At 36.4% G+C, this 111,364-nt stretch overlaps 2 protein-coding genes across 2 annotated transcripts; both read left to right on the top strand.

Moving 5' to 3' along the window:
* The first annotated feature begins 19,153 nt into the window (after nt 1–19,153).
* Nucleotides 19,154–82,747, top strand: LOC105436525 (neurogenic locus notch homolog protein 1-like). Its single transcript, XM_030999197.1, has 46 exons — nt 19,154–19,166; nt 19,665–19,760; nt 20,865–20,960; nt 22,072–22,167; nt 23,290–23,385; nt 24,493–24,588; nt 25,710–25,805; nt 26,929–27,024; nt 28,147–28,242; nt 29,369–29,464; nt 30,587–30,682; nt 31,804–31,899; nt 33,022–33,117; nt 34,242–34,337; nt 35,458–35,553; nt 36,678–36,773; nt 37,895–37,990; nt 39,112–39,207; nt 40,329–40,424; nt 41,549–41,644; nt 43,136–43,231; nt 49,692–49,787; nt 50,904–50,999; nt 52,120–52,215; nt 54,547–54,642; nt 55,759–55,854; nt 58,186–58,281; nt 59,403–59,498; nt 60,598–60,693; nt 61,815–61,910; nt 63,018–63,113; nt 64,230–64,325; nt 65,429–65,524; nt 67,715–67,810; nt 68,900–68,995; nt 70,112–70,207; nt 71,331–71,426; nt 72,543–72,638; nt 73,757–73,852; nt 74,969–75,064; nt 76,182–76,277; nt 77,361–77,456; nt 78,578–78,673; nt 79,796–79,891; nt 81,015–81,110; nt 82,641–82,747. Exons 1-46 carry the CDS (start codon nt 19,154–19,156, stop codon nt 82,745–82,747), a joined length of 4,344 nt encoding a protein of 1,447 aa, XP_030855057.1.
* A 4,401-nt stretch (nt 82,748–87,148) lies between these two features.
* LOC115929732 lies at nt 87,149–93,105 on the top strand. The gene is made up of 6 exons (XM_030999644.1): nt 87,149–87,258; nt 88,813–89,026; nt 90,267–90,314; nt 91,096–91,124; nt 91,613–91,732; nt 92,283–93,105. Exons 1-6 carry the CDS (start codon nt 87,229–87,231, stop codon nt 92,529–92,531), a joined length of 690 nt encoding a protein of 229 aa, XP_030855504.1. The 5' UTR covers nt 87,149–87,228; the 3' UTR covers nt 92,532–93,105.
* Nucleotides 93,106–111,364: the final 18,259 nt, after the last annotated feature.

The raw sequence follows: 111,364 nt of genomic DNA, 5'->3' as shown, positions 1-111,364 counted from the left end.
CTCAGGTCACCCTCGTGGAACCTGACTCTAGCCTCTGCAGCAACCTCCACCACCAGCTTCCCAGTCGATTCATCTGGGATCTCAGGGACCCCCCCGAACAATGACATTGTCCCGCCTCTGCTCCTGTTCCATATCAACAAGTTTGTCATTATGACGTTGCATTGCCTCCTTCACCTTGGGGGAGATTTGCCCAGGATTGTGCTTAAGTTGAGAGTTAATTCCCTGCAACAGCGGCAGAAAAGCCGCAACCACCGCTTTTACAATATCTCCCACCAGCTCTCTGTCCTTTTTCCCCTGCCGAGGAGGAAGAAGATGAAGTGCTCCATCCACAATATCATCAACTGACAAATTGAATGCCCCGACTTCATCCGATACATCCGTACTCAATGCTGCATACTTATTACTGGTACTTCCACTGGTGGCCATGTTGTGAAATTCACAACGCAAAAACAAGTATATGGGACAATGATGACAAAAAGGTGTGGAGCATGTGATACAAGTTACCCAAATGAATGTTCCTTTTAAGCAGACAAAACTCTCATTGACATGTCCAAAGTAGCATTTCTTGTAGAAAACCTCACTCTCGAGCGTACTGTAGCTACAAATTAACATGTTAATAAATGATGATGATGTAAATGTTCAATGTAATGCTTTTTATACAACTTTAAATGATGCAATTGATAAATATTTCCATATTTGTAAAGTTAAGCTACACTGTGATGATAAGCCATGAATGACTGGCGAAATAAAGTCACTAATTTATAGGAGACAAGTTGCACATGACCAGGGGAATGATACCTTATGGAAGCGATTACGTAATAAAGTTAAATCATCTATTGAAAATGCTAAAGCTTTCTAACATGCCACACGTGTTCAGAGACATAAAAAGAGTAACCCTTCTCGCTGGTATCGCGAAATACGCGTTCTTACAGGACAGCGCAAAGGTTCACCTAACATCCCAGTTGCAGGTGTGAACCCTGAAGAGAGTGGCATAATCGCTAATGCCATTAATAATCATTTTGTATCTGTCTCTTCTGATCTGAACAAACTTGATCTCGCAGCTCTATCATCATACTTGCCGTCATCGCAAAGTCTTCCGGTAGTTCAACCGTGGCAAGTAAACAAAGCTCTTTATCAAATTAAAAGTTCCACTTCAAGTGGCCCAGATGGCATCTCTGCGCGGCTCTTTCGCCAGTTCTCTGTGGAACTTGCAGAGCCATTGACTCTCATAATCAACAGTTCCTTTAACTGCGGAAAGTTTCCTGATGTTTGGAAACATGCAATTGTTGTCCCAATCCCAAAAACAAGTCCACCCAGTATTGATAAATTAAGGCCGATATCTTTGACCGATCATTTTGCTAAAGTTATTGAAGGTTTTATGGCAAAATGGATATCACAGGACATTGGGCAACAAATTGACCCGTTTCAATTTGGAAATAGAAAATGTTTATTAACATCTCATTGTTTAATTAATATTCTTCATCATTTGTATTTAAATACCGAAATCCCTAAAACATCGTCAACAATTCTTTTAACTGACTTTAAAGGTACTATGTCCCTTTTGCAGCCAACCTCAAATTCTGTACTTTGCAGGAATTATGAATATGTCATGTATGTCCTATCTGTAAAATTTAAACGTTAGCAGTGTCCTCATATTCAAATTATGCAAGGAAACCCGCTTACTTGCTAAACTTCACTGTCAGACACTATTGAGTGACTGACTGGCTTTTTCTTCTTTGGTAATAACATACATGAAAAGAGTTGTAAAGGGTACATGAGCATTTGTCTACATCAATAACCCACTTCTTGTGATGGCCAAGATTAAACTAATTGAATCTTTGCGCAGCATAAAACGTATGACCATTCGGTACAATTGTCTGAAAATCAAGACTATTACTTTTGGGCTCTATAGCCCTAAAGTCGATTTGACAACTAATAGTCGTTATTTTCCCACTTGAAGACATTTTCAAGCCCCACATTTTTTAGGGAAGTTCTAAATTAGTATTATCTTTCAAATGCAGTTGGAATTTAACTTTTTAATTTTTTTGGCCTGCAAATGGGACATAGTACCTTTAAGAAAGCTTTTGATCGAATTGACCACACTGTCGCTATAAAGCAAGTTAGATCTAATAGGGGTCCGATCCTCAGCAATAACTTGGATATGTGACTTCCTTTCCTGTAGTACACAATGGTGTTTTGTCTGATTCATGTACTATTAATGCTGGTGTCCCTCAGGGCACGAAACTGGGTCCTTTAATTTTCTTAGTTATGATTAATGACTTTCAAATAGATAATAACATACACATTTTTAAATATAACAATAATAATAATAATAATAATAATAATAATAATAGCCTAATTGTCCACTCCAAATTGTATTAAACCGAAACGGAAATTCTTAATATGTTGATGACCTTACAATGATCGAGTGCCGCAAATATGCCCAAGATTCTCAAATGCAGGAAGCTGCTGACAACCCATCTCTCTGGACTAATGTTAATAACATATTTAAAAATGTGTATGATAAATCCTATAAAATGTTTGAAAATGGATATTTATTTCTCTAGATCACCGGTTAATCAAACTAGTATAATTTTAGAGAGTTGTCTATTGGAAACAGTGAGTGAAGTTAAATTGCCAGGAATTACTATACAAAACAATTTAAAGTGGGATGCTCACATAAAAGACATAGAAAAAAGGGCAAGTGCAAAACTATAAATGCTACGTGCCCTGGTGAAATATGGTCTTTCAAAGGAAGATCTTATTACTGTTTTTGTCGGTTATATTCATGCCTTACTTGAATATGCCAGTCCTGTTTGGAGTGGAGGACTCACGCAAAACCAAAACGAGCGATTGGAGAGAATACACAAGAGAGCTTTGCGCATAATTTTTCGTAGGGATTATGATAACTATACAATTTCACTTGCACAATCTCAATTACAAAGATTAGATGAAAGACGCCAATATTTATGTGTTACTTTCTTCCAAAAAACATTATTACTCACTGATCAATTTAACCAATTTCTCCCACAAAAACATTGTACTAGAACACGTAGAAATTCAAGAAAGTTCCGGATTTTAAATGTAAAACCAGTCGCATGCAAAATAGTCCTATTCCAAATTTGATTCGTCTGTAAAATAACAGTTAATTTGCTCATGTTAAATCTATCGTAATGATTTGTCATCGTCTCGATTCCTGTACATTCCTTAATGATTTTGTATGTCGTACCGGTATGTTTTAATGATATTGAATCTCTATTTACTTTTAAATTTGAATAATTATTTCAAATATTACTAAATGTTCATACCACTGCTCTTGCCGCTATCCTCGATTATTCCACCACTATACCCACAACTGCAATATTGTAACATGACGAACTGTTGTATAATTTGTCTTAGTCCATATGTTGGCATGTAATTATGTTTCTACCTTTCTCTTTTTTCTTCGCCTAAAATCCTGTTCATTAACTGTTTTTTTAATTGTTTATGGTATTTAGGCAGATGTAACGCGAAACGTTTTACAATGTATATATCCAATTCGTGTAATTCATGTACAATTTAGTTGTGAAACTGCCATTCATGAAAGATGCAATAAAATACCATTTTTCTATCTATCAATCCCATCTGGGTATTTTAAAATAAAAAAGAGTTTCACTTTTGCATCAATTTGCATGTTGCATAATATTATAACTGATAAATCCTCTAAAAGGGAATCTCATATCAGCCTATGTAAACAAGGCTGATAACAATTCAAGTGATTTCTGGCTAAAGTGTACAATGCATTCTGTTTGCATTAACATTCAAGATAGCTACCCAATAAACAAAATCACGTGAAAATCACGTCAATATCAAGGTATAGACTTGAGGAGAGTTACGTTCTACAAACACCGGACATTTATGTAAATGTGTTAATACGTTTATTGCACTAGGTAACTTGAAACACACGTACACTAAATCACGCAATTGTCACTGCAATATCACCATTATAATAACGTGATTATCCCTACCTTGGAGACCATGGTTTGTAAACCTAATACTCCCGTGTTTGTTTGGTTATGAAATTACATCTTCATAAACGAAATTATCGCGTCAGAGAAACACGTGAAGCGTTAGTGATAGTTTTAGTCAAAATATCAGCGTGAAATTCACGTGAATATTACGAGGCTGACTTGAGATGAATCATGTTCTTCATTCACGTGAAATTTACGTCGAAGAGGAAATCAGTTTGGGATTAGAGGGGATTGGGGGGGGGGGGGGTGTGCAAACATGCCAGAAGAGAAAGCTAGTTGCAACTGGTCCAGTTGATAAACCAGTTAATGCCAACTGGTAACCCTGGACATTGAAATGGGCTAAATGATCCAGTTGATCCAGGCCAGTTAGAATTCAACTGGTCAAGCTGAGCCATTAGAACCATTTGGTAAACCTTCCAACCAGTTGAACAGCAACAACACTTCGATACTGGTACGTCTGTATTTCCAATGTAAAGGCATTGGTAATAAGTAGACTTACATAATTTAATTAATCGAAAAATTTTCATATACTTGTATTTTATTGAAATTATTTAGTTCATAGTTAATGTTTCCCTTATTCATGTTTAACTAAATGTAATTTATACGAAGTAGCGAACTGTCCTAATAACTGGTAATTTATATATGTAGTATTTTCGAAATGAATTGCACATAACCAAATCATCAGTAATTAAGAAATATGCTGTTAATTCAGATAAATTGTTTAAAAAACATAGATCTGCACGCACCCCATATTCAATATGCAAATTAATTGGTGTCAGCTGGTTCAACTGGAAATATGCCAACAGTCAGTCATCAACTGGTGCAACTGGAAATATGCACACTCCAGTTATCAACTGGTGCAATGAAAATATGCCAACAGTCATTTATCAACTGGTGAACATAGAAATATGCCAACAGTCACGGGATTATCACCACGGAACTTAAATGGTAACTGTGAAACCATCAAGACACCAAATAATAACTCATTTTCACACCTGGAAAACACGTATGCCCAGCTTAGATTAGTAATCCGTTTGAGTCACGAGATCATCACCGCGGAACTGCTGGCAACTTTGACTACCATTTAAATAGGTGTTTTAAGACACCTAATAATTACTAATTTTTCACACCTAAATATCACGGATTCACAGCTTAGATTAGTAATCAGTTTTAACTACGTGATCATCACCAAGAAGTTATGGTAACTTTGAAACCATTTTAAAAGGTGTTTAAAGACACCTAATAATTACTAATTTTTCACACCTAAAAGTCACGTATGCCCAGCTTAGATTAATAATCCGTTTGAGTCACGAGATCATCACCGCGGAACTGCTGGCGACTTTGACTCCCATTTAAATAGGTGTTTTAAGACACCTAATAATTACTAATTTTCACACCTAAATATCACGGATTCACAGCTTAGATTAGTAATCAGTTTTAACTACGTGATCATAACCAAGAAATGTATGGTAACTTTGAAACCATTTAAAGAGGTTTGTAAGACACCTCAGAATTACTAATTTAATATAACCAGAGATTCACGGACAGAACAATAAGACGATTAGCCGGTGTAAGTAACGTGATTATTACCATCAACCCTGGATAACCTGTGAAACCAATCGATAAAGGTACTTACAAGACCAAATAATTACGTATGTATCACCACCATCGGTTAACGGACAAAAAACTCGTTGCTTGGTCAAGTGGTTATTTGGTCATAAACACTTGATTTACAGAGGTAAGTGGAATCACGTTACTCCAGTCGCGTGATAAATTGGTGGTTTTTAGGTTAGATGAAAACGTGAACAGGAGTACCTTTTTGTTTAAATGAAGGCACGTTTCGATAACGTTTAAATCTAGTTCAAAAGGCACCATACTTTAAAATCACTTAAAATACACTCCCAAAAGAGGTTACTTTTAGTGTTTTGTTTATTGGGTACTTGCCATTTACAATATCCAAAATGGCTGACATTCAAAACGGTTGACTTAAAAAATGCCTTTGAACAATGGTGCGAGGAATCAGACATGCGCCTCAATCCCACCAAATGCCAGGTCATGCAAATCTCCTTTTCGCGTCGCCAACTGCCTCCACCCGAGATAAAACTTCTTGATCAACTCATACCAGAAAGTCAGCAGGTAAAACTGCTTGGCGTGATCGTGAGGATCGACGATCTTCGTTGGACAGATCACGTCAATTATATCACATCCAGAGCCACAAGAAAGATCTATCAGGGGCGGATCCAGGAATTTCTTGCCGGGTGGGCACACGGGGGGGGGGGGGGGGGGGGTGAGAGGACATTTTTTTTTTTTTTGGGGGGGGGGGTCCCAAAAAAAATCGCAACGACCCAGCCAGCGGCTGAATAAGCGGGGGGGGGGGGGGGGTGGGAGAGGGGGGGGGGGGGGGTAAGAGGACCCTTTTTTTGGGGGGGGGGGTCACGAAATCTTTAAATTTGACATTTTGCTCCGTTGGAGGGGGGGGGGGGGGGGTAAGGTCACCTCTTTAGGCCAGTCATTGACATTTTTTTTTTTGGGGGGGGGGGCACGACCCTGTTTCTCAGTACATTTTGGGCAAATTTAGGGCTGATTTTAACATTTTTTTTTGGATGGGGGGCACGTGCCCCCTGTGCCCCCTGGATCCGACACTGTCTATATCATGAGGATGCTAAAACATTTTGCTATGCTTACAATGGTCCTACTCACCGTATTCACCTCATACATCAAGCCGATCATTGAGTACTGTTGAGTAGTGTGGCACTTCTCCCTAACCTTGCACCAAGAGAACCAGTTAGAGCGGTTCCAGAAGCGTGTGTTGAGGTCTTAAAGTGTAACATGGTCTTAAAGTGTAACACGACCCCCTAGCTCCTGAAAAAAGAGTCGCTGCGTGCGCGCGGCGCTTACGTACAGCTAGCTGTAGTTATCATGCATGCAAACAGCAGTATACTGCTCACTTTCGTTCCAGCTAACTAGCTAGTTGCTGCAATTGTTCGACTAAAGTGTACCAATTCAACATTTAAAGCTTAATACAGACCGATAGGAAAGATTATGCCTTACATGAGTAGCTTCGTAAGCTTTCTTTTATCCCATAAAGAGAGAGAGAGAGAGAGAGAGAGAGAGAGAGGGAGAGATTCAAGTGGAAAAGGCCGAAGATTGTCATTACCGCGAAGCACTGCGCTCCGACTGCGCTACATGCACAGCAGGCCGTGTTAATCGCCATTCGTTATGGGGGGACAAAGCCATCACCTACCTACTACGTAATTCTGGCGTGTTTCATCAAGTGACTTCAGTCTAATAGCAATACCAGTTGCCATTAGAATTTGGAGATATCATTGTTTCTGATTACATCTATCTAGCACATTTAACTTCTCTTGATGATGAAAATATGCCGGAAATTAAGCCGCAAAGAAAAGAAAACAAATGAAAAAGAAATTGAAGAAGCAGAAGGAAGGAAAGGAAGAAAGAAAATGGGATAAGAAAGAAAAAAGAAAAAAGTAAAAAAAGAAAATAAATATAAATAATAAATGAATAGAATATAGGAAAAAGAAACCAAGAAAGATAGAAATAAATTGAACGAAAATTGAAATGAAAAGAAGACGAAAGAAGAAGGGAAAGGAGCAAGATAATATTGATACCATGTCTTCACTTCTAGTCAACCTCTTGTTTTTTTTATAGGCCTGGCTACCTTTTTTTCCCTTCTTTCCTTTATCTCTTTCTTATTTTTTTCTCTAATTTTAAAAGTAATCTTGGTTTCTTATATTTTTCTTTCCTTACTCGTATACTGTGAAGAAATGATTTCATCCTATCGCGTATTTCATCTGGATTGTATGTTTGTCACAAGTTCATAAGTGCCCCTTATGATATCTGATAATAGCCCTTTTTATTGTTTACCTTGACACGCGTCCCCTCTAATAAGTGCCCTTTTACTTTTTGATATGTGCCACTTTCCCCTTTTTAATAAGAGCCCCTTCCCTTTCTCATAAATTCCTCTTTGACACATGCCTCCTTTTCCTTTCTTGTAAGTACCCTTTCCCTCCTAATGGGTGCCCCTTTTCCCTTTCTTATACGGCCCCTCTCCTTTTCATAAATACCCCTTTTCATCTTTGATAAATGCCCCTATCAAAATCTTATAGGTTCCCATTTTCCTGCGACAAATGCCTATTTTTCATTATCATTAGTGCCCCTTTTAAAAATCTTTGGTGAGTGCCCCTTTTCAGGTGCGAGAAATGCCCCGTTTTCACCACTGATTACTGCCCCTTTTACTTAGACACATGTTCCTTTTCTTTTCAAATAAATGTCCTTTTTCCATCTGAGTGCTCCATTTTCATTTATCCATAACATGTGCCCCTATTTTTTAAGCGACTAAGAGCAACTCTTTTTCTTTAACCCCCCCCCCAAGCTTGTGTCTACGCTAGATCGCATTTATAGTTGATATAAGTGTGTTATATAGTTTTCAGTCTTTCATCATCGTGATTAAAATCCCAAGCTGTAATTTTTCGCACAGCGACCTCACTTATCTTGAAACTTTTGCTTCCATGTCATGTAAGTGAATATTCAGATTGTGCAAAGTAACATGATGCAAAAACAGTAGCTAATTGGACCATGCATGTTCAGTTAAAAGAGTCTGAGAAACAAATATTGAAATCATCCCTCATTATTGTGACCACAATGTAAACAATTTTATATTTTTGCTTTGAGATTTCCCTTTGTATGTGCCCTCCCCCCCAGAAAGTGTCTTTTTTTGTCCCCCCCTGAATATATTGATTAGTTAGTTAATTCGGCGAGACATTGCTGCGGCCAGCTGGTTAGTTCGAGTGAACAGCAAACACTTAGCTAGATGTACTATGCCAAGGCGCTGTGCGCATCGACTAATTTTTCAGGAACTTAGGCACCGTGTTACACTTTAAGACCATGTTACACTTTAAGACCTCAACAAGCGTGCCCTTCGGACCATACTAGCCGAGAGGTACGAATCTTATCATCGTGCTCTCAGCGCGTGTAACCTAATGTCGTTCAAAGAAAGGAGAGAGGATCTTTGTCAAGACTTTGTCATAAAGCTTTTCAATAACTTTCGTAATTGGCTACCGGAAAGCCAATCATCAAATAGACAATTAAGACATACACTGTAGAAAATATTTGTATTTTTACAGGAAAAAAAATACAGATTTGTAACGTTTTAACTAAATACAGGAATTCGGATTTATTTTTTACATATATCCCGTAAAAGTACTTCATTTTTATTGTGAGACTGATTTACATCAGAAATTTGTAATTTTAAGGCAAAATACAGGTACTAATACAGTTTGCCTGTAATTTTACAGATCTATCTCGTAAAAATAAAAGCCAATCATCAAATAGACAATTAAGACATACACTGTAAAAAATATCTGTATTTTTACAGGAAAAAAAATACAGATTTGTAACGTTTTAACTAAATACAGGAATTCGGATTTATTTTTTACATATATCCCGTAAAAGTACTTCATTTTTATTGTGAGACTGATTTACATCAGAAATTTGTAATTTTAAGGCAAAATACAGGTACTAATACAGTTTGCCTGTAATTTTACAGATCTATCTCGTAAAAATAAAAGCCAATCATCAAATAGACAATTAAGACATACACTGTAAAAAATATCTGTATTTTTACAGGAAAAAAAATACAGATTTGTAACGTTTTAACTAAATACAGCAATTCGGATTTATTTTTTACATATATCCCGTAAAAAGTACTTCATTTTTATTGCGAAACTGACTTACATCAGAAATTTGTAATTTTAAGGCAAAATAGAGTACTAATACAGTTTGCCTGTAATTTTACAGATGAAATTGTTTACCACAGATGTCTGTATTCGTACAACGATTTCTTAAATTAAATGGATATGGTGCAGTTTTACTTCGATGTGATTTAATTTGAATGCAGTTACTAGATTCTTTAACAAAATTCTGTTTTTATAATGTCGTTTTGATTGGACAGCATTTTACATTTTATGAAACTTATTTCACATATACTGTAGCATATTTACAGATTCCGTTTTCCAACTTTAAAATCCCAGACATGATTTCGAATGATTAGGCGTTACGAAGTAGAATAATTAAATTAAACGAGATTTAAAAGAAATTTAATATTGAAGTTTAATTTATATTCTACGAAGTATAAGCCTAATATGAGGAATCATGTCCCTCCCTGATTGAATGTTCTGTCAGTGTGACTATTAATACAATTGATTTTGTTGTCTTTCCCCCCCCCCTTCTTTGCATGATTGAATGAGCCTTTTGTCTTTGAATACTGATGCACGTGGCTTTGAGTGGGCTTCTTACACATGATGCGGAGGATGCTCATTTGCATATGAATGAAGTCCCAGAGACTTTGAATGTGTACTATATTTCTACATTCATGCTGTAAAATTACATGGTGGTGTAAAAAAAAAAAAAAAAGGGGTCAAATACAAATACACATACACTCCGTCCCTCGGATAGGACGTTAAATGGAGGCCCCGTGTAGAGAAGAGTCACTACCTTTGCACGTTAAGAACCCACTGCACTATTCGTATAAGAGTAGGGGAAACCCCGATGTAGTGGTCCACCTGCACACCCCCAGTATAGTACGATAATACTCTGTAAAGAGGTCTGTACTCAAAAGGAAGAAGGGAAAGCTGTAAACCAAATTAACAAACATTTGTATTTAGACAACGTTTTTGTACTATATTTTTACATTCATTCTGTAAAATTACATGGTGGTGTAAACAAATAAAACAAAATTGCTTCAAATATAAATACACAAAAAGGTACTTCCACACCAAAGCTGTAAAGCAAATTAACAAACATATGTATTTATACAACATTTTTGTGCTATGTTTTTACATTCATTCTGGTGTAATTTTAATCAACATACAATTTGTAAAAGAAAATACATGAAATGTTTGTAGGAGAAAATAACAACCAATCTGTATTTTTACAACATAATTTATGGCGACTCTGCTGCCAGCAGATTTGCTGTAAAATTACAGAGATTTTTTTTACAGTGTAGTAACAGGATACGAGAACTGAAGTGTAGGACACAACGTTACAAACATAGCGCAATGCCACAAATGATCAAACTGTTGAACTATAATGCTGTTAACCTGAACATAGAGTTTTAGAACACAAAAAATAGTGAATTGAGGATGAATGTAGCCTGTAAATGAGGAATTGTATTTTTTTTTGCCTCAAAATGTGTGTAAATGTAAACTTTTAAGTGCATTCCTCCTAACTTGGATGAAATACATTTTTTAATTACATTTTAAATTGTATTATATTATACCAGCTCTGTGTTCGTGTCCCTCCCTCTCTTTGTTCCGCTTTCACCCATCCCCTCTCTCTCTCTCCCTCTCTCTCGCTTTCTCTCTCCCGCTCTCTCTCCCTCTCTCACTCTCCCTTCTCTTCTCCCCTTCTCTGTCCACTACCTGTCCCTCAACTTTCCTTTCCTATTCTCCTTATTTTCCTGCTCCACATATTTCATTTATTTCCTTCTTTTTTCGTCGAATTATTGTTAAATAACGAATTGTAAATATGATGTGTTATTTTGTACTTTTAAACCAAATATCTGTAAATCATGCATGCAATTCTGCCATGGGCTGCGATATGTTGATGAATAAATACCTTACCTTACTTGACATTCATCGTCTGCCGAAAAAAGTGGTTCACAAAAGTTATATATATGTTTATAATGTATATGACACAAATCCCAATTCAATTACTTTAAATATATATATATATATATATACATTTATATGCAACAACTAGATATAATGCTCATGCTTTGCGATATTAAGAAGTAGACCTCAAGGTGTCCATTAACACACTATAGGGCATGAAAACAGTAAATATTCATACGTAGCCATTTTTTCTACGTGGATAATTCTTCTTAGGATTTGTCATATGGTCGTGTTTATGCTTCACTTTTTCTGGCCAGAATCAGGCATCTGTTACGCGTTTAGTTTAAAACACGGTTGCGTTCATGCTCACTTTTGTAGAATCACCCGGACGCAGGTAATAATCAGTCCCGCAATCAGTATGTGTAACACCAAAGTGGACTCGGGCCGGCTTATAAGCGGAAGTGACGTAACCTGTCATCATTATTAACATAATACATCGGGTGCGCTTGTCACCTTCTCTTATGTTATTCTTTGTTTTGATCATTCTATCCTTTTCTCTTTCTGTCTTTCCTTATGTTATTCTTTGTTTTTATCATTCTATCACTTTCTCTTTCTGTCTTTTCTTATGTTATTCTTTGTTTCTTCCTTCTATCACCTTCTCTTAAGTTATTCTTTGTTTTGATCATTCTATCCTTTTCTCTTTCTGTCTTTCCTTATGTTATTCTTTGTTTTTATCATTTTATCGCTTTCTCTTTCTGTCTTTCCTTATTTTATTCTTTGTTTCTTCCTTCTATAACCTTCTCTTTCTGTCTTTCCTTATGTTATGCTTTGTTTCTTCATTCTGTTATCTTCTCTTATGTTATTCTTTGTTTTTATCACACTTTCTCTTTCTGTCTTTCCTTAAGTATTTTTTTGTTTCTTCCTTCTTTCATCTTCTCTTATGTTATTCTTTGTTTTTATCATTCTATCACTTTCTCTTTATGTCTTTCCTTAAGTAATTCTTCGTTTCTTCCTTCTTTCATCTTCTCTTATGTTATTCTTTGTTTTTATCATTCTATCACTTTCTCTTTCTGTCTTTCCTCATGTTATTCTTTGTTTCTTGCTTCTATAACCTTCTCTTTCTGTCTTTCCTTATGTTATTCTTGATTTCTTCCTTCTGTCATCTTCTCTTATGTTATTCTTTTTTTTAATCATACTTTCTCTTTATGTCTTTCCTTATGTTATTCTTTGTTTTTATCATTCTATCACTTTCTCTTTCTGTCTTTCCTTAAGTAATTCTTTGTTTCTTCCTTCTTTCATCTTCTTTTATGTTATTCTTTGTTTATAATATTCTATCACTTTCTCTTTCTGTCTTTCTGGAGTCCGCCCCAACGTCAGCTCGTGAAAAGGCGACGTGAGGCCGGCCTATGTGTAGACGCAAAATTGCGGGCCCGAGATCATGTGTAACAGGGGTTTGATGATCTCGGGGCGGCTTCAAATTGCAGGCGTGAGGCCGCCTCCGGGGCCCGCGTTAAAAGCCGACGCATGAGTAACAGGGATCCTAGGCATCAGTTTGCCTATCTACAGTCCTAACGCATAATTAAAATGTAGAATGAAAGTAATCACATCCTTAGTTCACCTATGTTAAAGCCCATTTGTCCTAGTTTGGCTAGGTGGGATTAGACCACACAAGAATGTCACTGACAGGTGGCTATCGCATCAACTCAGCTCTCAATTAACATAAGACAAAAAGGATCATGGGGGACCAATGGTCACCGATTAGGCATTGTTTTCTATATAGGGGGAGCAAGTAGCTATCCAATCATTTCCAATCATTGGACAATAAATTTGAATATGAATATGAATATGAATATGAAGTAGTACAGTGGGGCTTTAAAACGCTCCATCTAGTAGCGGCGTAGAATGCGACGCATCCAAACTCCCAGTGTCTGATACACCTGCGAATCTAAAGAAATGTCAGGGAGTTCAAGAGGGCAAACAAAAAGATTTACATTGATATTCAGGCAGTAAAGAAGAGAACATTAATACAGTACATTTATTTCGACATCAGTACCAAATAATTGAACATTAGTAACTTAACATTATAATATTCCCTTGTTCTGACCATGGACCTATTACGGAAGGACATTCGTCGTTCAAGCCCCTTTCACACCGGATCTGCGTAGAGTTGCGTAGTGTTGCGTACCGACTACGCCGAAGTTAGGCTGCGTATTCATGAACAAAATGATGCTTCGGCGTAGTCCCTGCGTAGGTTATGCGTAGGTTATGCGTAGGCTGGCGTACGTTGGCGCGTAGTTACGTACCCTGTGCGTAGGTACCGCGTACATACGGCGTATGCAGTTGGTCACATCACTGCTGTTGGAATTACAGTCGTTTGGACTCTCGGCCCTCATTTCAATCATACAAAATTATATTACAAACATAAAAACAGGACCACAATCAAACAAAATTATATTACAAACATAAAAACAGTACCACAAACGTACACACAAGCAAATAAACCCACACAAATACATACAGATTTTCACAAAATATACCAACATTTCGCATGAGGCATCCGTTTGTGAATCCTACCCTTTTTTCTCTTTTTTTCAACAGCCTGAGATGTAAAAATCACAAATTGAATAAATCATAACAAAACAAAACATGTCAGTCAAAAATTTCTTGTACTATAAAAAATACAAAATAAAGTCAAAGAAACACTTTTTCTTCATTAAAAGAATAAACGTGAAAACACACACATGTAAACAAAAATATAATTTTCTTTCAAAATAATTATAAATACCTGCCAAGTTTACATCCAGGTATATTTAAGCAAATACCGTAATGCCCTTAACATTTATATCAAATTTTTCAGAGTTAAACATTAAAGTATTACAAAACATTGATGCTGATTGATACAGAATTACTCCAACTCCAAGTCCAATCACACAGTCATAGCCTGCGCAGTTCCACAGATAAATTATTGTTTCAGATTTCCCATGGCAAAACTAAAATAACTCTTGGGGACCGTGCTTTTGCTATTGCTGCCCCCCCCCCCAAACTATGGAATAGCTTGCCAATAGAAATACGAAGCACTCCATCTCTCAATGTTTTTAAATCCAATTTAAAAACTTATTTGTTCAACTAAGAGATCTTATTTAATTTGTAGAATTTAGTAAAAAGGAGCTCTTAACCAGCGCAGCTGAATATATTTTGTATAAAAGCTGCGCTATATAAATTTATTATTATTATTATTATTATTTCAAAACCAAAATACTAAAAGGGCGAGATTATTTGTAAACAGAAAAAGAAATGTCGATCAAAGAAAATTTCACCTAGATGTGGAAGAAATTAACATGACTGGTATTCTTGTAATTACTACAACTTCACTGAATGCACTAATGTACAGTTTTATTAACAAGAAGTGTATTAATTAGGCACACTCCTGCTGACACTCTGGATTTACAAAAAACTTTTGCATATTGTTACGCAACTATAACTTTATCATGAGGTAATGAATACTTTAATAAAATTAGTTTGACAATTGTGACATTTAAAATACGTTTACATGTTATTATACATGATCATAACTACCGCATAACTTGATCATGAATTAAGTTATAATTTCAGTAATAATGACTGTCGGAAAAAAAACCTGACTTTTAAACTCCTGCTATAACACTGTGAAATTGAAATCGTGAAGTTTAAATGGAAATAACTAACACAAAATACATTACTTTAAACGAATCACGAAGTAATGATTACCATAATGATAAAAATAGCCTAAAAACTGACAATAAACTCCTGCACTCTGAAAAATAAAGTGTGTAATTTAACAAAACTTTGACATGTTATTATACATAGACATATTCATAAGATACATGTTATCGTGAATTAAAAATCACAGCAACAATAACAATCTTAAATCACCCTGAAACACCGATTAAAAAGTTCTTATGGTTCACAGTTCATATAAACCATATAAACATTCCCCATCAGCATCGTCTTGTGTGCTGTGGTTGGACTGGCGAAGGGTAGCGTACTATTGCGTAGGCATGGCGTACAGTAGCGTAGTATTGCGTAGGGTTGGCGTACAGTAGCGTAGTGTTGCGTAGGGATTGCGTAGGGATGGCGTAGTGTTGCGTAGACTTCCGTACTTTCTGCGTATAGTGTCTACGCCGAAAGGGGCTTTCACACCGGGCCTTGCGTAGAGTTGCGTAGAGTTGCGTAGAGTTGCGTAGCGACTACGCCGATCGTACGCAACCCTACGCCGATCGTACGCAACTCTACGCAACTGTACGCGGAGGGACGCGAATGGGTACGCGAGATGAACGCACAAAATTAAACATGTTTAATTTTTTTCGCGTACCTTCGGCGTAGACTTTACTACGCAACTGTACGCCAAGCCTACGCAAATGTACGCCAAGCCTACGCAACAATACGCTACCCTACGCCAGTCCGACGAAGCATTAAAAATGTATGGTATAAAGATTTTTTTTGGGACCTGGATGTAAACTTGGCAGGTATTGATCATTGATCATTCTTGCTTGTTATTCTGTTTGTACTACTACAAGGTATTTCAGACTGACATGTTTTGTTTTGTTATGGTTTATTCAATTTGTGATAATTGACATCTCAGGCTGTTGATATAATAAACAGAGATAAGATTCATAAACTGATGCCTCATGCGAAAATTTTATAATATTTTGTGGAAATCTGTATGTATTTGTGTCGGTTTGTTTGCTTGTGTGTACATTTGTGGTCCTGTTTGTATGTTTGTAATATAATTTTGAGTGAAAAAAAGAGATATGATCAACAAATATCAGACTTCTGTCCACATTTATTCACAAATCAAAATAAGCGCTCTCTTTTGTTGGCGTTTTGAGGTATCGAATCACATCACGTGACCTTGCAATGTTCATCAAAAGAAAGTTCATATATTACCCTTTTGAATGATACATAGTACAATAATGTAGTACATCAACAAACTAATAAAATCTTGAACAAATTAACATTACTGCAGAATAACCTCAGCAATTGCTAATACCTACTAGCAAAACTGAAAATTTAACGGTCAAAAACGTGTACCAAATGCCGCTTTTTACTATTAAAACTTATGGCAGGTTTATAAATGTTATTTTCTGCACTCACTATTTTACGCAAATTGGCGTTTCAGCCCTATTTCACGCATGCAAAAGAGACCCACTGCCCCTTGGATGTCACAGTTTGTCAGAATGTTATTATTATACTAAGATCAAGTTATGTTCACATGTAATAACATGTACAATTCTTTGTACACTGCACAGTTCATTTTTACAATAAATTGAACAGTATTTTTAACATATTTTTTTATTATATATGTTTATAAAGCGCCAATGGCTATACTCGCGGCTCCTACGAGTGTCTATTGCATTTTTACATGGCATTTTCTCCCACAGTAAGCAACCATACGCAACCGTAAGCAACCCTACGCCAGGCCTACGCAACCGTAAGCAACCCTACGCCAGGCCTACGCAACCGTACGTAACCCTACGCCAATTGCCTACGCCGAAGGTACGCGGTGCCTACGCACAGGGTACGTAACTATACGCCGATCGTACGCAAGCCTACGCATAACCTACGCAGGGACTACGCCGAAGCATCAATTTATTCATGAGTACGCATCTTAACTTCGGCGTAGTCAGTACGCAACACTACGCAACTCTACGCAGATCCGGTGTGAAAGGGGCTTTAGGTACGTGAAAAAATTAAACATGTTTAATTTTTTGCGTCTATCTCGCGTACCCATTTGCGTCCATCCGCGTACAGTTACGTAGGCCGGCGTAGGGTTGCGTACGATCGGCGTAGTCGGTACGCAGCACAACGCAACTATACGCAAGGCCCGGTGTGAAAGCCCTTTAGTTAACGAATTCATTGTGATTGTCTCCGTCATACGCGTACGCATTTGGGGGGGGGGGGGGTTCAACCCCCCCTTCAGTTTTTTTGTTTGTGTGTATTTTAGAGCGAAAACACCCCTTTTTTAATTTTGAATTTGTTATTGTTTTTTTTTTTTTTTTTAATTAAAAAATATATATATTAAAAACAATTATACCGATGGCTGACCTAAAAAAGGTGACCTTACCCAACCCCTCCAACGGAACAAAATGTCAAATTTTCAAATTTCGAGACCAAAAAAAAAAAAAAAAAAAAGTATTCTCTTCCACCCCTCCTTATTTATATTGTATGATAGCAGCTTTAATTTGTGAAACATAGTAAAATGTTACAGTCCTAAAACCTGCAATTTGACACTTTCCGATTACTTCCGGCTCAAGAAAATAAAAAGTGCATTTGTTCATGTACAGTTTTTTATTATGTTATTTTTCAGATTAGTGCCCATACATGCCCAGTCGAATAATTTTGATTAATATTTCAGGAAATTTTGCTATGTTCCCTTTCGCTTGCCTCCTAAAGGCAAGCACTGTGTACTGCTCTTATTATCAGACGAGTGGTAGCAAAAAGCAATTTTCATTACAAAAGCATATATCCCTTTGAAAGTGGCCCGTTAGTTTGCAGCTAGGCATGACATTTTTGTCTACATATCTGCAAGGAAAATCCAGTTAAGCACATGCCTGACATATTTTCTCCTGGCGGCATCGAAGATGGTACAAAGGGAATGAGCTAGATAGGACTCCATCTATTAAAACTTCTTGTTCTAACCTTCAAAATAATTGTTTTTGTTTTTGTTGTGTTTTTTGGGGGAGGAGGGGAATATTTTGTTTAAGGGTTAGCTTGTATATTACATATTAGATATAAATATGTGCAAATATACATTCATATTCATTAGACCACACTAACACTCACGTTTTTCATTCTTCATCTATTTTGGGGATTCTTCCCTTGATTATCAACTTTGGTCGGCAGGATTCAAAGGAAAAAGAGCAGGTAAGAATACTTTGGTATCATCGTCTCTTTATAGTGTATTACAGATTGATTAGAATTAATTGATTAGAACGTAATCATTCAATCCACAGCGTTTTTGGCGGCTTGGGAAGGGAGAGAGCGACGAAAGAAAAGAAAACAAAAGAAAAAATAGAATGGGCTAAAGTTTGGGGAAAGCCAACCTAAATATTCGTCATGAATCGAATGATATTCATATAATATTGGATCGCTTTGAGTGTGATACAAGAATATATTGCTCGAGGTTTGACAATATTGGGTGAGAGGAAGACGAGTCAAATATTGACATAACGAGTGCAATATAATAAATTGCAGATGAGTTGCAATAGGCTCGACGTGTGCCTACGAAGACTTCAGATGAAAATAGAACAGTAAAACAAACAATTAAATGCAGTTCTATGAAAGAGTAAGAGAGGATGTTTAATGAAATAAATGGGGGCTGTTTGAATTTTTGAGGAATAAAATTACAATTTTCTTCTCGTCCGGAGGGCAGTCTAGAAGGTTGTAGATTAATTGTTAGACTTAATTAAGAGCGTCCGGTGGCTCCTTCCCCTGGACGCCCGATAACTTAGGCATCTGCCACTGCAACACGACATGGGCCATGTGGGCCTTTAACAGGGGTTTTGGAGTCCTGGGCCCTAACCGAAAAGATAGAAATCGTTCGCAAGACAAACCTTTATTCTATCAAATTGTCCTTAGGCGAGAGTGTGGGGGTATGTGTGACAGAGAATTGCTTCCTAACAATATAAACCAATAGGGGCAGTGAAAATTTTAAGGCATGGATTAATTTGTTTAATACAAATTTCAAGACAGCTATTATGCAGGTTCTGAATGACTAAAACTCCGAGGCCTGAATTCACAAAGCAAGGTTTGAGCTCAAACCAAGGTTTGAGCTCAAACCTCCTTTTGTTTCGCCAAACCTCCTTTTGTTCTTTACAAACAAGGTTTGTAAAAAAGGTTTGACGTACGAAAACCAAGGTTTGTCGACAAACCTCCTTTGTGAATTCGGGCCCGAGCGTCTGTTTACCTGTCATTCATGCATTTACACGGAAACTGTGAATGTAAAGATTCGTCAAATTAAGGAGATTTTCTCTCCTCTCTGCAGTTGGATGTTCTCTTACCTGTGAGAACGGAGGGAGCTGTAATACCGCAGGCGATGCATGTGAATGTGTAGCGGGATTTACTGGAGACTTGTGTACAGGTATGAAAATCTATTGTAGCATCAGATATTTAATGTCAAGAAATGGTTTGTTTTCAAAGGGAATTAATTGACGAGTAATAAAAACGATGATTTCAGTCATGATTATACGCTAATATCGTGCTCTTAACCTCTGCATATGTGTCAAAATTAACATTTATAACTATCAAACACAGCAATCACCCCCCTCCCCTCTCCCAAAAATAGAGTGGGCTAAAGTTTGGGGAAAGCCAACCTACATGTTAATTTGACAGTGTTTAATATATTCTAAATATTCATTCTAAATATGTTTACTCTATATTATTTTGATATATTATTATCGTCATTCATGCATTTTCAACTGAACGGTGAATTTAAATATTCGTCATGAATTGAATGATATTCATATAATATTGGATCGCTTTGAGTGTGATACAAAAATATATTGCTCGAGCTTCGACAATATTGGACGAGTGGAAGACAAGTCCAATATTAACATAACTAGAGCAATATAATAAATTGCAGATGAGTGGCAATAGGCTCGACGTGTGCCTACAAAGAATTCAGATGGAAGTAGAACAGTAAAACAAACAATTAAATGCAGTTCTATGAAAGAGTAAAAGAGGATGTTAAATGAAATAAATGGGGGCTGTTTGAATTTTCAAGAATAAAATTACAATTTTCTACTCGGCAGAAGGGCAATCTTAAAGGTTGTAGATTAATGTAAGACTTAATTAAGAGCGTCCAGTGGTTCCTTCCCCTGGACGCCCGATAACTTAGGCATCTGCCACTGCTACACGACATGGGCGATGTGGGCCTTTAATAGGAGTTTTGGAGTCCTGGGCCTTAACCGAAAAGACAGAAATCGTTCGCAAGACAAACCTTTATTCTATCAAATTGTCCTTAGGCGATAGTGTGGGAGTATGTGTGACAGAGAATTGCTTCCTAACAATATAAACCAATAGGGGCAGTGAACATTTTAAGGCATGGATTAATTTGTTTAATACAAATTTCAAGACGGCTATTATGAAGGTTCTGAATTACTAAAACTCCAAGCGTCTGTATACCTGTCATTCATGCATTTCAACGTGAATGACGAATTAAGGATATTTTCTCTCCTCACTGCAGTTGGATGTTCTCTTACCTGTGAGAACGGAGGGACCTGTAATACCGCGGGCGATGCATGTGAATGTGTAGCGGGATTTACTGGAGACTTGTGTACAGGTATGAAAAGTTATTGTAGCATCAGAAATTTAACGTCAAGAAATGGTTTGGTTTCAAAGGGCGAGTAATAAAAACGATGATTTCAGTCATGATATACGCTAATATTGTGCTCTTAACCTCTGCATATATGTCAAAAATAACATTTATAACTATCAAACACAGCAATCACCCCCCCTCCCCTCTCCCAAAAAAAGAGTGGGCTAAAGTTTGGGGAAAGCAAACCTACATGTTAATTGGACAGTGTTTAATATATTCTAAATATTCATTCTAAATGTGTTTACTCTATATTATTTTGATATATTATTATCGTCATTCATGCTTTTTCAACTGAACGGTGAATATAAAGATTCGTCATGAATTGAATGATATTCATATAATATTGGATCGCTTTGAATGTGATACAAGAATATATTGCTCGAGCTTCGACAATATTGGACGAGTTGAAGACGAGTCTAATATTAACATAACTTGAGCAATATAATAAACTGCAGATGAGTGGCAATAGGGTCGACGTGTGCCTACGAAGAATTCAGATGAAAGTAGAACAGTAAAACAAACAATTAAATGCAGTTAGGTGAAAGAGTAAGAGAGGATGTTTAATGAAATAAATGGGGGTTGTTTGAATTTTCAAGAATATAATTACAATTTTCTACTCGGAGGGAGGGCAATCTTGAAGGTTGTAGGTTAATCGTTAGACTTAATTAAGAGCGTTCGGTGGCTCCTTCCCCTGTACGCCCGATAACTTAGGCATCTGCCACTGCTACACGACATGGGCCATGTGGGCCTTTAATAGGGGTTTTTGAGTCGTGGCCTTAACCGAAAAGACAGAAATCGTTCGCAAGACAAACCTTTATTCTATCAAATTGTCCTTAGGCGAGAGTGTGGGAGTATGTGTGACAGAGAATTGCTTCCTAACAATATAAACCAATAGGGGCAGTGAACATTTTAAGGCATGGATTAATTTGTTTAATACAAATTTCAAGACGGCTTTTATGAAGGTTCTGGATTACTAAAACTCCAAGCGTCTGTATACCTGTCATTCATGCATTTCCACGTGAATGGTGAATGTAAAAATTCGTCAAATTAAGGATATTTTCTCTCCTCTCTGCAGTTGGATGTTCTCTTACCTGTGAGAACGGAGGGAGCTGTAATACCGCAGGCGATGCATGTGAATGTGTAGCGGGATTTACTGGAGACTTGTGTACAGGTATGAAAATCTATTGTAGCATCAGATATTTAATGTCAAGAAATGGTTTGTTTTCAAAGGGAATTAATTGACGAGTAATAAAAACGATGATTTCAGTCATGATTATACGCTAATATCGTGCTCTTAACCTCTGCATATGTGTCAAAATTAACATTTATAACTATCAAACACAGCAATCACCCCCCCTCCCCTCTCCCAAAAATAGAGTGGGCTAAAGTTTGGGGAAAGCCAACCTACATGTTAATTTGACAGTGTTTAATATATTCTAAATATTCATTCTAAATATGTTTACTCTATATTATTTTGATATATTATTATCGTCATTCATGCATTTTCAACTGAACGGTGAATTTAAATATTCGTCATGAATTGAATGATATTCATATAATATTGGATCGCTTTGAGTGTGATACAAAAATATATTGCTCGAGCTTCGACAATATTGGACGAGTGGAAGACAAGTCCAATATTAACATAACTAGAGCAATATAATAAATTGCAGATGAGTGGCAATAGGCTCGACGTGTGCCTACGAAGAATTCAGATGGAAGTAGAACAGTAAAACAAACAATTAAATGCAGTTCTATGAAAGAGTAAAAGAGGATGTTAAATGAAATAAATGGGGGCTGTTTGAATTTTCAAGAATAAAATTACAATTTTCTACTCGGCAGAAGGGCAATCTTAAAGGTTGTAGATTAATGTAAGACTTAATTAAGAGCGTCCGGTGGTTCCTTCCCCTGGACGCCCGATAACTTAGGCATCTGCCACTGCTACACGACATGGGCGATGTGGGCCTTTAATAGGAGTTTTGGAGTCCTGGGCCTTAACCGAAAAGACAGAAATCGTTCGCAAGATAAACCTTTATTCTATCAAATTGTCCTTAGGCGAGAGTGTGGGGGTATGTGTGACAGAGAATTGCTTCCTAACAATATAAACCAATAGGGGCAGTGAACATTTTAAGGCATGGATTAATTTGTTTAATACAAATTTCAAGACAGCTATTATGCAGGTTCTGAATTACTAAAACTCCAAGCGTCTGTATACCTGTCATTCATGCATTTCCACGTGAATGGTGAATGTAAAAATTCGTCAAATTAAGGATATTTTCTCTCCTCTCTGCAGTTGGATGTTCTCTTACCTGTGAGAACGGAGGGACCTGTAATACCGCAGGCGATGCATGTGAATGTGTAGCGGGATTTACTGGAGACTTGTGTACAGGTATGAAAAGTTATTGTAGCATCAGAAATTTAACGTCAAGAAATGGTTTAGTTTCAAAGGGAATTAATTGACGAGTAATAAAAACGATGATTTCAGTCATGATATACGCTAATATTGTGCTCTTAACCTCTGCATATATGTCAAAAATAACATTTATAACTATCAAACACAGCAATCACCCCCCCCCTCCCCTCTCCCAAAAAAAGAGTGGGCTAAAGTTTCGGGAAAGCCAACCTACATGTTAATTGGACAGTGTTTAATATATTCTAAATATTCATTCTAAATGTGTTTACTCTATATTATTTTGATATATTATTATCGTCATTCATGCTTTTTCAACTGAACGGTGAATATAAAGATTCGTCATGAATTGAATGATATTCATATAATATTGGATCGCTTTGAATGTGATACAAGAATATATTGCTCGAGCTTCGACAATATTGGACGAGTTGAAGACGAGTCTAATATTAACATAACTTGAGCAATATAATAAACTGCAGATGAGTGGCAATAGGGTCGACGTGTGCCTACGAAGAATTCAGATGAAAGTAGAACAGTAAAACAAACAATTAAATGCAGTTAGGTGAAAGAGTAAGAGAGGATGTTTAATGAAATAAATGGGGGTTGTTTGAATTTTCAAGAATATAATTACAATTTTCTACTCGGAGGGAGGGCAATCTTGAAGGTTGTAGGTTAATCGTTAGACTTAATTAAGAGCGTCCGGTGGTTCCTTACCCTGGACGCCCGATAACTTAGGCATCTGCCACTGCTACACGACATGGGCCATGTGGGCCTTTAATAGGGGTTTTGGAGTCGTGGGCCTTAACCGAAAAGACAGAAATCGTTCGCAAGACAAACCTTTATTCTATCAAATTGTCCTTTGGCGAGAGTGTGGGAGTATGTGTGACAGAGAATTGCTTCCTAACAATATAAACCAATAGGGGCAGTGAACATTTTAAGGCATGGATTAATTTGTTTAATACAAATTTCAAGACGGCTTTTATGAAGGTTCTGGATTACTAAAACTCCAAGCGTCTGTATACCTGTCATTCATGCATTTCAACGTGAATGACGAATTAAGGATATTTTCTCTCCTCTCTGCAGTTGGATGTTCTCTTACCTGTGAGAACGGAGGGACCTGTAATACCGCGGGCGATGCATGTGAATGTGTAGCGGGATTTACTGGAGACTTGTGTACAGGTATGAAAAGTTATTGTAGCATCAGAAATTTAACGTCAAGAAATGGTTTGGTTTCAAAGGGAATTAATTGACGAGTAATAAAAACGATGATTTCAGTCATGATATACGCTAATATTGTGCTCTTAACCTCTGCATATATGTCAAAAATAACATTTATAACTACCAAACACAGCAATCACCCCCCCTCCCCTCTCCCAAAAAAAGAGTGGGCTAAAGTTTGGGGAAAGCAAACCTACATGTTAATTGGACAGTGTTTAATATATTCTAAATATTCATTCTAAATGTGTTTACTCTATATTATTTTGATATATTATTATCGTCATTCATGCTTTTTCAACTGAACGGTGAATATAAAGATTCGTCATGAATTGAATGATATTCATATAATATTGGATCGCTTTGAATGTGATACAAGAATATATTGCTCGAGCTTCGACAATATTGGACGAGTTGAAGACGAGTCTAATATTAACATAACTTGAGCAATATAATAAACTGCAGATGAGTGGCAATAGGGTCGACGTGTGCCTACGAAGAATTCAGATGAAAGTAGAACAGTAAAACAAACAATTAAATGCAGTTAGGTGAAAGAGTAAGAGAGGATGTTTAATGAAATAAATGGGGGTTGTTTGAATTTTCAAGAATATAATTACAATTTTCTACTCGGAGGGAGGGCAATCTTGAAGGTTGTAGGTTAATCGTTAGACTTAATTAAGAGCGTTCGGTGGCTCCTTCCCCTGTACGCCCGATAACGTAGGCATCTGCCACTGCTACACGACATGGGCCATGTGGGCCTTTAATAGGGGTTTTGGAGTCGTGGCCTTAACCGAAAAGACAGAAATCGTTCGCAAGACAAACCTTTATTCTATCAAATTGTCCTTAGGCGAGAGTGTGGGAGTATGTGTGACAGAGAATTGCTTCCTAACAATATAAACCAATAGGGGCAGTGAACATTTTAAGGCATGGATTAATTTGTTTAATACAAATTTCAAGACGGCTTTTATGAAGGTTCTGGATTACTAAAACTCCAAGCGTCTGTATACCTGTCATTCATGCATTTCCACGTGAATGGTGAATGTAAAAATTCGTCAAATTAAGGATATTTTCTCTCCTCTCTGCAGTTGGATGTTCTCTTACCTGTGAGAACGGAGGGAGCTGTAATACCGCAGGCGATGCATGTGAATGTGTAGCGGGATTTACTGGAGACTTGTGTACAGGTATGAAAATCTATTGTAGCATCAGATATTTAATGTCAAGAAATGGTTTGTTTTCAAAGGGAATTAATTGACGAGTAATAAAAACGATGATTTCAGTCATGATTATACGCTAATATCGTGCTCTTAACCTCTGCATATGTGTCAAAATTAACATTTATAACTATCAAACACAGCAATCACCCCCCCTCCCCTCTCCCAAAAATAGAGTGGGCTAAAGTTTGGGGAAAGCCAACCTACATGTTAATTTGACAGTGTTTAATATATTCTAAATATTCATTCTAAATATGTTTACTCTATATTATTTTGATATATTATTATCGTCATTCATGCATTTTCAACTGAACGGTGAATTTAAATATTCGTCATGAATTGAATGATATTCATATAATATTGGATCGCTTTGAGTGTGATACAAAAATATATTGCTCGAGCTTCGACAATATTGGACGAGTGGAAGACAAGTCCAATATTAACATAACTAGAGCAATATAATAAACTGCAGATGAGTGGCAATAGGGTCGACGTGTGCCTACGAAGAATTCAGATGAAAGTAGAACAGTAAAACAAACAATTAAATGCAGTTAGGTGAAAGAGTAAGAGAGGATGTTTAATGAAATAAATGGGGGTTGTTTGAATTTTCAAGAATATAATTACAATTTTCTACTCGGAGGGAGGGCAATCTTGAAGGTTGTAGGTTAATCGTTAGACTTAATTAAGAGCGTCCGGTGGTTCCTTACCCTGGACGCCCGATAACTTAGGCATCTGCCACTGCTACACGACATGGGCCATGTGGGCCTTTAATAGGGGTTTTGGAGTCGTGGGCCTTAACCGAAAAGACAGAAATCGTTCGCAAGACAAACCTTTATTCTATCAAATTGTCCTTTGGCGAGAGTGTGGGAGTATGTGTGACAGAGAATTGCTTCCTAACAATATAAACCAATAGGGGCAGTGAACATTTTAAGGCATGGATTAATTTGTTTAATACAAATTTCAAGACGGCTTTTATGAAGGTTCTGGATTACTAAAACTCCAAGCGTCTGTATACCTGTCATTCATGCATTTCCACGTGAATGGTGAATGTAAAAATTCGTCAAATTAAGGATATTTTCTCTCCTCTCTGCAGTTGGATGTTCTCTTACCTGTGAGAACGGAGGGAGCTGTAATACCGCAGGCGATGCCTGTGAATGTGTAGCGGGATTTACTGGAGACTTGTGTACAGGTATGAAAATCTATTGTAGCATCTGAAATTTAACGTCAATAAATGGTTTGTTTTCAAGGGGAATTAATTGACGAGTAAAAATAACGATGATTTCAGTCATGATATACGCTAATATCGTGCTCTTAACCTCTGCATATGTGTCAAAATCAACATTTATAACTATCAAACACAGCAATCACCCCCCCCTCCCATCTCCCAAAAATTGAGTGGGCTAAAGTTTGGGGAAAGCCAACCTACATGTTAATTTGACAGTGTTTAATATATTCTTAATATTCATTCTAAATATGTTTACTCTATATTATTTTGATATATTATTATCGTCATTCATGCATTTTCAACTGAACGGTGAATTTAAAGATTGGTCATGAATTGAATGATATTCATATAATATTGGATGGCTGTGAGTGTGATACAATAATATATTGCTCGAGCTTCGACAATATTGGACGAGTGGAAGACGAGTCCAATATTAACATAACTAGAGCAATATAATAAATTGCAGATGAGTGGCAATAGGCTCGACGTGTGCCTACGAAGAATTCAGATGAAAGTAGAACAGTAAAACAAACAATTAAATGCAGTTCTATGAAAGAGTAAGAGAGGATGATAAATGAAATAAATGGGGGCTGTTTGAATTTTCAAGAATAAAATTACAATTTTCTACTCGGCAGAAGGGCAATCTTAAAGGTTGTAGATTAATGTTAGACTTAATTAAGAGCGTCCGGTGGTTCCTTCCCCTGGACGCCCGATAACTTAGGCATCTGCCACTGCTACACGACATGGGCCATGTGGGCCTTTAATAGGAGTTTTGGAGTCGTGGGCCTTAACCGAAAAGACAGAAATCGTTCGCAAGACAAACCTTTATTCTATCAAATTGTCCTTAGGCGAGAGTGTGGGGGTATGTGTGACAGAGAATTGCTTCCTAACAATATAAACCAATAGGAGCAGTGAACATTTTAAGGCATGGATTAATTTGTTTAATACAAATTTCAAGACGGCTATTATGAAGGTTCTAAATTACTAGAACTCCAAGCGTCTGTATACCTGTCATTCATGCATTTCAACATGAATGATGAATGTAAAAATTCGTCAAATTTAGGATATTTTCTCTCCTCTCTGCAGTTGGATGTTCTCTTACCTGTGAGAACGGAGGGAGCTGTAATACTGCAGGCGATGCATGTGAATGTGTAGCGGGATTTACTGGAGACTTGTGTACAGGTATGAAAAGTTATTGTAGCATCAGAAATTTAACGTCAAGAAATGGTTTGATTTCAAAGGGAATTAAATGACGAGTAAAAAAACGATGATTTCAGTCATGATTATACGCTAATATCGTGCTGTTAACCTCTGCATATGTGTCAAAATCAACATTTATAACTATCAAACACAGCAATCACCCCCCCCCCCCTCCAATCTCCCTAAAATTGAGTGGGCTAAAGTTTGGGGAAAGCCAACCTACATGTTAATTTGACAGTGTTTAATATATTCTTAATATTCATTCTAAATATGTTTACTCTATATTATTTTGATATATTATTCTCGTCATTCATGCATTTTCAACTGAACGGTGAATTTAAAGATTGGTCATGAATTGAATGATATTCATATAATATTGGATCGCTTTGAGTGTGATACAATAATATATTGCTCGAGCTTCGACAATATTGGACGAGTGGAAGACGAGTCCAATATTAACATAACTAGAGCAATATAATAAATTGCAGATGAGTGGCAATAGGCTCGACGTGTGCCTACGAAGAATTCAGATGAAAGTAGAACAGTAAAACAAACAATTAAATGCAGTTCTATGAAAGAGTAAGAGAGGATGATAAATGAAATAAATGGGGGCTGTTTTAATTTTCAAGAATAAAATTACAATTTTCTACTCGGCAGAAGGGCAATCTTAAAGGTTGTAGATTAATGTTAGACTTAATTAAGAGCGTCCGGTGGTTCCTTCCCCTGGACGCCCGATAACTTAGGCATCTGCCACTGCTACACGACATGGGCCATGTGGGCCTTTAATAGGAGTTTTGGAGTCCTGGGCCTTAACCGAAAAGACAGAAATCGTTCGCAAGATAAACCTTTATTCTATCAAATTGTCCTTAGGCGAGAGTGTGGGGGTATGTGTGACAGAGAATTGCTTCCTAACAATATAAACCAATAGAAGCAGTGAACATTTTAAGGCATGGATTAATTTGTTTAATACAAATTTCAAGACGGCTATTATGAAGGTTCTGAATTACTAAAACTCCAAGCGTCTGTATACCTGTCATTCATGCATTTCAACGTGAATGATGAATGTAAAAATTCGTCAAATTAAGGATATTTTCTCTCCTCTCTGCAGTTGGATGTTCTCTTACCTGTGAGAACGGAGGTAGCTGTAATACCGCAGGCGATGCCTGTGAATGTGTAGCGGGATTTACTGGAGACTTGTGTACAGGTATGAAAATCTATTGTAGCATCAGAAATTTAACGTCAAGAAATGGTTTGTTTTCAAAGGGAATTAATTGACGAGTAATAAAAACGATGATTTCAGTCATGATATACGCTGATATTGTGCTCTTAACCCCTGCATATGTGTCAAAATCAACATTTATAACTATCAAACACAGCATTCACCCCCCCCTCCCATCTCCCAAAAACTGAGTGGGCTAAAGTTTGGGGAAAGCCAACCTACATGTTAATTTGACAGTGTTTAATATATTCTAAATATTCATTCTAAATATGTTTACTCTATATTATTTTGATATATTATTATCGTCATTCATGCATTTTCAACTGAACGGTGAATTTAAAGATTGGTCATGAATTGAATGATATTCATATAATATTGAATCGCTTTGAGTGTGATACAATAATATATTGCTCGAGCTTCGACAATATTGGACGAGTGGAAGACAAGTCCAATATTAACATAACTAGAGCAATATAATAAATTGCAGATGAGTGGCAATAGGCTCGACGTGTGCCTACGAAGAATTCAGATGAAAGTAGAACAGTAAAACAAACAATTAAATGCAGTTCTATGAAAGAGTAAAAGAGGATGTTAAATAAAATAAATGGGGGCTGTTTAAATTTTCAAGAATAAAATTACAATTTTCTACTCGGCAGAAGGGCAATCTTAAAGGTTGTAGATTAATGTTAGACTTAATTAAGAGCGTCCGGTGGTTCCTTCCCCTGGACGCCCGATAACTTAGGCATCTGCCACTGCTACACGACATGGGCGATGTGGGCCTTTAATAGGAGTTTTGGAGTCCTGGGCCTTAACCGAAAAGACAGAAATCGTTCGCAAGACAAACCTTTATTCTATCAAATTGTCCTTAGGCGAGAGTGTGGGGGTATGTGTGACAGAGAATTGCTTCCTAACAATATAAACCAATAGGAGCAGTGAACATTTTAAGGCATGGATTAATTTGTTTAATACAAATTTCAAGACGGCTATTATGAAGGTTCTGAATTACTAAAACTCCAAGCGTCTGTATACCTGTCATTCATGCATTTCAACTTGAATGATGAATGTAAAAATTCGTCAAATTAAGGATATTTTCTCTCCTCTCTGCAGTTGGATGTTCTCTTACCTGTGAGAACGGAGGGAGCTGTAATACCGCAGGCGATGCATGTGAATGTGTAGCGGGATTTACTGGAGACTTGTGTACAGGTATGAAAATCTATTGTAGCATCAGAAATTTAACGTCAAGAAATGGTTTGATTTCAAAGGGAATTAATAGACGAGTAATAAAAACGATGATTTCAGTCATGATATACGCTAATATCGTGCTGTTAACCTCTGCATATGTGTCAAAATCAACATTTATAACTATCAAACACAGCAATCACCCCCCCTCCCATCTCCCAAAAATTGAGTGGGCTAAAGTTTGGGGAAAGCCAACCTACATGTTAATTTGACAGTGTTTAATATATTCTAAATATTCATTCTAAATATGTTTACTCTATATTATTTTGATATATTATTATCGTCATTCATGCATTTTCAACTGAACGGTGAATTTAAAGATTGGTCATGAATTGAATGATATTCATATAATATTGGATCGCTTTGAGTGTGACACAATAATATATTGCTCGAGCTTCGACAATATTGGACGAGTGGAAGACGAGTCCAATATTAACATAACTAGAGCAATATAATAAATTGCAGATGAGTGGCAATAGGCTCGACGTGTGCCTACTAAGAATTCAGATGGAAGTAGAACAGTAAAACAAACAATTAAATGCAGTTCTATGAAAGAGTAAGAAAGGATGTTAAATAAAATAAATGGGGGCTGTTTGAATTTTCAAGAATAAAATTACAATTTTCTACTCGGCAGAAGGGCAATCTTAAAGGTTGTAGATTAATGTTAGACTTAATTAAGAGCGTCCGGTGGTTCCTTACCCTGGACGCCCGATAACTTAGGCATCTGCCACTGCTACACGACATGGGCCATGTGGGCCTTTAATAGGAGTTTTGGAGTCGTGGGCCTTAACCGAAAAGACAGACATCGTTAGCAAGACAAACCTTTATTCTATCAAATTGTCCTTAGGCGAGAGTGTGGGGGTATGTGTGACAGAGAATTGCTTCCTAACAATATAAACCAATAGGAGCAGTGAACATTTTAAGGCACGGATTAATTTGTTTAATACAAATTTCAAGACGGCTTTTATGAAGGTTCTGGATTACTAAAACTCCAAGCGTCTGTATACCTGTCATTCATGCATTTACACGTGAATGGTGAATGTAAAAATTCGTCAAATTAAGGATATTTTCTCTCCTCTCTGCAGTTGGATGTTCTCTTACCTGTGAGAACGGAGGGAGCTGTAATACCGCAGGCGATGCCTGTGAATGTGTAGCGGGATTTACTGGAGACTTGTGTACAGGTATGAAAATCTATTGTAGCATCAGAAATTTAACGCAATAAATGGTTTGTTTTCAAGGGGAATTAAATGACGAGTAAAAATAACGATGATTTCAGTCATGATTATACGCTAATATCGTGCTGTTAACCTCTGCATATGTGTCAAAATCAACATTTATAACTATCAAACACAGCAATCACCCCCCCCTCCCATCTCCCTAAAATTGAGTGGGCTAAAGTTTGGGGAAAGCCAACCTACATGTTAATTTGACAGTGTTTAATATATTCTTAATATTCATTCTAAATATGTTTACTCTATATTATTTTGATATATTATTATCGTCATTCATGCATTTTCAACTGAACGGTGAATTTAAAGATTGGTCATGAATTGAATGATATTCATATAATATTGGATCGCTTTGAGTGTGATACAATAATATATTGCTCGAGCTTCGACAATATTGGACGAGTGGAAGACGAGTCCAATATTAACATAACTAGAGCAATATAATAAATTGCAGATGAGTGGCAATAGGCTCGACGTGTGCCTACGAAGAATTCAGATGAAAGTAGAACAGTAAAACAAACAATTAAATGCAGTTCTATGAAAGAGTAAGAGAGGATGATAAATGAAATAAATGGGGGCTGTTTTAATTTTCAAGAATAAAATTACAATTTTCTACTCGGCAGAAGGGCAATCTTAAAGGTTGTAGATTAATGTTAGACTTAATTAAGAGCGTCCGGTGGTTCCTTCCCCTGGACGCCCGATAACTTAGGCATCTGCCACTGCTACACGACATGGGCCATGTGGGCCTTTAATAGGAGTTTTGGAGTCCTGGGCCTTAACCGAAAAGACAGAAATCGTTCGCAAGATAAACCTTTATTCTATCAAATTGTCCTTAGGCGAGAGTGTGGGGGTATGTGTGACAGAGAATTGCTTCCTAACAATATAAACCAATAGAAGCAGTGAACATTTTAAGGCATGGATTAATTTGTTTAATACAAATTTCAAGACGGCTATTATGAAGGTTCTGAATTACTAAAACTCCAAGCGTCTGTATACCTGTCATTCATGCATTTCAACGTGAATGATGAATGTAAAAATTCGTCAAATTAAGGATATTTTCTCTCCTCTCTGCAGTTGGATGTTCTCTTACCTGTGAGAACGGAGGTAGCTGTAATACCGCAGGCGATGCCTGTGAATGTGTAGCGGGATTTACTGGAGACTTGTGTACAGGTATGAAAATCTATTGTAGCATCAGAAATTTAACGTCAAGAAATGGTTTGTTTTCAAAGGGAATTAATTGACGAGTAATAAAAACGATGATTTCAGTCATGATATACGCTGATATTGTGCTCTTAACCCCTGCATATGTGTCAAAATCAACATTTATAACTATCAAACACAGCATTCACCCCCCCCCCTCCCATCTCCCAAAAACTGAGTGGGCTAAAGTTTGGGGAAAGCCAACCTACATGTTAATTTGACAGTGTTTAATATATTCTAAATATTCATTCTAAATATGTTTACTCTATATTATTTTGATATATTATTATCGTCATTCATGCATTTTCAACTGAACGGTGAATTTAAAGATTGGTCATGAATTGAATGATATTCATATAATATTGGATCGCTTTGAGTGTGACACAATAATATATTGCTCGAGCTTCGACAATATTGGACGAGTGGAAGACGAGTCCAATATTAACATAACTAGAGCAATATAATAAATTGCAGATGAGTGGCAATAGGCTCGACGTGTGCCTACTAAGAATTCAGATGGAAGTAGAACAGTAAAACAAACAATTAAATGCAGTTCTATGAAAGAGTAAGAAAGGATGTTAAATAAAATAAATGGGGGCTGTTTGAATTTTCAAGAATAAAATTACAATTTTCTACTCGGCAGAAGGGCAATCTTAAAGGTTGTAGATTAATGTTAGACTTAATTAAGAGCGTCCGGTGGTTCCTTACCCTGGACGCCCGATAACTTAGGCATCTGCCACTGCTACACGACATGGGCCATGTGGGCCTTTAATAGGAGTTTTGGAGTCGTGGGCCTTAACCGAAAAGACAGACATCGTTAGCAAGACAAACCTTTATTCTATCAAATTGTCCTTAGGCGAGAGTGTGGGGGTATGTGTGACAGAGAATTGCTTCCTAACAATATAAACCAATAGGAGCAGTGAACATTTTAAGGCACGGATTAATTTGTTTAATACAAATTTCAAGACGGCTTTTATGAAGGTTCTGGATTACTAAAACTCCAAGCGTCTGTATACCTGTCATTCATGCATTTACACGTGAATGGTGAATGTAAAAATTCGTCAAATTAAGGATATTTTCTCTCCTCTCTGCAGTTGGATGTTCTCTTACCTGTGAGAACGGAGGGAGCTGTAATACCGCAGGCGATGCCTGTGAATGTGTAGCGGGATTTACTGGAGACTTGTGTACAGGTATGAAAATCTATTGTAGCATCAGAAATTTAACGCAATAAATGGTTTGTTTTCAAGGGAATTAAATGACGAGTAAAATAACGATGATTTCAGTCATGATTATACGCTAATATCGTGCTGTTAACCTCTGCATATGTGTCAAAATCAACATTTATAACTATCAAACACAGCAATCACCCCCCCCTCCCATCTCCCTAAAATTGAGTGGGCTAAAGTTTGGGGAAAGCCAACCTACATGTTAATTTGACAGTGTTTAATATATTCTTAATATTCATTCTAAATATGTTTACTCTATATTATTTTGATATATTATTATCGTCATTCATGCATTTTCAACTGAACGGTGAATTTAAAGATTGGTCATGAATTGAATGATATTCATATAATATTGGATCGCTTTGAGTGTGATACAATAATATATTGCTCGAGCTTCGACAATATTGGACGAGTGGAAGACGAGTCCAATATTAACATAACTAGAGCAATATAATAAATTGCAGATGAGTGGCAATAGGCTCGACGTGTGCCTACGAAGAATTCAGATGAAAGTAGAACAGTAAAACAAACAATTAAATGCAGTTCTATGAAAGAGTAAGAGAGGATGATAAATGAAATAAATGGGGGCTGTTTTAATTTTCAAGAATAAAATTACAATTTTCTACTCGGCAGAAGGGCAATCTTAAAGGTTGTAGATTAATGTTAGACTTAATTAAGAGCGTCCGGTGGTTCCTTCCCCTGGACGCCCGATAACTTAGGCATCTGCCACTGCTACACGACATGGGCCATGTGGGCCTTTAATAGGAGTTTTGGAGTCCTGGGCCTTAACCGAAAAGACAGAAATCGTTCGCAAGATAAACCTTTATTCTATCAAATTGTCCTTAGGCGAGAGTGTGGGGGTATGTGTGACAGAGAATTGCTTCCTAACAATATAAACCAATAGAAGCAGTGAACATTTTAAGGCATGGATTAATTTGTTTAATACAAATTTCAAGACGGCTATTATGAAGGTTCTGAATTACTAAAACTCCAAGCGTCTGTATACCTGTCATTCATGCATTTCAACGTGAATGATGAATGTAAAAATTCGTCAAATTAAGGATATTTTCTCTCCTCTCTGCAGTTGGATGTTCTCTTACCTGTGAGAACGGAGGTAGCTGTAATACCGCAGGCGATGCCTGTGAATGTGTAGCGGGATTTACTGGAGACTTGTGTACAGGTATGAAAATCTATTGTAGCATCAGAAATTTAACGTCAAGAAATGGTTTGTTTTCAAAGGGAATTAATTGACGAGTAATAAAAACGATGATTTCAGTCATGATATACGCTGATATTGTGCTCTTAACCCCTGCATATGTGTCAAAATCAACATTTATAACTATCAAACACAGCATTCACCCCCCCCCCTCCCATCTCCCAAAAACTGAGTGGGCTAAAGTTTGGGGAAAGCCAACCTACATGTTAATTTGACAGTGTTTAATATATTCTAAATATTCATTCTAAATATGTTTACTCTATATTATTTTGATATATTATTATCGTCATTCATGCATTTTCAACTGAACGGTGAATTTAAAGATTGGTCATGAATTGAATGATATTCATATAATATTGAATCGCTTTGAGTGTGATACAATAATATATTGCTCGAGCTTCGACAATATTGGACGAGTGGAAGACAAGTCCAATATTAACATAACTAGAGCAATATAATAAATTGCAGATGAGTGGCAATAGGCTCGACGTGTGCCTACGAAGAATTCAGATGAAAGTAGAACAGTAAAACAAACAATTAAATGCAGTTCTATGAAAGAGTAAAAGAGGATGTTAAATAAAATAAATGGGGGCTGTTTAAATTTTCAAGAATAAAATTACAATTTTCTACTCGGCAGAAGGGCAATCTTAAAGGTTGTAGATTAATGTTAGACTTAATTAAGAGCGTCCGGTGGTTCCTTCCCCTGGACGCCCGATAACTTAGGCATCTGCCACTGCTACACGACATGGGCGATGTGGGCCTTTAATAGGAGTTTTGGAGTCCTGGGCCTTAACCGAAAAGACAGAAATCGTTCGCAAGACAAACCTTTATTCTATCAAATTGTCCTTAGGCGAGAGTGTGGGGGTATGTGTGACAGAGAATTGCTTCCTAACAATATAAACCAATAGGAGCAGTGAACATTTTAAGGCATGGATTAATTTGTTTAATACAAATTTCAAGACGGCTATTATGAAGGTTCTGAATTACTAAAACTCCAAGCGTCTGTATACCTGTCATTCATGCATTTCAACTTGAATGATGAATGTAAAAATTCGTCAAATTAAGGATATTTTCTCTCCTCTCTGCAGTTGGATGTTCTCTTACCTGTGAGAACGGAGGGAGCTGTAATACCGCAGGCGATGCATGTGAATGTGTAGCGGGATTTACTGGAGACTTGTGTACAGGTATGAAAATCTATTGTAGCATCAGAAATTTAACGTCAAGAAATGGTTTGATTTCAAAGGGAATTAATAGACGAGTAATAAAAACGATGATTTCAGTCATGATATACGCTAATATCGTGCTGTTAACCTCTGCATATGTGTCAAAATCAACATTTATAACTATCAAACACAGCAATCACCCCCCCTCCCATCTCCCAAAAATTGAGTGGGCTAAAGTTTGGGGAAAGCCAACCTACATGTTAATTTGACAGTGTTTAATATATTCTAAATATTCATTCTAAATATGTTTACTCTATATTATTTTGATATATTATTATCGTCATTCATGCATTTTCAACTGAACGGTGAATTTAAAGATTGGTCATGAATTGAATGATATTCATATAATATTGGATCGCTTTGAGTGTGATACAATAATATATTGCTCGAGCTTCGACAATATTGGACGAGTGGAAGACGAGTCCAATATTAACATAACTAGAGCAATATAATAAATTGCAGATGAGTGGCAATAGGCTCGACGTGTGCCTACTAAGAATTCAGATGGAAGTAGAACAGTAAAACAAACAATTAAATGCAGTTCTATGAAAGAGTAAGAAAGGATGTTAAATAAAATAAATGGGGGCTGTTTGAATTTTCAAGAATAAAATTACAATTTTCTACTCGGCAGAAGGGCAATCTTAAAGGTTGTAGATTAATGTTAGACTTAATTAAGAGCGTCCGGTGGTTCCTTACCCTGGACGCCCGATAACTTAGGCATCTGCCACTGCTACACGACATGGGCCATGTGGGCCTTTAATAGGAGTTTTGGAGTCGTGGGCCTTAACCGAAAAGACAGACATCGTTAGCAAGACAAACCTTTATTCTATCAAATTGTCCTTAGGCGAGAGTGTGGGGGTATGTGTGACAGAGAATTGCTTCCTAATAATATAAACCAATAGGAGCAGTGAACATTTTAAGGCACGGATTAATTTGTTTAATACAAATTTCAAGACGGCTTTTATGAAGGTTCTGGATTACTAAAACTCCAAGCGTCTGTATACCTGTCATTCATGCATTTACACGTGAATGGTGAATGTAAAAATTCGTCAAATTAAGGATATTTTCTCTCCTCTCTGCAGTTGGATGTTCTCTTACCTGTGAGAACGGAGGGAGCTGTAATACCGCAGGCGATGCCTGTGAATGTGTAGCGGGATTTACTGGAGACTTGTGTACAGGTATGAAAATCTATTGTAGCATCAGAAATTTAACGTCAAGAAATGGTTTGATTTCAAAGGGAATTAATAGACGAGTAATAAAAACGATGATTTCAGTCATGATATACGCTAATATCGTGCTCTTAACCTCTGCATATGTGTCAAAATCAACATTTATAACTATCAAACACAGCAATCACCCCCCCTCCCATCTCCCAAAAATTGAGTGGGCTAAAGTTTGGGGAAAGCCAACCTACATGTTAATTTGACAGTGTTTAATATATTCTAAATATTCATTCTAAATATGTTTACTCTATATTATTTTGATATATTATTATCGTCATTCATGCATTTTCAACTGAACGGTGAATTTAAAGATTGGTCATGAATTGAATGATATTCATATAATATTGGATCGCTTTGAGTGTGATACAATAATATATTGCTCGAGCTTCGACAATATTGGACGAGTGGAAGACGAGTCCAATATTAACATAACTAGAGCAATATAATAAATTGCAGATGAGTGGCAATAGGCTCGACGTGTGCCTACTAAGAATTCAGATGGAAGTAGAACAGTAAAACAAACAATTAAATGCAGTTCTATGAAAGAGTAAGAAAGGATGTTTAATAAAATAAATGGGGGCTGTTTGAATTTTCAAGAATAAAATTACAATTTTCTACTCGGCAGAAGGGCAATCTTAAAGGTTGTAGATTAATGTTAGACTTAATTAAGAGCGTCCGGTGGTTCCTTACCCTGGACGCCCGATAACTTAGGCATCTGCCACTGCTACACGACATGGGCCATGTGGGCCTTTAATAGGAGTTTTGGAGTCGTGGGGCTTAACCGAAAAGACAGACATCGTTAGCAAGACAAACCTTTATTCTATCAAATTGTCCTTAGGCGAGAGTGTGGGGGTATGTGTGACAGAGAATTGCTTCCTAACAATATAAACCAATAGGAGCAGTGAACATTTTAAGGCACGGATTAATTTGTTTAATACAAATTTCAAGACGGCTTTTATGAAGGTTCTGGATTACTAAAACTCCAAGCGTCTGTATACCTGTCATTCATGCATTTACACGTGAATGGTGAATGTAAAAATTCGTCAAATTAAGGATATTTTCTCTCCTCTCTGCAGTTGGATGTTCTCTTACCTGTGAGAACGGAGGGAGCTGTAATACCGCAGGCGATGCCTGTGAATGTGTAGCGGGATTTACTGGAGACTTGTGTACAGGTATGAAAATCTATTGTAGCATCAGAAATTTAACGCAATAAATGGTTTGTTTTCAAGGGGAATTAATTGACGAGTAAAAATAACGATGATTTCAGTCATGATTATACGCTAATATCGTGCTGTTAACCTCTGCATATGTGTCAAAATCAACATTTATAACTATCAAACACAGCAATCACCCCCCCTCCCATCTCCCAAAAATTGAGTGGGCTAAAGTTTGGGGAAAGCCAACCTACATGTTAATTTGACAGTGTTTAATATATTCTTAATATTCATTCTAAATATGTTTACTCTATATTATTTTGATATATTATTATCGTCATTCATGCATTTTCAACTGAACGGTGAATTTAAAGATTGGTCATGAATTGAATGATATTCATATAATATTGGATCGCTTTGAGTGTGATACAATAATATATTGCTCGAGCTTCGACAATATTGGACGAGTGGAAGACGAGTCCAATATTAACATAACTAGAGCAATATAATAAATTGCAGATGAGTGGCAATAGGCTCGACGTGTGCCTACGAAGAATTCAGATGAAAGTAGAACAGTAAAACAAACAATTAAATGCAGTTCTATGAAAGAGTAAGAGAGGATGATAAATGAAATAAATGGGGGCTGTTTTAATTTTCAAGAATAAAATTACAATTTTCTACTCGGCAGAAGGGCAATCTTAAAGGTTGTAGATTAATGTTAGACTTAATTAAGAGCGTCCGGTGGTTCCTTCCCCTGGACGCCCGATAACTTAGGCATCTGCCACTGCTACACGACATGGGCCATGTGGGCCTTTAATAGGAGTTTTGGAGTCCTGGGCCTTAACCGAAAAGACAGAAATCGTTCGCAAGATAAACCTTTATTCTATCAAATTGTCCTTAGGCGAGAGTGTGGGGGTATGTGTGACAGAGAATTGCTTCCTAACAATATAAACCAATAGAAGCAGTGAACATTTTAAGGCATGGATTAATTTGTTTAATACAAATTTCAAGACGGCTATTATGAAGGTTCTGAATTACTAAAACTCCAAGCGTCTGTATACCTGTCATTCATGCATTTCAACGTGAATGATGAATGTAAAAATTCGTCAAATTAAGGATATTTTCTCTCCTCTCTGCAGTTGGATGTTCTCTTACCTGTGAGAACGGAGGTAGCTGTAATACCGCAGGCGATGCCTGTGAATGTGTAGCGGGATTTACTGGAGACTTGTGTACAGGTATGAAAATCTATTGTAGCATCAGAAATTTAACGTCAAGAAATGGTTTGTTTTCAAAGGGAATTAATTGACGAGTAATAAAAACGATGATTTCAGTCATGATATACGCTGATATTGTGCTCTTAACCCCTGCATATGTGTCAAAATCAACATTTATAACTATCAAACACAGCAATCACCCCCCCCCCTCCCATCTCCCAAAAACTGAGTGGGCTAAAGTTTGGGGAAAGCCAACCTACATGTTAATTTGACAGTGTTTAATATATTCTAAATATTCATTCTAAATATGTTTACTCTATATTATTTTGATATATTATTATCGTCATTCATGCATTTTCAACTGAACGGTGAATTTAAAGATTGGTCATGAATTGAATGATATTCATATAATATTGAATCGCTTTGAGTGTGATACAATAATATATTGCTCGAGCTTCGACAATATTGGACGAGTGGAAGACAAGTCCAATATTAACATAACTAGAGCAATATAATAAATTGCAGATGAGTGGCAATAGGCTCGACGTGTGCCTACGAAGAATTCAGATGAAAGTAGAACAGTAAAACAAACAATTAAATGCAGTTCTATGAAAGAGTAAAAGAGGATGTTAAATAAAATAAATGGGGGCTGTTTAAATTTTCAAGAATAAAATTACAATTTTCTACTCGGCAGAAGGGCAATCTTAAAGGTTGTAGATTAATGTTAGACTTAATTAAGAGCGTCCGGTGGTTCCTTCCCCTGGACGCCCGATAACTTAGGCATCTGCCACTGCTACACGACATGGGCGATGTGGGCCTTTAATAGGAGTTTTGGAGTCCTGGGCCTTAACCGAAAAGACAGAAATCGTTCGCAAGACAAACCTTTATTCTATCAAATTGTCCTTAGGCGAGAGTGTGGGGGTATGTGTGACAGAGAATTGCTTCCTAACAATATAAACCAATAGGAGCAGTGAACATTTTAAGGCATGGATTAATTTGTTTAATACAAATTTCAAGACGGCTATTATGAAGGTTCTGAATTACTAAAACTCCAAGCGTCTGTATACCTGTCATTCATGCATTTTAACTTGAATGATGAATGTAAAAATTCGTCAAATTAAGGATATTTTCTCTCCTCTCTGCAGTTGGATGTTCTCTTACCTGTGAGAACGGAGGGAGCTGTAATACCGCAGGCGATGCATGTGAATGTGTAGCGGGATTTACTGGAGACTTGTGTACAGGTATGAAAATCTATTGTAGCATCAGAAATTTAACGTAAAAAAAAAGGTTTGTTTTCAAAGGGAATTAATTGACGAGTAATAAAAACGATGATTTCAGTCATGATATACGCTAATATCGTGCTCTTAACCTCTGCATATGTGTCAAAATCAACATTTATAACTATCAAACACAGCAATCACCCCCTTCCCCTCTCCCAAAAATTGAGTGGGCTAAAGTTTGGGGAAAGCCAACCTACATGTTAATTTGACAGTGTTTAATATATTCTAAATATTCATTCTAAATATGTTTACTCTATATTATTTTGATATATTATTATCGTCATTCATGCATTTTCAACTGAACGGTGAATTTAAAGATTGGTCATGAATTGAATGATATTCATATAATATTGGATCGCTTTGAGTGTGATACAATAATATATTGCTCGAGCTTCGACAATATTGGACGAGTGGAAGACGAGTCCAATATTAACATAACTAGAGCAATATAATAAATTGCAGATGAGTGGCAATAGGCTCGACGTGTGCCTATGAAGAATTCAGATGAAAGTAGAACAGTAAAACAAACAATTAAATGCAGTTCTATGAAAGAGTAAGAGAGGATGTTAAATGAAATAAATGGGGCTGTTTGAATTTTCAAGAATAAAATTACAATTTTCTACTCGGCAGAAGGGCAATCTTAAAGGTTGTAGATTAATGTTAGACTTAATTAAGAGCGTCCTTTGGTTCCTTCCCCTGGACGCCCGATAACTTAGGCATCTGCCACTGCAACACGACATGGGCCATGTGGGCCTTTAATAGGGGTTTTGGAGTCCTGGGCCTTAACCGAAAAGACAGAAATCGTTCGCAAGACAAACCTTTATTCTATCAAATTGTCCTTAGGCGAGAGTGTGGGGGTATGTGTGACAGAGAATTGCTTCCTAACAATATAAACCAATAGGGGCAGTGAGCATTTTAAGGCATGGATTAATTTGTTTAAAGGTAAAGACCAGTATTGGCAACGCCCCACTTTCAAAAAATGAAATGGAAGCTCTCATTACCAATCATTTGAAAGAATATGTTTTGACTAATACATGATGATAAAAAATTTGCCGGGAAACCGCCTACTAATTCATATATTTGGTAAATTTATTTCTCTCATGGTCTGGTGAGAGAGATAGGGTAGTCCCATATACATCTTTCTGTGTATAGTGCTTGTAACTTTACGAAGAATGGGCCAAATTTCTTATCATTTTGATGATTCCAGAACCTTGCAGATGCTAGATGCTAGATGATCAACCTTTTCTGATCGATTCCACAACGTTTCTTTCACAATGCAATCGCATGACCATTACTGGTCTTTACCTTTAATACAAATTTCAAGACGGCTATTATGAAGGTTCTGAATTACTAAAACTCCAAGCGTCTGTATACCTGTCATTCATGCATTTCAATGTGAATGATGAATGTAAAAATTCGTCAAATTAAGGATATTTTCTCTCCTCTCTGCAGTTGGATGTTCTCTTACCTGTGAGAACGGAGGGAGCTGTAATACCGCAGGCGATGCATGTGAATGTGTAGCGGGATTTACTGGAGACTTGTGTACAGGTATGAAAATCTATTGTAGCATCAGAAATTTAATGTCAAGAAATGGTTTGTTTTCAAAAGGAATTAATGACGAGTAATAAAAACGATGATTTCAGTCATGATTATACGCTAATATCGTGCTCTTAACCTCTGCATATATGTCAAAATTAACATTTATAACTATCAAACACAGCAATCACCCCCCCCTCCCCTCTCCCAAAAATAGAGTGGGCTAAAGTTTGGGGAAAGCCAAAATACATGTTAATTTGACAGTGTTTAATATATTCTAAATATTCATTCTAAATATGTTTACTCTATATTATTTTGATATATTATTATCGTCATTCATGCATTTTCAACTGAACGGTGAATTTAAAGATTGGTCATGAATTGAATGATATTCATATAATATTGAATCGCTTTGAGTGTGATACAATAATATATTGCTCGAGGTTCGACAATATTGGACTAGTGGAAGAAGAGTCCAATATTAACATAACTAGAGCACAAACTGCTTTTTGTGTTGGTACAATTTTATTGAATTGGATTTTTAAAAAATACCTAGTTTTATTAATACAGTTCTTACATGTTATCTGTGTTGAAGACAAAGTAGTCTCTTGTAAGAATAGTAGAAAAAAAAGGTAACCCAAGACGGGTATGAAATGTTTATATTTCCTTTGTAATAAGAAACGGCTAAACAGGAATCTGACCATCACCAAGTTGGGTTATTGAAAAACCTGTGAATAATTTGGTCACAACATACTTGAAATAAAAGATTACCGTATTGATTTTTGTCGATTGGTGAAATAACTACACGTGTATGCCCATGTTCACAGCATTGTGCGATCTGAAATGGTTTAGAGAAGTAAAATGGTTATCACTATGCAGTGAAAAGAGTATTCATTTGAAGTGGTTACATTACTCGTGTGACATATTGGTTTCCCAACTACCTTACCACCTGTTCTAAATTTTGAGAAGTTCCATGTATTGTGCAGTAAGGGAAGTGGGGGTTCATCAACTCTCTGAAGGGCATCACCGGGCATCGGGTTCGCACCTTCAGAGCACTGAACCCCCAGCCCCTGCGCTGCTCTCCACTTTGCAACAAATACATGGTACATTGGATATTTTAGAAACACACTGTTTCAGGATTCAAGATTGGTAGTGGGTAAATGTCTATCCATTTTATTACTTTGATTTAACCCAATACATGAGCAAAGTCTTGGTTGGATTAGATGAGATAATGACCTGCATGTTCTTCTGAATTTGATAGAAATCTCTTTTATGTTATAATGTATACCTGTCTTGGTTTATGTTAGTAGACAGTGATAGTTATAATGAAAAATGTATTTGACTTGTTATTCAGGTCTTCGTGTCAAGATGCAGAGTTACACTCATGAATAACCACCATTCAGTCTACTTTTGCAACTAATGATATATCTTAAAAAACTTTTAAAGAAAGCTGAATTTGATTAGATCAAGACCCAGATATGCCTTTTATTATAGGATATATAGTTTATATGCAGTAAAGGTTTGCAGAAGGGTTTGGGGCATAAATTTGTTGAATAGATCTCCATACATTGATCCGGAATTTTTTTTGGGGGGGGGGGTTAATTGGCTGTTCACAGCTGGTCGTCAGTCAGCTCTGATGCGGTGCGTTGCGTCCACACGTTTGTGCGTGTTGTTTTGTGTTGTGTGTATTGTAATGTTTTTGTTGTTGTGTAGTTGTTTTTGTAGTGTTACTGTTTGTGAGTATAAAATGAAAACTTCCACAGGTAGTTCCTTTTTTCTTTCATTCTTTTATCTTACGTACGATGCAGGATAATGTTACGTTTATTTCCTTGAATTGTCGCGGCCTAGGAAATAGTCGCAAAAGACAAGATGTTTTGTTTTACTTAAAAGCGAAACAATGATGTTTGTTGTATTCAGGATACACATTTTGTCCCAGCTATGGAGACTGATATACGTAGGGAATGGGAAGGTAAATGTTTTTTCTCTTTCAACACGTCCAACTCAAGAGGAGTAGCAATTCTTTTTAAGAACACTCTCCCTGTAAATATAAATAGAATTAAAGTAGATATCACAGGAAACTTTGTGGTTTTAGATGTAACTTTGCACGAATATAATATTACTATCGCGTCGCTGTATGGCCCGAATACAGATAACCCAATATTTTTTGCAGATCTCCAACAAATTATAATAGATTTTGAAAATCCACATGCTATTGTCTGTGGAGACTGGAATTTAGTACAAGATGCAACCCTAGACACATATAACTATTTGCATGTTAATAACTCGCGAGCTAAACAACAAGTAAATAAAATGAAGACTGAGTTAGATCTATGTGATCCTTGGAGAATTAGATTTCCAGATAAAAGACGTTATACGTGGCGGCAACCAACCCCTTTTAAACAGAGTAGATTAGATTTCTTTTTGATTTCTTCAGAACTTCTTTCATTAGTGCACAATGTCGATATTCTTTCAGGTTACCGAACAGATCACTCTTTAACTCATATAAGTCTCAGTTTGAATCGGATAAAACGAGGTCCTGGTTTTTGGAAATTTAATAATTCCTTGTTAAAAGACGAAGATTTTGTTTCGCAAATAAAGAAAAAGATAAGAGATACTATTCTATTTTATGCTAAAGACGAAGCAAAGTTTGACCAGAATGGTTGTATAGTGGGCGAGTGTGAATTTAGCATAAATGATCAGTTATTTTTTGAAACTTTAATGATGATTATACGAGGGGAAGCAATATCATATGCCTCCTTTGCCAAAAAACAAAATGTGAACAGGGAAAAAGATCTAGGAAAGAAAATTGAAGAGTTACAAAGAAAATTGATAATATCTGATGATAAGACTTTTGTATTAGAGGAAATTGATAAATCAAAATTAGAACTGGAAGCATCCCGTCTTAAAACTAATGAAGGAATTGCGATTAGATCCCGAATTAAATGGATGGAGTTTGGAGAAAAACCGTCTAAATTCTTTTTAAATTTAGAAAAAAAAAATAATACCAATAAAGAAATACGTCAGTTATCCGCTGAAAATGGTGATATTTTAGACAGACAAAGTGACATACTTAAGGAAGTGTTTAACTTTTATTCTTACCTTTATGCAGAAAAAGAAACTGATGGAATTAATCTGGAATTATTGTTAAACTACCCTGACATTCCTAAGTTGTCCTCGCAAATGTCCTCATTACTGGAAGGCCCACTTTGTGTTGACGAAATCTATTCCACTTTAAAAATCATGAAAAACAATAAATCCCCCGGACAGGATGGTTTTACTGTAGAATTTTATCGTTAATTTTGGGAAGATATTAAATACTTGCTGGTAAGATCATTGAATTATGCGTATTTCACAGGGAAATTGTCAAACTCACAAAAAATGGGAATAATAACTTTGATTCCAAAAGGAAACAAACCTAGACATTTGTTAAAAAATTGGCGACCGATCTCCTTATTGAATGTAGTTTATAAATTAGCATCCAGTTGCATCGCAAACAGACTCAAGGGCGTTTTGTCATTTTTGATACATGAAAATCAAACAGGATTTTTGAGTGGTCGTTTTATTGGCGAAAACATACGTTTATTATATGATACGCTACTTTATACTGAATTACATGATATAGCTGGCATGCACCTTGTTGTTGATTTTGAAAAAGCTTTTGATTCCGTATCGCATGATTTTCTGTTCAATGTCCTGGATTTTTTTCTCGCTTCGGTCCATCTGTAAAGAAATGGATCAACTTGTTTTATGCAAATGCATCATCTTGTGTATAAGTTAACGGACACTGTACAGATAAATTTGAAATAGGACGAGGGTGTCGCCAGGGAGATCCTTTGTCTTCCTACCTCTTTTTGTTAGTCAGTGAGATACTTGGGATCCTAATACGACACTCACATTCTTTGGGCGGATTGCATATGAATGGAAAAACGCTTAAACTGTTGCAATATGCAGACGATACCCTTTTGACACTCAACGGTTCAATGCAGGATTTACAATGTGCCCTTACAATACTTAATGACTTTGCAAATATGTCCAATCTCAAAGTCAACACGACTAAAACTCAAGTGATATGGATTGAGAAGAACAGAACTTTCAAAAAAGAGATTTTACACGAGTACAAACTTAATTGGATATCTGAGGGATATTTTAGGTACTTGGGCATAGACTTTTCAGTTAAATTATCAGAAATGGTTAATCACAACTATCAAGAAAAGGTTCAAGAGATAAACCGTCAGATGACGATATGGTTGACAAGAACATTGACTCCCATAGGAAGAGTTACCATAGTAAAATCTTTATTTATACCCAAATTGAACTACCTATTTTTATCTCTTCCTGAACCAAAATTAGAAATTATGAAGGATATCGATCGACGTTTTTTTGAATTTATATGGCATGGCAAACGTGATAAAATAAGTAGGAAACAAATGGGTCAATTGTACAATGAAGGCGGAGTTAAAGTGACTGACCTTTGTATGCATTGTAAATCACTTAAGATATCATGGATAAGGAGATTTATTTGTTCTGAAAGTTTCTCTCTTCATATGTTCCAATCATTCTTACCTCCACCGTATACATCTCTTCAGTTATTCATGGGGGCTGAATATTACAAAGAATTAGCCACTACAATACGAAACCCATTTTGGGAAGAAGTATTATCAGCCTTTTCAGACCTTACTCAACTCACTGTAAATGATATTGCATGTCAACCCCTTTGGAATAACCCTAAAATAAAAGTTAATGATAACGTAATTTATTATAAGTCTTGGTGCGCTAAGGGGGTACGTTTTGTTAACGATGTTTTAAAAACAGATGGATCATTTCTCTCATACTTTGATTTTCAACATAAATACAATGTACATGTAAACTTTCTTCAATATTATGGCTTTTGTAATGCTATTCGATTTGGTTTTAATAAAAATGTCATACCAAAGGTCATTGAACCTACATGTATCATCCCGGAAGCATTGTAATTAATAATAAAAGTGGAAAAAGGTTGTGCACATATATACCGTTCTTTATTGAAACATAATATAAAGGAATGTAAAAGTCTTACTAAGTGGAAACAGGAGTTTGACCTTGACAATATTGTATGGAGTTCGTATTATTTTCTTCCCTTTAATTCAACTGTCGATGTTAACATGAGGTGGTTTCAGTTCAAGTTACTGAATAAAATTCTTTATATGAAAGATGCTTTGTTAAGATTTAAATTAGTTACAGATAACTTATGTACATTCTGTAATAACAGTGTAGAAACGATTATACATATACTTTGTTACTGTATTCATACAACCGAAATATGGTCTAAACTCGAGTATTGGTTGTCTCGTAATAATGAACTTATTAAGTTTAGAAATCAAAATAAGTTGTTTGGGTTTCACGGTAATAATAACAGTGCCCTCAACTGTATTATGATTATAGTCAGGAAAGAAATTTTTGCAGCCAAATGTAAACAGTGTTTGCCAGTTTTTGAAAACATAATATCAGCTATAAAGTGTTATTATAACATGGAAAAGTATATATGTAAAACAAATCTGAAAGAACAGAAATTTGTGAAAAAGTGGTTACTTTTTGCAAAGTGTTTCTGATTGTTTATTTCTTCTAAAATCATTTTGCCAACTAAATCTGTGATATTTATTTTAAAAAGTGAACTTCAATTTGTAACTGATACCGGTATCTATAAATGTATTTTCTTATCATATTTTGAATGGCCAGGAATATTATTTTGAATTTCTGCATGTAAAAACCAATTCTTGTATACATAATAATGTGAACGATATTATTTAATAAAGGATCCCTGTGGAAGGGAAAAAGAAAAGAAAAAAAAAAATAACTAGAGCAATATAATAAATTGCAGATGAGTGGCAATAGGCTCAACGTGTGCCTACGAAGAATTCAGATGAAAGTAGAACAGTAAAACAAACAATTAAATGCAGTTAGGTGAAAGAGTAAGAGAGGATGTTTAATGAAATAAATGGGGGCTGTTTGAATTTTCAAAAATAAAATTACAATTTTCTATTCGGCGGGAGGGCAATCATAAAGGTTGTAGACTAATGTTAGACTTAATTAAGAGTGTCCAGTGGTTCCTTCCCCTGGACGCCCGATAACTTAGGCATCTGCCACTGCAACACAAAATGGGCCATGTTGGCCTTTAATAGGGGTTTTGGAGTCCTGGGCCCGAAAAGACAGAAAACGTTCGAAAGACAAACCTTTATTCTATCAAATTGTCCTTAGGCGAGAGTGTGGGGGTATGTGTGACAGAGAATTGCTTCCTAACAATATAAACCAATAGGGGCAGTGAAAATTTTAAGGCATGGATTAATTCGTTTAATACAAATTTCAAGACGGCTATTATGAAGGTTCTGAATTACTAAAACTCCAAGCGTCTGTATACCTGTCATTCATGCATTTCAACGTGAATGATGAATGTAAAAATTCGTCAAATTAAGGATATTTTCTCTCCTCTCTGCAGTTGGATGTTCTCTTACCTGTGAGAACGGAGGGAGCTGTAATACCGCAGGCGATGCATGTGAATGTGTAGCGGGATTTACTGGAGACTTGTGTACAGGTATGAAAATCTATTGTAGCATCAGAAATTTAACGTCAAGAAATGGTTTGTTTTTAAGGGAATTAATTGACGAGTAATAAAAACGATGATTTCAGTCATGATATACGCTAATATCGTGCTCTTAACCTCTGCATATGTGTCAAAATCAACATTTATAACTATCAAACACAGCAATCACCCCCCCCTCCCCTTTCCCAAAAATTGAGTGGGCTAAAGTTTGGGGAAAGCCAACCTACATGTTAATTTGACAGTGTTTAATATATTCTAAATATTCATTCTAAATATGTTTACTCTATATTATTTTGATATATTATTATCGTCATTCATGCATTTTCAACAAAACGGTGAATTTAAAGATTGGTCATGAATTGAATGATATTCATATAATATTGAATCGCTTTGAGTGTGATACAAGAATATATTGCTCGAGGTTCGACAATATTGGACGAGTGGAAGAAGAGTCCAATATTAACATAACTAGAGCAATATAATAAATTGCAGATAAGTGGCAATAGGCTCAACGTGTGCCTACGAAGAATTCAGATGAAAGTAGAACAGTAAAACAAACAATTAAATGCAGTTAGGTGAAAGAGTAAGAGAGGATGTTTAATGAAATAAATGGGGGCTGTTTGAATTTTCAAGAATAAAATTACAATTTTCTACTCGGCGGGAGGGCAATCATAAAGGTTGTAGACTAATGTTAGACTTAATTAAGAGCGTCCGGAGGTTCCTTCCCATGGACGCCCGATAACTTGGGCATCTGCCACTGCAACACAACATGGGCCATGTGGGCCTTTAATAGGGGTTTTGGAGTCCTGGGCCCGAAAAGACAGAAATCGTTCGCAAGACAAACCTTTATTCTATCAAATTGTCCTTAGGCGAGAGTGTGGGGGTATGTGTGACAGAGAATTGCTTCCTAACAATATAAACTAATAGGGGCAGTGAAAATTTTAAGGCATGGATTAATTCGTTTAATACAAATTTCAAGGCGGCTATCATGAAGGATCTGAATTACCAAAACTCCAAGCGTCTGTTTACCTGTCATTCATGCATTTCCACGTGAATGGTGAATGTAAAAATTCGTCAAATTAAGGATATTTTCTCTCCTCTCTGCAGTTGGATGTTCTCTTACCTGTGAGAACGGAGGGACCTGTAATACCGCGGGCGATGCCTGTGAATGTGTAGCGGGATTTACTGGAGACTTGTGTACAGGTATGAAAATCTATTGTCGCATCAGAAATTTAACGTCAAGAAATGGTTTGTTTTCAAAGGGAATTAATTGATGAGTAATAAAAACGATGATTTCAGTCATGATATACGCTAATATCGTGCTCTTAACCTCTGCATATATGTCAAAATTAACATTTATAACTATCAAACACAGTCATCACCCCCCCCCCCTCTCCCAAAAATAGAGTGGGCTATAGTTTGGGGAAAGCCAACCTACATGTTAATTTAACAGTGTTTATTATATTCTAAATATTCATTCTAAATATGTTTACTCTATATTATTTTGATATATTATTATCGTCATTCATGCATTTTCAACTGTACGGTGAATTTAAAGATTCGTCATGAATTGAATGATATTCATATAATATTGGATCGCTTTAAGTGTGATACAAGAATATATTGCTCGAGCTTCGACAATATTGGACGAGTGGAAGACGAGTCCAATATTAACATAACTAGAGCAGTATAATAAATTGCAGATGAGTGGCAATAGGCTCGACGTGTACCTACGAAGAATTCAGATGAAAGTAGAACAGTAAAACAAACAATTAAATGCAGTTAGGTGAAAGAGTAAGAGAGGATGTTTAATGAAATAAATGGGGGCTGTTTGAATTTTCAAGAATAAAATTACAATTTTCTACTCGGCAGAAGGGCAATCTTAAAGGTTGTAGATTAATGTTAGACTTAATTAAGAGCGTCCGGTGGTTCCTTCCCCTGGACGCCCGATAACTTAGGCATCTGCCACTGCAACACGACATGGGCCATGTGGGCCTGTAATAGGGGTTTTAGAGTCATGGGCCTTAACCGAAAAGACAGACATCGTTAGCAAGACAAACCTTTATTCTATCAAATTGTCCTTAGGCGAGAGTGTGGGGGTATGTGTGACAGAGAATTGCTTCCTAACAATATAAACTAATAGGGGCAGTGAAAATTTTAAGGCATGGATTAATTCGTTTAATACAAATTTCAAGACGGCTATCATGAAGGTTCTGAATTATCAAAACTCCAAGCGTTTGTTTACCTGTCATTCATGCATTTCAACGTTAATGATGAATGTAAAAATTCGTCAAATTAAGGATATTTTCTCTCCTCTCTGCAGTTGGATGTTCTCTTACCTGTGAGAACGGAGGGAGCTGTAATACCGCAGGCGATGCATGTGAATGTGTAGCGGGATTTACTGGAGACTTGTGTACAGGTATGAAAATCTATTGTAGTATCAGAAATTTAACGTCAAGAAATGGTTTGTTTTCAAAGGGAATTAATTGACGAGTAATAAAAACGATGATTTCAGTTATGATATACGCTAATATCGTGCTCTTAACCTATGCATATGTGTCAAAATCAACATTTATAACTATCAAACACAGCAATCACCCCCCCTCCCCTTTCCCAAAAATTGAGTGGGCTAAAGTTTGGGGAAAGCCAACCTACATGTTAATTTGACAGTGTTTAATATATTCTAAATATTCATTCTAAATATGTTTACTCTATATTATTTTGATATATTATTATCGTCATTCATGCATTTTCAATTGAACGGTGAATTTAAAGATTGGTCATGAATTGAATGATATTCATATAATATTGAATCGCTTTGAGTGTGATACAAGAATATATTGCTCGAGCTTCGACAATATTGGACGAGTCGAAGACGAGTCCAATATTAACATAACTAGAGCAATATAATAAATTGCAGATAAGTGGCAATAGGCTCGACGTGTGCCTACGAAGAATTCAGATGAAAGTAGAACAGTAAAACAAACAATTAAATGCAGTTAGGTGAAAGAGCAAGAGAGGATGTTTAATGAAATAAATGGGGGCTGTTTGAATTTTCAAGAATAAAATTACAATTTTCTACTCGGCGGGAGGGCAATCATAAAGGTTGTAGACTAATGTTAGACTTAATTAAGAGCGTCCGGAGGTTCCTTCCCATGGACGCCCGATAACTTGGGCATCTGCCACTGCAACACAACATGGGCCATGTGGGCCTTTAATAGGGGTTTTGGAGTCCTGGGCCCGAAAAGACAGAAATCGTTCGCAAGACAAACCTTTATTCTATCAAATTGTCCTTAGGCGAGAGTGTGGGGGTATGTGTGACAGAGAATTGCTTCCTAACAATATAAACTAATAGGGGCAGTGAAAATTTTAAGGCATGGATTAATTCGTTTAATACAAATTTCAAGGCGGCTATCATGAAGGTTCTGAATTACCAAAACTCCAAGCGTCTGTTTACCTGTCATTCATGCATTTCCACGTGAATGGTGAATGTAAAAATTCGTCAAATTAAGGATATTTTCTCTCCTCTCTGCAGTTGGATGTTCTCTTACCTGTGAGAACGGTGGGACCTGTAATACCGCGGGCGATGCCTGTGAATGTGTAGCGGGATTTACTGGAGACTTGTGTACAGGTATGAAAATCTATTGTCGCATCAGAAATTTAACGTCAAGAAATGGTTTGTTTTCAAAGGGAATTAATTGATGAGTAATAAAAACGATGATTTCAGTCATGATATACGCTAATATCGTGCTGTTAACCTCTGCATATATGTCAAAATTAACATTTATAACTATCAAACACAGTCATCCCCCCCCCCCTCTCCCCAAAATAGAGTGGGCTATAGTTTGGGGAAAGCCAACCTACATGTTAATTTAACAGTGTTTATTATATTCTAAATATTCATTCTAAATATGTTTACTATATATTATTTTGATATATTATTATCGTCATTCATGCATTTTCAACTGTACGGTGAATTTAAAGATTCGTCATTAATTGAATGATATTCATATAATATTGGATCGCTTTAAGTGTGATACAAGAATATATTGCTCGAGCTTCGACAATATTGGACGAGTGGAAGACGAGTCCAATATTAACATAACTAGAGCAGTATAATAAATTGCAGATGAGTGGCAATAGGCTCGACGTGTACCTACGAAGAATTCAGATGAAAGTAGAACAGTAAAACAAACAATTAAATGCAGTTAGGTGAAAGAGTAAGAGAGGATGTTTAATGAAATAAATGGGGGCTGTTTAAATTTTCAAGAATAAAATTACAATTTTCTACTCGGCAGAAGGGCAATCTTAAAGGTTGTAGATTAATGTTAGACTTAATTAAGAGCGTCCGGTGGTTCCTTCCCCTGGACGCCCGATAACTTAGGCATCTGCCACTGCAACACGACATGGGCCATGTTGGCCTGTAATAGGGGTTTTAGAGTCATGGGCCTTAACCGAAAAGACAGACATCGTTAGCAAGACAAACCTTTATTCTATCAAATTGTCCCTAGGCGAGAGTGTGGGGGTATGTGTGACAGAGAATTGCTTCCTAACAATATAAACTAATAGGGGCAGTGAAAATTTTAAGGCATGGATTAATTCGTTTAATACAAATTTCAAGACGGCTATCATGAAGGTTCTGAATTATCAAAAACTCCAAGCGTTTGTTTACCTGTCATTCATGCATTTCAACGTTAATGATGAATGTAAAAATTCGTCAAATTAAGGATATTTTCTGTCCTCTCTGCAGTTGGATGTTCTCTTACCTGTGAGAACGGAGGGAGCTGTAATACCGCAGGCGATGCATGTGAATGTGTAGCGGGATTTACTGGAGACTTGTGTACAGGTATGAAAATCTATTGTAGCATCAGAAATTTAACGTCAAGAAATGGTTTGTTTTCAAAGGGAATTAATTGACGAGTAATAAAAACGATGATTTCAGTTATGATATACGCTAATATCGTGCTCTTAACCTCTGCATATGTGTCAAAATCAACATTTATAACTATCAAACACAGCAATCACCCCCCCTCCCCTTTCTCAAAAATTGAGTGGGCTAAAGTTTGGGGAAAGCCAACCTACATGTTAATTTGACAGTGTTTAATATATTCTAAATATTCATTCTAAATATGTTTACTCTATATTATTTTGATATATTATTATCGTCATTCATGCATTTTCAACAAAACGGTGAATTTAAAGATTGGTCATGAATTGAATGATATTCATATAATATTGAATCGCTTTGAGTGTGATACAAGAATATATTGCTCGAGGTTCGACAATATTGGACGAGTGGAAGAAGAGTCCAATATTAACATAACTAGAGCAATATAATAAATTGCAGATAAGTGGCAATAGGCTCAACGTGTGCCTACGAAGAATTCAGATGAAAGTAGAACAGTAAAACAAACAATTAAATGCAGTTAGGTGAAAGAGTAAGAGAGGATGTTTAATGAAATAAATGGGGGCTGTTTGAATTTTCAAGAATAAAATTACAATTTTCTACTCGGCGGGAGGGCAATCATAAAGGTTGTAGACTAATGTTAGACTTAATTAAGAGCGTCCGGAGGTTCCTTCCCATGGACGCCCGATAACTTGGGCATCTGCCACTGCAACACAACATGGGCCATGTGGGCCTTTAATAGGGGTTTTGGAGTCCTGGGCCCGAAAAGACAGAAATCGTTCGCAAGACAAACCTTTATTCTATCAAATTGTCCTTAGGCGAGAGTGTGGGGGTATGTGTGACAGAGAATTGCTTCCTAACAATATAAACTAATAGGGGCAGTGAAAATTTTAAGGCATGGATTAATTCGTTTAATACAAATTTGAAGGCGGCTATCATGAAGGTTCTGAATTACCAAAACTCCAAGCGTCTGTTTACCTGTCATTCATGCATTTCCACGTGAATGGTGAATGTAAAAATTCGTCAAATTAAGGATATTTTCTCTCCTCTCTGCAGTTGGATGTTCTCTTACCTGTGAGAACGGAGGGACCTGTAATACCGCGGGCGATGCCTGTGAATGTGTAGCGGGATTTACTGGAGACTTGTGTACAGGTATGAAAATCTATTGTAGCATCAGAAATTTAACGTCAAGAAATGGTTTGTTTTCAAAGGGAATTAATTGATGAGTAATAAAAACGATGATTTCAGTCATGATATACGCTAATATCGTGCTCTTAACCTCTGCATATATGTCAAAATTAACATTTATAACTATCAAACACAGTCATCACCCCCCCCCCCTCTCCCCAAAATAGAGTGGGCTATAGTTTGGGGAAAGCCAACCTACATGTTAATTTAACAGTGTTTATTATATTCTAAATATTCATTCTAAATATGTTTACTCTATATTATTTTGATATATTATTATCGTCATTCATGCATTTTCAACTGTACGGTGAATTTAAAGATTCGTCATTAATTGAATGATATTAATATAATATTGGATCGCTTTAAGTGTGATACAAGAATATATTGCTCGAGCTTCGACAATATTGGACGAGTGGAAGACGAGTCCAATATTAACATAACTAGAGCAGTATAATAAATTGCAGATGAGTGGCAATAGGCTCGACGTGTACCTACGAAGAATTCAGATGAAAGTAGAACAGTAAAACAAACAATTAAATGCAGTTAGGTGAAAGAGTAAGAGAGGATGTTTAATGAAATAAATGGGGGCTGTTTAAATTTTCAAGAATAAAATTACAATTTTCTACTCGGCAGAAGGGCAATCTTAAAGGTTGTAGATTAATGTTAGACTTAATTAAGAGCGTCCGGTGGTTCCTTCCCCTGGACGCCCGATAACTTAGGCATCTGCCACTGCAACACGACATGGGCCATGTGGGCCTGTAATAGGGGTTTTAGAGTCATGGGCCTTAACCGAAAAGACAGACATCGTTAGCAAGACAAACCTTTATTCTATCAAATTGTCCTTAGGCGAGAGTGTGGGGGTATGTGTGACAGAGAATTGCTTCCTAACAATATAAACTAATAGGGGCAGTGAAAATTGTAAGGCATGGATTAATTCGCTTAATACAAATTTCAAGACGGCTATCATGAAGGTTCTGAATTATCAAAACTCCAAGCGTTTGTTTACCTGTCATTCATGCATTTCAACGTTAATGATGAATGTAAAAATTCGTCAAATTAAGGATATTTTCTCTCCTCTCTGCAGTTGGATGTTATCTTACCTGTGAGAACGGAGGGAGCTGTAATACCGCAGGCGATGCATGTGAATGTGTAGCGGGATTTACTGGAGACTTGTGTACAGGTATGAAAAATTATTGTAGCATCAGAAATTTAACGTCAAGAAATGGTTTGTTTTCAAAGGGAATTAATTGACGAGTAATAAAAACGATGATTTCAGTTATGATATACGCTAATATCGTGCTCTTAACCTCTGCATATGTGTCAAAATCAACATTTATAACTATCAAACACAGCAATCACCCCCCCTCCCCTTTCCCAAAAATTGAGTGGGCTAAAGTTTGGGGAAAGCCAACCTACATGTTAATTTGACAGTGTTTAATATATTCTAAATATTCATTCTAAATATGTTTACTCTATATTATTTTGATATATTATTATCGTCATTCATGCATTTTCAACAAAACGGTGAATTTAAAGATTGGTCATGAATTGAATGATATTCATATAATATTGAATCGCTTTGAGTATATACAAGAATATATTGCTCGAGGTTCGACAATATTGGACGAGTGGAAGAAGAGTCCAATATTAACATAACTAGAGCAATATAATAAATTGCAGATAAGTGGCAATAGGCTCAACGTGTGCCTACAAAGAATTCAGATGAAAGTAGAACAGTAAAACAAACAATTAAATGCAGTTAGGTGAAAGAGTAAGAGAGGATGTTTAATGAAATAAATGGGGGCTGTTTGAATTTTCAAGAATAAAATTACAATTTTCTACTCGGCGGGAGGGCAATCATAAAGGTTGTAGACTAATGTTAGACTTAATTAAGAGCGTCCGGAGGTTCCTTCCCATGGACGCCCGATAACTTGGGCATCTGCCACTGCAACACAACATGGGCCATGTGGGCCTTTAATAGGGGTTTTGGAGTCCTGGGCCCGAAAAGACAGAAATCGTTCGCAAGACAAACCTTTATTCTATCAAATTGTCCTTAGGCGAGAGTGTGGGGGTATGTGTGACAGAGAATTGCTTCCTAACAATATAAACTAATAGGGGCAGTGAAAATTTTAAGGCATGGATTAATTCGTTTAATACAAATTTGAAGGCGGCTATCATGAAGGTTCTGAATTACCAAAACTCCAAGCGTCTGTTTACCTGTCATTCATGCATTTCCACGTGAATGGTGAATGTAAAAATTCGTCAAATTAAGGATATTTTCTCTCCTCTCTGCAGTTGGATGTTCTCTTACCTGTGAGAACGGAGGGACCTGTAATACCGCGGGCGATGCCTGTGAATGTGTAGCGGGATTTACTGGAGACTTGTGTACAGGTATGAAAATCTATTGTAGCATCAGAAATTTAACGTCAAGAAATGGTTTGTTTTCAAAGGGAATTAATTGATGAGTAATAAAAACGATGATTTCAGTCATGATATACGCTAATATCGTGCTCTTAACCTCTGCATATATGTCAAAATTAACATTTATAACTATCAAACACAGTCATCACCCCCCCCCCCCTCTCCCCAAAATAGAGTGGGCTATAGTTTGGGGAAAGCCAACCTACATGTTAATTTAACAGTGTTTATTATATTCTAAATATTCATTCTAAATATGTTTACTATATATTATTTTGATATATTATTATCGTCATTCATGCATTTTCAACTGTACGGTGAATTTAAAGATTCGTCATTAATTGAATGATATTCATATAATATTGGATCGCTTTAAGTGTGATACAAGAATATATTGCTCGAGCTTCGACAATATTGGACGAGTGGAAGACGAGTCCAATATTAACATAACTAGAGCAGTATAATAAATTGCAGATGAGTGGCAATAGGCTCGACGTGTACCTACGAAGAATTCAGATGAAAGTAGAACAGTAAAACAAACAATTAAATGCAGTTAGGTGAAAGAGTAAGAGAGGATGTTTAATGAAATAAATGGGGGCTGTTTAAATTTTCAAGAATAAAATTACAATTTTCTACTCGGCAGAAGGGCAATCTTAAATGTTGTAGATTAATGTTAGACTTAATTAAGAGCGTCCGGTGGTTCCTTCCCCTGGACGCCCGATAACTTAGGCATCTGCCACTGCAACACGACATGGGCCATGTGGGCCTGTAATAGGGGTTTTAGAGTCATGGGCCTTAACCGAAAAGACAGACATCGTTAGCAAGACAAACCTTTATTCTATCAAATTGTCCTTAGGCGAGAGTGTGGGGGTATGTGTGACAGAGAATTGCTTCCTAACAATATAAACTAATAGGGGCAGTGAAAATTTTAAGGCATGGATTAATTCGTTTAATACAAATTTCAAGACGGCTATCATGAAGGTTCTGAATTATCAAAACTCCAAGCGTTTGTTTACCTGTCATTCATGCATTTCAACGTTAATGATGAATGTAAAAATTCGTCAAATTAAGGATATTTTCTCTCCTCTCTGCAGTTGGATGTTCTCTTACCTGTGAGAACGGAGGGAGCTGTAATACCGCAGGCGATGCATGTGAATGTGTAGCGGGATTTACTGGAGACTTGTGTACAGGTATGAAAATCTATTGTAGCATCAGAAATTTAACGTCAAGAAATGGTTTGTTTTCAAAGGGAATTAATTGACGAGTAATAAAAACGATGATTTCAGTTATGATATACGCTAATATCGTGCTCTTAACCTCTGCATATGTGTCAAAATCAACATTTATAACTATCAAACACAGCAATCACCCCCCCTCCCCTTTCCCAAAAATTGAGTGGGCTAAAGTTTGGGGAAAGCCAACCTACATGTTAATTTGACAGTGTTTAATATATTCTAAATATTCATTCTAAATATGTTTACTCTATATTATTTTGATATATTATTATCGTCATTCATGCATTTTCAACAAAACGGTGAATTTAAAGATTGGTCATGAATTGAATGATATTCATATAATATTGAATCGCTTTGAGTGTGATACAAGAATATATTGCTCGAGGTTCGACAATATTGGACGAGTGGAAGAAGAGTCCAATATTAACATAACTAGAGCAATATAATAAATTGCAGATAAGTGGCAATAGGCTCAACGTGTGCCTACGAAGAATTCAGATGAAAGTAGAACAGTAAAACAAACAATTAAATGCAGTTAGGTGAAAGAGTAAGAGAGGATGTTTAATGAAATAAATGGGGGCTGTTTGAATTTTCAAGAATAAAATTACAATTTTCTACTCGGCGGGAGGGCAATCATAAAGGTTGTAGACTAATGTTAGACTTAATTAAGAGCGTCCGGAGGTTCCTTCCCATGGACGCCCGATAACTTGGGCATCTGCCACTGCAACACAACATGGGCCATGTGGGCCTTTAATAGGGGTTTTGGAGTCCTGGGCCCGAAAAGACAGAAATCGTTCGCAAGACAAACCTTTATTCTATCAAATTGTCCTTAGGTGAGAGTGTGGGGGTATGTGTGACAGAGAATTGCTTCCTAACAATATAAACTAATAGGGGCAGTGAAAATTTTAAGGCATGGATTAATTCGTTTAATACAAATTTCAAGACGGCTATTATGAAGGTTCTGAATTACTAAAACTCCAAGCGTCTGTATACCTGTCATTCATGCATTTCAACGTGAATGACGAATTAAGGATATTTTCTCTCCTCTCTGCAGTTGGATGTTCTCTTACCTGTGAGAACGGAGGGAGCTGTAATACCGCAGGCGATGCATGTGAATGTGTAGCGGGATTTACTGGAGACTTGTGTACAGGTATGAAAATCTATTGTAGCATCAGAAATTTAATGTCAAGAAATGGTTTGTTTTCAAAGGGAATTAATTGACGAGTAATAAAAACGATGATTTCAGTCATGATTATACGCTAATATCGTGCTCTTAACCTCTGCATATGTGTCAAAATTAACATTTATAACTATCAAACACAGTTATAACCCCCCCCCCTCTCCCAAAAATAGAGTGGGCTATAGTTTGGGGAAAGCCAACCTACATGTTAATTTAACAGTGTTTAATATATTCTAAATATTCATTCTAAATATGTTTACTCTATATTATTTTGATATATTATTATCGTCATTCATGCATTTTCAACTGAACGGTGAATTTAAAGATTCGTCATGAATTGAATGATATTCATATAATATTGGATCGCTTTGAGTGTGATACAAGAATATATTGCTCAAGCTTCGACAATATTGGACGAGTCGAAGACGAGTCCAATATTAACATAACTAGAGCAATATAATAAATTGCAGATGAGTGGCAATAGGCTCGACGTGTGCCTACGAAGAATTCAGATGAAAGTAGAACAGTAAAACAAACAATTAAATGCAGTTAGGTGAAAGAGTAAGAGAGGATGTTTAATGAAATAAATGGGGGCTGTTTGAATTTTCAAGAATAAAATTACGATTTTCTACTCGGCGGGAGGGCAATCATAAAGGTTGAAGACTAATGTTAGACTTAATTAAGAGCGTCCGGTGGCTCCTTCCCCTGGACGCCCGATAACTTAGGCATCTGCCACTGCTACACGACATGGGCCATGTGGGCCTTTAATAGGAGTTTTGGAGTCCTGGGCCTTAACCGAAAAGACAGAAATCGTTCGCAAGACAAACCTTTATTCTATCAAATTGTCCTTAGGCGAGAGTGTGGGGGTATGTGTGACAGAGAATTGCTTCCTAACAATACAAACCAATAGGGGCAGTGAAAATTTTAAGGCATGGATTAATTTGTTTAATACAAAATTTCAAGACGGCTATTATGAAGGTTCTGAATTACTAAAACTCCAAGCGTCTGTATACCTGTCATTCATGCATTTCAACGTTAATGATGAATGTAAAAATTCGTCAAATTAAGGATATTTTCTCTCCTCTCTGCAGTTGGATGTTCTCTTACCTGTGAGAACGGAGGGAGCTGTAATACCGCAGGCGATGCATGTGAATGTGTAGCGGGATTTACTGGAGACTTGTGTACAGGTATGAAAATCTATTGTAGCATCAGAAATTTAACGTCAAGAAATGGTTTGTTTTCAAAGGGAATTAATTGACGAGTAATAAAAACGATGATTTCAGTCATGATATACGCTAATATCGTGCTCTTAACCTCTGCATATGTGTCAAAATCAACATTTATAACTATCAAACACAGCAATCACCCCCCCCCTCCCCTTTCCCAAAAATTGAGTGGGCTAAAGTTTGGGTAAAGCCAACCTACAAGTTAATTTGACAGTGTTTAATATATTCTAAATATTCATTCTAAATATGTTTACTCTATATTATTTTGATATGTTATTATCGTCATTCATGCATTTTCAACTGAACGGTGAATGTAAAGATTCGTCATGAATTGAATGATATTCATATAATATTGGATCGCTTTGAGTGTGATACAAGAATATATTGCTCAAGCTTCGACAATATTGGACGAGTCGAAGACAAGTCCAATATTAACATAACTAGAGCAATATAATAAATTGCAGATGAGTGGCAATAGGCTCGACGTGTGCCTACGAAGAATTCAGATGAAAGTAGAACAGTAAAACAAACAATTAAATGCAGTTAGGTGAAAGAGCAAGAGAGGATGTTTAATGAAATAAATGGGGGCTGTTTGAATTTTCAAGAATAAAATTACAATTTTCTACTCGGCTGGAGGGCAATCATAAAGGTTGTAGACTAATGTTAGACTTAATTAAGAGCGTCCGGTGGCTCCTTCCCCTGGACGCCCGATAACTTAGGCATCTGCCACTGCTACACGACATGGGCCATGTGGGCCTTTAATAGGAGTTTTGGAGTCCTGGGCCTTAACCGAAAAGACAGAAATCGTTCGCAAGACAAACCTTTATTCTATCAAATTGTCCTTAGGCGAGAGTGTGGTGGTATGTGTGACAGAGAATTGCTTCCTAACAATATAAACCAATAGGGGCAGTGAACATTTCAAGGCATGGATTAATTTGTTTAATACAAAATTTCAAGACGGCTATTATGAAGGTTCTGAATTACTAAAACTCCAAGCGTCTGTATACCTGTCATTCATGCATTTCAACGTGAATGACGAATTAAGGATATTTTCTCTCCTCTCTGCAGTTGGATGTTCTCTTACCTGTGAGAACGGAGGGAGCTGTAATACCGCAGGCGATGCATGTGAATGTGTAGCGGGATTTACTGGAGACTTGTGTACAGGTATGAAAATCTATTGTAGCATCAGAAATTTAATGTCAAGAAATGGTTTGTTTTCAAAGGGAATTAATTGACGAGTAATAAAAACGATGATTTCAGTCATGATTATACGCTAATATCGTGCTCTTAAACTCTGCATATATGTCAAAATTAACATTTATAACTATCAAACACAGCAATCACCCCCCTCCCCTCTCCCAAAAATAGAGTGGGCTAAAGTTTGGGGAAAGCCAACCTACATGTTAATTTAACAGTGTTTAATATATTCTATATATTCATTCTAAATATGTTTACTCTATATTATTTTGATATATTATTATCGTCATTCATGCATTTTCAACTGAACGGTGAATTTAAAGATTGGTCATGAATTGAATGATATTCATATAATATTGAATCGCTTTGAGTGTGATACAATAATATATTGCTCGAGGTTCGACAATATTGGACGAGTGGAAGAAGAGTCCAATATTAACATAACTAGAGCAATATAATAAATTGCAGATGAGTGGCAATAGGCTTAACGTGTGCCTACGAAGAATTCAGATGAAAGTAGAACAGTAAAACAAACAATTAAATGCAGTTAGGTGAAAGAGTAAGAGAGGATGTTTAATGAAATAAATGGGGGCTATTTGAATTTTCAAGAATAAAATTACAATTTTCTACTCGGCGGGAGGGCAATCATAAAGATTGTAGACTAATGTTAGACTTAATTAAGAGCGTCCGGTGGTTCCTTCCCCTGGACGCCCGATAACTTAGGCATCTGCCACTGCAACACAACATGGGCCATGTGGGCCTTTAATAGGGGTTTTGGAGTCCTGGGCCCGAAAAGAAAGAAATCGTTCGCAAGACAAACCTTTATTCTATCAAATTGTCCTTAGGCGAGAGTGTGGGGGTATGTGTGACAGAGAATTGCTTCCTAACAATATAAACCAATAGGGGCAGTGAAAATTTTAAGGCATGGATTAATTCGTTTAATACAAATTTCAAGACGGCTATCATGAAGGTTCTGAATTACCAAAACTCCAAGCGTCTGTTTACCTGTCATTCATGCATTTCCACGTGAATGGTGAATGTAAAAATTCGTCAAATTAAGGATATTTTCTCTCCTCTCTGCAGTTGGATGTTCTCTTACCTGTGAGAACGGAGGGACCTGTAATACCGCGGGCGATGCCTGTGAATGTGTAGCGGGATTTACTGGAGACTTGTGTTCAGGTATGAAAATCTATTGTAGCATCAGAAATTTAACGTCAAGAAATGGTTTGTTTTCAAAGGGAATTAATTGACGAGTAATAAAAACGACGATTTCAGTCATGATATACGCTAATATCGTGCTCTTAACCTCTGCATATATGTCAATATTAACATTTATAACTATCAAACACAGTCATCACCCCCCCCCCCTCTCCCAAAAATAGAGTGGGCTATAGTTTGGGGAAAGCCAACCTACATGTTAATTTAACAGTGTTTAATATATTCTAAATATTCATTTTAAATATGTTTACTCTATATTATTTTGATATATTATTATCGTCATTCATGCATTTTCAACTGAACGGTGAATTTAAAGATTCGTCATGAATTGAATGATATTCATATAATATTGGATCGCTTTGAGTGTGATACAAGAATATATTGCTCGAGCTTCGACAATATTGGACGAGTCGAAGACGAGTCCAATATTAACATAACTAGAGCAATATAATAAATTGCAGATGAGTGGCAATAGGCTCGACGTGTGCCTACGAAGAATTCAGATGAAAGTAGAACAGTAAAACAAACATTTAAATGCAGTTAGGTGAAAGAGTAAGAGAGGATGTTTAATGAAATAAATGGGGGCTGTTTGAATTTTAAAGAATAAAATTACAATTTTCTACTCGGCGGGAGGGCAATCATAAAGGTTGTAGACTAATGTTAGACTTAATTAAGAGCGTCCGGTGGCTCCTTCCCCTGGACGCCCGATAACTTAGGCATCTGCCACTGCTACACGACATGGGCCATGTGGGCCTTTAATAGGAGTTTTGGAGTCGTGGGCCTTAACCGAAAAGACAGAAATCGTTCGCAAGACAAACCTTTATTCTATCAAATTGTCCTTAGGCGAGAGTGTGGGGGTATGTGTGACAGAGAATTGCTTCCTAACAATATAAACCAATAGGGGCAGTGAACATTTCAAGGCATGGATTAATTTGTTTAATACAAGTTTCAAGACGGCTATTATGAAGGTTCTGAAAATCTAAAACTCCAAGCGTCTGTATACCTGTCATTCATGCATTTCAACGTGAATGACGAATTAAGGATATTTTCTCTCCATTCTGCAGTTGGATGTTCTCTTACCTGCGAGAACGGAGGGAGCTGTAATACCGCAGGCGATGCATGTGAATGTGTAGCGGGATTTACTGGAGACTTGTGTACAGGTATGAATATTCAACACACTATGTATGCAGACGACACCCAGATTTATGTAACTCTTCACCCAAACAGCAGGACAGTAGCCGCGAACAAACTCACCAGTTGCCTCAATGAAATCAAAACCTGGTCTTTTCAAAACTGTCTCTGCCTTAATGATTCAAAATCTGAAATGATTCATATTACTTCTAAATTTCGGAACTCAGACCCCTTTCCTGATCTTGTTATGAGTGATGGCTCTCTCAGTTGTTGTGCTTCTGTGCGTGACCTTGGTTTAAATATTGACAGCAATCTTACTTTCAAACAACACATTAGTAATATTTGTAAGTCTGCTTCATTTGGTATATATAAGATCAGTAGAATCAGGAGGCTACTTGACCGACCCACAACTTCAAAATTAGTCCATGCTTTTGTCTCGACCCATATCGATTACTGTAATTCTTCTCTTTCTGGCCTCCCTCAGTCACATCTAGTCCCACTTCAAAGGGTACAGAATAGCGCTGCTCGGCTTGTGACTCTCTCGCGTAAATCAGAGCACATAACTCCAATATTGAACTCACTACATTGGCTTAAAATTCACCACCGCATATCCTTCAAAATTCTTCTCCTGTGCTACAAAGCTATCAATGGCTTAGCCCCCTCTTACCTTTCCGATCTCATATCCTTACGTTCCCGTACGTCGTCACGAACACTTCGTTCATCTTCCACATTACTGTTAACACCTGGACCCCGCACTAACACCCGGTATGGTGACCGCGCCTTTCCAGTTATTGCCCCCGCTCTCTGGAACAAACTGCCCGCCTTTATTCACTGCGCCCCCTCTGTATCTCAATTCAAATCTCTACTCAAAACCTATCTTTTCAAATTGTAAATTGCAGTTGTGCGTCGGTCAATGGAGGTGCGCACCATATTTGTCTTTATTTAGTTGATTGCCACTGTTTTTCTTACCTAATCTATGTTACTTTTGTATTTTTGCTTTTTCTTCTAATTTAATTCTACGGGTTATAGTCTTCTCTTAATCAGAACACTGTGCGCTTAGAAACATCAGTATTAAGCGCCTAATAAATGTTATGTATTATTATTATTATTATTGTAGCATCAGAAATTTAACGTCAAGAAATGGTTTGTTTTCAAAGGGAATTAATTGACGAGTAATAAAAACGATGATTTCAGTCATGATATACGCTAATATCGTGCTCTTAACCTCTGCATATGTGTCAAAATCAACATTTATAACTATCAAACACAGCAATCACCCCCCCCCTCCCCTTTCCCAAAAATTGAGTGTGCTAAAGTTTGGGGAAAGCCAACCTACATGTTAATTTGACAGTGTTTAATATATTCTAAATATTCATTCTAAATATGTTTACTCTATATTATTTTGATATATTATTATCGTCATTCATGCATTTTCAACTGAACGGTGAATTTAAAGATTGAATGAATTGAATGATATTCATATAATATTGAATCGTTTTGAGTGTGATACAATAATATATTGCTCGAGGTTCGACAATATTGGACGAGTGGAAGAAGAGTCCAATATTAACATAACTAGAGCAATATAATAAATTGCAGATGAGTGGCAATAGGCTCAACGTGTGCCTACGAAGAATTCAGATGAAAGTAGAACAGTAAAACAAACAATTAAATGCAGTTAGGTAAAAGAGTAAGAGAGGATGTTAAATGAAATAAATGGGGGCTGTTTGAATTTTCAAGAATAAAATTACAATTTTCTACTCGGCAGAAGGGCAATCTTAAAGGTTGTAGATTAATGTTAGACTTAATTAAGAGTGTCCGGTGGTTCCTTCCCCTGGACGCCCGATAACTTAGGCATCTGCCACTGCAACACGACATGGGCCATGTGGGCCTGTAATAGGGGTTTTTGAGTCCTGGGCCTTAACCGAAAAGACAGAAATCGTTCGCAAGACAAACCTTTATTCTATCAAATTGTCCTTAGGCGAGAGTGTGGAGGTATTTGTGACAGAGAATAGCTTCCTAACAATATAAACCAATAGGGGCAGTGAACATTTTAAGGCATGGATTAATTTGTTTAATACAAATTTCAAGATGGCTATTATGAAGGTTCTGAATTACTTAAACTCCAAGCGTCTGTATACCTGTCATTCATGCATTTCAATGTGAATGATGAATGTAAATATTCGTCAAATTAAGGATATTTTCTCTCCTCTCTGCAGTTGGATGTTCTCTTACCTGTGAGAACGGAGGGAGCTGTAATACCGCAGGCGATGCATGTGAATGTGTAGCGGGATTTACTGGAGACTTGTGTACAGGTATGAAAATCTATTGTAGCATCAGAAATTTAATGTCAAGAAATGGTTTGTTTTCAAAGGGAATTAATTGACGAGTAATAAAAACGATGATTTCAGTCATGATTATACGCTAATATCGTGCTGTTAACCTCTGCATATATGTCAAAATTAACATTTATAACTATCAAACACAGCAATCACCCCCCTCCCCTCTCCCAAAAATAGAGTGGGCTAAACTTTGGGGAAAGCCAACCTACATGTTAATTTAACAGTGTTTAATATATTCTAAATATTCATTCTAAATATGTTTACTCTATATTATTTTGATATATTATTATCGTCATTCATGCATTTTCAACTGAACGGTGAATTTAAAGATTGGTCATGAATTGAATGATATTTATATAATATTAGATCGCTTTGAATGTGATACAAGAATACATTGCTCGAGCTTCGAGCAATATAACTAGAGCAATATAATAAATTGCAGATGAGTGGCAATAGGCTCGACGTGTGCCTACGATGAATTCAGATGAAAGTAGAACAGTAAAACAAACAATTAAATGCAGTTCTATGAAAGAGTAAAAGAGGATGTTAAATGAAATAAATGGGGGCTGTTTGAATTTTCAAGAATAAAATTGTAATTTTCTACTCGGCAGAAGGGCAATCTTAAAGGTTGTAGATTAATGTTAGACTTAATTAAGAGCGTCCGGTGGTTCCTTCCCCTGGACGCCCGATAACTTAGGCATCTGCCACTGCTACACGACATGGGCCATGTGGGCCTTTAATAGGAGTTTTGGAGTCGTGGGCCTTAACCGAAAAGACAGAAATCGTTCGCAAGACAAACCTTTATTCTATCAAATTGTCCTTAGGCGAGAGTGTGGGGGTATGTGTGACAGAGAAATACTTCCTAACAATATAAACCAATAGGGGCAGTGAACATTTTAAGGCATGGATTAATTTGTTTAATACAAATTTCAAGACAGCTATTATGAAGGTTCTGAATTACTAAAACTCCAAGCGTCTGTATACCTGTAATTCATGCATTTCAACGTTAATGATGAATGTAAAAATTCGTCAAATTAAGGATATTTTCTCTCCTCTCTGCAGTTGGATGTTCTCTTACCTGTGAGAACGGAGGGAGCTGTAATACCGCAGGCGATGCATGTGAATGTGTAGCGGGATTTACTGGAGACTTGTGTACAGGTATGAAAATCTATTGTTGCATCAGAAATTTAACGTCAAGAAATGGTTTGTTTTCAAAGGGAATTAATTGACGAGTAATAAAAACGATGATTTCAGTCATGATATACGCTAATATCGTGCTCTTAACCTCTGCATATGTGTCAAAATCAACATTTATAACTATCAAACACAGCAATCACCCCCCCTCCCCTTTCCCAAAAATTGAGTGGGCTAAAGTTTGGGGAAAGCCAACCTACATGTTAATTTGACAGTGTTTAATATATTCTAAATATTCATTCTAAATATGTTTACTCTATATTATTTAGATATATTATTATCGTCATTCATGCATTTTCAACTGAACGGTGAATTTAAAGATTGGTCATGAATTTAATGATATTCATATAATATTGAATCGCTTTGAGTGTGATACAATAATATATTGCTCGAGGTTTGACAATATTGGACGAGTGGAAGAAGAGTCCAATATTAACATAACTAGAGCAATATAATAAATTGCAGATGAGTGGCAATAGGCTCAACGTGTGCCTACGAAGAATTCAGATGAAAGTAGAACAGCAAAACAAACAATTAAATGCAGTTAGGTGAAAGAGTAAAAGAGGATGTTAAATGAAATAAATGGGGGCTGTTTGAATTTTCAAGAATAAAATTGTAATTTTCTACTCGGCAGAAGGGCAATCTTAAAGGTTGTAGATTAATGTTAGACTTAATTAAGAGCGTCCGGTGGTTCCTTCCCATGGACGCCCGATAACTTGGGCATCTGCCACTGCAACACAACATGGGCCATGTGGGCCTTTAATAGGGGTTTTGGAGTCCTGGGCCCGAAAAGACAGAAATCGTTCGCAAGACAAACCTTTATTCTATCAAATTGTCCTTAGGCGAGAGTGTGGGGGTATGTGTGACAGAGAATTGCTTCCTAACAATATAAACTAATAGGGGCAGTGAACATTTTAAGGCATGGATTAATTTGTTTAATACAAATTTCAAGACGGCTATTATGAAGGTTCTGAATTACTAAAACTCCAAGCGTCTGTATACCTGTCATTCATGCATTTCAACGTTAATGATGAATGTAAAAATTCGTCAAATTAAGGATATTTTCTCTCCTCTCTGCAGTTGGATGTTCTCTTACCTGTGAGAACGGAGGGAGCTGTAATACCGCAGGCGATGCATGTGAATGTGTAGCGGGATTTACTGGAGACTTGTGTACAGGTATGAAAATCTATTGTAGCATCAGAAATTTAACGTCAAGAAATGGTTTGTTTTCAAAGGGAATTAATTGACGAGTAATAAAAACGATGATTTCAGTCATGATATACGCTAATATCGTGCTCTTAACCTCTGCATATGTGTCAAAATCAACATTTATAACTATCAAACACAGCAATCATCCCCCCCCTCCCCTTTCCCAAAAATTGAGTGGGCTAAAGTTTGGGGAAAGCCAACCTACATGTTAATTTGACAGTGTTTAATATATTCTAAATATTCATTCTAAATATGTTTACTCTATATTATTTAGATATATTATTATCGTCATTCATGCATTTTCAACTGAACGGTGAATTTAAAGATTCGTCATGAATTTAATGATATTCATATAATATTGAATCGCTTTGAGTGTGATACAATAATATATTGCTCGAGGTTCGACAATATTGGACGAGTGGAAGAAGAGTCCAATATTAACATAACTAGAGCAATATAATAAATTGCAGATGAGTGGCAATAGGCTCAACGTGTGCCTACGAAGAATTCAGATGAAAGTAGAACAGTAAAACAAACAATTAAATGCAGTTCTATGAAAGAGTAAAAGAGGATGTTAAATGAAATAAATGGGGGCTGTTTGAATTTTCAAGAATAAAATTGTAATTTTCTACTCGGCAGAAGGGCAATCTTAAAGGTTGTAGATTAATGTTAGACTTAATTAAGAGCGTCCGGTGGTTCCTTCCCCTGGACGCCCGATAACTTAGGCATCTGCCACTGCTACACGACATGGGCCATGTGGGCCTTTAATAGGAGTTTTGGAGTCGTGGGCCTTAACCGAAAAGACAGAAATCGTTCGCAAGACAAACCTTTATTCTATCAAATTGTCCTTAGGCGAGAGTGTGGGGGTATGTGTGACAGAGAAATACTTCCTAACAATATAAACCAATAGGGGCAGTGAACATTTTAAGGCATGGATTAATTTGTTTAATACAAATTTCAAGACAGCTATTATGAAGGTTCTGAATTACTAAAACTCCAAGCGTCTGTATACCTGTAATTCATGCATTTCAACGTTAATGATGAATGTAAAAATTCGTCAAATTAAGGATATTTTCTCTCCTCTCTGCAGTTGGATGTTCTCTTACCTGTGAGAACGGAGGGAGCTGTAATACCGCAGGCGATGCATGTGAATGTGTAGCGGGATTTACTGGAGACTTGTGTACAGGTATGAAAATCTATTGTTGCATCAGAAATTTAACGTCAAGAAATGGTTTGTTTTCAAAGGGAATTAATTGACGAGTAATAAAAACGATGATTTCAGTCATGATATACGCTAATATCGTGCTCTTAACCTCTGCATATGTGTCAAAATCAACATTTATAACTATCAAACACAGCAATCACCCCCCCTCCCCTTTCCCAAAAATTGAGTGGGCTAAAGTTTGGGGAAAGCCAACCTACATGTTAATTTGACAGTGTTTAATATATTCTAAATATTCATTCTAAATATGTTTACTCTATATTATTTAGATATATTATTATCGTCATTCATGCATTTTCAACTGAACGGTGAATTTAAAGATTGGTCATGAATTTAATGATATTCATATAATATTGAATCGCTTTGAGTGTGATACAATAATATATTGCTCGAGGTTTGACAATATTGGACGAGTGGAAGAAGAGTCCAATATTAACATAACTAGAGCAATATAATAAATTGCAGATGAGTGGCAATAGGCTCAACGTGTGCCTACGAAGAATTCAGATGAAAGTAGAACAGCAAAACAAACAATTAAATGCAGTTAGGTGAAAGAGTAAAAGAGGATGTTAAATGAAATAAATGGGGGCTGTTTGAATTTTCAAGAATAAAATTGTAATTTTCTACTCGGCAGAAGGGCAATCTTAAAGGTTGTAGATTAATGTTAGACTTAATTAAGAGCGTCCGGTGGTTCCTTCCCATGGACGCCCGATAACTTGGGCATCTGCCACTGCAACACAACATGGGCCATGTGGGCCTTTAATAGGGGTTTTGGAGTCCTGGGCCCGAAAAGACAGAAATCGTTCGCAAGACAAACCTTTATTCTATCAAATTGTCCTTAGGCGAGAGTGTGGGGGTATGTGTGACAGAGAATTGCTTCCTAACAATATAAACTAATAGGGGCAGTGAACATTTTAAGGCATGGATTAATTTGTTTAATACAAATTTCAAGACGGCTATTATGAAGGTTCTGAATTACTAAAACTCCAAGCGTCTGTATACCTGTCATTCATGCATTTCAACGTTAATGATGAATGTAAAAATTCGTCAAATTAAGGATATTTTCTCTCCTCTCTGCAGTTGGATGTTCTCTTACCTGTGAGAACGGAGGGAGCTGTAATACCGCAGGCGATGCATGTGAATGTGTAGCGGGATTTACTGGAGACTTGTGTACAGGTATGAAAATCTATTGTAGCATCAGAAATTTAACGTCAAGAAATGGTTTGTTTTCAAAGGGAATTAATTGACGAGTAATAAAAACGATGATTTCAGTCATGATATACGCTAATATCGTGCTCTTAACCTCTGCATATGTGTCAAAATCAACATTTATAACTATCAAACACAGCAATCACCCCCCCCCTCCCCTTTCCCAAAAATTGAGTGGGCTAAAGTTTGGGGAAAGCCAACCTACATGTTAATTTGACAGTGTTTAATATATTCTAAATATTCATTCTAAATATGTTTACTCTATATTATTTAGATATATTATTATCGTCATTCATGCATTTTCAACTGAACGGTGAATTTAAAGATTGGTCATGAATTTAATGATATTCATATAATATTGAATCGCTTTGAGTGTGATACAATAATATATTGCTCGAGGTTTGACAATATTGGACGAGTGGAAGAAGAGTCCAATATTAACATAACTAGAGCAATATAATAAATTGCAGATGAGTGGCAATAGGCTCAACGTGTGCCTACGAAGAATTCAGATGAAAGTAGAACAGCAAAACAAACAATTAAATGCAGTTAGGTGAAAGAGTAAAAGAGGATGTTAAATGAAATAAATGGGGGCTGTTTGAATTTTCAAGAATAAAATTGTAATTTTCTACTCGGCAGAAGGGCAATCTTAAAGGTTGTAGATTAATGTTAGACTTAATTAAGAGCGTCCGGTGGTTCCTTCCCATGGACGCCCGATAACTTGGGCATCTGCCACTGCAACACAACATGGGCCATGTGGGCCTTTAATAGGGGTTTTGGAGTCCTGGGCCCGAAAAGACAGAAATCGTTCGCAAGACAAACCTTTATTCTATCAAATTGTCCTTAGGCGAGAGTGTGGGGGTATGTGTGACAGAGAATTGCTTCCTAACAATATAAACTAATAGGGGCAGTGAACATTTTAAGGCATGGATTAATTTGTTTAATACAAATTTCAAGACGGCTATTATGAAGGTTCTGAATTACTAAAACTCCAAGCGTCTGTATACCTGTCATTCATGCATTTCAACGTTAATGATGAATGTAAAAATTCGTCAAATTAAGGATATTTTCTCTCCTCTCTGCAGTTGGATGTTCTCTTACCTGTGAGAACGGAGGGAGCTGTAATACCGCAGGCGATGCATGTGAATGTGTAGCGGGATTTACTGGAGACTTGTGTACAGGTATGAAAATCTATTGTAGCATCAGAAATTTAACGTCAAGAAATGGTTTGTTTTCAAAGGGAATTAATTGACGAGTAATAAAAACGATGATTTCAGTCATGATATACGCTAATATCGTGCTCTTAACCTCTGCATATGTGTCAAAATCAACATTTATAACTATCAAACACAGCAATCATCCCCCCTCCCCTTTCCCAAAAATTGAGTGGGCTAAAGTTTGGGGAAAGCCAACCTACATGTTAATTTGACAGTGTTTAATATATTCTAAATATTCATTCTAAATATGTTTACTCTATATTATTTAGATATATTATTATCGCCATTCATGCATTTTCAACTGAACGGTGAATTTAAAGATTGGTCATGAATTTAATGATATTCATATAATATTGAATCGCTTTGAGTGTGATACAATAATATATTGCTCGAGGTTCGACAATATTGGACGAGTGGAAGAAGAGTCCAATATTAACATAACTAGAGCAATATAATAAATTGCAGATGAGTGGCAATAGGCTCAACGTGTGCCTACGAAGAATTCAGATGAAAGTAGAACAGTAAAACAAACAATTAAATGCAGTTCTATGAAAGAGTAAAAGAGGATGTTAAATGAAATAAATGGGGGCTGTTTGAATTTTCAAGAATAAAATTGTAATTTTCTACTCGGCAGAAGGGCAATCTTAAAGGTTGTAGATTAATGTTAGACTTAATTAAGAGCGTCCGGTGGTTCCTTCCCCTGGACGCCCGATAACTTAGGCATCTGCCACTGCTACACGACATGGGCCATGTGGGCCTTTAATAGGAGTTTTGGAGTCCTGGGCCCGAAAAGACACAAATCGTTCGCAAGATAAACCTTTATTCTATCAAATTGTCCTTAGGCGAGAGTGTGGGGGTATGTGTGACAGAGAATTGCTTCCTAACAATATAAACCAATAGGGGCAGTGAACATTTTAAGGCATTGATTAATTTGTTTAATACAAATTTCAAGACGGCTATTATGAAGGTTCTGAATTACTAAAACTCCAAGCGTCTGTATACCTGTCATTCATGCATTTCAACGTTAATGATGAATGTAAAAATTCGTCAAATTAAGGATATTTTCTCTCCTCTCTGCAGTTGGATGTTCTCTTACCTGTGAGAACGGAGGGAGCTGTAATACCGCAGGCGATGCATGTGAATGTGTAGCGGGATTTACTGGAGACTTGTGTACAGGTATGAAAATCTATTGTAGCATCAGAAATTTAACGTCAAGAAATGGTTTGTTTTCAAAGGGAATTAATTGACGAGTAATAAAAACGATGATTTCAGTCATGATATACGCTAATATCGTGCTCTTAACCTCTGCATATGTGTCAAAATCAACATTTATAACTATCAAACACAGCAATCACCCCCCCCTCCCCTTTCCCAAAAATTGAGTGGGCTAAAGTTTGGGGAAAGCCAACCTACATGTTAATTTGACAGTGTTTAATATATTCTAAATATTCATTCTAAATATGTTTACTCTATATTATTTTGATATATTATTATCGTCATTCATGCATTTTCAACTGAACGGTGAATTTAAAGATTGGTCATGAATTTAATGATATTCATATAATATTGAATCGCTTTGAGTGTGATACAATAATATATTGCTCGAGGTTCGACAATATTGGACGAGTGGAAGAAGAGTCCAATATTAACATAACTAGAGCAATATAATAAATTGCAGATGAGTGGCAATAGGCTCAACGTGTGCCTACGAAGAATTCAGATGAAAGTAGAACAGTAAAACAAACAATTAAATGCAGTTAGGTGAAAGAGTAAGAGAGGATGTTTAATGAAATAAATGGGGGCTGTTTGAATTTTCAAGAATAAAATTACAATTTTCTACTCGGCGGGAGGGCAATCATAAAGGTTGTAGACTAATGTAAGACTTAATTAAGAGCGTCCTGTGGTTCCTTCCCCTGGACGCCCGATAACTTGGGCATCTGCCACTGCAACACAACATGGGCCATGTGGGCCTTTAATAGGGGTTTTGGAGTCCTGGGCCCGAAAAGACAGAAATCGTTCGCAAGACAAACCTTTATTCTATCAAATTGTCCTTAGGCGAGAGTGTGGGGGTATGTGTGACAGAGAATTGCTTCCTAACAATATAAACTAATAGGGGCAGTGAAAATTTTAAGGCATGGATTAATTCGTTTAATACAAATTTCAAGACGGCTATCATGAAGGTTCTGAATTACCAAAACTCCAAGCGTCTGTTTACCTGTCATTCATGCATTTCCACGTGAATGGTGAATGTAAAAATTCGTCAAATTAAGGATATTTTCTCTCCTCTCTGCAGTTGGATGTTCTCTTACCTGTGAGAACGGAGGGACCTGTAATACCGCAGGCGATGCCTGTGAATGTGTAGCGGGATTTACTGGAGACTTGTGTACAGGTATGAAAATTTATTGTAGCATCAGAAATTTAACGTCAAGAAATGGTTTGTTTTCAAAGGGAATTAATTGATGAGTAATAAAAACGATGATTTCAGTCATGATATACGCTAATATCGTGCTCTTAACCTCTGCATATATGTCAAAATTAACATTTATAACTATCAAACACAGTCATCACCCCCCTCTCCCAAAAATAGAGTGGGCTATAGTTTGGGGAAAGCCAACCTACATATTAATTTAACAGTGTTTAATATATTCTAAATATTCATTCTAAATATGTTTACTCTATATTATTTTGATATATTATTATCGTCATTCATGCATTTTCAACTGAACGGTGAATTTAAAGATTGGTCATGAATTGAATGATATTCATATAATATTAGATCGCTTTGAGTGTGATACAAGAATATATTGCTCGAGCTTCGAGCAATATAACTAGAGCAATATAATAAATTGCAGATGAGTGGCAATAGGCTCAACGTGTGCCTACGAAGAATTTAGATGAAAGTAGAACAGTAAAACAAACAATTAAATGCAGTTAGGTGAAAGAGTAAGAGAGGATGTTTAATGAAATAAATGGGGGCTGTTTGAATTTTCAAGAATAAAATTACAATTTTCTACTCGGCGGGAGGGCAATCTTAAAGGTTGTAGATTAATGTTAGACTTAATTAAGAGCGTCCGGTGGTTCCTTCCCCTGGACGCCCGATAACTGAGGCATCTGCCACTGCAACACGACATGGGCCATTTGGGTCTTTAATAGGGGTTTTGGAGTCCTGGGCCTTAACCGAAAAGACAGACATCGTTCGCAAGACAAACCTTTATTCTATCAAATTGTCCTTAGGCGAGAGTGTGGGGGTATGTGTGACAGAGAATTGCTTCCTAACAATATAAACTAATAGGGGCAGTGAAAATTTTAAGGCATGGATTAATTCGTTTAATACAAATTTCAAGGCGGCTATCATGAAGGTTATGAATTACCAAAACTCCAAGCGTCTGTTTACCTGTCATTCATGCATTTCCACGTGAATGGTGAATGTAAAAATTCGTCAAATTAAGGATATTTTCTCTCCTCTCTGCAGTTGGATGTTCTCTTACCTGTGAGAACGGAGGGACCTGTAATACCGCGGGCGATGCCTGTGAATGTGTAGCGGGATTTACTGGAGACTTGTGTACAGGTATGAAAATCTGTTGTAGCATCAGAAATTTAACGTCAAGAAATGGTTTGTTTTCAAAGGGAATTAATTGACGAGTAATAAAAACGATGATTTCAGTCACGATATACGCTAATATCGTGCTCTTAACCTCTGCATATGTGTCAAAATTAACATTTATAACTATCAAACACAGCCATCACCCCCCCCCCCCTCTCCCAAAAATAGAGTGGGCTATAGTTTGGGGAAAGCCAACCTACATGTTAATTTAACAGTGTTTAATATATTCTAAATATTCATTCTAAATATGTTAACTCTATATTATTTTGATATATTATTATCGTCATTCATGCATTTTCAACTGAACGGTGAATTTAAAGATTGGTCATGAATTGAATGATATTCATATAATATTGGATCGCTTTGAGTGTGATACAATAATATATTGCTCGAGGTTCGACAATATTGGACGAGTGGAAGACGAGTCCAATATTAACATAACTAGAGCAATATAATAAATTGCAGATGAGTAACAATAGGCTCGACGTGTGCCTACGAAGAATTCAGATGAAATTAGAACAGTAAAACAAACAATTAAATGCAGTTCTATGAAAGAGTAAGAGAGGATGTTAAATGAAATAAATGGGGGCTGTTTGAATTTTCAAGAATAAAATTATAATTTTCTAATCGGCAGTAGGGCAATCTTAAAGGTTGTAGATTAATGTTAGACTTAATTAAGAGCGTCCGGTGGTTCCTTCCCCTGGACGCCCGATAACTTAGGCATCTGCCACTGCAACACGACATGGGCCATTTGGGTCTTTAATAGGGGTTTTGGAGTCCTGGGCCTTAACCGAAAAAACAGAAATCGTTCGCAAGACAAACCTTTCTTCTATCAAATTGTCCTTAGGCGAGAGTGTGGGGGTATGTGTGACAGAGAATTGCTTCCTAACAATATAAACCAATAGGGGCAGTGAACATTTTAAGGCATGGATTAATTTGTTTAATACAAATTTCAAGACGGCTATTATGAAGGTTCTGAATTACTAAAACTCCAAGCGTCTGTATACCTGTCATTCATGCATTTCCACGTGAATGGTGAATGTAAAGATTCGTCAAATTAAGGATATTTTCTCTCCTCTCTGCAGTTGGATGTTCTCTTACCTGTGAGAACGGAGGGACCTGTAATACCGCGGGCGATGCATGTGAATGTGTAGCGGGATTTACTGGAGACTTGTGTACAGGTATGAAAATCTATTGTAGCATCAGAAATTTAACGTCAAGAAATGGTTTGTTTTCAAAGGGAATTAATTGACGAGTAATAAAAACGATGATTTCAGTCATGATATACGCTAATATCGTGCTCATAACCTCTGCACACATTTTAAAATTAACATGTATAACTTTCAAACACAGCCATCACCCCCCCCCCCCCCTCTCCAAAAAATAGAGTGGGCTATAGTTTGGGGAAAGCCAACCTACATGTTAATTTAACAGTGTTTAATATATTCTAAATATTCATTCTAAATATGTTTACTCTATATTATTTTGATATATTATTATCGTCATTCATGCATTTTCAACTGAACGGTGAATTTAAAGATTGGTCATGAATTAAATGATATTCATATAATATTGGATTCCTTTGAGTGTGATACAATAATATATTGCTCGAGGTTCGACAATATTGGACGAGTGGAAGACGAGTCCAATATTAACATAACTAGAGCAATATAATAAATTGCAGATGAGTAACAATAGGCTCGACGTGTGCCTACGAAGAATTCAGATGAAATTAGAACAGTAAAACAAACAATTAAATGCAGTTCTATGAAAGAGTAAGAGAGGATGTTTAATGAAATAAATGGGGGCTGTTTGAATTTTCAAGAATAAAATAAAATTTTCTACTCGGCAGAAGGGCAATCTTAAAGGTTGTAGATTAATGTTAGACTTAATTAAGAGCGTCCGGTGGTTCCTTCCCCTGGACGCCCGATAACTTAGGCATCTGCCACTGCAACACGACATGGGCCATTTTGGTCTTTAATAGGGGTTTTGGAGTCCTGGGCCTTAACCGAAAAGACAGACATCGTTAGCAAGACAAACCTTTATTCTATCAAATTGTCCTTAGGCGAGAGTGTGGGGGTATGTGTGACAGAGAATTGCTTCCTAACAATATAACCAAATAAGGGCAGTGAAAATTTTAAGGCATGGATTAATTTGTTTAATACAAATTTCAAGACGGCTATTATGAAGGTTCTGAATTACTAAAACTCCAAGCGTCTGTATACCTGTCATTCATGCATTTCCACGTAAATGGTGAATGTAAAGATTCGTCAAATTAAGGATATTTTCTCTCCTCTCTGCAGTTGGATGTTCTCTAACCTGTGAGAACGGAGGGACCTGTAATACCGCGGGCGATGCATGTGAATGTGTAGCGGGATTTACTGGAGACTTGTGTACAGGTATGAAAATCTATTGTAGCATCAGAAATTTAACGTCAAGAAATGGTTTGTTTTCAAAGGGAATTAATTGACGAGTAATAAAAACGATGATTTCAGTCATGATATACGCTAATATCGTGCTCATAACCTCTGCACACATTTTGAAATTAACATTTATAACTATCAAAAACAGCCATCACCCCCCCCCCCCCCTCTCCAAAAAATAGAGTGGGCTATAGTTTGGGAAAAGCCAACCTACATGTTAATTTAACAGTGTTTAATATATTCTAAATATTCATTCTAAATATGTTTACTCTATATTATTTTGATATATTATTATCGTCATTTATGCATTTTCAACTGAACGGTGAATTTAAAGATTCGTCATGAATTAAATGATATTCATATAATATTGGATCGTTTTGAGTGTGATACAAGAATATATTGCTCGAGCTTCGACAATATTGGACGATTGGGAGACGAGTCTAATATTAACATAACCAGAGCAATATAATAAATTGCAGATGAGTTGCAAAAGGCTCGACGTATGCCTACGAAGAATTCAGATGAAAGTAGAACAGTAAAACAAACAATTAAATGCAGTTCTATGAAAGAGTAAGAGAGGATGTTTAATGAAATAAATGGGGGCTGTTTGAATTTTCAAGAATAAAATTACAATTTTCTACTCGGCTGGAGGGCAATCTTGAAGTTGTAGATTAATTGTTAGACTTAATTAAGAGCGTCCGGTGGTTCCTTCCCCTGGACGCCCGATAACTTAGGCATCTGACACTGCAACACGACATGGGCCATGTGGGCCTTTAATAGGGGTTTTGGAGTCATGGGCCTTAACCGAAAAGATAGAAATCGTTCGCAAGACAAACCTTTATTCTATCAAATTGTCCTTAGGCGAGAGTGTGGGGGTATGTGTGACAGAGAATTGCTTCCTAACAATATAAACTATTAGAGGCAGTGAAAATTTAAAGGCATGGATTAATTTGTTTAATACAAATTTCAAGACGGCTATTATGAAGGTTCTGAATTACTAAAACTCCAAGCGTCTGTATACCTGTCATTCATGCATTTCCACGTGAATGGTGAATGTAAAAATTCGTCAAATTAAGGATATTTTCTCTCCTCTCTGCAGTTGGATGTTCTCTTACCTGTGAGAACGGAGGGACCTATAATACCGCGGGCGATGCATGTGAATGTGTAGCGGGATTTACTGGAGACTTGTGTACAGGTATGAAAATTTATTGTAGCACCAGAAATTTAACGTCAAGAAATGGTTTGTTTTCAAAGGGAATTAATTGACGAGTAATAAAAACGATGATTTCCGTCATGATATACGCTAATATCGTGCTCTTAACCTCTGCATATATGTCAAAATTAACATTTATAACTATCAAACACAGCCATCACCCCCCCCCCCCTCTCAAAAAAATAGAGTGGGCTAAAGTTTGGGGAAAGCCAACCTACATGTTAATTTAACAGTGTTTAATATATTCTAAATATTCATTCTAAATATGTTTACTCCATATTTTTTTGATACATTATTATCGTCTTTCATGCATTTTCAACTGAACGGTGAATTTAAAGATTCGTCATGAATTGAATGATATTCATATAATATTGGATCGCTTTGAGTGTGATACAAGAATATATTGCTCGAGCTTCAACAATATTGGACGAGTGGAAGACGAGTCCAATATTAACATAACTAGAGCAATATAATAAATTGCAGATGAGTGGCAATTGGCTCGACGTGTGCCTACAAAGAATTCAGATGAAAGTAGAACAGTAAAACAAACAATTAAATGCAGTTCTATGAAAGAGTAAGAGAGGATGTTTAATGAAATAATTGGGGGCTGTTTGAATTTTCAAGAATAAAATTACAATTTTCTACTCGGCGGGAGGGCAATCGTGAAGGTTGTAGATTAATTGTTAGACTTAATTGAGAGCGTCCGGTGGCTCCTTCCCCTGGACGCCCGATAACTTGGGCATCTGCCACTGCAACACGACATGGGCCCTGTGGGCCATTAATTGGGGTGTTGGAGTCCTGGGCCTTTACCGAAAAGATAGAAATCGTTCCCAAGACAAACCTTTATTATATAAAATTTTCCTTAGGAGAGAGTGTGGTGGTAGGTGTGACAGAGAATTGCTTCCTAACAATATAAACCAATAGGGGCTGTTAAAATGTAAAGGCATGAATTAATTTGTTTAATACAAATTTCAAGACGGCTATTATGAAGGTTCTGAATTACTAAAACTCCAAGCGTCTATAGAGAGTTGGGTGCAGGTATGAAAATCTATTGTAGCATCGGGATTTAAAGTCGAGAAATCTTTTGGTTTTAAAGGAAATTAATTGACACGTAATGATAACGATGATTTAAGCCATGATATACGCTAATATCGTGCACTTAACCCCTTTATATATATCAAAATCAACATTTTAACTTTCAAACACTTCCAACCCCCCCCCCGCACTTTATTTATTTTTGTATTAATAGTTTTAGAAACTAAGTAGATTTTTTCCTCAATTGTCATTAATTTGCATTTAAAAACCATTTTTACTTGATCTTCCTGTTAAATGCTAAATATAGACAAATCTGACAACATGGAAATTATTTTCTTGTCACTTTCATTCCAATGATTATCATTGAAACTCAATATGCACAGATTTCGACGAATGTGCTTCCGGTCCGTGTATGGCTAATGAAGATTGTACTGATGGAGTGAACATGTATACTTGTGCCTGCTCTGATGGTTTTAGTGGGACTCCGTGTGCAGGTAAGCTATCAAGCCAAAGCAGATTACATACAAACACCTGCCAATCATACCAGCCTCACGCTACCACCTTGTGAGCTCGAAAGTGCCTAGAACCCCCCCCCCAAAAAAAAAAAAAAAAAAAAAAACCCTGCAGAATCCATCGTAGACAGAAGCAGTGAAGTCCACGGCCAGTTGTGACCATGGCATGCATTATGCTGAAAGTCAGAGTGTTTGCGGCAACACCTTTCATGCTTCGTATCAGAGTCAAATTTAACTCACGGTTTTCATCTTCACTCGATCAACAGTGAAAAGTCACAATGTTAATTTAGTTTAATGGCCTTCTTATGCCTCCGTTACAAAGTAGTCGGAGGCATTATGTTTTCGGGTTGTCCGTCCGTCCGTCCGTACGTCCCGTTCTCGTGATCGCGTTATCTGAAGAACCGATTGATGGATTCCTGCCAAACTTTGGTCATGTATGTATCTTGCAAAGCCGATGAACTGATTAGATTTGGGGGTCACAAGGTCCAAGGTCAAAGGTCACAGGGCTCATTATGTATGCAAAAACAGCTCGTGATCGCGTTATCTCAAGAACCGATTGATGGATTTCTGCCAAACTTTGGTCATGTATGTATCTTGCAAAGCCGATGAACTGATTAGATTTTGGGGTCACGAGGTCAAAGGTCAAAGGTCACAGGGCTCATTAAGTATGCAAAAACAGCTCGTGATCGCGTTTTCTCAAGAACCGATTGATGGATTCCTGCCAAACTTTGGTCATGTATGTTACCTGCAGAGCCGATGAACTGATTAGATTTTGGGGTCATGAGGTCAAGGTCAAAGGTCATGCGGCTCATTATGCATGCAAAAATAGCTTGTGATCACATTATCATTAGAACAGATTGATGGATTCCTGCCAAACTTAGATCATGTATGTATCTTGCAGAGCCAATGAACTGGGTAGATTCTTGGGTCATGAGGTCAAAGGTCAAAGGGTCATATATGTATATGAGAAATGGCTTGTAATCACGATATTCTGAGAACTTGTTAATGGATTACAATTGAACTTGAATTTGAAAAATTTCTTCTGTTTTGGTTTGTAAAATTGCTCTATGACGGAGGCATCATTTTCGACTGCGCGCAATTAAAGTTCCATCTAGTTATTTTAGTTGATTCCCAGCGACGGCCCGACGTAAAAAGTAAATGAATCATTTTATCTTCCCAAATTACAAAAGTGTGAATCAAGCTACAGTGTCGAACATAAATGAGAAGGTTGACAAATTGTTAGGCTACCCCGGGTCCTATCGCTAAAAATAGTCCATTCCGTCACAAAATTATTTTTCACTCTTTCTTTTATAACACAAGATGGCGCTATTCAATGAAATCAGCACTATTATTCCGGCCCCTTGATTTGCATGAGACAAGTCGCTGAAAATGTACTCCAAACTACAATTTATTAACAATCTACATCCATAACTTTATGAACAATTTTGAAAAGTGAACACTAATCTTCGTTATGCAACAAACATGCAAAACAAAGCTTTGAGTCTTGTTAATACTTTTGAAATTGAAGGTACTTGCCAACTTATAAACTTCTCTATAAAACAAATATTCAAGTAGTTGCCTGTTTACTATACTTAGATGTTCAAATGATATTGTAATCAATACCAAGTATTTGTTATCTATTCACCAAACACCATGTTCTTGTTGTTCAAACCACTTTGTTTTTCACATAATTTAGACTATAATGTAATTTGTTTTAACTTGACGAATGAACATTGATATTCGAAACGGATCAAACATCACATATTAAGCAACTTTGGGGCAAGTCGATATTTGCACTCTCGCAAACAATGCCTCCTGTTCATTGAAGCGTGAACACATACCACACAAAAATCATACTAAATGATTTGGGATAAAACGCTCTATCATAAGATGTATGATAACATACTGTTCATAGATGATTTATTTTCTTCTTCCAGGACCACATCAAGTTTTGCCAGACAACGATAATTGATTTAAAGAATTTTTTTCCAAGGCCAGATTTTTGAAAATAAAAGACAACTTGCTTTAATGAAGTTTTTTTTCCTGGTGAGTCCTCGATAAGGGGTGTAACACAATGAGATTTTTCCTTCAAAAAATATATCTCTAATGCCACGATTTTCAAAAGGATCCGAACAATAAAGGGAAATATTCAGTTCATTCACTTCATTTGATATATTAAACAGTAATGTTATAAAAGAAGTATCTCTTTCCTCCACTGCCATTAATTGAAATTAAGATACCAGTTCTGAATTGATGTTTCTCTTATCCGTCAAATAAAGATATATTGTCTGTTAAAATGGAAATTATTTTCTCGTCACTTTCTTCTCACCGATTGTCACTGAAACTCCATTTACACAGAAATTGACGAATTTTCATGCAAAAATGCAAAATCTATCATTGGAGAGGAAATTATTCTTAATTTAGAGTCAACACAAGTGAAAGTATAGACAAAATACGGAAATTAGGGCGTTCCACATTTTGGTGCAGTACGAAGAAATACCTTAATTCTCTTGATTTTGAGTAGGCACTCAGAAAAATGGGAGTGTATGGCCAATGGTAGAGCAGAGTTGATATTATGATTCCCACAAAGATCTATGTATATTGAGACTTGTTTATAGTACGATAAGATCAAGTGGCATATTTCATCCCGATCAAAGCGATTCAATTTTAGGCGCTAAGGTGTCTTGAAACTCAGACCGAGTTAAAACTTTTCTGCGTTCATTGTTTTTATATATTTTACCTCCAACAGGAAATATCAATTGCCTTACTTACTTTTTTTTTCTTCCAGGGCCACATCAAGGTTTACCTGACAACGAAAATATTTTTTTGTTTCTTTCAAGGCCACGATTTTGGAATAAATTCGTACAAAACAAGATGAATTAAATTTTTTACTTCATTTGATTTCTTCATCAATATTTTTAGAAATAAAGTAGTTTATTTCTCAAATGTCATTAATTTGGAAAATGAAAAAAACTTTTTACTTGATTTTTTTGTTATCCGCTAAATAAAGAAAAATCTGTCAAAATGAAAATCATTTTCTCGTTATAGAGTGTTTCAAAGAATATGTATGAATATGTGAATACATATATGAATATGTATCTGACAGTGAAGTCTAGCAAGTAAACGGGTTTCCTTGCATAATTTGAATATTAGGACACTGCTCAAGTTTAAATTTCACAGATAGGACATACTTAACATATTCATAATTCCTGCAAAGTTCTACAGGGTCACGGGTATCTTTAATTGAAACAATTTTCTACCAATTATTTAACAGTTAATCGAATATCATCAAACAAAAATTAGTTGGGCTTAGACAGAACTGACTTTGTAACAAACCATATATTATGGATTTCTAGCAATAAACCGACAGAAAAAATAATAAAATATTAATACACTTAACATTTGTACAGCTAGCGCTAAATACTACATTTCTAAGCGCTTAACTATTTCAATTATTTTCACCCCGGTATTTGCCTTCAGTAATATTACTAATCCACACGCCCTCGGGAGTATTACGGCCATGTGCTATTTTACAAGCGTGCTAATGGCAATCTCACCACATTGACGTTCGCATCCTATCAGGTATCCATTTAAGACAGAGTGGCAAATGCAGATAGAGCCGCGGTGGATTCAAACCGCGAACCATGTGATACACAATCCGTTGACATATCCGCTAGACCACTTTTCTTCTATAAAACAACTGTTTGAAAATATGAGGCAGCTTCCAAATGTCATATTGTAACCATGATGTTCCATGCACATCAGCATTTCATGCTAACGATTTATGCCAGGTTGCGTAATTTTGGGGGAAATATTTTAAGGCCATATTGCACTGTGTAAATTATTACCACCCAACTGTCGACTATCAGTGGATTTTGAAAAAACGTTGCGATAGGATCAGATATGGATATTTCAAAAAGTAAATTGTAATTGATTGGCTTCATAAATGGTCAGTGAACATTGACATCACATGGTATTTGAAGACTTTGAAGTCTTCCAGTGAGAGAAAAGGCGACAACAGTTGAAGGCCAGTCATGCCACTGGTTCACTATGATTCACAACCCACCAACCCTTTTTCCAACTTGAAGGCCCACTGTACATTCAACATTATTATTGTCATGGACACTTCGCAACTCAATCAAAAGGAAGTGACATTCTTTTACCTGTCACAGTTACTGTGTAATTTTATAGATCCTTTTCTTTCTAATCCAACTGTAGTCTATCCAACAGATGTGCGATGATTATTAGTATATAATACGTGTATAATTTACTCCATAATTTCAGATGTCCTAATCTATGCCTCTGTGCAATTTATGAGAGGAAGACAATTCTGACATGATTTTCAAGCTTAAACAATTTCAACTTAATCATTGAAGCAGAGAGACATATTTCATCTAAAAATTTCATGTACCAATTGTTGAGCGGAAACTTAATAAAGTATTTTTTTTCAAAATAATTATCTTGATACAGAGTTGAGCTCACTAAGTGCTGCGATCACAGTCAGTGGGGTAGAATATTCAACTCCATTGGGTGACACTTCTACAAATGAATTCATGGATGCCGCTGCACTGTGGGGGGGAAAGGTGAGCAGCTTACCTATTTTTTGTATTCCATCTTTCATATCAATGAACCAATTTATTTATTTATTTATCTATTTATCTATTATTATTACTATCATTATCAAGTATTCAGCATCACCTAGCTGGAAGGTGAAAAGGTGAGCTTATGGTCATATAACCCACGGGTCTCTCCTCCCAGTATTACTGATTGGGATCTGCAGATCGATGGACCACCACACAGGGGTTCCAGCAACGACTCTCCTTTACACGGAGCCTCCATTTAAAGCTCCTATGCACTAGTTTTGCCAGGAGGGCTTAGAGGGATTAGGGTGGTCACTGACAGGTAGTTATCTCATCAACTCAGCTCTCAATGAAGATAAGAAAAAGAGGATCATGGGGACCAACAGGCACCCCTTAGGCATTGTTTTCTATTTAGAGGAAGCAAGTAGCTACAAGAAGTACAATGGGGCTTTAACAGAGTGTTTTCCACTGCAACATTAGGGCGCTTTAGCAACGTGACGGAAGGCAAAGACAATGGGAGAAATTACTCAACCGAGATCGTCCTGTACTATATGCTACCGTTTTCATTTGTAACCTGTTTATAGAGTGCTTTTGATTTTCACGACTGTTCTCAGCCATATAAATAGCGTTCGTAATGTAACCACATTTAATGCATAAGTCTTTGTGAAGTGCCTCAATACAAATTATTTCATTCACCTGATAAGAATAATAGTATTTCAATAGACAGAATTCGAACTGCATACATTATTTTGATCTCGGTTGAGTGAATTCTCCCGTTTTCCTTTGCCTTCCGTTGCGTTGCTAAAGCGCCCTATAGACTGCATCTATGAAACAGGGGAGGGGCGCGTTAACATACAACGCAGGCTTCAGTTATCTGCCTTATATAGGTTGGATCAGAAGATGCTTGTCACAGGTGGTAAAAAAACCTTTTAAAGCTATTGGGCTTCAAATGACTTAAACTGCATGTTATACAGTCTCAGGATGTTTATATTTAAAAAAAAAAAAATTGTTTTTACAATTGCAATTGCCCTTACAGCCGATAGGATAGCGTCCTCCAATTAAAACGCATAATAACATGCATTTCAAATTCACTAATTTACAAACTATAATCAACACAAGTTTTACATAGTTCATCCTGGTCATGATTCACATTAATTTTTGATAATGCGATAACTATTTATTGCTACATATATCAATTCATCCGTTTCTTTCATATGAACAATACAAACTTCAGGTGCTGGAGAAAAGATCGATGTAAGAAGTTCCAATTGAACCGGCGTAAGTTAAATAATCACTTGACTGTCCCACCCTCATTAGGAAAGCAAGTCATTTCAATAGTAAATGTACGATGAAATCACACTATAAAGATGCCTTTTATAAAAATGCCAGATCCATGTGCCTAATTATCATAAATTACCATCACAGGCATCAGTAACATCAGCATCATCATCATCAGCAGCAGCAGCAGCAGCAGCATTTTATATTAACTAGATGTACCTCAACATTTGCTATAGGGGTGATTTCCTTTATTGAAAATTATTTTCTGCTTACTCACAGATCACTGGCGGTTACTGCAATGCTACAGCCGATTCAAGGAACGGCACTGCTTGTCCATTCATGGTGACTATAACAGGATTCGACAATGGTTCTCTGGTAGTTCATTTTACTGTTGTGTTTGAGAGCTCCATGGGTTCCACTCTGAATGCATTTAATATCCAAATCTTGGACGCAAACGGAACTCCCTACGGTACAACGGTTTCTGGCGTAACTCGTGAGTATAACACACACACACATGTTTTTTTTCATACAAAACATAATCTACCACAATGTGGTGTAGTGCATTGTTAAAGAAGGTCCCAATAAAAGCATAGGTCAGACAAATTAAAATACAATCAGACGCGACGAAGTGATACAAAAGACATACAGCCTAATCATAACGCACTTTATATATTTCTTACAACACATTCAGATTATTATTTCAAGTTCTGTATTAATCATTAGATATTTCCTACATACAATTACATAACATGCATATCATATGTATACAGCTTGTCCCAATATATGAAAAGATGGACGGCCATGCATTATGGCTCAAGGCATGGGCACACAGAGGATTTTTTTAATGTTGGGAACCGGGGTAATATGCAATAAATTGTTGAAAATTGTCTTTGTTTTTTTAATTTTATTTATGGAAACTGCCCCCTACCCTAGCCCCCGCTGCGTACAGTCATGGTTCAGTGACAAAGCAATGGCCTCGTAACTGTGAAGCCCAAGGATCAAAACCGTGTCGATGTGTTATATTTGTGCCCTTTTGTGGGGCATTTATCCTCATTACTGTCATTTATGACTTAAGGGCGTAGGTCCCCTAGTTGATAAGCATAGTAGCATACACGTGATTTAGCAGTCACGCAAAACACACATTGTCAAATTATTATTCAATTCATTCAATACAATCTGAGAATGTATACTATTATCTAGATCTATTATTTTTAAATTATTTTAAAAATAATTCCATAAATTTGGGGTAAAACAAAAATATTCCAACTATATGAGCGACAGTGTATGATGATACATAATTAGTATCACCAAGTTCAAATTTTAACTCAAAGGACAACTTCAAAAACATAATGCATCCGCCACATCTCCGGTGGCGAAGGCATAAACAAGATATACAGAATACGTACATACATATGTATATTATTATGAATGAGAAATCTAACAATATTAAATGAAAGAAAAACTGTGATTCGAATTACTCCGAATTTGAAGAAACTCCAATAAATCGAATGACACTCACTTTTGTGTACAGCTGTTGTCAAGTGTGTGGAAACCCTTAGCCGATCTGTTCCCCCAAAACTATGTTCAGAACAAATTGAGAGAACCTGCTGTAAACACCCACCCCAAACATTAACGTTTTAGAAGACTGAAATCAAACGTGTAAAACATCCTACGACTTCGTTGGTCAGTAAATTGATTTATAACAAATTATTCCTTGCATTTTGATTTCCCAGTTGTCTGCGCTGGGGTGACGTGTGTAGACTGTACATCATGCAGCGAAGGTAAGATGCTTTATTTGAAAAAAGCTTGTATAGTTAGTAATTAGATTAGACAGAACATGCTACTTATGCTAGGTCTCATCGTACCGTGCGCTTTTTTGCACATATATATGTGATCATCAAAGTACGTGTTGGACAAACATGCCCATCATTCCAGCCTCCAGCTGCCACCTTATGTGCTCGTAACCGCCTAGAATCCCCCCCCCCCCCCCAAGTGCAGAACACTGCGTCTGACGGAGCGATTTTCTATAGAATCCATCACGGAAGTATTGAAGTCCACAGCTAGCTGTGACCATAAACTGTTCAATATTTAAGAATGCTAATAAATTACGCTGAAATTCATGTCATGAGTCATGTTTTAGAGGACATGTTGGCATTGCGGCAACGCTGTTTTTAAAGCACAATTTATCTAGAATTGTCAGAAAGGGAATAATAAACACGAATGGCTAACACTATGAAAAAAGGATAAAAGTGGAACGAAGAAAGAAGAAAAAATGTTCCAAAGATCAGAACTACATGTAGTATGGAGTTTGGGAGTACTGGATCCTAATTTTAACATATTTATTTAATAACAATAGTTTTGCGATACTATTGAAATATTCACTCGCAAATTTGACATCTCTCTAACCCTTCAAGACTCTGCCCTATTTTCCAAAGGGTATTGGAAACTTTCAGCAGCTACGCCTCCTTCCCCCTTCCTAAATCACCTAATAACGTATAGCTAACATCTCATGTCTTTACATCATAAAAATAATGATACCTTATCAAACTTCCATCACTACAGCGACTACCCCGGTCACGAGAATTCCAGGAGTAAGTGAAATTAAATATTTTAATGCTTCATTGGGGAGAGGCTTTTTCAATGTTATACATGTTTTGTGTAGCTGTGTATAATGTCTTTACCAACAATAATGCTCTAAGAAATGTAACTCTTCGTTAGGAAGGTCTATGAAAGACATTTTTCATTACAGAACCTTCTCCTTCGTGCTTCAGTTATTGACTTGTTGCCTAAAAAAGTACATTTAATTGTTTATAAAACAAAAGCATTTTGTTCTGAACAAAAAACAGAAATTAAATACTTAGAAAATATTTTAAAATTCTGTTTATATTTTTGGTCGCTAAACATAATTTTGTATTTATATAGTTTTGGTTCACCTTTGATGTGGAACATGCAATGGATAGTATCTGTGCATGTTTAGCAATACATACTGTCCACATATCCAAGTAAAATATAAGTGAATAATCTAATCTTGCAATACCTTTGAAACTAATACCATATGTGCATTACTTTTTCCTTGCAGACTCTTCAATGTTATTCCTGTTCGACTAACTCCATAACGGATGTTTGCTCTACTGCTGATGACCTTGCAAGCGGTTCTGGAGTACTAACTCCTACATGCTATCAAGGACAGCGTTGTTGGGTATTCAAATACTTTGAAATTTACATTTCCTCACAGGGTTTATCTGGCATGTGTATACAGTTTGAGTTGATAAGTGAAAATACAATGAGGATACATCTCTAAATTTGTGTTGTGAAACAGAAGGCATCAATGTATGAAAAGTAAACATTATTTTTCACCTAATCTTATATTGCGTCTTATCTGTTTATTGATTCTGTCCTCATATATATGGGGTAAGTGATAATTTTGTCCACTTCTTTTGGTTTGAATTTTTGTTTTGTTTTTCGCTTTTACTTGATTTTATTTTATCAAAGAAAAAGATAATCAACAAAATCGCAAAGCAAGAGACCAACATTTTTAGTGGGATGTTTTTCAAAAACCAATGGACAACACCTTAAGTTAACTGGATGTGGAAAAGAGCCATGCTATTTATATTTTGAAGAAACTAAAATCAAATGATGACATGAAAATTCTACATTATCGTTTGAAAATATGAATACTGCCACAAACTCAACTGAATATGAAAGATCAAGTTACGTAGCCAAAATAAAAACTTCTTCATTTCTTGCAGACTGATCATTATGAGAACTCATCACACACGGTTGTGTCACGTGGATGCAAAGATGCGCTATGCAGCGACTTGCATGAAGATGGACCTGATTGCTCAACGGCGAATGGTGTTACCAGTTGCACATCCTGTTGTACTGAATCAAAATGCAACGACAACAAATCCAGCTCTGAGGGTCTCACTTCTAGCTGTGTGACATGGCTGACATCTTTTTTCTCAATGGTCATCGTGCTGATCACTTATAGAACCTAAATGAACTCAAATGTCAAAAGCTGTTTCTATTTTAACATTTATTATAACAGGCACAAATTTGCCTACTCAATTCGCAATCAAATTTTGAACACATTGTTTATTGACTTTTGTAATTGATTAAAGACTAATGGTTGAACTAGTACATTTTGATTAATCATACAGAAAATACTAGTATCACTTATAGAACCTAAATAAACTCAAATGTCAAAAGCTGTTTCCATATTACTATTTAACATAAAGGTCAAAAATATTCCTACTCCATTCACAATCATAATGTGAATAGATTGTCTATTGACTTTTGTAATTGATTAAACACTAATGGTTGAACTAGGACATTTCGAGTAATCATACAGGCAATACGACACACATTTTAGCGGCAGATTGGAAGGATTTTTTTAAATATGAAGTTTGAAACATAATTTTTTTAAATCCAAATATTGCAAGCACTTATGTACTCAAATAATGAATTGTATTTCTTAAGATAAAATGTATAACTATATTAATAATCATACTAATAATACTCATATGGCTCCGTTTAGTCTCATTTCACAACGCCCCCTATCGTCAGAGCATGTTCAGAATCAGCAGCCTAACATGTTAGCCTATGGACGTTTTTTAAAAAAATCGTTAAAAATTCATTTTTTGTTCAAACGAAAAGCACATCCACCCCGACGTACGTTATCACTAGCTCTTTCATTGGAGCCCTCATGTCTCATTGACTTTTGAAAGTTCACCCACCGTAATTTTTCAAAATAGGTTGCAAGCTCGTCATTGCCTATAATACACATGTGAAACAAGTCTAAATTTTGGACTCAGTTTTCCAAGCGATTTGAAGATTAAAGGTCGAGCACACGAAACATAAAAAGCATTAATTATTATAGATCACTTCTGCCTATTTCATTTTGTCAATTTCATCCAACCCCCCACCGTAATTTTTCAATTTAGTAAAAGCAAACATTTTGCCGAGGTAAGCAAAAACATGAATATTCATGAACGGTCAGACAATACATCCTTTTAGTACGTAACGTATAGTGAATGGAATGTGCGATGATCCGTGTAGGAGGTAGAGGTCAGTCAGATGACGCACGATAATGCAAAACCATATATCTTATTGGTTATTTATTATTGGCCACTAGCTTGTTAATAAATAATAAAACTAACAATATTTTGATTTAAAACAATCAAAAAAGGTATAAAGGAAACATATAAAAATGTTTCAAACATTCCTTACAACTTAACCATCAGTGTTTGCAAAAGTAAGTAACAGACTTTTGTTTTACAAATAGGTATTGATTGAATAATACATTCATTTGAAAATGATTGAAGTTTTATCAATTTTAGCTTGGGTAAGATTTCTTCTATTGTACATATTTATCACTAGAAAAGTTTAGAATGGCTTTAACGTACCTTTTACATTAAAAACGTCTTAAAATCTGTCCTGAATTTTCTGCATGAAGTTATTAAAACAGCGTGATTAGCATTTTTCAGGAAAAATAACGTTTGATTATTTAATTAGACAAGTTATATCCGTCAAAAAGATGAAACATAAAGATTGTCAAGCGGAAAAAACCCTTAAAATACAGATATAGACATTAAAAATGATAAATAGTTCCTTGAAGTTTTCAAATTTTCTGTAGACATTTGATGTGATATTTATTTTGAAGTGAGTTTTAATAAATTTGATAGAACACTGTTTGGTATTCTAATTACATTAACATTTGAATGACACAAATGACCTGGGTATCAGGCTTCTATAGCTTGCTTCCATGATGTGTTTTATCTTATCAAAATGTAGTGTATATATCAATAAGTTGATGTTTGAATACGTTGATGTAGACCTGAAATGTATGTAAACTACTCACAAGCAGACACATTCTTTCACAGGGATATTGCTAAAAAATATTCACTTGTCACTTTATCAATCAATAGACAGGTTGAACAATTATGAATGAAATGCATTAATTCATTGCCTATTAAAAGAAACTGTTTGAAAGGTGGGACTGGAAATGTATTTTGTAGTCTTGGAATGGTGAGGAAGCTCCATACATGAATGAGGAACTTGGTAAGATGTACAACATCAATGTGATTGTTGCACACATTATTAGCTTGCCGTGTGGCTATGATAATGAAAACTGTATTAAGCACTTCAAATCTGTAATAGTTATCAATACATAAAGAAAGACATTGACAAAATGAAACGAACGGATTTTTTTCATTTTGTTTTCTCCTTTCAACATGACCAAGAATAATTGTACTTTTATACTATTACATCAATGTAAAAAAAGATCAATTATTTGTCCAAGTCTGCGAGGTTAGGGGAATACCAACTGGTAGTGAATTGAGTTTATTGGTTCCTCTAGGAAGAGATATATGAATTGTGCCTACAAACTAAACTATACCGTATACTAGAAAGTTGTTGTTCAGTCTCATATTGTATAGTTACGGATTCTATTTGGATGCACGTTAAGAAGATTGCACCCTGTTTAGTGTTAACAAAAGACTCACATGACTGCAGTGTAAAAATTGTTATGTAATTTCCTAACATTTCTATGGTATGCTCTATCACCTTGATTGTTTTGTCTCAACTTTGACTTTGTTGTTCTCTGTTAAAAAGCTGCTTATCTGTAAAAAAAAGTATGATGTTTTGATGTTGTTGATGCAGAGCTATTTTCTTAATAATTTGATGAAGATTTGAGTGTATTTCATTTTCGGGTTGTACACTATTTAATAATATGTCATCATGCTGAAATTACCAGAGCTTTCACATTGTGTTCTTTGCAATGGATGTAATAATGTATTGTCAAATCATTTTCCTTTAATGTTCTAAATAAAGTTTGGATTGAGGTGTCATTAGTCATAGTTAACGTGGACTTATTTCTTTAGAATAGTGAAACCAAATTTTCTAACTATATCTACTAATGGGAATGAGTACGTGATCCTAGCTTATAATTGGTCTCAGGGATGAAATCCCACAAGACCAACAATGTCGGTCTCACAGGCCTTTTGACATCGTTTTTGAGGGCTCACTAAACCAACAGACCATTAGACCGATAATGTCAGTCTCGTGGACCTCCTGACAACGTTTCGAGGGTTCACCAGACTGACGCACGACGAGACTCATATTCTTTCTTGGTCTTATGGGCTATCTGTCTACTGGGATGACCCTAATATTTTGTTGTTTTGTTTTTGGTAAAATAAAAATTTCAGGTCTTCTTTATTTTTTCATAATAATATAAACATATTCACATTTTAAGCATTTGCCTCCATTTCTGGAGGGATATACATGGTTTTCTAATATTTTGCTCTACCTGTAAACGATGATTTAATAGGTAAATCAGAATATGAAGAAGTCTCTCTTTTGTTCTTTTCTTTTTAAGTTCTTTTCCAACAATGCTTTTGTAAATAGTAAAAAAAGTGCATAATTCAAAATAATATCAACATCTCTTTCCTTCTTTGAATTAAAATCAATATCAAACAATAGATGACATGGTTTGAAATTAAAATTAGACATGAAATATTTCTTTATATCTCTTTAAACTTCATTCCAAAACTTAATAACTTTGTTACAAAAAAAGAACATGTGCATACAATCACCTGTTTGATTACAATAATAACATTGCTCAGTGGCATTTACCTTCCATTTAACAAATTATATGGTATTGCTAACATATTGTACATGAATTTGAAATTGAAATTAATTAGTAACCTGTCTTTAACACCTTTTAACTTAAATAACCAAACATCTGACCAGACAGGTATATATTCAATTTCCAAAGCATTACGCCCAAATTCCTCCGCTCTAGATTCTTTGATTTTTGTTTTAATCAACTCATGATATATTCTTTTAACTGACAACTGTCTTACTGATATCATATCCTCAACCAAGTTTAAAGCATTATATACAAACGCTGTGGATCTAAATTTCATATAATCTCTATGTTCTACATTCATATCTGCAAGTACTAACATATTCCCAAGTGATTGAATCGCTTTTCAAATACATGCATATTGACTATACCACTTAATTTCCATCCTTAAATAATATTTTCGCACTTAAATCATTAACTGGTAGAAAACCTTTACCATCCATTAAATCCTCAACAAACAAAATGTCAGAATTTATATTCCAATAAAAAAGCATTTTACTTTTATACGTTACATTAGTATTCAGCCAAATCATTTCTCTACGATAGCTATCAAAAGTACATGATCGAATCTTTCTCGAATAGTCTACATTGGGATGACCCAAATATGACCAAAGAGACCAAGAGGTCATGGAGCTGACAGCCTATAAGACCGACATATTGTCAAGTTAATATTGATGCCCATGTACATTTTGTTTGACCTAATTGACGTCCGATCAGTCACAGAATGAACGTCTTTGTCATCTTGAAGACTCAGTGTAGACGACCGATCAGTGACAGGATGAACGTCTTGAAGATGCATTAAAAACGTACAATCAAGGCAGGCATGTCGTGGGACTCATGTTCAATTATATTCGCACAGGAAATGTCAAGAGCTCATCAGGCATGTCAAGAATAGCAAACATTTGAAGGATACAGGGATATGAGGATCTTACTCTAGCAAAAAGAAATGGCTGTTTCCATGGAAATTGAATCCTATTAAGTTGACATCAGCTTCTGTGAACCAAATTAAGGAATGTAACGATCGACACAAAATACTAAAACGCAAAATATGAGTCATATAAAATGATATAAATATTTCATCTAGTACTCTCAGCTATCATAACCTGCTCGTTTCGTCTTAACTTTTTCTGTGGATGTGACCACCATTGCCGATATCATGTTTGATAATCAGATACACATCAAGAAAACACTGAGTTTATAAATACCACATATTTGTAATTGCACAACATAGAAACAAACGTAAGCATCTAAAACTTAGTATTCGAGCTTCTAGTTTGATTGCAATGCAATTTGACCCATTTTATAGGTTAGACATACATATTTAGTATTGAAAAGGTATAATAAGATATCGACATTTGTGGAAAAAGGTGGTCTAGCTTTTAATTTACAAACCATTTAAAGTTTCGTTTTGTTTTTCAGTATACTATACAGTTTTCATTCACCTCATAATGCAAAATATAAACATTTTGCATCAGTTGCGGATCCGGTGGGGGCACAGGGGCACATACCCCCTACACCAATTAAAAGAGAATTGCTTCTCACGGAATTTACGGATTTTTACATGTTATAATATGATAAAGCATAGTATCAATTGAAACTATGAAAATTTAAAAAAGGCGTAACAAACTATTAATCATTATTCGTAGCAGTAGAATAGAAAATTCAGCTGCAGATAATGTCAAAACTAAAATCGATGTATAGAGGTCGAAACAGAGGAAAAGAGACAGAATAAAATGAATGCTCGGTATATCATATTTATCATTAAACTGAACATGTGACAACCCTGAGATTACCATGCAATAATCGCTTTTATACAACACCTACGTGGATCCTTGTCATTTGATTGGAGGATTGTTGGTCACATGATATTCAATAGATGTTATATTGCACGGTCGTGCATTTTTGGTTATATGCGCCGTGCATTTTTGGTTATATGCAGACTGCGCACCTCTAAGCCGTACGCGCGCGTATCCCTGCGTGTATCTGACGCGAAGGCAATCTGAATGTAATCGAGAAGGCTTGACTCCAACTTTAATGTATCTTTAATATAAGGAGTAAAGCATAATTTGTTGATTAACGTTCTATTAGATCTTCTTCGATGTTGTATAAAAGACAAATAATGAATGTTTTTCATTCGTTCAATGGTGCGAATATTTTCATTCGTTGAAAAATTGACGTTAAAGTTGATGTTCATTGATTTTAAAAACTAACTTAATTTCATTATTGCAAAGTTGAAACTGTGATTCGACAAGGTTATCAAACTTCAATGCTAGGAAACATTCGAGGTGATTATTATTATAAATTATAAAACGCTTAAATACAGCCCCGGCATAGCACCTGAAGAGCTCTCCGAACGCTCCTGAGATGTGTGAGATCACTGTATGGACACGATTTGCACAAGCAGACGATGTCCCATGACATCACACACATTTTCAGTGCCTGTGTTTACATCTTCTCTTGAGTTCTTTCTCTTACTTCACTACCGTCAGGCTAAAATTATAATCTATTGCCTCACTCTAAACCCCGCACACGGTTTTATTTTGATGACAAATGCACCGATACAAAAATAAAGGAATTTGTCGCTTGTAAACAAAATAAGACGGTATTGAATATTCAGCTGCACACAGCGCGGTATGTTCGGCGTTTCAAGAGGGAACAAATGCCGTCCTGATATCATTCCGGGGGGTTTTCAATTCGAAAGTCTGGTTTCTTTGATCGTTAATTAATACATATCCTTCGTATTTACAAGCAAAAGATTTTAGTTATCGGAATCGGGTCATATCCCCCTTTGAATGGTTTGACATGCCATTACATTTATATACACTAAACTCATTATAATTTGAGAAATAATAGCTTTGCAATTATGTTCATTCTCTATGGGATGTCGTCTGCTTGGGCAGTGTTGGTCCATATAGTGACGTCATTAAAAACATTGTTATTTTTCCGGCGAATCTCTCGCATATCCCAGCTGCTACTGGAGGTGGTTGTATTTGTATTTTTATAAATCACCCGATATGTAGTTGACCTAAAACTTGTACGATGGCTATCTGTTAGCTTACCAGTTTCTAGTGATACATTAGTTGACATATTTGTGATTTTCTTTGAAGTTCACCTTTAATTCTATGCAACTCGGCTGACGCCTCGTTGAATAGAATGTTAATCTTTCAACTCATGAAAATATTCGCACTATTGAACTCATAACCATTCATTATTTGTATACCATTGGCCTGGAACAATGAACATATATATATATATATGAGAATATTAATTATTTTCATTACACAAACACACACGCACATGCAAACACGCGCACCCTCACCTATACACACAATATGCGCATATTTTTACACTTTACAATTTTCATCGTCAAAGAAGAATAATTAGTGTTTCGTGTTGGTACTTGTTTTTGCATTTGTATTTCCTATTTTGTAATCATATAATCATTCTGACATGTGGCCCACTAGAGCTCTGAATAAAAATTGCCTGTAATTGTAAGATGTTTGTTGATATTATTGTTCATGTTCTGGATCTTAGGTGATACACACATATTTAAAACCTGCATCAACAATTTATTGGTGTTTGATTGGTTGAAAGCAAGGGCGTCAATCCAAGCTTGAGCATGGGAGGGACACAATAAAACCAGTTTACGGTTGTGTGCGCCATTTTAAACAAAGCCAATGACCTAGAGGTCATGTTTGTATGCGTAAATTAAGATTGCGCCCATGCAAATTATGATGACATCACTGCCTACGCCCTTGCATGGGGGCAATCTTAATTTACGCATGAATACCACTGACCTCGGGTCATTGGCTTTGTTTCAACGCCAATGACCCGAGGTCAACTGTCTGCGCATGCGCACTGATACAGCCGTAAACTGGTGTATTAATGTAACTTTGTTTCCGAGAAACCTTCTACAGGGTAATGATTAACGTAGTAAACACACTAAACTGAATCATTCAGACAAGACGCAGTCTCTGTAGTATAAACTAGCTCGTGTCTTTATTCAGTATTTAGTCTAAACAACGACGACAGTCAAATCCAGAACAAATGTAAAAACGTGTAGTGGTAGTGATGTCGATAGTAGTAATATTGACGTAGCGATATATAGTGACGTCGCGATAGTGGATTTAGTGTCGTGGCAATAGTGTCGTCGATCGTACTGATAGTGGTTTACTGTCAAGACACAAACAGTTTAATAAGTAAACAATAGATACATCATCATAGTGTTTATAATGCAATAATCATGCTGTTAATAATAGTTATGCCATTACATAACTCCTGATATAAACTTCCTAATATTCAAATAATGTACATGCATCTTTGTAGAAATGCAGCAAGTTCTAATGACCATTAAATCCCTCTTAATATCCCTTAGTTTAAGCTAGCACTGCCAATTAAATATGCAATACATATACAGCCTAAAGTTTTGCCTAACTGTAAGACAAAGAATCAAAGCACTTATGCAGTGCGCTTGAGTGCACAGGGCCCTATTTGGTTGCACTCTCTGGGTCTTGCATTTACCCCTCACACACACCCTACTAAACTACATGTATATCAATCATACACGCTCTGCACGAAGCTGGGTGTGTGTGCTTACACTAGAGGCATGCCTTGGTGAAACTTTCCAAACTCCAAACTGTAATATAGCAATCAACTACTGGGTATGGAACTACAATTCGTCCTTGTTTTCACGAAGTGACGGTAGCGAGGAAAATCGTAACGCAAAGTGAATGCAATTTTTTTTCACTACCGTCACTTCGTGAAAACAGCGACGAATTATTACAGTTTCAATCATATGTACAATAAACTCATTACAACTTGAGTAAGAACGACTTATAAAGCAACATATATTGGTAATATATCACCTATTGAATACATGGTACAGTACACTAGCATTGTATCATGAACAACATAATGAACCAAAAACAATTTAAGATTGGCACACAAGTTACTTTCTTCTACAGGTTTGTCTCCTGTTTATATTTTACCGAACTTCATTATACACGAACATATAAGCAAGCACTATATTGACTTACCAACTGTTAAATATCCCGGTTCTAATAGATGATTACGATTAAAGATCCTCCAAACTTTCATACAATTCTAACTTGAGTTGCTAACTCCTTTCCTGTGTATTTCGGTCTGCACTGTGAGGATGTGGCATGCATCCCATGAGATGCTCTACAAGGCAATTTTATGCAAATTAGCCCTAAGCAAATACCCCCACTGGACCCTGGGCTATTCAATGAAAAAACAGGGTGACTCTGTTACATAATCTCAGAGGGAAAGAAGATCTTGTTTGTGAATACATGATTCGATTTCAATATGCCATGTTTATGAAGCTAAAATTACTTTTATTTTTGCCCAATTCGTCGTAGCGGCGTATCAGCCAGCCAGTGAATAAGCGGGGTACGATTGGAGGGGGGGGGGGGGGGGGGGGGGGGTGGGGTAAGAGCACAACTTTTTTTTTTTTTTTTTTGGGGGGGGGGCCAATTCGTAGGATTTCGTATACAATAATTATCGTCGCTCCCCGGTGGTCCTTTTTCTTTTCTGTCCCCCCTCTAAGAAAAATCGTGGGGGACGTACCCCTGTCCCCCCGGGATTGACACCCTGGGTTGAAAGCTCGTCACGCGACCAGAAATATGTTTTAGGTTGCTCCGAAAGAGTGCTATAAGGTAGTAGAAGTAGTATTTTGGAGAACTTTTCGGAAGTATAATTTTTGCTTTGATGATTTTTCTTGTTAAATTTTGTCAATTTTTATAAAATTGTAAAAAGTTAAAATGTGCAAAAGTTTTGGAAATTTATTTTGATAATTTTAGTTTCTTTAATTTTCAATTTTATTACATTTTTGAAATGTTAAAACGTTCAAAAAATATATATTTAAAAAGATTTTAATACATTTGATGCAGGATATAATTATTGTCGAGGAATTGGTTAAAACTATGGGCCTCAGCGACTCCAATACTACTATTTTCTCGGCAAATAGTTGGTTCACCTCTTGCCCATAGTTTTAACCAGAACCTCTCAAGACTGTATATTTGTATAATATACATGTATACGTATTCCTGTTATGATCCCTTCGCAATGTTTATACATGGGTAGTAACGCGTTCATTGTTTTTATATTTGGCACAGACATCCCATACCCTTATATCTATTCCCATGCCGTTTGTACGAATGAATTATTAAGGTCGCCCAATCGCACCTATACATCCATGAGTATCATGAAACCAGGATGAATAAAACACTGCTTTAACGCGCTGTTAACCCATTGGACAATATTATTGGCCAATGATTGTCCAATATTTCATTCGTTTCAGGCAAGAAAGAACGCCTCTGATTGGCTTTCCATGGGTTGCCCACATTATAGTCATGGAATTGAGAATACAGGGGGCGTGGCTTTGGTAGAAGTGATATATAAATTGTGCAGAATCATATCTTTGCTCATAATCACATATTTCAATCCACGGTTAGGAACTTCTATGGACGGATTCCGTTGGGATTACATACATTAACCGAGTCAAATACTAGAGGTAAGTGCGATTTCAGTATTGTTTCCTTTAACATTTACATTTGTATTGGTTTCTCATTTACAATTTTAAGTAGTTGTCTTGTGATAAGTTTATCAACGGTTTGACAGTTATCTTTGAACTTATTTGCAAACTGAAAAATGAACACTCGATTCTGACAAATTTAGGCTTTGAGATTAGTGAATAGAGGCTTTGTGTCTTTTCAGTTTTTATGATACTTAAAATCAATAACAGTGTTCGATATCCATACTTTTCTTATTGAATCCAATTGGCAATTATTTCTGTCTTTCTCCATCACACAATTCCGATTCAGTCCCTATTTTCTTCAGTGAACGTACGTTGGCAATCATCTTTTGTTATTGTCACTCATCTAAATTACAAAAGTATTCAACAAATATATATATCAAGATGTTAATGTTTTTAAAAGAAATAAATCCTTCATGCATTCCGAAATTGTAACATTTCTTATACTACATATAAAACTGCTCAGATTACATGAAAAATGATTTTACTTGGAGCTCAATTTATTAAAGGTAAGGATCAGTTTAGGAAACGCCCCCTTCTCAAAAAATAAAATGGAAGCTCTTATTACCCAACAAATATACAAGTAGAGCACGTGTATCTTGGCTTTGTTGCTGACACTTTGCTCTGTTATTCATCTTTTTAGCATCAAATAATCAAAGCGATATGTAATTTGCCACAAGTTAATAGTGGTACCATGAGAGGAATGTGTTAAAAAACGAGGAAACTGAGGAATTAACGGACTGTTTCAACTTTTGTATTGAGCCATGTGGTTAAGAATCTTATCTTCAGCCCCACTAACTCAATATTTTGTTGTAACTCGTGTGTAATGTGTGCAAAGTAGTGGATCTGTGACTCTACTCTGGGCTTTGTGTATGCAGTTATTGTATTTATACTTCAACCTCTACTTCACCTCTACTTCTACTTCTACCATCAATCTGTTACAACTATGGCTGACAAAACAAGATCGGCTAGGGAGAAGAAGGAAACTGCCTCTCTCATTCAGGCAGTCATGACCGATATACTTCATGATGAGAAATTTATGCAGCTAGTCTCAGCACATGTTGACTCAAGTCTAGCTAGATTTCAAAAACAGATTGATGAGCAAGCGGCCATGATTCTACATCTTCAGGATGCTTCCACCGAGAGGGAGAGAAAGCTCGAGGAGTCAATAGGAAGGCAGGAGGCAAGGATCCTTGACCTTGAGCTTTCTGAAGAAAGAAATAGAAAAGAAATTAAGCTGCTGAAGGAAAGCCATGATGGCACGGGTCAACGATTCAGTCTGCTGAGAAGGGATGTGAACTCCCAAGAGCAATACAGTAGGAGAAACTCTCTCAGATTTTTTGGTATCCCCGAGGTTGAAGGGGTGCCTTCAGAGGATGTAATAGTTGATCTGGTGAACACCTCCCTTGGCGTTCACCTCCAGAAGGGGGACATAGACCATATTCAACGGGTGAATTCCGCTATTAAGCCTGGTCCAAAGGGTCCAAGCACCATAATTGTCAAGTTCCTGTCGTTCAAGAAGAGGAACGAGGTCCTCGGGAGTCGACGCAAGCTCGCGGGTACGAGAAAATCCATCCAGGAGGACCTCACGCGCGATAACGCCAAGCTCCTCAAGATGACCCGTGACCATCAACGGGTGAAAGCTGCTTGGACACGGGATGGTCGAGTCATCGCCTTGTTGCCAGCAACCGATGGCAAAGAAATGAAGAAAACCATCTTTTCTGAAGCGGACTTGGCCAGGCTCTAAATTCAACCTTTGTCTATAAATAACTTGATAGCTCTTGCCACATGATATTTAAAACATCTCTTTTTATTTACTACACTATTGGTACTGTTGTTGTTTTGTTTTTTTCTTCATATGAATTGTCTTTTTACTTATCTGCGCAATGTATCCTGTGCGCAGTTATATATATGTTTTCCATTCTGTTCTTTTTTGTCTTCCTTTCCCTGTTTATACCTTCCTTTTTCCTCTCCAACTTGCTGTCTCATATTCTATATGTCTCAAGTGTTTATCTTTCTAGTTGTATTTAAGTTAGCTAGCCGTTTCCTTATGTCTATGTTATCAGTACTCGTGTTTATCCTGTCACCTATCTTGACCGATCATGGCTCAAATAGATGACCATAATATTTGCAATTTTCTTGAAGCTAGCTTGAGTGATATCAGTGACAGCATTGAAAATATTTCTTTAAGATGTAATTATTCTACAGAACAACAGTTCTTTGAGTCAGTTAAAAATGCCACAGATAAAGAGCTTTCCCTTCTTCATTTTAATATCCGCAGCATGAGTAGAAATTTTGAACATGTGACATCATTTGTGAACAAAATCAGCTCAGGCTTAACTGCCATTGGTGTCACTGAAACTTGGTTCACCAATGAAAATGATGCAAATTTGTTTGTTATTCCAGGTTATAACTTGTTAAGCAATAGTAGAGTAGACAGACGTGGTGGTGGTGTTGCCCTTTATGTTCCGTCTGGGCTCGATTATCGAGTATGTCACGAGCTTAATGTTATGACTGAAAATCTAGAAGCTTTATTTGTTGAAGTCTTTATTTCTGGTAAAAATAATATCGTAATTGGAGTCGTGTACAGACCTCCCAATGGTATTTTGAACATTTTTTTGGACGAAATGCAGAGAGTTTTGGAAAGCCAGTCACTTAACGGTAAATCCTTATTTTTGGTTGGAGATTATAATATAAACCTTTTACAGCACAATGTTGATGCTCATGTTGATGATTTCCTGAATTTGATGTTGTCGTTTTCTTTGTTGCCCTTGATAACAAAACCAACAAGAGTAACTGAATCCTCTGCTACTCTAATTGACAATATCTTTAGTAACTTACAACCTTTTCCCTTATCTACTATTGTTGTGTCGGACTTGTCTGACCATTTTCCTGTGTATACTGTAATTCCTTTGGGAAAAAAACTTGTAGTCACCCATAAGAACATTTATGTTAGAAGAAACACCCCAGAAAATATTAATCAGTTTAGAGAGGCGTTATTGGCGACAAACTGGAGTGATGTTCTTTTGAATCAGTGTGATGAGAGTGCCTTCGATATTTTCATGAATAGGTTTTTATTGTTGTATGATGCTAATATTCCAGTAGTAAAGAGTAAAAACAACCGTAGAAGAACTCCACGTATGCCGTGGGTCACCAATGCTATGCTGAAATCAATAAATAAGAAAAATGAGCTGTTTTATAAGTATAAGAAAGCAGGGACGGTAGCTCTAAAAAGGAAATATTCCGTTTACAGAAATACTCTGACTTCTGTGCTGCGTGCAGCCAAAAAACAATACTATTTAGCACAGTTTAAAGCAACTTACAATAATATCAAGGGCACGTGGAAGGTGATAAGAAATGTATTTCAAAAAGCATCTAAAGTAACAAGTATAATACAAATGAATATAGATGACCAAATGGTTGAAGATAAAAATATTATAGTGGAAAAGTTTAATGAATATTTTTGTAATATTGGTCCGAATCTGAAAAAAAATATTCCTAACAGTCAAACTGATTTTCATGATTACTTAGTAGAACCTAACATGCAAAGTTTATTTCTGGTGCCCACAAATGAAGAAGAATTGCTTGGTATTGTTAGAGCCCTCAAGAACAAGAAAAGTCCTGGGTATGATCATATTGGGAACGAACTTATTAAGCAAGTTATTGTCGGTATCCTTCAACCACTAGTTCATATTTTTAATTTGTCTATGTCAAGCGGAGTTGTACCGATAAACATGAAGATCGCAAAAGTTGTACCAATTTTTAAAAAAGGTGACTCTCAATTACTGACAAATTATCGTCCGATTTCTTTGTTAACCTGTTTTTCAAAAATTCTGGAAAAAATTATTTATGTAAGAACTATAACATTTTTAAACAAAACATGTGTCTTCAGTAATTATCAGTTTGGTTTTCGGGAGAAGCATACAACAACACATGCAATCTTACACCTTATAGATAAACTTGCTTCTGCCTTAGATAGTCGCTTACACACCATTGGTACATTTTTAGACTTTTCCAAGGCCTTTGATACTGTAGACCATGAAATTCTCTTAAGTAAATTATGTCATTATGGTGTCAGGGGAGTCGCCTTGGATTGGTTTAGAAGTTATCTAACTGAAAGAAAGCAATATGTGTCCTTAAATGGAATTGACTCTAGTCCCCAAAAAGTAACATGTGGTGTTCCCCAGGGATCCATTTTGGGACCACTTTTATTCATTTTGTATATTAATGATTTTCAACGCTCATCAAGTGTATTATCATTCATATTTTTTGCTGATGACTCAAGTGTATTTTTTTCTCATAGATGTCCACAAACATTGTTGAAAACTGTTAATGAAGAGTTTCGAAAAGTAATGAAGTGGATTAATGCTAATAAGTTATCCTTGAATCTTCAGAAAACTAATTATATACTGTTCAGTAATTCAGTTAATATTTTGCCAGGCGAAGTGGCATTCAATAATAACCCAATTGAGAGAGTAACTTCAACGAAATTTCTTGGAATATACATAGACGAGAAACTGAATTGGAAAACTCATGTGGACAAATTAAGTAAAGTGGTGTCAAAAAATACTGGTGTTATTTATAAGTTGAGATCATGTTTACCTCGAGAGGTATTGTTCATTTTGTACTCTACTCTTATTTTATCATATATCAATTATGGTATGTTGGCATGGGGCAAATCATCCAAAACTCAAATCCACAGGCTTTTTGTTGTGCAGAAGCGGGTTATTAGAATAATTTGTAAAGCAAATTATCGTGCACATACAAATCTACTTTATTATGAAAACAGTATTCTAAAACTAGAAGATCTATATTCAATGCAACTTGGAATGCTCAGGTTTAGCATTCACTCTGGAGACCTCCCTCCTGCCCTTGCTCAAATCTTTAGAAGAAATAACCAAATTCACAGCTATAATACTAGACAGGCTTCTGCTCTCCATTTACCATATGCAAGGACAACCTTCACTTTGAATACACTAATGTCCACTGGCCCCAGGTTCTGGAATTCACTTGATACTACCATAACAAATGCTTCAAGTATCTCAGTTTTTAAACGTAGACTTAAGTCATATTTTCTTGACAAGTATGTCGATGACACATGAATGTGTTATCAAGCTTTATTGTTAGTGTACTGTAGCATATTTAACTCTACTCTTGATCTTTTTTTCGTTAATTCTTGACTTTGACATATAACCCCCTTTATCCCTTTTCTTTTTTCTTCTTCTTTCTCATCTGTACATACTACATATACCATATATTCCTACTTGACCTCTGCACTCAGAGAGCAATAACTCATTGATGTCTCGACTTGGTGTCGGCTTGGGTTTGTCCATATTAGATCATATTAGATGCAACGTTGGGTAGTTGTTCTCTGAGAGTATTTTGTAAATAGTTTTATATATTCCATATTTGTTGTTGTATTCATAAATAAGTTATCTTTGTCACATCATATGAGGGGGCCTTAACTTAACAAGCTGTGCTTCAACCAAGGTCTCCTCGTCTTCCTTTGTTCTACATTGTACTGTTATGATTATACTCTATTATATTTTGTCACATGTGTTTTCTGGAAGACAAATAAACTTGAAACTTGAAACTTGAAACTAATCATGTGATAGAATATGTTTGACTAATACGTGATGATACACATTTTGCCGGGAAACCGTCTACTAGGCCTACTTGATATATTTGGTAAATTATTATATGTATTTGGACCTGATACATATCGCGCACGTGTCGTGCACGTGCTGCGTAGTCCCATATCCATCTGTCTGTGTACAGTGCTTGTAACTTTACCAAGACTGGGCCAAATGTCTTATCATTTTGATGACTCCAGAACCTTGCAGTACACACCAATACTTTTATGCTAGAAGATCAACCTTTTCTGATCGATTCCACAACGTTTCTTTCACAATGCAATCGCATGACCATATTTGGTCTTTATCTTTAAACACTAGATTGAAGAAAAAAATATGTAAGCAGGCTTCTCCCCCCCCCCCCCCATGTTGGTAGCAACTGTGATAACTTGTGTCTCATTACTGTCTGTGCAGAGAAAAAATGTAACAAGTCAGCGCAAAGCGTAGCATCCCCTCGCATGGTACAAATGGCCTATATACGTCAGAACAAGCTACCTTCATTAGACACAATGCACGACGATTGCTCCGTCGACATTTACTCCGCAAAACGCGACAATTTCTCCGCGACATTTGCTCCGCGACATTTGCTCCGACGTCAAATGCTCCTCCGACACTTGCTCCGCCGACATTTGCTCCGCCGACAATTGCTCCGCCGACAGATGCTCCGCCGACAATTGCTCCGCCGACATTTGCTCCGCCGACAATTGCTCCGCCGACAATTGCTCCGGTGACAAATGCTCCTCGAACGACATTTGCTCCTCCGACATTTGCTTCGACGACATTTGCTTCGACGACATTTGATCCGATGACATTTGCTCCGCATGTAGCGACACTTGCTCCGGTGACATTTGCTCCGCCCAAAAAGTGTTCCATAAAATACAAATGTTACTAATAGTACGACAAATGCTTCGCCGACAATATTTTTTTTTCACGGGTTCTTTTCGTTTCTTTTTTTCTTCATTTTCTGAATGCATTTCATGAGATAATGTAAATGAAAAGACATGAATGAATGTGGTAGGAAAAAGGAGTTACCTAAAATTTATTTCGAATATACTGAAATAACTTTCCATCTATCACTGTAAGTCCCATATAATGTACACTAAACACTCATTACATGTCGTGGGAAGTTTTTTTAAAAAGTAGAGCAGCAAGCCAAATCCCCCAATACGCGGATACCTCCTAGTTAATTTCAAACAGCTCATCAATATGTAAGACCTGACCTCAATGCAAGCAAGCACATGCATCTTACTAGACGCATAGTTCCCGGAACGCCGAAGGCGGCGCTTTATTCATCGAACACTCTATCGGAACACTGTAAATGTTTTCATTAGGAAAGGACCTGTTGTGAATAAAGAGCTCCAGTTATGTATGATCACGTTTACCCCTTTTCGCTTTAAATACATGGATACAACACTGAACACTTTTAATTAAATATGACTTCCTTGAAATTAAATGACTCGCAGGTAATTAGGAGAATTTATCTGTTTTTTGTCAAGTTGTCTGATTTGATGACGTCATTGGCGATTTATAAGCCATTAATAAGCCATCGGCTAGAAAAGTCATTGGTGATTTTTTGGCGATTGATAAGCCAAATAATACTTCTCTCACGCATTATTCAATAGCGATTTTCACCGTAGGAAACCACAGAACGGGCACCAAAATTTGTGAAACATGTCTGCAAAGTAACCTGGTGTGTTTGTAAGTAAACTGAAGTTATTTTATTTTATTATTTTTAATTTCACGCACATACAGTACAACATGCAACATGTTCATTATATACCGGTATGAATTAAAATTAATGATGAAATAAAAATTTGTTTGTGACACTGCACCACTCGCACTGCTGAACAACTCCTTTGTGTATAGCTAGTGAAACTTAGCAGCACACAACCCATACTAAAAAAGAATCTCATTCATGAATTATGTGTCTGTCATTATTATCTTGGCTGTTTGGTTATTTTTTATTCACAAGAGCGCTCAAATCTTCAATCCTGAGCACATTCTTGCAAGGCCCTAGTCTAAGTAACAAGTTAAACACTCCTACTCCTAGACCTAGTGCCAATGAGGTGAAACACAACAGCCTTTGACCTCATACTCATAGGTGACAATAGCGCATATACGGGGTGGTGCATTTGAGGAAAGTCGGCACCCGCGGTAACACACAAATGCACACAATGATAACGACAAGGCTTGACGGCGGTGTGAGGTGTCTTGTGATTTTATGATATTTTTTCTTTTAATTAAAGACTTTTTTGAGTAAAATTAGTTATTGATTATTGCAGTTTATATATCACAAATTTAAAACTCTGATTAAATTCTTGTCAATTTTGTACAATGATGCTTGAAAGTCTGACTACTCTGGCGGTTTTTCTCCACTTTATTGAGGTCCTAATCCCCCCTCGAGTGCCTCTAAATATGGAATTGTAAAACCATGCCAATAACCTAGAGGGCCTCACAAAAATATGCTCAAAATTTAAGATTTGAGTACTCTGGTGAACAAAAAACAACATAACAGCCAAGATTATAATGAAAGACAGATCATTCCATTGTCATTCATTCATGATTTTTGTTGTTACAATAATCATATTTTTAAGATTTTTTTAAATATGGGTGTACATGTTGGTAAGCCAATCCCATTGCAATTTCGCTTATGTTGGCGAAACAGCTTCTATAAAGCGCAGACTCCAACAACACAACAGTGCCCATGGTTCAAACTTTACAAATATCCCCCAACTGCGACCCTGGATGTGCTTGGTGCTAGTATACCGATTCCCTGGCAGTGGTCATGACGAGGCCAACATAGATGCCAGGAAACATTTTGAGCATCTCTAGCATGCCCTGAATGCAGACGACCACCTACCAGATACTCAAAAAATCTACACCAATTGAAAAAAAAGGTCTTCATCCGGATGCGTACGAGATACCCAAGCCTTGTATGGAAAAACCTAGGTGACGCGTAGCTACGTTTACCTCGTGTAAGTATTTACAATGCTCATGTAC

Source organism: Strongylocentrotus purpuratus, unplaced genomic scaffold, assembly GCF_000002235.5.
Source record: "Strongylocentrotus purpuratus isolate Spur 01 unplaced genomic scaffold, Spur_5.0 spur5_scaffold_5, whole genome shotgun sequence".
Lineage (NCBI taxonomy): Eukaryota > Metazoa > Echinodermata > Echinoidea > Camarodonta > Strongylocentrotidae > Strongylocentrotus > Strongylocentrotus purpuratus.
Note: the sequence above shows the minus strand (reverse complement) of the source record. Positions and strands in the feature narration are given on the sequence as shown.

Coding starts and splice junctions, on each gene's coding strand:
- LOC105436525 (XM_030999197.1), top strand. Junction 36,774..37,894: donor TACTGGAGACTTGTGTACAG/GTATGAAAATCT, acceptor TCCTCTCTGCAG/TTGGATGTTCTCTTACCTGT. Junction 68,996..70,111: donor TACTGGAGACTTGTGTACAG/GTATGAAAATCT, acceptor TCCTCTCTGCAG/TTGGATGTTCTCTTACCTGT.
- LOC115929732 (XM_030999644.1), top strand. CDS start 87,229: ATGGATGCCGCTGCACTGTGGGGGGGAAAG. Junction 87,259..88,812: donor CTGCACTGTGGGGGGGAAAG/GTGAGCAGCTTA, acceptor GCTTACTCACAG/ATCACTGGCGGTTACTGCAA. Junction 91,125..91,612: donor CGGTCACGAGAATTCCAGGA/GTAAGTGAAATT, acceptor TTTTCCTTGCAG/ACTCTTCAATGTTATTCCTG.